The following is a 143,754-nucleotide window of genomic DNA, read 5'->3' as shown; positions in this document are numbered from 1 at the left end:
AAAGGTAAGATGATTTGCCACTGAATTCTAGCTGTAAAATTATGCTTCTAGCTCATATTCACAAAGGTAGGATGGTTCGCCACTTAATTTTAGCTGTTAAAGTATGCTTCTAGCTCATATTAACAAAGGTAGGACGATTTGCCACTTAATTATAGCTGTTAAAGTATGCTTGTACGTCACATTTACAAAGGTAGGACGGTTTGGCACTTAATTTTACCTGTCAGAGTATGTTTGTAGCTTATATTCACAAAGGTAGGAAGGTTCGCCACTGAATTTCTTGTCGTGCGCATGCGTAGAAACAACGGGTAGGATGGTTTGTCAGGTAGGATGGATTCCCAGAACACCGGCTAAAGACAGGCTGGTTAGCTTCCAGAGCTATCACTGACTCCACACACCAAGTTTCAGGTGTCATCACGCAAATTGACCAAAAGAAACCAAAGTTACAGCCCCTCTGATTTTAAAGGGCCAGAGACCAATTAAATGCTCCATGCGCACGGCAGAAAAGGGCCATTGCCATGAAATTGTGTGGTTAATTCTTCAAAAATATATTTAATAAAAAGCATTTTTAGGCCTATTAATAAAATTAATTAATTTCTGCTCCTGTGACTGACCAGCACCCACTCCATGACATGCTGGTCAGTCACAGGAGCGCGTTCAGTGAGAGACTGAGATTACCGAAAAGCACCACTGAACGACACAGGAAATCATTCCTGCCTGTGGCCATCTCCCTGTACAGCTCACTTAGCACACTGTTTACTGCAACAGCTACACCCTTCTTGCACATATTCTTTTTCAGCTATTTATTAATAAGTAACTTTTATGTATATATATGCCTGTATATATTGTGCTATTCTTAGTTAGCATATTATCTGTTTTTGTTAATGTTTGTTTATAATGGAGCACTGTAACGAAAAATAATTTCCCCTAGGGATCAATAAAGTATTCTGATTCTGATTCTCTTTAATACCTAAAAAAATTCAACTGGCATGGTGTCCAATTGTGTGCCAAAATTGGACATTTTTGTACAACGTCTGGATATTCATGTATTGACAGGCCTGTAATTTTTCACTGTTTCACTTTAGAAACATAACTCTTTGCACATATGATGTTTATATGTTGGTTACTGAATTTCTGGAATCAAATGTGAACTGAGGCACATTTTTAAAAGGGTTATATGCTAAAAATAAAAAAGAAATTAGGCGAGGATAAAATCTACTTACTTTTTCTGTGTTCCAGTCTCAGTAACTTTGACACAGTAATATCTGCTTCAATATTTACACCTCTGATGAAATCTCACAAGTGTTAGCTTTATTTTGATACCAAGATTGTAAGGACAGAGTTTGTAATTGCAGAGAATTATTAAATTAAATTTGGGCATTACATTTTCGCGCAGGAAGCTCAAAATGTAACAGATTGTGTTATTAATCTCTTGGGGCTTATGAGGTTAATAACACAATCTGAATTAAATTACCCAAACTGAAGTAGATTGCCACCCAGAGGATGGTATAGCCTTTACTTTTGTCAAAAACCAAAGCCCACTGAGCTATAAATAATCACAAGTACTGCAATGTTAAGGAAATGAATGTGATCAGGCTGCTCACAACACTTCCATAGCAGTACTTTACAAAGACAGAAGCCAAATAAAATAAATGAGCAATTTGCTATATTGTGTGCATTAATTAGAAATTATGACTTTTGTTACTTTAACATTTTTTCTCTTGACTTCATGTGTGTAAATTTATGTAGGAAAATTTGAGAAATAAACGGTATTCTGAAAACGTGATTCACATGATTGATTATATGATTATAATTAGCTGACATAGTATCAAAGCTGCTTGCTGTAGGGGGCATCTGGTTAGCAAAGATAATGAACAACAAAGTTAGTTTGATCCTGATTCCTGTGCCTTTAATGCGCTCAGGCTCTGTACTACAGCAATGCACCCTCTATTACAGAAATGTTGTTAGGGAAACAGCATGTTTATTAACTGCAATATCCTGATTTGAGGGCAGAGGAAAGTCTGGACAGTGAAGCACGACTTACCTTCTCCACCCCCTTGATAGGCAAGGTGTTTATGAGAGGTGACTGCTTCAAACTCTGCTCGATACAAAAACAGTGAAGAATAGATTAACCAAATTCAGCACTTTCATTGCACAGCTGAGCCACCCTTCCTCTGTGGTTATCAGAGTGTGGCAAAATGATTACCTGAAGTACGACATCACTCTTATATTAATTTCGCAGCTATTTTTAGGGAATAAGGTCACTAGAGCTGTGTTCTTCTTGTGGCAACAGTGCTGTCACGCTGATGCATTTTCTAATCTGAATAGTTTTTATTTAATCATTTTATTTAATCACTGATACAATCAAAAGAACTGCGATAGGCACAAAATGTCAAATTTTTTTTTTAGACATTCAAATGCCTCAAAACAATATCAGCAGTGATCTAAGCTGTACATTATAGTTGTTCTGTTGTTCTGAGTTTTAACCCTCTCACACCACATGTTTACATGTGGTTGTGGCAGTACTCTAAAAAGTTGGAAAAAAGACACATACAGTGTCACCTGGGGAACTGTACCCCAGGAAATGTAGGAATATTAAACTAACAGGTTAATTTCAATAGTTTATTTAACAAATCATTAAATCAAAAATAGGACTGAAGCTGCAACAATAACTTTAAATGAACTACTTAAAACAACCAAAGCAAAAAACAAACAAACATGGCAAATCAGTAAGTTAAAAAACTGAACATTTGTGGGGTAAACGTATATATATATATATATATATATATAGTTGAGCCATATATATATAAAAAAGTTTAGGCTTCTCAGCAACATGGAAAAAGTGATATATTCATGACTGAATTATTAATTACGTACTAATAATATAATGTGAATTTGTAAATCGGGCAAAAACTGCTGTGCCACCATATGAAAAAAATAGACTCACTTAAACCTCTTTATTATTGGAAAATTAAGATTCATAATATAAATATGCTCATACTTGTAGGTGCTTGTCTTCTGGGTTTTGAAGGTTAGAAGGTGGACAGAATGAAAACAAGCGGTTGTTTTCCCTCGATGGTAATTATGCTCCATGCATGATCAGACACACTCTGCTGACGTCCAAACACTCACAAACCCTCCACAATAATGGTTGCTGTCTGAAGAAATCATTTGTTTTGGGATCTAATTATTAATTATCGGCTGTCTGGGAAACCTGGCCGAGTTTGGATTTCACAGACTCCACTGACCCAGCAGGCTGACTGGCGGCGGCCTGACAGCGGTTGTTGCGGTGTGTTAAGCGCGGTCGGTGTGCTTCATCCCAGTTGTTGTGCACAGAATAAGGACTCGTCACGGGCACTGACAGGGCACTTCACCTCTGCCGACACACTGAACAACCATTATTCGTAGCTGTCTCTCTCTTACAGTCACACTCAGTTTCACAGCATCCTCTATTGCCTCTATTCTGCGTCACATTTAACAAATAAACAGCAACATATTGAAGCTTATATGCATTTATATGTGCATTTATGGTAATATGGACCCAATTACTCAAAAGTTAATTCGAAAGTGATCTCATCACGCTCTGGCTCTCTAGCAAATGAGCATAATCTTTTCTGCAGATAATCTAATTATGACTAATTGTATCTGAGCAGCTCATTTTGATATCATCTAGAGAGGGACACTGTCAGTCTGAAAATGAAAGCAGTAATTTGAAAAGTTTTAACGGTAATAGAAAATTTCTCGCCTTTATTAATTTGTTACCGGGCAGAAAAAATAGACTTGATACAGAGATAACGATTTCATTATAGTGTAAGGTGCCCATGTTCATGCTCTTTAGGCCATTTAGTGGCTGTCCAGTCCTGAGTACAGACACTATGCACATCAATCATCAGTACTGTCTTAATTTAATCCAAGCACAGTGAAAAGGGAGCTTTACTAACAAAAGCTGGAACCAAAAAGTAAATTAATGAATCATGTGAAATTATTAGTCCAAAATGCAAGGACTGAAAACTTCAAATTGGTTGAGTGCTTATCGACTCTATTTGAGTGCCTTCTTACTACACACATCGTTCCCACATGTGCCTTTTTCTGTGCTGTTGCCTTTTTAAACTTCACAAACTCACACTGAATGATGAATGCATTCTGGGCTATTTGGAGGGTCAGTATCTTGCACAAGGGTACTTTGGCATGTAGACTAAAGGAGCTGGGGACTGAATCACTAACCATCCAATTGGTAGATGACCCGCTATACCTTCTTAACAGAGCACAAGCAGGGAAAACAGGAACAGTGGAGAAAAGTGAGGCAAAGAAATATACTGGGCACTTTTCATTATGCTAACTTGCACTGCTTTGCATCGTGCGATCAAGAAACTGTTCCCCCTCCGCCATCATGAAGGATATTCTAATTCCTTAAATGCACCTTAAGAAGATGAGGGGAGAGAGGCTTTTGGAGAGGAAAGTGTTTGATTAAGTGGACACTTTGCCTTTGACATGGTCAACATAGACCTTAAAAGTGACCGCTGACTTGTTTTTTTCCTTCTCTGCCACTTGTGTATAGAACTTAATGATGGAGCCAGATGTCAATTTGAAAGTGCCACTGAGTTGTATCGCAAAAACAGCAGCTACAATGGTAATTACCATCTGTTAGGATTGTGCCAGCATGTTAATCTTTTAGAAAAATCCATATGGTGTTTCCAAAACAAACTAGGTTGAGCCATATCAAAATTGGCCAACCACTTGGACAACAGCAAGAAATACCAGGGCGATTGAATGTGAAAATCTCAGTGGCATGGTTAGAGTCTATGGATTTTATTGTTATGTTTTTCGTTATGACTCTGTAATTAAGATGAATTCTTAGTCCTGCAAACCACAACAAGCACAAAAAGGAAAAATCTCTGAGTTGGAGAATGATGTGAGAAAAGACAGGACAGGAGAGGAAGATGACAGGTTAGGTTTAAAGGTAAGGACTGCTCAGTGGTGCTTGATAAACTGCAGATTTAAAGCTTAATGTTGTAATTTTAATCACAAGCTATTCTATTTTTGTGTTATTCAAATGTCATGAAAATCCTGTGTAGTTAATAAAGAGGTTAGTTTGTCATACGTGGTGAATTTCTTGTAAAGCAGTGCGCTGGACTGGTGCAGAGTGGCTGTGGTGCGCATGATCAGTGTTGGTTTATATCAACTGTAATAGATTAAGATGCATTTTAAATCATGATGTTTGATTAATTCACTGAATTCCAACTTCATACCAACTTTATACTGTTTAGTATAAACAGTATACTAAACAGTATACTGTTTTTCCGACCGGCTGAATCCCACTGTAACCCCTGACTGTACCGATTTTACTTACTTTACTTGAAGGGCGTAGATTTGGCATGGACGGAAGGGACATGTCCCCACCAATAATTTGGTCTCTTCAAGTAAAGAAAAACAAACCCGATAGAAAGAAAAAAACGATCTGTCAAGTCTCATTCACCCAGCGGTGCAGAAAGAGTTAAATTACGTTCTCTACTGGAGTCCTACCTCATGTGACAAATATGGCCAATGTGATTGGCTGTGCCTTTCAGGGATCTCTGTTTAGTTTTAGCAGCGGCAAGCCTGCGCTGCGACAGTGTTGCCAACTTAGCGACTTTGTCGCTATATTTAGCGAGTTTTCAGACCCCTTAGCGACTTTTTTTCTAAAAAAGCGACAAGCGACAAATCTGACGACTTTTTCTGGTGTTATTGGAGACATATTTATGACAACTTTTTGACGTGAAAGCGCGTATGCCTCTTACTCTCAACAAGCAGCAGTGCTTTGGCACGGTGCACCTCACCCGTGCCAAAGCGCTCACAGGTGGAGGATAGTCCTCCCCCAGCTGCTATCAGGGAAGGAGATGTGCACACCTATGCGTCCAAACTGCAAATGAATCGCGCATGAGCGAAACCGCTGCTCCCGCACCGACTGTAACGCAGTCAGTTCTTTTACTGTTGTTGCTGTTTTGTGGATCACAAGGTTTAAAACTACTAATAAACACACACACACACACACAAAGTAACTCTCCCAGAGTGCCAATTCGGGTCACTTTTGCCGGTCCAAGCCCGGGTAAAGGAGCAGGGTTGGAATTGTGACATTAAAAAAACAATAATTGCTAAAATAAATTTAATTTGTAGTTCTAAATAAATTCTAAATGCATTTAGGACGTTTTTTTTTTTAACTCACTTTATATCTCTTCCACGATGTTATTTCTCTCTCCAACAACGTAGGTTACAATTACATTAGCATGACCTATTATGCAAATTAGGCGATGACATCATTTAGCGACTTCTAGCGATTTTTGGGACAGCGAATAGCGATTTTCCTTACTGAGGAGTTGGCAACACTGCGCTGCGAGGACCTGCAAGGAGGAGAGGAGGATGAACCTGGATATAAGAAAGTATTTTTCAAAGAAACCTGTAAGTCACTTAAAGCCAAGTTAACTCCTAAAATGTGTCTGTCATAATAACGTTACAGGCTATGCTAGGCTTTGGCCCACATCAGTCTAAAATTGTATGTAACCATGAATAACGTGTTTTGGAAACTAACTGCACAACAGCACTATTAGTTATCTCATTCTCAGAGTAGTAGTATTTGGAATGTCTCACTGTTATTCATCAGGTGACAGAGGCAGCTCTGCCATGTTGTAGCTCGGACAGAGGTGAAGAGGCACTGACTGATGATTTGGTGCTATAGATTAACTAGTATTTATTATCATGACAATTGTTAGGCTGCTGACATAAATTGATTAATTTGTGTATATTTGACAAAGAATCTGAATTGACATGTCTCACTTTTTATATGGCACGAATCAATGTGTTATTTTATCAGGTAGCAATATGTCCTAGTGCAGTCAGAGGGGAAGAGCCAGGGCCAAAGGTGAGGCACATCAAGCACAGAATAATAATTTTAATCTGAGGATAAAACGCATGTACAGTGGCTATAGAAAAAAATCTACACACCCATGTTCAAATGCCAGGTTTTTGTGATGTAAAAAAATGACAGCAATTCATGTTGCTGTAACAGTAGTTCATGTTTAGAATAAAAAAAATCCCAGCTCACTGAGTTGATAGGAGCAATAGTGCCTAAAATGTTGCATAATTTTGCTGTGAGATCTTTTACTTTGTGGTAATCTTAGATGAGTAGTTTTATGGACAAAACCCACCAGGTCATTCAGTGTTCCCTTAGTGCTAATGTGTAAGAGATGTTTGTGTACTATAACTGAAGTAATGTTAAGTTCTTAAAGTCATATTCTTTTATTGTCATGACTGTATTTGAAGCTATTTTTATTTTTGTATGATACCTGATTTATATGGAATAGGGCTGAAGTAAACTAAAGTCTAAAATACTTAGTCATTTGTTTAATAGTAATTTAACATTATATAATTCACATATAAAACTATGAATTGTAATTTTAAATGGTTTAAAAGCATGTAGAATATCATATGTAGGCAAGTATATTTCTCCCTTTTTTTATCAAGAACCAAAGACAAAAAGAAGAAGAAAAAAAAAAAGAAACGGGGCACGGTTCGGTGGTTGAATCATCCGTCCCCACCAATGCCAAAACCAAATCTACGCCCTTGCTTTACTTACTTTACTAGGTGTGGATGTAAAGTCACCTTCTACAATGCAGACAACAGAACATTTTTTAAAATTATTTTTCACTCCATAACAGAGTCAAACTGAATACCTTCATTAGAATTAGAATTTTGATTCAAATAATATTTTTATTTTCCTGTACTAAAATTCATCATTTAAAAAATGTACATTTGTCCTTCCAGGAGTTTAAAAGGTTGCTTCAGTACGTCAACTTTTATTGGAGTATTTTTTAACCCAGCTGTCTGTAAAGAAAGTAAAGAAAGTCTGTACTTTTGTCACCTGTGCAATTCTCTACAAATGACACAGCTGGGTTAATGGGACATTAGCTAGGTAAAAGTTTTATATAAACACTGCATACATTTATGCTGCTATGCAGATTTTTTTTATTTAATAAAATTAAAAAGTCTTGAGCAATCCCATATTTCCTCAAAAAAAAAAAAGAATAGGAAAGAAGAAAAAATTGTGCTGGATATCTGTACTGATGGACAGGGTAATGTGCCTGCTCGGGGTGTACCTGCTCTCATCTTTGAAAAGCACAGAGTGCCATTCTGTGCAACCATTCTATGTTCATTCTATGTCCTTTAAACCAGCGGTCCCCAACCCCCAGGCCACGGACCGGTACCGGTTCGTGAGTCAATTGGTACCGGGCTGCGAGAGTTGAGACTCGGGTGTGAAATGTATGGTTTTCAGGGTTTTTATCAGTTTTTAGCGTTATTTTGTTATCGTTTTTTTTCGTTAACTCTGTTTTCCTGGGTCTTTTCACGTGTGTTATGAATAAATCGTATTTTTTTCGGTACCGGTACTAGTTTTATTTTGTTGTATTTATCTGCAACACCTTAAAGGCCGGTCTGTGAAAATATTGTCGGGCACAAACTGGTCCGTGGCGCAAAAAAGGTTGGGGACCGCTGCTTCAAACCATAGATTAAACAAATATCTCGTTCTAGCCTGCTTCCTTTGTAAAAACAGACCTGTCACCAACTGATTCTGAAGAATTAGTGCATTTGTGACTTCTGGACTAGTGTGGCAATTTTTAAGCCTTTTCTTAAAGATGGATTTTGTGATTACAAAACTATAGTTGGAGGCAAACCCTTCAGCCTTCAGACCCCTGTCCTGTGGCACCAGCTACTGTTCAGTGTCAAGAGACAGACACCATCTTTGAGGATTAAGCTCAAAAATGTCCTTTTTGATCAAACGTGCAGGTAGGGCTGAATCAGTTTCCAAGAATTTCGAGCAAACGTTTTTCATTTCATTGTTTTGGGAGATTGTGTGTAGAATTTTAGGTGAAAATAGATTTAATCAATTTTGGGATAAATCTGTAACATGACAAAGTGTGGAACAAGTGAAGCATTATGAGTACTTTTGTCTGCTCTCTTCTGTGCTTTTTTCATATTTTTTATTGAGCGTCTCTCGATGCTCCTGTTTCTGTCTTCTCTTTCCCCTCCCTGTAACCAGACTTGTTCCTGAGAATTGTTCTGCCAAAGGTCTCCTACTGTTAAAACCATCACTCAGGCTTTGCTTGGAGGGTATTTGAGGAGGATATATGATGTTCGAGGATTTTACAATATAAAGTGCCTTGAGTTATTTGTTGTTGTGAACTTCAAATAAAGTTCAAGACTGTGTTTTCAGCCAAATTCTTTTTGTGTCATAGAGTTTCAGCTTGTGTGACTTTGCTGAAATCTAACCTCCACACCCAGCATCACAGGAACAATGAAGACAATACTGCATCAAATTGAATATTCCACTTTTTTATATTGCTATATAGGATTTTGTGATGTAAGGGCACACGGCGGCATGTAATCCACTATTCACATCCTATGTTCTTGTTCGTCTGTCTTCCATCATGCTTGTAAGCAACAGTTGTTTGATTGTTTTTTACTAGATTTGCTTCATCAGTCTTATAATGTTCACCTGTTTCTCAAATGGGGAGATGGCCTTACATCAATAACAAAGGCTCTCCTGCTGTATCTAGAATAACTTTAAATATAACATGACAGTTCACAATGTTGGAGCCATATTAACTTCATCTTGAAGCATCGGGGCTCATCTTGTCTTAAAGACCTCATAGTAGCATATCAACCCAATAACCCAACAGATCACTTCAGACTACTGTCTTACTTGTGGTTCCTAGGGAATTTAAAAGTAGAAAAGTCAGAGAGAGTGTGCAATAATAATACAATATAAAGCACTTTGAGGCAACTGTTGTTGTGATTTGACGATATGTATACATATATATAAACCTGAATTGAACTGAATTAAATCTCTTCTAATTCAAGCCACTACCCACAGGTTGTCTATTTCACAGTGATGTTGAAAACCTGACGAAATACACCCCAGTTGCTTCACTGATTACAAACGGAACCTCAGCACACACCTAAATCATCCTGCAACCATAATGGCTCCCTTTCTGAAAAGCCCCATTAGCAGATGTGCTCACAATAATAATGGGAGAGAGTTGTTTTTTTTTTTAAATCCCAGGGCTGTCACGTTATGCCCCCCTCCCCACCCCTCTCGCTTTGATCTCTATTCAGTTTTTTCACTGGAAACTCTAATTGGTCCTTTATAGGATTCATCTTTGATCATGTCCTGCAGGCACAGAAGCTCCACAGCACTCCAAATAAAGAGGTTCTATAACAAACCTCATTAGTGTTATAGTTTTCATATAGATCAACCTTTTGGTTGATTGTAATAATTCTTATAGAGAGAAAAAAAGCCAAACAAAACTGGTACACTACATGCTGTGGTTTCCTCTGTTGATCGAACTGAGTTTGGAACTCTGGGTTAAGGGAAGTCATACATCTTCCTTCCTGGGGAATGATTGCTGATTGTGGAGGGTACTTGAGAAACTGATGCGCCTAAAGCACCACCTGAAAAAGAGTTTTTTTCAGTTTGGGCAAGCTCCCCACTTTGGCCAAAAATTATTACAGCTTTATCAGAACTACTTTTGCAATACACTGTCATGAAGCAGCTCATAAAGGTTTACAGGAGGACAGAAACACTTGTGAGTCCTTCTTCCACTAGTAGTTTGAAGTAGCAATGAGCTGTTGGAACGCAGGCCCTTCTGTTTTGGAGAGGTATACCAGAGAAGTAGAGAGCACAAAACATATAGAAGACAAATCAATGTGGGCAGTTTGACAAGTGCATAGAGGAAAAAACATCAGTGATTAAGTAGACAGGCAAGTATAATGTGTAACAATAAGGTTCATATGAGCAAATAGCATTGGTGAGTGCAGAATTTTTTATGTGGTGACTGAAGCTAAGCAGTGCAGCATTTTGGTGGGAAAAAAAGTGTTTTAAAAGTGCAGTGAAACAGTACAGCATATACTGGTACCTTTATAAAGCTGTAAAGAGAAACTTTTTCCTTTGTTGCTCTTGAAAATCAGCCAACATTTCAATATAAATCACAGCAGTAAGTGTGAAATTTATCTTCTGCAATAAAGAACAAGGTCCTGTGGTGAAATGCATCTAGCAAACAGTAGAAGTAACTCTTGAATAAAATACACTGTACCTAAATTTATTATACTTTTATTGATATTTTTTATATACCATTTGGTATGTGGATACCGAGTTTACTGATGTTGTGCATCTGTGTATCATCAAAGTAAATCTGGAGAAAAATGTTATGCTTACATCATCTACAATAAGTTTTGTAAGTTAAATAGTGTCTTTTTATCTTAAAGTTATGATCACAACTATAGTATCTCCCCCTTCCCTATTATAGCAGTGATTTAAAAGGAGGCAGTAAAATCTTAATTTGGACTGTGAAGGAAATTGGAAGCCAGTGCAACTGTGTGGGCACTGGAGTAATGTGTTACCTGCACCAAGCATTTGTGAGTCTTGCCGCTGTGTTTTGTATGTTTACAGTGAGTTGCAGGGAGGAAATCTGCGACTTGGACTGACCTTTGTAGTATTTCTAATCTGTACAAAGCAAGACTGGACAGGGCTTTTGACATTCTGGTTGAAATTGAGACACTGATTGAAAATTATGCCCATGTTTCTAGCAGATTGCTTTGGGTCGTTATTAGTCGTCCAAGGTGGGTAGTGGCACTTCAGATTTATCAGCGCTCGGTTGTAAGAAAGCAAAAGTAATCCAGTCAATTTTTGTGAGTTTGTCAGGACTAAATGAGAAAAAGAACTGAATGCAAACTGGTTACATGCCCAGGGTGTACCCTGCCTCTTGTCCTATATAGCCTATCTCAACCATTATAGGGTCCAGCAACCTGTATGGATAGATGGGCGGATGGATTTATGGACGAAGATGTAACCAAAGGACAATAGGTCCAAGGACTGAGCCTTGTGGGACCCCACATCTCCACCCCACATCAGGGTGATTCTGAATACTATGGTTGATGAATACAATGTGAAACAGACATGCTAACACAGACGTTCCTTAAAACAAATGCAAAAATGTGACTGATAAAAATATGTATATATGAAGATCATCTATCAAGCACCAATTGACCCACCTTCACTGCTTTACCGATTGAGGAAAATAGTTTAAAGTTGGTATCTGAAAAAAGCAGTTCTGCCTCAAGTGTGTTAACCAATAAATATCAGGTGCACAGGTAGAGTTCTGAGACATTAACCAATGATAAGAACTATCCAGTAAAAGGAGCATTCAAATAAAACCCAACAGAGGCTTGTGTAAATAATATAAAAGGGACAGTGAAAGGGTTCAAAGGCTGTGATGCAACCAATCACTTGCAAATTTGACTTAAACTAAACTTCTGAGCAGTGAAATATAATTACTTAATTAATTACCAAAGTTGTTGGTGGAAAAGTGCACTTTACATAGACTTGATTTTAAGCTTGTTAAACAGTCAAACATTAAACACCTCATGCAAAAATTCAAAGTTGAAGGAACCATTCAGGAAATGCCACTGGACATGAAGCCTTAATCTCTATGCCTTGTGTAACATGCTCCCCAATGTGGATGCAATTATATTTCTCAAGCAGTTTTTCCTTCAGTTCAAACTACAACTTGAAGAGTTAAAAAAAGGCCCTTTGATGTTTAGCTGACGCTTCCCACAACTTAAGATCCAACTCAAGAAGTCAAACTACTGACTGCAGCAGAATGGTGCAAAGCACCAATGTCCCTCCGGATAGTGTGCTTTGAAATTGTAAAATAAGTGGGAGATTATTGTTAATTAACAACATGGTGGATCATTGAAGAATTTTTTTTAACAAATTCTCCTGCACCTGCTGGCAGTGCTAATAAGATCTGGTCTCAAGTTTACCCGAATTCAGCATGAGACACATAGCCTTCACTCACAGAGACTGTATAGATACCTTGTGGGAACTCCTCTTGCTTTAAGAGCAGAAAACAAAGTTTCTTAGTATGAAAAGAGACTAAAATAACAGTGTTTGTTTTACCTTAGACACATTATTATGCAAATATATGAATTTATATAGCTTTATTTCAGAGAAGTCAAGGAGAAAATGGCTACATTTCTTTCACTAGAGCAGCATGCAGTAAAACCCAGAGGACACAGCGCTCGGTCAGTCAACTCAAACAATTTATAAAATCCTTCATGGAGACCCACTGTGACCAAAAGATAGATCAAAACCAGAAAATAAGCCTGAACAGAGAGGCTCTTTAGATCAGTGCCCTTTCAAAGCAGCTTTAGTTTGCCCCCACTGGGCAATCGAGGGGAATTAGATGTCATTCTTTTTCTCAGAAATGAGAAAAAGAATGAATGTTTCTGGGAGTTAAAGCTTTGTGGGCAAAAAAAAGTAAAATCAGCAGCAGCACTGAAACAAGTTCTCCTCTCCACAATAGGGATTATGGTGTGATAAAAAGTGGAGTAACATACATTGTTGATGTTGTGGGGGTGGGTGCAATATGTAAGACTGTGTGATGTATCCCTGAGATGGTGTGTTCGGCTTAGGTTTAACTTAGAAGTGATTGAGATGTTTTAATAACTGTTAAGGTGTTGCTATTTGGTGAGTAGCTGCTGGAGGTTGTTTGCAGTTGAATCTATTCCTTAAATATGGTATACACTGTTTTATATTACAGTTAAAAAAAGTAAATCTCTCATTTTACAACCTTATGTATTGCGTTTTGTCTTAAACATGTGCTTCTGTATCCTGTATGTAATGAAATCATCACTCGTGGATGACATGTTTTTACACATTGCGTATACCACTTAAAACCAGTGTCAGAAGCACTTCCCTTTTAGTGTTCACATTCATCTTTACAGAGAAAGGGTATTGTCAGGCCCACTTTTAAAGACATTCAAAATATCTGTCAACAGACACAAGAGACAGATTCAGTTTATGGTAATGCACATGTAAATGTCCGTTTCCTCTGCACTTAAGGAGTCTGTGTTTTCCTGATTGACCAAAACCCTGCTTGTTCCATTCTGAATTTGTCTTTCTATTTATTTCCAGGTTTTCGCATTTTGAAAAGAATATAGATGGAGCTACTTCTGTTAAATCTTCTGCAATGCATTGCTATTTTATGTTTTATAAAAGCACTCAAACCTTTGTGACAAATCAGAGGATCCATGCAACGGTTTACCAAAAATAGGAATATGTTTGAATATGACTAATTTAAAACCGCAATACTTTTAATTACGAGTAGAAACCCTGGATATTAGGCTTATTATCAATTAACTATTATGAAAAGGTCAACTTTTTAAACCATGGATAATAATTTATATATGATGTGTATATGAAGATTTCACACACTAGTGCAGGAAGCACAACTCCTAAATATTTGCATTTGAGACCATGGAAAAGAACTAAAACCTGTGATGGATCCATTTCAACCTTCAGCGTGAGGGTCAAACCCTGTAGCCAGCACGTTTGATTATAAAAGTTAATTATGCAGCCATTATGAGCTATTTGTGGATATAAAACATGAGCAACTGCGAATTCTTACATACAAGACACACAAAACCAATATTAAGCGTCTCCCTGTAAATGCAACATGCATTCCTGTTACAACACCCTCAACTCAGCTGTTGAACACAGATGTCATTTTAGTGCAGGTAAGATTAAAAAACACATCAATATAATCTAATTTTAAAATGCTGGGGTGTTTATATTAGTATCACAATAAAACCATAGATTTTAATCAGGGACTAGCTTGCCATGATCCACTGTGTACACAGTTTGAGCATTTTAAAAAGAGATTAGACCGTGTTAAATTATTCACCTTTAAATTCGGTTTTTAATTATCTTTTGTTATGAATACTCTGAATTACTTATTGATAAATAGTACATCTCACCCCACACCACATCAAGAACTCCACCGACTTCACCGACAAGGTCCAGAAACTTACCCTGGATCCAGATGAAACCATGGTGTCCTTTGATGTAGTCTCTTTCTTCACTTGCATACCCACCACGGAGGCCGTGGAGACTGTCAGAAAACGACTACAAGAAGACAGCTCCTTGGAGGACAGGACCAACTTCACACCCGATCAGATTTGCACACTGTTAGACCTCTGCCTCACCACTACATATTTCAAATACAACAAAGGCTTTTACAGACAAAAACATGGCTGTGCCATGGGCTCCCCCGTGTCACCTATTGTAGCCAACCTTTACATGGAGGAAGTGGAAAGGAAGGCTCTTGGCTCTTTCAAAGGAAGAGTACCCAGCCACTGGTACAGATATGTGGACGACACCTGGGTCAAAATCAAGACACAAGAAGTGGAATCCTTCACTGCGCACATTAACGCTGTGGATAAAAACATCAAGTTCACCAGGGAAGACACAAAGGACAACTGTTTGCCTTTCCTGGACTGCGCTGTGCACATTGAAGAGAACGGCAAACTCAACATCGAAGTTTACCGGAAGCCCACACACACGGACCAGTACCTCCTCTTTGACTCCCATCACCCTTTGGAACACAAACTTGGAGTAATTAGGACCCTACACCACCGGGCAGAACATGTTCCCTCTAAGCCTGAAGGAAAAAAGAAGGAACACACACATGTAAAGGAAGCACTCAAAACGTGCGGCTATCCTAAATGGGCGTTCTTAAAGTCAGCAAAGAGGCACAGAAAAGAAGACCAGACACCAACGAGGGAGGATAAGAAGGACAGACGCAACAACATTGTCATCCCCTATGTAGCCGGTGTATCAGAAAAACTTAGGAGAGTTTTCTCCAAGCATGACATCCCGGTGCATTTCAGACCCAGCAACACGCTCAGACAAAAACTGGTTCACCCGAAAGACAAAACGCCAAAACACAGACTTAACAATGTGGTGTATGCTGTACAGTGCAGCGAGGAATGCCCAGACCTCTACATTGGAGAGACCAAACAGCCACTTCACAAGCGCATGGCACAACACAGAAGAGCCACCTCCACAGGACAAGACTCAGCAGTCCATCTGCATCTTAAGGATAAAGGACACTCTTTCGAGGATGCCAATGTTCACATTTTGGACAGAGAGGACAGATGGTTTGAAAGAGGAGTGAAAGAAGCCATCTATGTCCACTGTGAGCGACCATCTTTGAACAGAGGCGGGGGTTTACGACACCAACTCTCTGCCATCTATAATCCAGTTTTGAGATCCCTTCCCAGACGCCTTAACGCCCACTCACATCCTGGGCCATCTGACCTCAGGAATTCGCATGATAAGGTGGGGCCAGGTTTCACAATGAACACACCCGAAACTCTGGCTGATTGGGACCCACACCCAGTTTCACACCTTGGCTCAGGCGATTAGAAGATCATCAGGGGGTCCTTTTGTCCCTCTGTGGGGGGATACTCCCACTAGGTTTATATCTGGGACTCTCCACCATTTGACCTTAGAACTGAAGAAGCTTCTCGGATGAGAGGTGAAACGTCTTCAAGTAAACTTAAAGAAGTCCAGACGCTTTTCTTTGCAAGCTCCTTTGACTACGATGACCTGGATGACTGAGAACCTTCACAGACAAAGGCAAGATGAAAACACTGAACTTTTAGACACAGCATTTTAGACATCCAGAGTGTCAATGAACACATCCATTAATATCTCGATAGGGCAAGTAGTAATAACATTTTTACCAAACTTAAATACTAAAGCTGGGGTTATTTCCTCTATCATTTCATTTTATTTTGATTAATTTTCCAAGATGTCCCAAAATCATTTTATTTTGTTTTGATTTTTTTCAAGTCTATTTTTGCAGCTTTGTTTTAGTGAACTAAAAGGTTTTCTCACATCTTGTTTTGGCTTTTAGTTTTATTTAAGTTAACTATAAATACCTCACTGCATAATACATAATAACACACGTATTTACTCTGAAGCTCATACAGTATCTAGCTTACCAGAACAAAGCAACACACTGACTACAACCCTCTTCTCCCATTTTTGCCCATATGTGATTATATTACAGAGTTTATCTTGCACTTTAAAAAAAAATCTAAAGGAATAACATTTATATCAGGTACGACAGGAGGAGTACTGTGAGTGATTTACTGCTACAAATCACGTCTCTCCCTCTTATCACTAGCTTGAATCTGGAGGTGCCTTTTACATTCTGTCACCTCAGGTAACACTAAGAGGCAACATTATACAGTACTGTCAGATGTGCAGCTGCTGAAGCTCTCTACATGCACCACTGAAAGAGAGATGGGGTGACGTGTGACTGCATTTTGTCTAATGTGTTTAGGATGGCTAGTTTTGGCTGGCACATCTTTATGGAAAGAGCTAAACATGGAAAATACAGTGGTGTAACGGTGTCATATGTTTCTGCTGTAGTTTCATTCACCACTCTCCAGAATGGCTGTTGCTGTAAACACAAAGTGTCCTTGAGTTCTGGACTATCCTGATTGAATGCAACATGCTTCTGTTCACCATCCCATCAGCATTTTAGATTTTCTATACAGATTTTCTATACTGCAAGTGGCTGCATTAAATGCAGTATCACAGAGTGCAGGAGGTTAGTAAAAGGCCAGCTGATGCACCACTGTGCTGCAATAGCTTGTGAACTTGACAACTGATCCTGATTAAAAGGCCCTTTCTTTCTATCTCTATTGTTTGATAAAACAGAAATGACAAAAAGGATAGTATGTGAGAACGATAGTGAGCAGCAACATTAAGGTAGATAGGATTGCTGTCTGAGGCATTGGCTGAACTGTTTGTAACAGATTGTGTGTGACATGTTATCAGAAATGTGTCAATAAATATGCACTTTCAGTTTTCTGCTATTTACGGCAAAAGAACAACACGACCCAAACATGTCACATCAATTGTTCAGTGCAAAAACAAAATGCTAAATGCTACATAGACTTACTGTAGCATCTTGTAGCACAAAGTGGTATATAGTAGATGTCTATGACGGTTACAGTAGATATATTTAAGAAATTTTGAATTAAAAAAATGTTTAGGTCTTTTGTGTTCTTTAAGCTTTTATAGCCACTTTATTAAATACACCGGTTAAACCGCTTGTTAACTCAAATATCTAATCAGTCAATCACATGACTTTGGTATGTAGACATGTTCAAGACAACATGCTGAAGTTCAAAGTGAGAAAACTAGAGAAGAAAAGTGCCAGTCCATCTGGCATGGTTATTAATGCCAGATGGACTGGTCTAAGTATTTCAGAAGCTACTGACCTACTGAGGCATGCATCTCTTGGGTTTACAGAAAATGATTAGAACAGAGACAATATCCAGTGAGTGGCAGTATGCAGCTAAGTAAAAGTGCCTTTTTGATGCCAGATGTCAGAGGAGAATGGCCAGACTGTTTCGAGGGGGGTCGGACTGATTGAGGCTGATTGGTTAGGAAGATCCAGGAGCAGGCAGCAGGGGGCATCTAAAGGTGGTCTAGTTTGGTGGTGAGGATGTCTGGGAAGTCTGAGATTATGGTGTTAACCAAACTACACAGGTCCAAACTACACTGTATTCACTAAAGCTGTTGTCTTTTTAACATTTTTTAACGCTTTGTATCTTGCTCTATCTAATCTGAACATTTAGACAGTTTTTAACTCTCAGTGATGCCACCGAGTGTTTGTGTTTGTTTGAGTTTGGAAACTGAAGAGGAGTTTGGACCCGGAAACCGTGACGTTACAGTTAAGAGGGGGATACTCATCTTCTAATGGCTGTTTCCAGCAGAATAACACATTGTGTCAATAATCTCAAACTGACTTCTTGAACATTTTTGCAAGCTCACTATTCTCCCACAGACTCCATAGTCACCAAATCCAGAAGAGCACCTTTGGGATGGGGTGCAACCAGAGATTTACATCATGGATGTGCTGATGACAAGTCTGTCGCAACTGTGTGACGCTATCATGTCAATATGGACCAGAATGTGTGTGGTTTCCGTTCGAATCTATGCCATAAATAATTAAGGCAGTTCAGAAGAACCGTTAATTGAACTCTCATTCACAGCATCTCACTGCGCCCTTTGCACTGGTCCATTCCCTGACTTGTGCAGGTTAATTGAACTTCAAAGAGCGATGGCACTTCTAGGCTCTAAACGTAAATTATGTCATATTTCATGGTCACATGGCAACTTTATAAGAGCATTCATGTCACAGGTAAATGAACCCTGTGTTTTATAGAGCCTTGTAATTACCAGATAGTAAAACCAATGAAGTGACCATCTTTAGCCTCTCACTCATTTGATCATTTACATTTAAAAAGTGCTCGTGTAGGATTTTAGAAAGCATGTTCAATTAAGTTCTCTGCAAAATTGGTTTGATCACAAGTGCGTCTTTATTAAACTACTGTCTTATGTTCTGATTGTAAAAAGAAATTTTAAAACTGTGATTTTAAACTAAAGGAAATAGTTGTTCCATTATATTGGAACAATTTATATATTTTGTTGCTGTTTCTAAAATATTTGTTACAACAGCATGATGTCTTTACTGTTGCACAATTTTGGCAAAGTCCACAAATTATCGGTATGGTTCAGGCTGGGGCTTTGGGAAGGCCATTTCAGAAACTTAATGTTAGTCTGCTTTATCCATTCAAAAATCAGTTTTATTTTGTGATTAGGATCATTGTCCTGTCGGAGCACGCAACTGGGTCCAAGTTTCAACCATCTAGCTGTTGATCTGAGGTGAAATTAAAGGTAGTCCTTCTTCATTATTCCTTCCACTTTCTGAAATGTGCGAGTACCACTGGAAGCAAAACAGCCCAAGAACATGATGCTACCACTGTCATGCTTGACTCTTGGTAGGTTTGTAAAATGTAAAACATCACTGTGGTATCACTGCTATTCCAGCAGTTTGCAGTTCACAGCAGGCTTGAGCCTTCGTGGTTACCTGGTTGTTTTTTTTGAACAACATTCTAACCAATTTGTTCTTATCTTTGGGTCTTCTTCCAGACCTTGGAAAAGTGGCAACACGTCAGAGTAACTGGTACATATGTACAATATATTGATCCAAGGGGGGGGGGAACCTTTAAAGAAATCCTTAAAACCCAAAATTACCATGGCATTCATGCCCATGATCATTGTATGTACAGGACCACAATAATATATGAGACTTCAGAAATTCTAAACTACAAGTTGCTAGCCGCATGTTCAAGCTCACATCAGTGTGATCAAAGGGGAAAAAGTGCCTTGAAAAAATGGCAAAGAAGAAAAGGAATTTTATGGGCCATTTCAGTGAAACAGAGGGCAAGAAGGTGTGATTAGAGGTTGAGTATCGGTCCCTCAGCTAAGAAAGATGAAAGCTATGTCTTTAGTGAATGTCCTAGCTATTATTTTAGTAATAGGTACATTGGTGCTCATTCTCTGTTCATTAAAATGTGTTTTGTATTTTGTTTGATGCTTTGTGAGACATTACACTTCATTCACTTACTAATTTTAGCCTGTTCGTGCATCCATTGCACTAGCATGTCCCCTAATATGGCTAGGGTTATTTTCAGATCTGTTTTTTTGAAGGAGGCTTTGAGTTTTGGAAAGTTTGTTAATAATATTGAAACATTTCATCTCATTAGTAAGTGAATCAAATCCAGATAATTGAATTACTGCCAGATACTTAATGAATTTTTTGGTCATGGGCTCAGGGTTATTGCTTTGCTGTCAGAACTAGCAAAGTTAAGCATTTTTTTTCCTTTCAGTAGCCTCCATAAGCTATTATTAGAGTCAACTGTCTAAAGTGACTCTGCATTTAGTTTAAGTAGTGCCATTAGAATGGCCACAAATGTGCCGACACATCTTGGCACAGCGAGTAGCGAGCTTGCCTTTGTTCATTACTGAAAACGGCCACTCTTGGCTTTGGAGTGCACCAAGCAGCCAGACAGTTGAGCTGAAGTTATTTATGCACACTCAAGCGCTTTCATTCCAGGTTTAAAGAGAAAGTATGGGCCTTTTTTCCTGGCTGGTGCTTTACAGTAGGTGTCCAGTACAAAAAGAAACCCTTCAGTGCAAAGATGGTAATATCTTTTGGATAAATGATAAAGCCCTTATCGGATATAAAAGGCACACATTTCTTGCTGTACATTGTGATGGTGAAACAGATATGTACACTTTCCAGCCACTTTATTAGGTAAGCCTGTTGAATGCATTTTGGCAAGCAGACATTCTGCAGACACTTTTACTTTTTCACAACTTTGTGAATCTATTTATTTGTTCATTCATTTATTTATTTAAAAGGAAACATTTGGCTTTAATATGAGTTATGATTTGGTGCTGGTATTTCACTCAGTGGTAAATGGACTCTGACATGCTCTCTGTGACTTGTAGTCACAGCATTTTATAAGCAACATGGGGAATTAGACCTCTTTAGGCTCCAATTGATTTTTTTTTATGTGGAATAATTAAATTTACTTCTGAAACTGTGTCTTTTTCTGTGAATGACATTTTATCAAAACATTATACTCAATGGCCAATTCTTTAGCCAAGTTTGTGGTAAAGGCCAGCGCTACTGTTGCCAAAAAACGAGGGAATAAAGTCAGTTTCAACAACAGTCAAGGATTAAATAAATACATCCTTGTCTTCATGTTCTCTTTAACTGTTTATATCTATTTGAAAGACTGGTTGCTCGTAGATAGCACAACAGGTCCAAGAAGGTAGCTTTTAACCATATATAACCCCATCTTCCTGTATCTACAGTACTGTGATGCTCAGCCTTGACTTTTCTTCCTACAGCTCACTGGAGACAAAATGACATCCCAGCTCAGTAAGGTCACATAAAGTTGCAAGATGAGTCAATTTCCTTAAGGAGCTTTTTTACCTCCTCTGTAGCTAATAAGTCAATTTCAGTAAGTCAGATTTTGTCTCATCTTTAGGACTCATCGGTCTGGTTTCTATCCTCAGGAAGGAATGTGAAAAAGGAGCTCTCTGGTATGAAATCTGCTCTTCACCACAGACAGCTTTGTGTTTGCCCAAGCAAGCATACAGATGCCTCTTGAGAGCCACTGTAGCATAAACACAATATGCCCAAGATAACCACAACATATTTCTGCAGCACAATGAACAAGGGTTTTTTTTTTTTTCTTTTATCCAGGCAGTGAAAAGACAGAGCTCTATTCCTCTGCAAAGTTTCTTTTTTGACCTGTGAAACATCAGGAACAGTTTTTATTTAATAATTCATACTGAATGCTAATCCAAATATAATTTCTTTTTGAAGTTTAAAGCCCATGTACCAAAGTGAAGTACCCCAGCGACCTTTGCACAATCTGACTTTTCCACCAAAGGAAATTGTACAGTGGAAAAGCTTGCAATCCTTAGAAAAGGTCAGGTGTGCGTTTTTGAGAGATGTATATATACATTCTTCAACATTTAATCATCAAATACTTTGATAACTAAAAGTAAAAAGTCATTGTTAAGGGAAATGAAAAGTTTGGTGCACCAACTTGCTGACAGTCTCTTGAGTTAAGTCATTCAGATGAAATCTGAAGGCCCAGTTTTTATCAGTTTTAAATCTTCTGTGATTTGCTGGCAAACAACCTCTTTAGTCCACACAATGAGTCAAAGGTGAACTCACTTCTTTATGATGCTGATGTCAGTCTGGTGGTAAAATAAGGAGCTAATATGTATTTTGCTAAGTGACTGAGTAACCTTGAATGCGGCCCCCAGACCAACAGTACCATCACCATCGACGGCGAGCCGCTGACTAAAGTTGCCCAATTCAAGTACCTCGGGTCCCTTGTCATCTCGGACTGCAAAACTCTACCTGACGCCAGACTCTGTGTCAACACAGCGTGGATGAAGTGGCATCAGGTCAGTGGAGTCTTATATGAGTCTTATGCGACAAGAGAATGCCAATCTATCTTAAGGCGAAAGTCTATTAGACGATCGTGCGCCCAGTGGCACTCTACAGGTCAGAGTGCTGGCCAGCGACGACCAAACACCATCTCACACCATGGAGATGAAGATGCTGAGGTGGCCTCTGGGTCTCACGCGACTTGACCGAGCGAGGAACAAAGATGTCAGGAAACGATGGGGAGTGACACCGATCACAGACAAGATGCGAGAGGCGAGGCTCCGATGGCACGGCCATGTTGTCCGTAGCGATAAGAACTCCATCGCAAAGACAGCCCAGCAATTAGATCTGGGTGGAAACAGGCCACGAGGAGGACCAAAAAAGCGCTGGATGGACGAAATCAAAGATGATATGAAGGCTGCGAATGTTACACCAGAAGACGCCCTGGATAGGAAGAAGTGGAGCAAGGCATGCAAAATAGTCGACCCTGCATCGGCATGTTATAATATATCTGGAGATCACCCATCCATCCAGTCATCCATCATAGCAATCCAAGTTAAGATACCCAGGTGTTCCCAAGCCAGAGAAATAGAAATATGCAGAGGCCTTAGTGCTCAGTCTTAGAGGACCTGGATGTCCATTCTCTGACTGCTGAAAGTGGCTCTTAGAGTATCTCGAGATGTTAGGTGTTTCATTTAAAGTGCCCTGGGCTTCCCTCCTGGTGAGACATTGCCAAAACACCTCACTGGGCATCCTTTTCATCACAGGTTATTATCACATTAAATCTTTATGTTTTACATGACAGTATTAAACTACTTTGTTATAATCTGCATCTTTCAGAAGTGGTTATAGTGACTATATTTATGGCAACGCACTTGCAAAACGAATGCAATTTCCATCATCACAGCTTTACGCATTTAGGTAGCTATGGCTTAGTTTTCCTTTCTTTGTCAAAGATCTTTTTTGAGAGGATTTGAATCAACCAATCATCTTGCATGACACCAAGCTCAGCGCCTTGAACTGAGCTTCTATAACTGCTACTTTGTGGGGCTTTCCAGACTATAGTTACCAATATTACTCTTTTTTATGTCAGTGCACAAGAGCACCACGTGTCTTATCAAATGTAAAATTCCCTTTACAGACATACATACATTTAACCATGTTCTTCCACCCAGAGCTATGACTCGTGACAGTGTATTCTATTTCTAATATGCCACATTTCCCTTTGGTGTAAACACTCCTCTACGATCAAAGATATATGCCACGTTGTATAAATCATATCCTTCTAGGTTTGCAGGTTGGGTTTGACACTGAATTATCCAACTGTCAGGATCATGTGGTTTTGATAAGTTTATAATTCACAGATAGACTGGCAGCATCATCGATATGCAACATTATTCATTACAGCACTGACAGAGAGAAATGTGCCATGACAAAAACTGTAATCTATGACCAGATACAAATGCGTAAATAAATCAATAAATCAATGCATGAGCATGACATCTTCAACTGCCTATTCCCTCATATTGAAGAAGTACACTACATTACAAGAATCCTCCAACTTTATGTTAAAATATGTATCCTGGAATTGAATGAACATCTCAGAACACATCCATTTTCGTCAGAAGTGCATATTTTCTGCTTAAAAAAGTTAAAAAATAGCTTAAAATGTCTGTAGCTGGATATGTTTGTGTGCACAAACTCTACACACAGAAAAAAGCAACTAAAAGAAGTAAGAGCTGACAAGGAGAGAGTGCGATGGCAAAATAATGCAGCAGTGAGCTTGAAAGAAATGAGCCTTTAACTTAATTATGTTATCACATTAGACATGTTAACCTTACCCACATCGCTTTGTTTTCTATCATTCTTGACCCTAGACTAAATCTTTTAAACCTCGACCTCCTAACAGAACTTTAAGGAAGTCCTGATTAACTGGATGTATAAATATATCTCCTTAAATTAAAGTACTGTGTTATATCTTGAATGGCTTTTTCCACCGAAAGGACCGGCAGATTCTGAGCTTTATGTCTGATGTGCAGAGACAGTTGTCTGGGAATCACTCTTCCTAGAGTTCACAGTTCAGCACTGACTGTCAAATATAACTTGGGTTCATAGATAATAGGATAGAAAACCACACATTTCCCTCAAATTCAGTTCTTTAGTGCTTGATATTTAGAGGTAAAACCACTCAAGCTATGGCTATCTGAGATTTATTTTCATGTAGGACCATTAAAATGTGCAGTATAAGAATTCGTCAGCATGTACGAGAACTAAAAATGACATTTTCTTTCCTAATTGGCCTTAGAAGTGAGCAATGTTATTTCCTTTGCATGCAGGTTAGATGTGACGAATGCGTTTAGTCACAGAAGTTGTTGTGTCATGAGGTGAGCGCTGCTGTTTCACTGTCTTTATTGTTTTTGCACAGGCAGGAAAAGGCTACTTAGTTGTTTTCATCTCCTGACATCCATGACAAAAAAAGAAGAAAGAAAAACAAAGTAGTGTAGGAAGTCTGGAACACAATTCATCCCTATTAGAATCAATAGCGATGAGGTGTTAAAGTGAATTATCTTCACAGTCATCTTAAGCAGCCTCATTAAACCGTGCGAGCAACGTGTCTGACATCAGACGGTATCTGCTGATCTTGAAGGAGAGATAAAACATTTATTACACTCTGGAGAAATTAGAATGCTTTAAAATTCCTCCCACAATGTCCCAAATCTGCATGATCTCTGTTTAACAGCATTTCTGTGGTGTTTTATAATTCTTTAATTAGCTCTAAGTTATTCCTGGCCGATGTGATGAGAAGACGATTGCAGCCTCCGTCTCAAGACATCAAAAGTAGGCTCGGTAACCGACGTCAATTCAATTCAGTTTTAATGCAATAACTCCGTGCTTCAGCAATGAATAAGCAATTGACTGTGCAGCACTTAATCCATGCAAAAGTCATAAACTTTGTTATTTCACAAAAAAAGATGGAAAAGAAACTGAAGTACAACAACAAGGGTTTACATTTCAGAGAACTTTTTAAATAATTACTGTAGAAAGTGGTGGATAAAAATGAGTAACTATAGTCCTGTGAAAAACCAAGTACCTCTTCGTGGCTTCCATGGGAATTAAGAGGGTAAGTAGGAGCCAGGTGCTGCTAATCAAATGCACTTGATTAATTGGCCACCAGCAAGTGTGAGCATCTCTATAAAAGCAGAATTTTTAGCAGTTTGTAGGTCTGGAGGATTCAGGTGTGTGTTAACACAATGCAACATTTTTCCCAAGAGTGGTAAATCTGGCAAATTCACCTCAAGGTCAAACTATGCAATGCTCAGAGAAACTGCAAAAATCACAAAAGCTACATCTGTCATTTTTTGGGACTCAAAAGGAGTAATAAACGATTTAAAGGTTCCATTTAACTTGTGTAGGGAATCAACAGGGCACAAGGTTAAACAGGTAGGTAATAACAAGTAGAGTGCGCCTTTCAGGGACAGGACTTCTGCCAGAGAAGAGAAAACAGGGTAGTGTTTGGCCAGAGTGAGGACCTGGAAATTGAGCTGGAATTTCTTAGAGGGTTTCTAGAGAGGGGTGAGCCATCCAAGAAGCATGTAGTCCAATTCCTTGGAATCGTTAGCCTGCCTGCCTATCAATCCCGCTTATCAGTTCTTACGCTCTCGCTACGATCAGCTGATTTCAGTTTGTGTGTCAGAGGGGGAAAATAGTGGCACAGTGTATGGGCATTACTTTTATTTTTATTACACAAAAGAACAAGAGCACATTGGTAGAGACTGCTCCAGAACAGAAACCTCTGCATTGTACTGTTAACACAACTTTGGCTCTTCACAAGCACAGCATGCTAATGCTACGCTAGCCAGGAACCCAGAGTGATGTAAAAGCTGAGTAAATGCTGACTCCAGCCCAGCAACCTGATAAAGTGAGCCGTCATTTCCAGTGAAGCCAGCCGCTGCTTAACTTCAACAGGTAACAGTCAGTTGGGCCTCGCAACGGGACAATGATCCCAATCACAGCAGCAAATCTACAACAGAACAACTGAAAAAGAAAAGAATCAAGCTGTTTCAGCGGCAGAGTCAAAGTCCAGACCTCAACCTGACTGAAATGCTGTGGCGGGGCCTTAAGAGTGCATAAACAAATATCTACTAAACTAATTTCTACATGCTACTGAATTGTGGGATGTACTTATTTCCACAGATGATTTTATTTAGATAGGTGTGTAGGAGTTATCTTATTTCAAAGCACAGATGGGACGTAATTCTTTAAAAATATATTTATTTTTATATCAGAACCTTATTATACGTTTCTCTCCCAATGAGGTCCAGCATTTATCTTGCACCAAGCAGCATTCACCGGTGCTGAAATTTTAGACTAATGTGGGAATATGGCCAAACCTAAGCTGCCAACAGAACTTCTCAAACCAGTGGGTCCAATTTTCATGGATAATCACTCATTCATGTCTAAAAAGAAAATTATGCACTTTGGTTAAAACAAAATCCAGCTTTAACTTTAGCTTAACAATTTTATGACGTAATGTTTCTTAACTAAAGAATCTTTAACATATTAGTTCCTGCCAGCTTGTACATCTTGAGTCTGAATTACTATGACAGCTTGAATACGTGCCCCACCGGACATATCTAGTCAAAATGATCTGGATGTGCCCGGAGCCTGATTTAAGTTTTAATCAATAGTGCAGACTGACACAGAGAATCTCCTGCAACAGGGTTTGAATAAACAAGTGGCAAACCCTCGTCTCGAGTTCCAAATCACAAGCAAAGGTTTAGGAAGTTATAATCTCTTGTGAGACGAACGTTAACAAGCACCAAGAGCTTTTGTAATCAGCTGCTGTTCTTTTCAAGTCTCATCTACCCCACGCTTCCCATCGGCCATACTGATAAAGACGAAGTGCTGTGAAAGGTTCAGAGAGCCAGTGAGGAGTTGCTGCTCTATCAGGAGTTTAGACAGAGTTTAAACAGAGTACAGAAGCACACAGGGATATTCCTGAATTTGCGTTAATAAATGCCAAGAAACCATCTTCGATAGATAGTTTATAGAAATGAGATGGCTGAGACCGATGCCAAGTAATATAGATCTGGATGTTGCTTAATAAGTTTGCGGAATTACCTCATATCACCCACTCCTATATAACATCCACTCTCCCACACCCTCACACTTTTATGCTGTTGCCTGGAAATCTAACACAACTGAAAAATAATCCTGTTTGAGTTAAAAGCTCTCCACATCCCTTTCTTAAATGGCACTGACGTTGTTGTTTGTTTGTTTGTTCTTTAAATCTGATTATGATTTTTTTTTTCAAGCAAAGCAAAGTTTTATTTTGACCCTTGCATTAAAAATTAGACTTAACACATGTGCCTGTTAGTCCTGCAGCAGAGTTCCTGTGATTATTGTGCTTAAATAGTTCAATAAAACTTAATATCTCTGCCCTAAATAAGAAGAAACAACAAACAGCTGAGAAGCTTATCTCGTCATAAAATTTGGGAACAGGGGAAACAGACAGCCTGGCTCTGTCCAAAGCTAATAAAAAGGCGGTTTATCCATACCGATAAAGCTCACTTATTAACACAGTATGTCTAATTTTCTTGATTCTCTAAAAATCGAAGTGGTGTCACTGTGCCAGGCTTTTTCTTTGCTGGGGGCAAAGAGTTCCTGGAGTCTCTACTGATTGCCTTGCCTGCTATTTAACAGGAAAAATATGAATATGATATTGATCTGGAAAGCATGCATAATTCTCAAAATCCTCAATTATTCTTTTAGTCAAATTTAAGCATGATACTTAAACTCTGGATCCATCCTTAATAGCTACATTTTGGTTGTTGCTGATTTACAGTGTGTTCAAAATCTGAGGGCCAAAGGCAATTTAAAGTAAGCCTCAAACCATTAAACTTTGATCTTTTTATATGTGGTGCTTTAAAGTTTTAGCTTCAAGGTGGAGATTTAGTGCTGTGCAAAATTCTTGAGCCATCCCTTGTTTTTTTATGTTTTGCTTACACGGAGCCACAATTTCTTGTGAGGTGTTTTTTTAAGTGGTCTTGAGCAAGGCTTTCTGAAGGGCTTTCAAAGTTTTTCTTTGGACATTGGCTGTTTTTTCATCCGTTGGCACTTAACACTGACCTATGATTCATTTAAGAACTAAACAAAATGTCCCTAAAAGAATTAGGAACAAAAATTTAAAAAAAAAATGCAATATATTAAAATTTTAATATCAGGGTAACATATATTTATCCTACAAACACATAAACTATAACATACACATCAAGTCTATGCTTTATATCATGTATCTTAAGCAGAATATCTTTTATATCTCAACTCCTACATAATAAATCACAATACTGTTATGACACTACTACATTTCACCTGTTTAACTATATTACCTCACTAGCTTACAGCTACACATGAACTCTGATATTGATCGCACATAACTTATTACAATAAAGAAAACATCACTGTCAGTCAGGTACTTATTAACACAGGCAATGCACATTTCTTTCTGCTTAGGGCATTCTTTTTTCCCCTGTTTTTTGCTACAACTTCCTGTTTCAAAATAAAAGCATGAACTTCAAACCAAAGCCAAAATATTTTCAAAACATATATATGTGAAAATATTACCCAAATATGTCTGACAATTTAAAGGTCATTTACAATGTGTTCCCATTACCAACAAAGAGTTGGTTCTCACAGTTATTAACCAAAACTGACATATTTCAGCATAGTGTGCAGTGTGTCTTTAAAAAAATCTAAGGAAACTGGACGAGTGGATGACAAAAGAGGAAGGAGATAAATGTTTATGTTCTTGCTAAACGAGGAAAACATAGTGAAGATCGGACACAGGATCTAAGAGCTGCACCTGGACCTTCAGTTGATCCATCTACTGAAGTGGTCTCAGTGGAAGGGTGGCTGTGAAGAAGCCATTCTTAAGGAGGGCAAACAGGGAGAAATGGCTGGTTTTCAGTTTTCAGAACTAAGCTGAAAATCAGCAGCAACAGAACTTTTGGAGTTATGAACCCACATTTGAATTTTTGGGTTAAAGTCTGTCAGTATATATGAAGTGATTGTCTACAGCCATCTGTTATATGCACTGGAGGCTCTGTAGTGGTTTCAGCCAGTGGTGTTAGGGATTGTCTCAAAATCAATGGAATTATGAACACAGAAAATTACCATCAGATTTTGATCCACCAGGCAAAACCATCTGGAAAGTATCTGATTGGCAACGACTTCATTTAGCAGCATGACTATGATCCCAAACACACTGCCAATGCAATGAAAGCATACATAGAAAACTAGAAATCCAGGTTGTGTTGAATACTAAGGATAGTCATACTAAATATTGACTTTCAAGCTTGTTGGAACTCTGTTACTGCCACTGTGTGTTACTGTATTTGCTGTATTTTGTTACTTTAAATGCATACTACTGTTTGCAGTACTGTATTTTAAATGGAGTGAATGCACAGGCTTGTTGTTGGTTACAGAAGTTGCTTTTTTAGAACAATGACCATGATCTGACACACATAATGCATCATAAGGCCAGAGCAACTCAAACATTAAAGAGTCTTGGATTTTGACAAAGCATAATCGGAAATCTAAATGTCAGATGGCAAAGGATGTGAAGATCAGCAGAATGAAAAGGAAAACAGATTTTTTTTCAAGAAGAAAAAGAAGAAAATGTGACTAATGGATAAAAAAGAAAGAAAGCGGACTAAATATAATTAATTAATTAATTAATTAAGACCATGACACTGAATGTAGCCTCTGACAATGCAAAGCACTATGTTACCAGATCCTGACACTCAAATGTAAATAAATGTCATGAACTGACATTTGAGGTGGCAGTGATGTTACTGGTAAAACAGTATTATGTTAAAGCAATCAAATTAAACATGAATCAAAACCAGCAACAATTCAGTTGTTTACATCTATAACCTAATAATCACTCACTTCTAGAAAGCCTACTGCTTTTTATTAACTTCATTCACAGACTGATTTTTCTTAGTATAAAAAGAAAGAAAAAAAGGAAAGAGAGCGAGTGTATTTGCTCATGTGAGGACCTCTATATATTATTGTCTTGTTTCTTTTCATGATAATTTCCCTCTTTGCTTTAATATCAGATGAAGTACAATAAGTGTTCAGATTTCTGATTTCTTCCATTACTATCCATCCATCTGTCCATTCATCCATCCACTAACAGACTGGAGCCAGTTGTCATGTGGCAAGAGGCAGGGATTACCCTAGACAGGTCACCAATCTATCACAGGGCTAACACAGACAGACAGACACCCATTCACCCATTCCATTTGGGATCACCAGTTAACCTGACATGCATGTCGTTGGACTGTGGGAGGAAAACAGAGCAGCAGGGAAAACGTTCAAGCTCCACACAGAATGGCCCCAGTCTTCTTGCTATGAAGTGACAGTACTAACCAACATTTAAAAAACACAAGCTCTATCACATTTGAATATCAAAAAATAATTATTATAGCTTAAAGCATTCAGAAATCAATAGTATCTTCAGCTACACAATTAATGAATCACCAATGTAAACAATACTGCCTTTATCAGTAACTTTAGAAAAGATCCCTTCACATTTACCCTGTCTATTGTCTGTATGTGGTTTCCACTTTAACTTCATAAGTGCCCATGATGTGAACCTTTAAACTATTTTTCTTCTCTTTCTATGAGTCATCCTCAGTAGTAACACCTAAAGCAATGCCTTTTTGGCCAGCAGGAAGAACACATGTTGTCTCATTTTTGTTTTACTTTAATTTAATTCTTTTTGTATTAAAGTTGGCCTGTGATAAGATGAGACACTGTTGCCACCATGTGGTCTGAAAAAATAGTGTTAAAGATTTGAGTGTGCTGGAAAGGAGCTGGTGAATAAAGAATTTTTAAGAAAATAGCCTAACTGCTCAAATCTCACTTGGGTTTATGTGAGAATCTATGGGTTAGTCGCGTAATATGGCATTTTAGAGAGCAGAGTGACAAATTACAAGTGCAGTTTTTTGACAGCATTTGATCTAATGCAAAAAAAAAAAAAGTTTCTAATCCCAGGCTCTGAAGGTAAATTCAAGGTTAGTCTCTGCCTCTGCTGAATATTGCTCTGGAACTATTGACATTATTCAAACAGAGCAGAAAATCAGAACTAACAGAAAAGAAATCTTATTCATCAGAGGTCTGCAGCACTCGGCATAGTGTAGTACAATCCAATTTATAGCTCACACACTCCTATTATCTGCTTGGGTTTCTCTGTAGTATAAAACTTTAAAATACAAGATAGCATATGGAATAGAAATGAAATCAGTTTAAGGGGTCTGTTTAGAGGTCCAGTTTAAACACATTCTGCAGTGTATCTCCAACAAATCATAGGAATATGACTTGTTGGAGATGTTTCACCCACCACTTTTAGTTCTTCAAATTCACAGAGATTTCTGGGGGTAATCATGGGCAGGGGCTAAGCAGTCTGTGAAAGACAGTTTAGGCAAACAGTGCAGCAATTTAACAATGCAAGAGAAATCTCTGTATGCAAGAAAAAAAGACAAACCAATACTGCATGGCTCTGATCTTTGGCCCCTAAGATCAGATATAATTCTCTGCATCAGCTCAGCAAGAAGGAAAATAAACAAGAAGCTAGATAGGAGAAAGCCATACAGCTTGCTGTCAACACACTTTTCAAAACTCAGCTTCTGTAATGGTGTGAGAGTGCATTTACACATTCAGAAGTATGCACACAGGCTGAAATATATATAAACCCAACCCAACCCAACTGTCCTGGTGGAAAACCCAACTTTGTTTAAGATTCCACTATCTAGCTGTTTTAAGGTGAAGTTGAAGAATTTGGAGCTAGTCTTCTTCATGTAATGTACCAGTACCATAGGCAACAAAGCAACCCCCGAGCATGATGCTACCACCACGATGCTTAATAGCTGGTACATTGCTCTTGGGATTGAAAGCCTCACCCTCCATTGTGGCCTAAGAGCTCAATATTGGTCTCATCTGGTCATAAAACAATTCTCCAGAAGACCTTTAGCTTGTCCATGCAGGCTGCTGCAAATTTCAATCAAGCTTGATTTACTGATTTTTCTTGGTCAACACCTTCTAGGTTCATGGGGATGTAAAACTCACTTCACTGTGGACAGTGAAGTGATATGGTATACAGACCTTGAAGCAACATATGCCATCATGCAGAAAAACTGCCTTTTGGGTAAACAATTACTTCCTGACTCTGATTTGACTTATTATAAATCAAAATACAACAAAGCAGCATAACCAAAATCCTGTATGAAGCAAAAATGGGTAAACATTTTATTTTCAAAAATGAAACCATTTGGTTCTATTGATCCTTAAAGACAGAGTGAAAAGAAGAGGTGATGGAATTGAAACCTCTGCCTCTGTCTCAACACTACAGAAAAATATTTGGGCAAGCATCAAATTCACAATGAGCTTATATTTTTCAAAAAGCAAAATCAGCTTCAACAATTGACATTTTCTTGTCTTTTGCCTATTTGTATTTTGCTCAACTTCCCAAGTATTTGGCAAATGAAACTATAACATGAACTTAAACTGATTTTTGATAAAAGAACAGACAGCCTTGGTCCACCTGATGCCCCACTCACTGAAGCGTTTCCATGGTTTTGAGACGTGATGGACAGCTGAGTTCAGGGTGAGGTCTGAAGGTTGTAATCACTGTTCCTGTTCCACAGTCACACAATTCACAGCCTCAGGTTTTACGCATCATCCATCTTTCTCATACTGTGCTGTATTTATCATCCCACCTCCACATCTTTGCTCTCCGAGACGCACACGAGCCTGCAACTTTAGCACAAAGATAAATGGAAACTGCATCTATGTGGAATTAGTCACTGTCTGATCTGAAGAGCACGTCAGCATTGACACACCTGTGTTATCACCCAGAACCATAATGTAGAGCTCCATCAGCTCCTGAAATTACTACTATCATTACTACTTCCTCCCTTAAGAATATCGAAACATGTTCAATAATCATAATGAGCTTTGTCTGTAATTAATTATGTAGAGTCCACTTCAATATGCTTTTCTCATCAAGGCTTATTTCACTGGGAGAAATTCATCTGATTTACCTGATGTCATCATAGGTAAATGCAGCACTGTGCTCAGCATGTCTTCATATTATTTCTTCTTTGTGTTCAGCTCTCACTGTAATAATTGAGGATGATTAAAATTTTATTCAGCCAGATGGGTAAGTGTGTGGCAGTGGGAAATATTCACTGCCTACAGTTGTATCACTGACCTCACAGTCTCTGGCCACCAGCCACTGCTCATCAATGTGGATGTCTAATGAACCAATCATATCACAGCAACCCAATGCATTTAGTGATGCAGACATGGTCGAGACAACCTCTTGATGTTCAAACTGAGCATCAGAATGGGGAAGAAAAGGGATTTAAGTGTCTTTGAATGTTGCATGGTTGTTTGTACCAGACGAGCTGGTTTGAGATTTTCAGAAATTGTCAATCTGATGGGATTTTCCCACACAACCAACTCTTGGCTTTACAGAGAATGAAAAAGAGAAAATATCCAGTGAGCATTTTTTTTGGGCGAAAATGCCTTATTGATGCTAGAGGTTAGAGGAGATTGGTCAGACAGCCTTTAAGCTGATAGGAAACTAACAGTAACTCAGGTAACCACTCATTACAACCAAGGTATCCAGCAGAACATCTTCAACTCCAAAGGGGTTCCAGCGCAGTATTAGCAAGATATACTTAAAATATACTTAATAAAGTGTCTCCTCAATGGATGCTGTCTGTTCAACTCAGGTATTTTTTGTGTTTTTTTCTGTGCTTAATCCTGCTGTTCATTAACTAGTATCTCAACAGTCATTGCAGATAATCTGGGATTAATATTCACTTCTTCAACTGTTTAATACTTTCCTAATTTTCAAGGCTTAGTAATGTGATCAGAGTCAGAGATGGATGTTTAGCCTTTCAGTCATGCTATAATGGCAGATTTGATCAGTCAATCAGCTGATTTGCTCCAGATCAAAATAAGAAACATCAGCCATCATCTGATGAGCCGATTTGTTAAATTTAGTCTGTCATTGTTTTCACATGTCAAAAGAAATGTTGCATATGCATTAAAGAGTACCTGTCTAAATTTTCTTAATTTTGGATTAATATCCAACCAAAAGTGATTATTCTCCAGCATAATAATAATGTCATTATCTTCCACATGGGATGCACTTCATCACAGGTGACTAACTATGTGTCAGCATCAGGTCGATTAGGATCATCACCTGCAATTAAGAACAATTTTAAAATGAAGCCCAAAGGCAGTGGTAGCTGTCATTGAACTGATGTCGTGTAACTTGATTTTGTCAGCGGGTGCAAACTGCTCTGCTGAAAGACAGAGACATGAATCAGCAATAGCGGCTGCCAAAATGACTGACAAAGTCACTCACTAACACAGCCATAGCAGCTGAAGGTTGGCGCTTATGTCACGTCAGATAAATGTGTGAGTGTGAACAGCCATAGAGAGAGGAGGCTCAATCAGAGTGCTGGCTGTAACTCAGTTTTATAGTTCATTGAGGCCAAAGAGGTGCCCAGAATGTGTAAAAAGTCTTTCGTTGTTCTCCGTGACTCTGTGATCGTGTGCAAGACACTGATGTGGATTCTCATTCAAAGTGGAAAGCTGTTTAATGTGGCCTTTTAAACAGTAACACGCGTCATAGTTTGTGCTGCTTTAAAATTGATTGCAGAGTGACACATATGTTTATGTAACTGAGTATCCACAAAAAAAATCTGCAGCTTCTATGTGTTTTCAGAGCAAATGTGCAGCAGAGCTCCCCCCATTTCATCAAAAATACACACTGCAGCTCACCTCAGCAGTGGTGATGTATAATAAAACATAAGAGCAGTGGACCGGTTTGTCTGCCTGCACTTTAAATTTATTTTCTGACAGTTTCATGATTAGCAGGGGCATCATCTCAGACGTGCACTTTTTTTTGGCTAACACATCCTTGTCTCTCTCATCCTTCTTACATACATTCCTCTCACTTTTGTACAAGTTTATTTCCTGTTTTTTTAAATCAGGATTGCTTTAAAGATCATTTTGTCCAGCGACTAGCAGTGTAAAACTACAACAAACAGGAGCTTCGGTTAAATAAAAATAGGAACGGGTTTTCGGAAGAAATATCCATAATCATAAGATGTTCTCTTCTCGCTGTCCTCTTGTCAGTTTGAGTTGTGAGACTCATGCATCAGGCTATAAGACATGGAGGTGCACTCTTCCCATTACAGTGAATCAGCAGCGTATGAAACAATCCCATCTGCTGCACCGCCTGCTCTTCTTTTATTGTTCTACACACTTCTGTAATGTGGACTCATTTTGGTATGTATTGATTCTGTATTAAGGTGAAAATTGTTGGTATGCAGAGAAAGCAGAATGTATAATACAAGCAGAGCTTAAGTATCACTTTGATATGAAAAGAAAATCTGAAAAACAACCAGTTAAGATGAGCTGACTCACACAAGTGCTGCTGGATGATCCTCTGACTCAGCAGTTCGTCATCACTGTAACACAGCCAACCACTCACCATTTAATTAGAAGGGGTAGATAGTCAGCGGACAGGAGATGGGTGGTGATCTTCTTTGGTGTACTCACGTTACTGCTGTGTAATGTGAACTAATGTGTCATAGTTTCTAAATGAGGATATCTGTAACATTTTAAACAAACAGATCCACAGCTCATTTTATGCATTTGGATGAAAATATCAGAAATGAATCTAAATTAGCTCTTTGACTGATACCATTGACTTTACGAATGTCTGAGTGCTCCCCTGAGGGCACATTATCGTTCCTCAAAGTAATTAGCGGCTCTGCACTCAAAGAGTATAGAGTGACTAATTACCCAAATTATCTCGCGGGCTCATTAGCTTTGGATGGCTCTTGACACTGCTAAGGCACTTTTTAAACAATGGTAGAAATTACACTGTCAAAATGTCACTCGTGGCTGTGAAATAATAGCCGTGCAACTAATCGAACGCGGAAAATTAAATCAAGGCTGATGCATTTCGCACGGTATCTTTATTACTCCCATTAAAAAGCGAAATAGCCTTCCAGAATTATATCGGTCTGTGTAATTGTTGGTGGAGATCCCACGCAAACTAGCGCACCTTTGTTTTCAGAGACGTCCTCGTGCTTTTAGAGTCATTAGCTGCACGCCAGTCAATGAATGGGAAGGTAATCAGGTTTAATTCACTGTCACCATCCATCACAGTTAGTGATAACCCAGAACAACCTTTTAATTGCATGCCCGTGCATTTGAATCACAAAGTTCTTGTTACATCAAAGTGGTGAACCAAGATGTTGGCCTTATACTTGATTGGGAGCTTTCTTTGCAGGGTGTTGGTATTGGGGTACATTTATGCATTGTGCTGTTGCCTGTCCTTCCACATAAGAAAAAAGTATCAAATTTTACCAGGAAAAATGCAAACAAACTTACTAATAATATGCTATGTTAGGGGTATCAAACATAATGCCTGGGGACCGGGTTCGGCCCAGCTCTAATCCAAATATAATTCCAGTCCGGCCCATTGGACACCTCTGGAAAATGTCAAGGAGGGGAGACCTCCTCCATAGCCATTCCTATGGCAACAAAGTAACAGATAAGCAATAATAGACATTTCTATATCACCAATATTTCTTAATTATAATTTATTAACTATGAATTGCTCTCTTGTAACTGTAATTGCAGGAGATGGTAATGAGGTACAGAACTTTTTTTGTAATTTCACTCTTCTACTTATTTGTGCTGACAGATTTTTTTTTCATTCACTACATCAGCATTTCTTCACCACATAGAAAAACAGAGACGTACTATATAAATGTAACTTCTTCTTTTCTATTACCTCTATTACATTTAATCCTACATTTACAGAAAATAGAGTTTTTCTGTTTCAGCCAATTTAAGATGAAAGTGTGCTGTAATGTGGCCCCAATGTAAAATGAGTTTGACATCCCTGCCCTGTGTGGTTCCCTGCAGCAGGTCAAACTGTCATCATCATAAGATACCTGAATTTGTTCTTGATACTCAAAATGTAAATGGCTACTCATTATGACCCCATCACCCTCTGTTCTGCTGCCACACATAAGACTAAATTTATACAAAGCTGTGAATGTGGGAGTAAGCCTGACGTTTACTGAACTATTTCACACGTCCCCTAAGGACCTCTTTCCCATTACATGAGTTTTAGTGCCATTCTTAAGCCAATTAATTTATATTCTTTGTTTCACGAAAGGCAAAACTGCTGCAGCATTGCTCTGAGGACTCACTGCCTGCACAAGATCATCTATTGATTTTGGTCTTCCAAAGCCATCATATAGTCATATATTAGTCATATATTACAGAATATAGTGGGACACAGTGATTTCTGAGACATTTTTGAGCTTATTATAGCTCCCTAAAGAAAAACCTTTGCTAAACACTTGTGTTGTGTCACTCATAACACAAGATTTAGAGAATATTTTAACTGCTGTAAGGCTCCAACAGTTTGTACCATGAGCAAATCTCAGAGGTTTTTCTTTGTGTTCTGTTGTGAGTTTGAAATGAAAAAAACTAGGATGCATAACATATAGAGTAAAATACTTTGCAGCCCACCTACTTCTCTCATGCTTTCTGAACTCATTTACTCAGCTTAAGTTTATTATAAAGGGGGGTTTTAGATTATTTTTGGCAAAGGGTAAAGAAAATATTTGGCTTTTTCTTTGTTGGCTAAGTTTATTACATAATCAGGTAAAACAGTTTTGTCAATATAAATTATTGATGAGGCACAAAAGGCAAAAAAAAGTCACATCTTCACTTGACAGTAACAGTAAATACAATGCGTGGCATTTCAATACAATGTTGAACTTTCAGCTGCTCCCTTATTAGCAAGCACCACAGCAGTTAGGTCCACATATTTGATTTGTCTTCTTCACGCCTTTCCTGTTGCATCCCAAACCTGCTGGGATCAAACAGGGGATCTTTTGCTTGTTAGGTTAATGTGTAAACCACTACACTATGAAATTAAAAAACCCACAGTTAGGACAGCGATGAACTCTACGTGTCCATTTGATTTCTACGCAGCATTTGGGAGGGACCCTTCAGCAGGATCTGGTGGTCCAGGTGGTCGTCTCTAAAACTCCTACATACATATCCACACTGGTATTAAGATTTTCACCACAAAATAGTCACTGGATAGAGTTTAGCTGACCTCCAGACTTTTTTTGTGAGGGGGGGTGCTCCTACCATTTGTTTATGTAAGCTCCATCACCTTCATGAGATAATTTTCCCTAAAAACTAGGTTCTCGCCAAAGAAATTCCATGAATACTAATGCTCGGCTCTCTCGCTTCTTAAGGCTCCACTATTGGCCTTTCTGGAATATTCTTTGCCTTTGATAGGATTAGAGTTGTGTGTTTAGCAGGATAAAACGAATGGAGCACATAAAGTGCAAAGGCTGCGTTTATGAGCCAGCCCTCGCCAGAAATTAAAAAGGCGGAAATATCAATTGGGGCCAGAGGAGTGGCTAAAGATCAATTTTAGCACTTCCCCCTGATAATGTAAAATGACAGTAACTGAAATTACATAAATCAGTCATGGAGAATGAGGTTTTTATGGAGCCAATATGAATCATTTTTAGGGCAAACATGACTTTTAGTGCTGCACAGGAATTGCTGCACAGTGGGGTTTTTTCATGCTACTTAGGTAATTAAATAGGATAAAAAGCCATTTCATCAAGATATGGTGAAATACATTAATTTATACAACATGTTCTCAGATTAAAAATTTTTAATAGGAAGGAGGATATAGAGATAGTTAAAGAAGCTGTCCTGTGTGGTTTCTTTTGCCTGGCTCTATTAGGACACAGTCCAGAAGTAATTTCTCCTTTAATAAAAAGACTGAGCTGGAAGCAGATTTGTTACAAATTTTTGACAATCTTTCAAAAGTGTTGCGTTGAGCCCTCGCGGCCCTGTGTAAATAAACCCATCCACATCTCATTACACTGACTGAGTAAATACTTTCATTTTAGCCACGCATGCTTATTCGGGGCAGTGGTTGTTCCTCTGCTCTGGAACACTTTGCACTAATGAAAAGGTGCCATGTTCGCTGAGATTGTGATGGATTGAAAGAACACAACCTCTGGAGAGATCTCTGGCAAAGCGTCTCATGAGAGGAGGAGACTGCCGCTGCCGGTCTGAGGAGAGGAGGCGCGTCTGTGCCAGAAAAACGCCCCGAGATGTGATTGATGCCGATGAACCACAACCTCGAGGCAAACCTCAATCTGGATAAGCTGCTCTTTGTGCCGCTGGCAGCTCCAGTATCAACAATTTGCTGATGGAATCCAGACAAGCGGACATGATAACATCTCAGTGTCCCTCCCAAAGGGTTTTGTTTTTCCAAGTGATGTTAATTTAAAGAATTGAAACTAAAAGTTTTAAGTTTAAGAACAATATGGCATACCTTTGATCATCATTGCAGCTAATCTGATTGCAAAACCATGTTTTTTCCCGCCCTAAATCCTAAGCTTCCTAATTAGTTTTCCTGTGCTGTAACACACTGGCTGTCTCACTTAAATCCCAGTGAAAGTTGGGATTTGGCCGCTTCACTGTTGCACATAGGCTCATTCACTCCCTTGCCTAACTGAATTTGCCAGAAAAAGTTCTTTTCTTTCTCACAGAAACTTTAGCAAATCAGTGGAGAGTGCACATTTTTGCTATCAACAAAACCCAGCTGGAAACACAAGGGAGAGGTTTGACACATACAGACTGTACATAAATTTAAAGGGAATATGACAACTCACTTCTTATCTTGAGTGTCATGCATTTAACAATTGCTGAACTTTAGCAGCTGCTTTATAAGAAATAACTTAAGTGGACCTTTACAGCTCAATTTTTTTAATATTCTTGGACTTTACTAGATTAGCTTTGCATAATTCAAAATTCAAAATGATCGATCTTCCACAGGGGCTTTGGTACAGCCCCTCCTCAGTTTGTCCCCAGCTGAAAACAAGTAGTTTTTGGCATTCTTCCTTTTAATGACGCCTTCTCTTTCCTTTTGATTGGCTGTCCTTCGTAAATAGAAGTTTTGAACAGCAGTTTAAAAATCTATCTGAAACTTACCTCATTATTTGACACCTTGGACATGTTTCATATGCACCATGCATATTTTAAATGTAAAATGTTACTCATTACAGTGTATCATAGACTTGCTCACTGTTAAAATAAAAAGCTGTTGAATGGATCTTTGTTTGTTGCTGGAATAATTTACTCCTGTGTAGCATTTGGCCGTGTGCCACATTAATCACCAGGGTAATGGGAAGACAGGCCTATTGACCAGTAGTCCAATAGGACAGAGGCTCAGGACATACAAATCAAAGCTGTCCGGCTTCATATTGACCAGGCTGTCCACAGGAAGCAAGATTTATTTGCCAGGTGACAGGGGAATGAGCACAGGAAGTCATGGAGATGTGATTTGGCTCAGGATCAGCCAGATCTGCACAAATTAATGGTTTATTGTGTATTTACAGGGCAAGTTTGGTAAATCCTCAAAGTAAAGCCAGAGGTGAAATGTGTGTTCTGCTTTTTGTCTGATGCACCTGTGTGTAGGAGGGTGGTCAGGTGTGTGAGAGCTGCTCACGGTGAGCTTCCTCAACATGAAAAAGTGAACAATGACGAGTTTTCTGTTTGCACCTGTATTTTAAGAAGTTTGGTGTATCCCGCCAAGTCTTTGGAATCTAAAGGACCTCATCTGCAGTACTGGGAGCAGTCATCACTAACTGACCGGGGCATAGACCATATGATGTTGCACATTAAATCTTTTCTTTCTGACAGGAACAAATGTCGAACTATCACATTAGTGAATTGATTTTACAGTCTGAGCTCCATTCTTTCTTTGTGTGTGTGTGTGCGTGTGTGTTTTTTTTTTTGTTGTTGTTGTTTTTTGCAGTGTGCTTTATTGGCAGCAGATATGTCAGGAATAAATGACCTCTATTTCCACAAGCAGACCTGTAGTGTTCTCTCTGCAGTAAAGCACAGAGAGGGATGCTGTTTATTGTTCATTCAATTCATTGTGGAACCACAGCACAGAAGTGTGATGAATGTGCACTTTGCAGCCAAGTGAGGAGTTTCACAAGCAATCAGTGAAATGCCTTTTTATTGTGAAGGGAAGCTTCAGTACTGAAGCAGTACTGAAGTAGCGTATTTAAATGTTTACAGGGTGTTTTTGTGCACAGGATGTTTTGACGTGTCAGTGTAGAGAACCACTGGAACTCAGTGCATTTATCCATTTATCCATCTGTTCTTTTCCGCTTAGCCAATTCAGGGTTGGGAGACTGGAGTCTATCCCACCTACCATAAGGCAAGAGGCAGAGTAAACCCTAGACAGGGTCCCCAGTCTGTCGCAGGGCTTACACAGAGAGACACACAACCATTCACACTCACATTCACACCAATGGGCAATTTAGAATTACCAGTTAACCTAACCCCACTAACTGCATGTTTTTACACTGTGGAAGGAAGACAGAGAACCCAGAGAGAACTGACACAGACACGGGGAGAACATGCAAACCCTGCAAAGAAAGGCATCGGCCAGATGGTGGATTCAAACCCAGAAAAGTTCTTGCTATGAGGCTAACCATGGTGTCTCTGCCTGACATGTAGAAGTGGTCAAGATGAGGTTCAAACCAGAATGATTGTTGGTGCCAGACATGCTGGTCTGAGTACTTGAAGAACTGCTGATTAACTAGGATTTTCCCACACAGATCTAAAGATCAGCAGCATGTCTCAGTTTTTCTACCTGCTAATTATGTAAAATTACATAAAATGTTCTGGTAGCTCATTGCCCAGAGTCCCAGACTGTCATGTATTTATGAAAACAAAGTTTACAGCAGCTCAAATTACAACTCACTGGAACCAAGGTCTGCAGAAGAGCATCTCTGAACACTAGGGATGGGTATCGAAAACCGGTTCTTGTTGAGAACCGGTTCCCACTGTTTCAATTCCTTGGAATTGTTTGCCATTTTTGCAAACGATTCCCTCATCGATTCCAGTCGCCCCGAATGACGTCACCACGTTGCGGAGCGTCATTTACCTGGCAGGAAACACGGCAGCTCAAACACTCAAAAGTTTGATTATACTTTACGAGAACGGATGACAACAGGGTAACTTGCAATACTTGCAAAGTAGATATTTCATTTAACGGAGGAAACACTACGAATATGCAAAAGCATTTGCTCACAAAACACACGATGACCTTAAATGAATGTCGTGTTTTTAATTCCGCTCCGGACTCGTGAATCTCAGCCCAGCAGCAGCGGTAACGTTTGCACGTCCTCTCCCGTTAATGCGGCAGGTAAATAATCAACTAACAGTGCATACTATGTTAGCGCGTTCTGCCTTATTACAAAACCTGCTATTACTGTGCATTTAGGTGACCATGATGAGAGAGACAGACAGAGTCTGGCTGGCTCAGATGCTGGCAGTTCTCGCTGCAGTCTACTGGTAGCGTCTCCTTTCAGGCCAGGATAGACGAATGTCACCGAGCAGTGACTAAGTTTGTGGTCAAAGGCTTGCACACATTTGCCACATCAGATGCCCCCGATTTTCAGTAAGTGAATGTGTTTAATTGTAGGCAGGGACATTACTGGATATTCTTGTGTAATTGCTACAGAATAATTTATGTTATACTTTGTTATTGCTACAGAAGAATATTTATTTTATTATTTTACATTTACAATTTTTTTTCCTGGGGACCCTGTGACACCCCATTAAAGAGCCATAGGCTGGATCTCTTAAGATCTCACTGTTGGGTTTGTAAGGCCATGTTACTCCTAAATTTCTATCTTGTTCAAAGAAAAGATATAAAACAAAGTTCTAAGCTATTCGACCTTAGTGTTCTCCTTTTTTAAAAAGAATTGATAAGAGAATCGATAAAGAATCGAATCGTTAAACAGAATCGAAAATGGAATCGGAATCGTGAAAATCTTATCAATACCCATCCCTACTGAACACACCATAGACTGAACCTTGAAGCAGCAGAAGACAGCAATGGGTCCCACTCCTGAGAAAAGGAAGCAGAGATAGGCAGGTGGTTCTGAAAATATTGTAAGGGCTGTTAGGGAAGATCAAATGTTATAACTGAAACTGAAACTATACACTTTAGGCATCTAAGTAGCAATAGTTTTGTGGTAGTAATAGTAGAAGTAGTAGTTTTTGTCAGGACTGTAAAGGCCGCATAGACAAGAAATTTGGAATCAGATACTGTCATAAAATATGAAATGAAATAAATAAAGTGCAACTCATTTCGTGGTTATCAAACAAAAGTCAATCAACGCTCGCAGAGGACCTTTATTTTATTTTGAAGTTTACCTGGCAACAGCTGAGGTAATACTTTGATTTTTTTTTTCTGCTTGAATTCAAGTACACCCCCTCATCCTCAGGACGAGGATGGACGCTTTAACATACACCGCTCCGCCACAGATCCGCCGTTCAGTGTGTTTACAGGAGGATGAATGAAGAGGCTGGGGCTGGTGGTGCAGCAGCGTGCGGACGCGCAGCGTGTTACCGCCTGTGCTCGTGTCGCTAGTATTATTATTATTATTATTATTATTATTATTATTAACAGTGTGTTTCTGGTTTGACTGGCAGACGACACGCTGGAAAAGCACCGAGGCAAGACAAAAACCCGACTTTCCAGCATCCGTAAGCCTTCAGAGATCATCTGTGTTAGTGTCCGGTGTTTGATTCATCTGCATTACAGCGCCATTCGCGTTTCCGTCATACATATTTACATCTCGTCTTTCTGCTTATGTATTTCACGGCAGTGCTGATATTTTTTCCTATGGCCTGTGAAGATGACAGTGACGCGAAAGCTGCCTATGTATCGCCAGCTGACAGATCCATATACTATGATTTATGTGTTTTTCTTCGCTTATATAACAGCCTATATGCGACTTTATGGCTTTACAGCAGCGCTCTCCACCTACATGATCTGAAGGGGGGGGGCTAAATAAGTTAAACAGGACGGTATAAAGAGCCCGAAGACCTGACGGCGAACGGCTAATTCAGTGTCTGACAATCAGTGCAACCGAGATTTTATTTACATGCAATTTGAGGAAGACTTGATTTTGCAATACGTAGACAGATAGAAAAACACACATTTCAATAACTTCTCTCATTTCTCTCCTGTAGATTTGAACACGGTCTCCCTGGTCTACTTAATAATCAGAAGATGCTGCTTAAACAAACCTAAACATAGCTGAGTTAACACAGGGTGGGACCACATAATCTGCTCTCTGAAGGATAGAAGTTGATGCATACTAACTGTATGAGGGCCCTCAGCTTCTCCCACAGCTGTGTGCTGTGCTGTAAGTATGTGTTTGTGTCATATCTCTCATATGAGAGAATAAAGTGCATAAATAAGTGTATTTGGATGACTCCTGTGTTGCAGAGGTCTGGTTGTTCACTCACAGTGCACAGCAGGCAGACTGAGTAATTATCTCATCATTTTTAAGTCATTTAGATTGTTTTGCAGTGCATGTCGTGTAAAGAACTGGATCAGTAAACACACACTTAACATCACAGTTTCCTGTGATTCAAATCACTTCCAGTGTGAATCTTTTTGAGCTGGGAAGTGAAGAGCCATGGGCTGTGGGGGCAGCAGAACTGACGCTTTGGAGCCTCGCTACCTGGAGAGCTGGACAAAAGAGACGGAGTCGACATGGCTGACGAGCACAGACACAGATATCCCCTTGTCATCCATCCAGAGCATCCCCTCTGAGAACTCAGAGGCTGGCTTCACTTCTGAGAAAACAATCAGCCCTGGTAAGAAGAATGAATTACCGTATGGCTGAGCAGATGGGTGAATGAATACTGAATTAATCTCTTAACCGGAGCAGGCATTAATTTAACCTGCTGAAAAGAAATATCCTTGATTACTGTATGAAGAAATATAAAGGGGGGTGGGAGGCTCCCCCATCAGAATTTAATATATCTGTAACAGATGATTTTAAATCTGTTTGTTTTTGCATCAATCCGTAGTTTCTAATGCTATTGTTCTACTGCTCTTTTACATGAGTAAGGTACATCCTTAAAATCGCACTGCTGTAAATAATTTGAACATACTAGCAATGATTTGCCCATTCTTTACACTCTTTCTATCAAAACGGAGTGGACTATCTCTTCATGTCAAGGGCTGTGCTGATGCCTGCCTGATTTCAACAAGAATCCATTATGCAGAAGAAAGAAAACAGAAACATGAGTGACAGAGGAAGTATCCACTTTAGAGACCTTTGTTCTTCTAGTGTGCAGTTAGTTGTATGTGTCTCTACATACAGGTCAGGACATCAGAAACAGATAAATCTCTTAGATGTATCCTCTTCTTTTCTTTGAAGCCAAGGGGAGATGAGTCAGTAAATGGGGATGATAGGCCGCTTCAAAAGCCACTGTGCTCAAACAGGGCTCAGCTCTCATGGCAACAGATACAGGCATGAGTGAATGCAGGGAGAGGAGCCTTGATGTAATTGTGAAGGCAAATTGACTTGAGCTTCAATGTGGAGAGATAAAACAGACCCAAAATTGGCTAAATTAATCAGCAGCTGGGAACCAAACAGATTTTTATGATAATAATCATAATAAGTTGTGGTTCAGTATGTCTAGAGAAAATATTCATTAAAATGTCCTCATTTCGTGTTTTGGTTTTGTCCAACCTGCACCATATGTCATCTGTCATCATTAGACACATGATCACACATTAACGAGGAGATGAGGTGTACACACATCTGTAAAATGCAAACATCGACTACCTGCGAGTAACTGATCACAGTTCACGCCTCCACAGTACCATCAAGTTGGTTCAGTGTAAGACAACTAAGTTGTCAATATGTAATCGCTACAGTTTCATTTACCAATGACTTCTAACAGAAGCTAATTGTGGCATAGCGGTTATCTTATCAAGCTGAAATTGATTAACTTCAAGAGAAAAAAAAAGAAAATTCATAGAAATGTATAAAAGCTACAAACACATAAGCAGACATAGCTGAACCTCTACATCTTTACAGTTCCAGATTTCTTTGAAGACGGCCTCCCACCACCGGCTCAGGCCTACCTAAAGGTCTGCTCGGCCATGTCTGAAGCCAGCCTGAACGATGTGAAGCCCAGCAGCACACCAACAGCACTGGGCTCTCCGCGGCAGGACACGACGATGCCTTCTTCTGGAACCACAGTGCAGCGCAGAAGTGTTTTACACACTGAAGAGATTGTAAGCCTTTCCTTCTGTAATGTGTTTAAATGTGCTCGAGACAGCTCACAGCATCACAGCACCTTTTTTTCCCTGCAACACTGACCTACATCTAAGGTTTGGCACATCAAACATTTCGTTTCACATTTTGAGCTAAACACATTCATACAATCACTTCTAAGATTTTGCCTTTGGTTTTATTGATCACTGTCTAGGTATTAAATAAGCTGGAAAATTATGTTTTCAAGCACGTCATTGAAACTTGTTAGAAAGCTATCTGACAAATCACAGGCAGACCATTTATTTTAATAGTATGTCAAAGACAAGAAATGTGATGTGTGGAGTGCCTCAAGGTACCTGTTTGGGACCACTGTTAGTTTTGGATTTTATTAACGATTCTTTTTTTTAAATTTTTAATATCTCAATTGATATGTTAGATATTTGAAGGCAGTAGAAAATTGGATGAAAGATAATAAACTGATGTTTAATGTTAGCAAACCAAAGTGTATGGTAATGCAGGTATCAACCAAAAACAAAACAAATACTTAAGCTTAGGTAATAATAATATTCCCATGGAACAGTTGCAGACCACGAGAGAAACTGATTAGGTAGAAAAGTGGATTGTAAATTAACATGGTCGAAACATACTGATATTATAATTTAATAAGTAATATAGGTAGAGGTCTGTCAGTGGTGTGGTTTAAACATTAATGACACCAGAGGCTATAAAACATGTTTTAAATCAATTTGTTCTGTCGCAGTTCGATTATTGAAGTGTAATCTGGTTGAGTGCTTCATCAAAAGAAATTTTAAAAAGTGCACACAGAAAACAATTTACAGAACTATGATAGGATAGAACTCCTTACCAGTTTATATTATGCAACAGAGTACTAAAGATGAATTTAAATATTTGTTAAGACATGAAGACAGAGACATTACGTGAAAAGGGAAAGACCATCTATGAATCGAGGAGGGGGCCAAAGGGTACATCTTTCACCATCTTACAATGCTGTGATGGTAGCCATTCCCCAACTCTCTGTGAATGGTACTTATGGCCATTGACCAATGGTCTTTGATCAGTGGTTGTTTATCAATGGTCATGACAATTTGCATATTAATGATCAAGGAACTGACCTGTCAACCTATTGTTCATTCAGTGGGCTGTTTTCAGTTACTGTGCAAATGTACTGTTTATAAGGTTGGGGTAACCTGCAGTCAGCTGAGACTGAAGAAGTCACTTGGATGCAATGAAGTAATGCAGATGTTGACTATCGCTTCTTTTGGTGTCCTTTTATAAACTAGTTTTATGTTCTGCGAAATTCAGTGCTGTCTGTATAAGCAGAATTGGCTTGTTTTACACTGACAAGTTGTTGATGTTGGCTTGAGTGTGTAGGACCCCAGGTAGAATATTTACCACACTGTCAGTATTTCAGTGTTTTTATTGTCCATTTATTCTCCATTAACAGACAAAATGGCAGGACAATCGGATGTCGACCAAGCAGGTGACCATTACAGTCACCCAGAGCATCCACCAGGTGGACAAGAACGGGAAGGTGAAGAAGTCCCTCACGACATATGAGGTCATGAAACCAGTGGAAGCTATCAAACAGGTGGCAACACAAAACACCTGAGTGCAGGGGGACATTGGAAGAAGCCAAAAAATGAAAATAATTATGACTGTGAAAGAAATCGAACAGGTTTTGTGGTCTGACAGGTGTCGAAAGCACAAAAATCAGATTTCTAGTGCATTTAATACTGTACGATGTATGTTTTACTGACATGTTGGAGACTTTTACAATAGACATTTGATCAAACAAGCATGGGGTAACAGGCAAAACAAAACGTGGTATGTTACAGCGAATGTCATATTAAAAGCAATTGTAGTATAGTACAGCTGACAGCTTGTTTCCACATCAGTGTAAAGAAATCATTGCTTAGCACTGAACTCGAAAATAGTTTAATCCAGAGTATTTTCACATTTTAAGATGTGGTTGAATATTAACATAGGTGTAAAACTATTACTGCAATATTATTTAATATGATATAAATGTTTCATAGTTTTGTTACTTGGCATTGATGCACCATTTGTAGTCGCTGCTGTCCTACAAAGCAAAAGGCTCAGGAAACTGACTGTGATGATTGCACTATTTACAGTGAAGCCTGGACGGAGGTTTGTGATAATAAAAAAGAAAAAGCGCTCACGAACAGCATCGTGTTTTGTAAGATATCGAGGTTACTTTTTAAAATTCTGTCATTATTTGTGTTTTCTAATGATAATAAATTACACACCGAAATGTACTGTCCTTTTAAAATGAACTCATTTGGCATGCTCAAAGACAATCAGGTAATCATGTGGCCTTCAGCTGAGGTACCTCTGTATACATGTGAGCAATAGATAAACAGTAATAGTCTTTATACTGATGATGTTGACAGCGTTGAGCTGATCTGGTGTCAGCTTGACAATGAAAGCGTATGAATCTGGTTTTGATGGTCATAACGGATCTGCCCTGATCTAAACAATGGCTCCTCCTTTTTCATCCACTCGTCTGCACAGAAGTCTGGGAAGAAGAAAGTAATCTCTCTTTGAGCCGACTCAAGAGAATCTACAGAAAACAATAACAGAATGGAAAATCAAAAATTAGCATAGTAATTACAGGCTTCTTTTTAATTGGTCTAAAAATGTCATTTATGTGCAACCAGACAGACGCGTTACTATAAAATATTAAGATGGATTCCAAGATCTGCTATGGAAATAAACGCAAATCTTAAACATTTCTTACATACTTCTACTTGTTACATGTTCAAAATATAAAAGGTACAATACTGTGCAAAAGTCTTGAGCCTTCAATTCTTTATAGTTTTTTCCCCAAATAAGCCAGACTTATAATAAATCTTATAATAGAAATAGCTCTCCAGGATTTCTGTTTTTCCCTCATTTTCAGTCCAGTCCTTCTACCTGACCATCTTCTGAAGAATGTTTTGGTTGTTTTTTCATGTCCTTCAAAAAGCCTGGAGAACTATTCCTGAAACTACAGAAAGCTGTTTTTGCCTTTTATTTTCATGCATGTTTGCACGTTTCAATAAATCATTGCACCCATTTCCCAATTTTCTAGTGAAACAAAAAGAAAAGAGGAGTGTTTTGCACAGACTATGACTATTCTGTTTTCTGCCCAATGACACCAAACACCATTATAGAAACTGATGGGCTTTAAAAGATGTGAGTCATGTGTAAACCTGGTAACTGCAGGAGTTATAATAATAATGGATTGCATTTATATAGTGCTTTTCGGGGCCCTCAAAGCACTGTACAATTCCACTATTCATTCACTCTCACATTCACACACTGGTGGAGGCAGCTACAGTTGTAGCCACAGCTGCCCTGGGGCAGACTGACAGAAGCGAGGCTGCCATATCGCGCCATCGGCCCCTCTGGCCATCACCAGTAGGCGGTAGGTGAAGTGTCTTGCCCAAGGACACAACGACCGAGACCTTCCGGTTACAAGACGAACTGCCAACTCTTTGAGCCACGATCGCCCCACTATGACCTCTTGCATATGTTTAAGATGATATATTCACAATAATAGATTATTAACATTACGCATATCATTTTGTTATCATTTTTTTAGCATTATGAAGCTTGGGAGCTTTTTTTACCTGAGCCATGAGTTGTGTTCCTTGTGTCTGTGAGTCCAAACTGGCCCCTGATGGAAGCAGGCGAGTTGAATCTGGCTCTGAACACTTTGGTCGGCCCCATCAGTTCTCTCCAGTGGCTTATGGCATCCTCCCTGGCTAAAATGTACGCTCGCATTGGCCCACTGAGGACAAATTTCAACAGCAGTCATGAATCTGACTTTGAACACTGCTGATGTTTTCTAGATAGCAGACCAAAAAAAAACATTGTTCATACAAATCTAATCTATTCGCCCCCAGGACCTCCTGGAAAGACAGTTCAGCCATAAATAAATCTGTTTTAGCTAAACAATGCCAGCTGGTGCGGCATCAAGCTTGACTGGCTGACACACTTGAAGATGCTTCCTATGTTTGCGATATCAATAGCAGCAGTCAGAGAAGGGTTGCTGTAGCAACTACTGCTTCACTGCTGTGAGCAGACAAAAAAAAAGACAAAGTAATTACAAACACCTTTACCAATCCAATGGAGGCTCGCAGCGGGAGGACCTATTGTGAGTGGTCTGCATAGCGATATTTAGGCTACTGCACCAGGGAATTGTGTTCTAAACACGGATAACTGAAACTCCTGTTGTCCTGTTTTGGGAAAATCGTTTACTGGTGCCTTACTGAGCATGAAATTGGAGTGCTATCAGCAGAGGCGCTGATGGCTCTCCATCCATTATTCCATTTAAAATACAACACCCAACAACAATCATCCAAACACATAAAATCATAACTCAATCACATGGAGTCAACGAAATGTGTCCATGATATAAGCATGGAGGCTTACCTTGACATGAATTCAACAAGTCTTTGATAGAAGAATCTCCCTGAGATTTGTAAAACAGAAAATAAAGACAAACAAAAAGGAGAAATCAGCTATTCTTCATTTGACAAGACATTTATTTCTTTTAACTGTCATACATACAGTGCACCCTGCAAAAATAGGCTGCCGACTCATTTATTTGGGTACATCATATACTACAGCAGTACTTCTCTCATTTAAGTAAAACTTAAACACAAATGAATTGTTTCCAAACCTGAATGTTCAGCATAAAACCTCTCAGAGTCTTGTCGTCTCCAGACCAGATCTTTGCATCTAACAATCCCAAAGTTGTTGTCTAGAATTCTCTGGTGAAGAGCCTGAAAGACAGAAATCACGATGTTTGTCCTCCAAGTTGCATCAAAACATGACTGGATCAACTTTAGATGCTTTTTCCTACTGTGTGTAGATTTTTTTGCAGAGAAAAAGGTAAAAATTGACAGCTCTGATACAAAAGGTGATCCTCTTGTGCTTTAACTTGAGATAACAATAAAGTAATGCACATTAACAAGTGAAATTAAACCTATCACTGATGGAATATTTTATGATAGACACAGCTGCTTTGATTTTGAAGCGCCCAGGTCTGTGAGGTGAGCAAATGCAGATTCTTTACTACTCAATTAAAGTGATATCAGAACAGATAACATCAATTAATTAATTGCTGTTTTATTTGACAGTGGGTTAAAAAAACAACAATTAAACAGAAAGATATGTTCATTTATGCTTCATTAATTCCAAAAGCTAATCTTTATAGATTAAACAAATAAGGAACACCTTATTTAAATCACACCATGCAAACTGTAAGGCCCTGAGAAAGAGCAACAAATGTTTGAAATCTTGAAAAATGAAAATAATATTCACTGGTCATTTTATTGGGTACATCTGTTCAACTGCTCATTCATCAAATCAGCCAATCACATGGCAGCAAGTTAATAGACATGTAGACATGATGAAAACAAACTGCTGAACTTCAAACAGACCATCAGAATAGATGTATTTCTGAGGTCAGAGGAGGATGGCCAGACTGCTTTGAGCTAATAGGAAGGCAACAGTGACTCAAACAATCGCCCATTACAACCAAGGTCTGCACAAGAGAATTTCACAACATGTTGAACCTTGAAGCAAATGGGCTACAAGAGCAAAAAGAAAACACTGGGTGCCAGTCCTGTCAGCACAGAACAGCAAATTGATTCCACAATTCACACAGGCTCACCTGAACTGGACAACAGAAGAGTGAAAATGTTATCAGGTTCTGATGAGTCTCCATTTCTACTGTAACGTTTGGATGGTAGAGTCAGAATTTGGTGTAAACAACATGAACAAATGGATACATCCTGCCTTGAATGCTTAGTTTAGGCTGATGGTGGTGGTGTAATGAGGGAGATTTTCTTGTAACACTTTTAGTACCAGTTGAACAACACTTAAATGCCACAGCCTGTCTGAGTATTACAACTGTCAGAAAGCTCAAAATATCTCAAACTGGTGTCTTGAACATAGACAATGAGATCACTGCACTCAAATGGCCTCCAAAGATCAGTCACCAGAGCTCAATCCAATAGAGCACCTTTGGGATGTGGGGGAACAAGAGAGTCATCATGAATGTACAGCCAACAAATCTGCAGCAACTGTGTGATGCCATTATGTCAATATCAACCAAAATCTCAGAAGAATGTTTGCAGCACCTTGTTGAATCTGTGGTAGTCTGTAGCTTTCAGACTACAACTTCAACTGTGTAATCTTAGGTCTTAAACTCTGTAACTTAAACATGAGGGCAGCTCACCTCTAGCATCAAAGGATGAGCTACAGCATCTGGTTTGATGACCGCCAGGGTGAGCTGCAGCACTTTGGACAGGCGAGCACTTGTCAGCAACATTATCTAAAGACTGAACAGAAAATACGCCCTCAATGATAAGATCCAACTGCCTAAAAGTACTTAAATTTTTAGTTAAATTAATACAAAACAAACACCACAAGCAACGAAGATGCGACTTCTTTTTCGATTTTTTTATCGTTAATTTACCATTAATATAAATCATATAAATTTAATAAAAATACGAACATTTTCTGCGTGACACAGTTTCCAACACGTCAGTGCTGAGTTCGTGACTGATACTAACCTCTGTTGTGACTTCTGTCCAAAAAAAGAAATAACAATCAGTTTGTAAAGGGGAGCAGAGCAACGGCCACCGACATACTGTTAAATAAAAACGCTGTGCAAATACTGTTGCAAGTAAAAACGCATAATTTTGTGGAGTTAGCGGTTATCTACAACGGTTGCGTGTGAATATAGTCTGCATCCTTGCTTGTCCAATTACACCAAAAACAACGCTAAAAATGTGAAAATTAGCTGAACGAGTCGTTGTTTGGTCTGTCCGTTCGTAAAAAGGGTCCCCAGAAACAGTGCCAGCAGAGTTTGTTCCCCGCGAGAAGAAGTAAAAACATAGATTTCATATCTTATAAATTTTAGTTCTAATAGAAGCTTTTTGGAATTATTTTTCTTGATTTCCACAAAATGTGTATGTAGAATAGGAACGTAACTACACGTAAGTACTGGTATAGGCCTACTGAGATTCCATATATAAATACTGCACTTATTATTGCATTTGGCAGTGGAATGAGACAAATACTTTCCTATTGTTCCCGTATGGGAACGCTAGGAAAATGGAAAAATGTCATCTGGTCAGAAGGCAGTGTCAGAATTTGATGTAAATAACACAAAAGCATGGATCCATAATTCTTTATATAAACTGTTCAGTGTAAACAGTATAATGATGTGGGAGATATTTTCTTGGAAAACTTTAGTACCAACTAAGCATTGCAAAAAAGTCACAGCATGCCTGAGTATTGTTAATGTACAGATAACATTCCATGTCACAAAGATCAAATTATCTCAACAGTAAGTTCACTGTACTCAAACGACTCAAACGACACAGCCACCAGATCTCAATCCACTAAGATGTGGGGGAATTGGAGATTTGCATCATGGATGTGGAGCAGACAAATCTAGAGCAACTGTTTGATGTTGTCATGTCAATATGGACCACAAATTTTTGAGGAATGTTTTCAGCATTTTGTTGAATCTGTGTCCTGGAAAATATAGACAGTTCTGAAGGTGAGGAGTAGGGGAGTGGGTGCAAACCAATACTAACAAAATATACCAGATCAAGTGTCCAGTGAGTGTGCCCTTCTCGTTATTAACGTTTAATTTATAGCAGTATGTTTCCTAGATTATTGGAAGGAAATTCTTTGTACATATACACTAAATAAATATTACACCTGGGTTATCTTGTAAAGCAAAGGACCAGCAGTTCCAAGTATGTGATATAAACAATCGATATAGAGAAATTTCCCTGCACATCAAAGTGAGCGAGAATGTTTCAACATAAAACTGAGACGTTGAGTTCAGCAGCACACTAGCTACAAGCAGGGACTGGAACGAGACAGATTTTTGTCTCTGGTATTTCAACACTGGGGCAGATCAGACATACAGTATGAATTACAAACACAGAGCACATTCCAGCAATGCAAAATGGCCACACCCTTGAAGAGTAGAGAGTGTGTGTGTGTGTGTGTGTGTGTGTGTGTGTGTGTGTGTGTGTGTGTGACATTCAGAGAGACAGAATGGGGGGAGGAGGGTAGTTAGATGTCCCACATAGGTTTCTCCCACCTGCCCATGTCATGTGACTTGGGGTGACAGGACAGCTGTTACCTCCCATGAGAGGGCTGAAGAGGATAAGAAGAGGTGCAGAGTTAAATTGGATATATTTTAAGAGTACAGACTGAAGACCTAAATTCTATGTAACCTGTAGTTTTTGTGTTTTGTATGGCTTTACAACCCATACATATCCATACACATCTTCCACTGACAATAAAGGCATTCAACTCAATCGTCAGGAAGACGTGAGAGAAAAGAAACTTGGATATGAAAGTTGTGTGAGGGTGTTGTGCTGTTTTATGATCACTTGCTTTGCTGTAAATAAATTGCAAATGAAATACTGTTGCTGAGTGACACAAAATACAGGTTATTTTGTATTTTTTACACTTATGATTTTGTCTAAGGTAGGGTGTCAAACATAAGGTGTGAGGATCAAAATCTGCTCAGCGAAGATTCCAGTTGGGCCCACTGGATGACTTGGGAAAATATAACTTTTGTACTTTTAACTATATTTTAATAGCTTTTACAGCTTTTCCTGCTGATAAAGCTCTCCCCTGGAAGCTTTCATACTACACTTAAGTAGATATGTAAAAGATAAACAATAAAATGACAGACAAATTTATGTTTTTCATTGTGGACTATAGAAATTTCATCAATCAACAAAAAACTTAATGTTTTATAAATATAGGACAGTCTGAGCAGTGAGCTACAAGAAAATTGATCATGTATAGAAACTGAGATGTGCTGTTGAAATTACATTTCATCTCATATCAAGATATCTCTGGGATTAAATATGTCGCTAAATGTCTTTACACTGACAGAAAGTGCAGTTTCACTCCTCTGGACCACTTAATATCAAAGTAACCCTCAATGTAAAATGAGTGTGGCATCCCTGGTCTAAGGCATCATGATATCAAATCAAAAATTAACATGACAGGATCAAATGTAGCTGTTCAGCCATGCTTACACAGATATTCTGTACATTTTTAATCAGCAAAATTTTATAATCACATTGGCAATCAGCACCATATTAGCAAGTATTATAAGTGGAAGAAGTCAATACATGTAAGGGTAGCTCAGTTTTACATGCAAAAGTACCCTAGTCGCCCTTTGATCTTGTACTAATGAGTGCACATTTAACACCAGCAAGAATTTTATTATCTTGTTCCAGCAGTCAACAGGATAACCTGAAATACTTTTAGGACCTTACATCCCCCAAATTAGTTTATATGGCTGAACTGTCTGGTTATGGAGATACTGCGAGTTTGATACTATCCGTGTAATATAAGCAGCATTAAATTTACACAACACCAGCGTCTTTTCCAGGAAAAATAGTTTTTTAATGTTAAACTTTTTTTTTTAAACATCAGTCGTTCTTGTATTTCTTTTTAAGCCACACTATCATAATTGCAATTTGAAATGATAAAAATAATTTGTTGTGACCATTTATATACATAAACTGCTCAGAAGTGTTAAAAAATAGTGTTTGTTTCAATCTTGAAATTGTTATTGCCTTAATATGAAATAACTTGTTAAATGTTAATGTTAAAGGATTTTTTTTTTTTCCACAAAGGGCTCCTTCCAATTCTGCCTGTGTCCGCTCAGCATCTCTGCAGATGATGTATTGAGGAGCAGTCACTGAGAAGTACACCAAACTGCCTGAAAAGCAGTTTTCAGATGGTAGAGCGTAACACTTGGACAGAACAGACATTATTGATGCTCACTGCTGACTCTCACTTCAAGTGTTCTCAGCTGGTTGGCTGATTCAGCTGATCCTGCACTCTTTGACCACCATAAAACTCATCTCTGTTTCATCTCTGTGCCACTGCTGCTGTTGCTTCTCTTGCTTCTCTTCCTTCCCTTGCTTCTGGCTCTCCTGCAGTTGTCGTTCCCTTTTGGTGGGAGTCAACTGACAACTGACTTACTCACGACCCCCACGGGTGCTTGGGTGTCCATAGGCTGCTCATTCTTTTGCCAGGAGCCACCGCAAAGTATCACGTGGAAAAGGAATGCTTAATGTGAGGAAAAACTGAGCTTTTGTCATGACCAACTGTGATGGAAATGTGCACAGCATCTTTACGTAGTTACACTGTTTAAAACGAGTGTCAATTATTGATTGATTTATTGAATGTATGCTTATTTTATTGGTTTTAAACTAAATGTGTTATATTTTTACTGCCCTCTTGCTGGTTTTAATTACTATCCTGTTATTCTTTTAATTTTTAGGCTGTATCATTTTTATATCAAGTCCTTTTTTTTAATGGTTTTAATTCATGCACTTGATGATTTCTGTTCCTGTGAATGACTTGATTGTTTTATCAACAATAATGCACATGTTGTTTTAAATAAATATTAAAATAAACTAAATATTTATTAAATACACAACATAGTTGTTAAACCTCATCCAAACTGAGTGGTTCAGTTTAAGAAATTTTACGAGGAAATAATGAGCCTGAACAAGAAACAGTTTAATATCTTCCCTTATAATTACCCTTTATTATCCTCTACAGTGAGGCATTTAGTAAACGTTCCATCTGATTTACTACTATTTATAGACACACATACTGTATATTGATACACAGGAGGATGTATGGTGTCACATCGCCTTCAGGTATTGGTTTCTATGACAAGAAACATTCACAAAGTGATCCAGTTATTATTTAAAAGACTTACTCTGTATGACAGTGTTTAACAAACTTATTAGACCAAAAACTTGTTTAAAAAAATCATATTTTTATTTATTAGGCAGAATTAAAACCTGAAATCAGGTTTTCAGAAACCCCTAAAACAGATTTTTCTGTTCAGAAATGAAAATAAATAAATATAATTTGGCATCTTAATCTAAAACTAAAAACATTTTGTCAAATAGTCGATTTGAAAATTCATGGATAACAACAATAGTTACATTTTAGCACTCAAAACATCATTTTGATTAAAGAGCTGGCACATACTGGTGGATTAACCATTACAGAAACATTCCAACAAGTCATTTTAGTAATTACTAATACTAATAGATGTTATGATTTTTAATATTAGCAGTTAGATATGCTTGCCTGCGAAGTCATTTCAGCCTGTCATTGCCATTATGTAATTGAGCTCCCAAAACATCCTACCATGCTTTGGTACAATAGCACAGTGAATATGATCGTTTAATAAAATTGTACTTAATTTGTCCCCTGCTATCGTCCAAAATCAGACCTCATGTGTCACCTCTGACTGCTGCAGTAGGCCCTTCTAGGGTGACACAGGCTCCAGTGTAACACCCAGAACCCTTTCATGTCCTAACTGTCGGGCTGGTGAGAAAAGTGTGGGATGTGTTTCCTGTTTTGGCACCATGGGATGGCTTCAGTAACAGACTGAAGCCTAGTCCCAAGCACCTCGAGGCAACTGTTGTGGTGATTTGGTGCCATATAAATAAAACTGACTTGAATTGAATTACTTAGGGTGCCACATTAATAACAAGCTTTTTTCTCTGTGTTGGTGAAATGAAATAAAAACTGTTTGCCGTTTCCTAACCAAACACCAAACAATAAAGACGCTGACGTCACCAACTGCTGCATTTCCTCACTCCTAAATCTCACAGCCTCAGAGCATCCGTTTAAATCCTTCTGTCCTCTCCTTGAATCATGTGGGCGAGTTTCCTTCACCTCTCCATCACCTGTTCTCTCTTTCAGCATAAATGCTGCTGACCTTTGACCTTTCTGCTCCACTGCTTCACCACACGGACCGGGCTTCCTTTGGCAGCTGCGTCAACCTCGATGCTGGCAACTGCTGTGCCCAGGGAAGGACAGAGAGCGCCATTAATATCAGACCACGTAATGAGTCAGCAGCACAGTACCGTCTTACCATTGTCAGGATTAAGCAGCTCACTATTGCTTTTTCAACTAGGCCAGCTCCTAATCTTTTTAGTGTGCCTTTAGAATACATCAAAAAATGTATGTGAATTTTTTAGACACTTGAAGCTATTATCTGTTGCCATGATGGCCATTTTACAATCTGAAATCCCAGTTTTAGTCTTACTTCTAAGTTATTTGTTGTTAAGTTATTAAGTTATTTATTAACCCCACCCCTCCACCCTCACCTCCCACCACCACCCCCATCTCCCCCCCCACTACCTCCTACAGGAGCTTTCCTGCTAAAAGAGGTGGGGGTCACTCCGTCTGCGTGTGCATGCGCAAGATCTGGTCTGGTGTCAGCTGCCACTTTATTTATACCAATAGAATTCCATATTATCCGCTGTTGAAGAAACTGCTCTGGAGTTCATCATTCAAAGCTCCTGTCTGCTGTCCTGAGGGAAATTATTTCCTCCTGCCAAGTGAAGTGTGTTGTGACCTCCCCAGAAGCAGTGGGACACTGGCAGCAGGGCAGATGGGTATGACAGAGGGGAGCAAAGTGATTAGCAAACGGGGGCCCCGGTATGTGAACGGTAGTTAAAAATAACCTCCCTAGCCCGATTTGAAGATAACATGTAGCTCGGGGACTTAAGCCCCTTCACTGACTTTCCCCCATGTTGATTTAATTGATCTCAAAATTGGTGAGCAAGTCAAAATCCTATCATCCAGTGTCCATGTTTACAGTGAGTTTTGGAAGTATAAAGGATCACCAGACTGGATGACTGGAAGTCAAATAAAAAAAAACAAAACAGAAAAGGTGTAGACAGATGAAAAAAAAATCAGAGGGTAAGGTGAGCTCTTCTGAATGATGCATGACACATGATGAAGGAGAAACAGATGATTAGATGAGAGCTTTCGCTGGCAAAGCCCCGGCCTGTGCGCCAGTATGTGACAGTGATCAGCTGTTCCCGCAAAAGAGGAACACAAGGATTATGATTTGTGTCTTTACCATCGTGTCCGGTGCGAGCGACCAAGAATTCACTCAGCAACAAAAGTCACCCGATATTCCAAGCGCTCAGATGTAACAAGCAAGGCCGTGGCACATCGCTGGCATTAGTGGAAATGTTGCATTTGTGATACACCCTGGCTCGGCGCCATGGGAAATATTGAACAACTGTCGAATTTAGACAACATCCTGTGGGGTGAAAAAAAAAACGGGAGCCACAAAGATGCAGCCAGGTTGCTATTTGTGGATGGCAAGTGCCTCGAAAATAGCGAGAGCGTTAGGTTTCAATATAAGCCCCTCTCTCTGAGCTTGAGCTTTCTGTGAATGAGGCCCGGGTTCCTATCACACCCAACCCCAGCGCTGATTTTAGAACACAGGTGTTGACCTTAGTGGAGCAGCTTGTGCTTGCTGCAGAGGAAAATGAACCCCCTGAGCCTGGGCCTGTTTGCCTCTACACTGCTGGGGATCAGTGCGTGTAGATGCTTCAGAGCTGTCACACCTTCAGACCTGTCATTCTATACGGCAGCACGTATCCTGAGAAAAGACATATTCTTCCAGGCTTTGGATTTTTGCCTCCTAAAGTGGCTCATTTCACATCGAGTGCTTGCGTTCTAAGAGTCATGGTGGCAGAATGGTCATCTTGTGGCCACTGAAGAATTTATTGCTTTCTTTTTATGATGCCACAGGAGCACCTATATATCCTACTGGCCGTGCTTCGTGGACAGAGGTTTACTTTACAGTTTGTCAAAGCATTTGCCACATTTGGTGCACTGTGAAGCACACAGGCTTCTTATCATGTGATGTCTCCCAAAGGGACCTGTTTCAGTTGCCCAAATCACCGCATAAAGGGGCCTGAAATGTTATTTTGTGAACTTGATAAGCACAAACGTCACTTTTTCCTCCCCTGTAAACGATGCAATGAAGCTAAAGTGAATCAAAGAAACCAAAGAGGGCTGAAACTCAACCTTGGCTTCGGCTGTGACTCACAGCCTGCCGTAACTGCTGCTCTGACTGTACCCCCAGGCCCAGTGAAACACGCCCCTCTTGCAGTTGCTTCCTTGTTTCTCCCTGTATCCCCTTTTCTTTTCTTTTCCCTTTCTTTTTTTTTAATCCAAAAAGGAGCCATTGACATTCGGTGTAAAATAGAGGCAGGGTGGGGTGGGGGGGGGGCCTGAACAGAGGAACGGCAGGGGTGTAGGATGTCTCGAGCCCAGTGTGAACAGCTGAGAGGTGTGATTTCACAGGCTGGCTCCCCTCTGTCAAAGCGCTGATTGGGCCGGACAGGAGGCGCAGGAGAGGCCCGGGCTTCTAAAGGACACTAACAGGTGGGAGGCCGCATTGGAGGGGGCCGCTCCTGGAGCCATAGAAAAGGCCGATCTGCAAGGCCTGCTGTGGGCACAATCCACTGACCAGATACAGAGGAGGATGGGTGATCACAGGAGAACTGAGGGTGAAGCCGGGGAGTGGTTCTCAGAAAGCGGAGGGTTAGTTTCATGAGCTTGGCTTTAAAGGGTGGATAAAAGGCAGAGGACAACTTCAGGGATGAGGAGTAAGGTTGGTCTCAGTTTTGTCTGTTTTTGAATCACTCCTGTGATTTCTCCTTCTAAAACTTTAGTTCACAGCGCAGGAAGAGACAAAGTCATATGTCAGGCAACAAAATCATCGGGTTACTGTGATTGTGTGGTTTCAGCTTAACTTCAGCACAATATGAGTAAAAATCTGGTATCAAACCAGCTTTCTCTCACTTTTACTGAAGACACAGCACAACATGGCAGCCAGTTGTGTCAGGTGAGGGGAAGCTGTGGTGTGATGCAGGAAAGAATCAGGAAATCTGGTGCCTCTCAGACGAGTCGTCCTAGTCTAATTACAGTAGACGAGACAGACTTTCTGGTGGCCATTTGGTTCAGAAGTGTTTAGATTTATCAAGGAAGTCACCACTTGTGAAGGAGAGGTGGACTGAGGCCTTCATCTTAACCCCATTTACTCACCGTGAGAAAACCACAAGAGGAGGCGCAAGGAGACCAGACGAAGGTGAGTAAAACACATTTTTTTAAAAATCAGCTCAAGCTATTTTAATAAGGGGTTGCGATTAAAATGAATTGAATTTTTTCCGCTCTTAAGGATCACTTGACACAACTGTCGGCATCACGTTGACTTGGCATGGCACGATGTTTGGGAAATAAAAAAAGGACGATGACCTTTGTTTGATGGGAGTCGGTATTTGCCTCACCCGCCTGAGTTATTTAAACTCATTTCAGCAGCATCACACTGGCATTATCCATCAAGTATCTGCCAGTATGATCAGTCCAGTCATCTGTCAGTGTCAGAAAATTCACTTTTTACTTGTCTAATAAAACAATGGTCAGGTTTAACCCATACAAATTAAAAAGGAATTTCCTCTTCCTTGCTTCTAGCATCATGGAGATGATAGAAGCCACCATTCTGTGCCTCTCACGCTCCATTTTTCCTTTATTCACTCACTCACTCTGTCACAGTTAACCGCTGTTAAGCCGGTTCTTCCCGCTACTCTTCACGCGTGGCTATGAAAGGGTGCTTTGTGTCTCGAGGAGCAGCGAATCCAGTTGTTCTCCCTTGTGAGCACATGCTTCCTTATATCCCCATATTAATACGCCACTTATGGAATGTAAGGAAGTGTGTGGTTTCAAGGGGACCTGAGCATCGACGTCGACATTTCTCATATTGTTCTTTCATTTGTCTTCATTCAGAAAATTGTGTGAGGGTGTCTGTCTACTTTATATATGTGTGTGTGTGTTTGTGTGTGTTGTGTAAAGAGCTATACAAATACAGGCCATTAACCATTTACCATTTGGGGGGTGTCAGAGTTCATGAACATGTGTGTGTGTGTGTTTGTGTGGCAGGACAACAGGTGAAAGGCCTGTTCCCTCTCCTTCAGCTCAGGCACGTGTGCAGTTAGCATTACTCCCAGGGCCGCTGATCGGGTCTCAGGGACTTCTTGAAAAATTCCTGCCCTGCCCCAACTGCTGACAGTCAAGGAGGATTGACAGAGCACAGCTGTCACCCATTATAGCAACCGCAGAGCTCTCAAAAAGGGAAGAGGGGAGGGAAGGGCAGAGATGCAGGAGCTGTCACTGAGGGTGAAAGTTCACTGCCATGGGCTGGATTTGGAAGGAAACGGAGAGATGTCACCGGCTGTCAGAGTTCTCAAGCCTCTAAATAGGAACTATTTGCTTGGTAACATGGAGGCACTTGTTCCTGTGCTGTAACTTCTCCTTTTCTCTCTCTGTGTGTTCCATCAGGTAAGACTGAAGAGGACTCAGCAGCCCTTACTGCCTGCAGATGATGTCCATCTCCTACCGTATTTCGTCTTTCTCAAGTCCCTCTTTTTCTGTGACCTTTACCCCTGTAACCTTTCCTCTTGACTGCCCCTCCCCTCCTGCTCTCCCTCTTGCTCTGCCACTCGCAGCTGAAGCAACACGCCTTGCTGTGGCTGGTCAAACGGAACCAAGTCAGGTGTTTCTGTGAGGTTTGGTCCCCTTCAACCAGCTACTGCGCCGTGAATTCAGTCAGCACACACCGGCTGGGAGTCAAACACGCAGTGACGTTGTGGTGTAGCGCTGCTTAATCTGGAGGTGGTGAATAGAATAGATTTTACAGCACAGATGCAACGTGAATCTTCTTTAGGAGCTCTATATTAATTGTTCATGGTAATATGTGACTAGAAACCAAATAAAAGATCACTGACGATGTACAGTGTTGAATTCCTGTTATTCTGATTCACGTTCAGTCCATTGTGTACTCGAGGAAAAACACAAAGATACATTAAGTCTAGCAGTTGAGTCCACCTTATTCTGCAGAATAGACTCTGACCCAGTATGAGATGATATAAATATGAGGCCTAAAATGGCAGCAAAGTATAACTTAGTAAATTATTTAAACAGAAAGAGAGCGCAGGTGTAGCAGTGCAGGGATAGACCGTGTAGAATAGATGGGAAAAGCTAATATTACAGTCCGGGCCAGAGAATTCAGTACCATGGATAGCATGCATGATGTATATATACAGTAATATGTTGTTTCTAGCTAGGTTGCCTTCTGTGTGGGTGTGGAGTGTACTCATGCCTGCAGACTATTTACAAACAGGCTGTGCAGAGGCAAGCCAACAATCTAATAACCCTGCACTATATGAGCTACACACCAAGTACCACTCTGAGGTTTAGAATATCACTGTGCTGCCTGACTATAGCTAGAATACATCTCTTTTATCCCAACTTCAAGCTCAGTTTTAAATGATGAGGTAGGGATGTATCAGTAAAAAATGACAGATCTTTTTTCTTTTAGTGTTTACATGAATTTTACAGTTATTTTGCACTCTACTGTATAGGTCTATAAATAGCACATATGCTTATGTCTGTGTATTTTTGTTCTTGTTTCATTCATATTTCATGTGTGTTTAAACATTTTTTATAAATACAGCCTGGGTGGAAACCTGATCCAAATTTCCTACAATGTGGGACAATAAAATCTGTCTTCAGTCTATTTTGTGATGGAGGATAATATACACACAAAAATGACACTCCAGCTGTCTCCATGAAAATAAACTTCCTCTAAGCATGTAGATGTAATGGGGATGCAAATAAGCATACAAAGAACAGCGCTGCACATCCCTTACCAACTTTTTCACTTCAAACCTTTTGTCAAAACCAGCAGAAATCTGCTGCTGTTATTGAAATCACTGACCAAATGCCAGGATGCTGAAGTTGTAATTCACTGGATCATAATATAGACAGTAAACTGATATTTAACGTCAGCATTTTAATCAGGAATAGACAGGCAATCTGTCCAGGGTTTACATATCTCCTACCCAATGGATGGATGGATGGACGGATGGATGGATTTTCATTATGAACCTTTGCCCTTTTCATTACAGCAAAGTCACCAATATAACATTCCTAATCAGCCCGGTTGTAGTTTGTAGTTCATTTCATCCTGTTCCTTGTTAGACAAAGGATCATATACCAGTTCTGTTGGTGGGTTAAGGACCTTCCACGACCTCGTCCAGTTCTCCTAGAGTGACTGCCTGTCTCTTGGAATCTCTTCCTTGCTGTTGAGACTGTGCAAGGAGACACATCAAGCCTTCTGGCAATGTGACATTTCAATGCCAGAATTGGAAAAAAGGTTAGTGGCCTCCATCTGTAAAATAATTACTGTTATGGGAGTGTCTCATTGTTTTCTCTCTAGTGCACCTGTTGTGAATTTATTCACACCAAAACAGATCAAACTGATCAACAACCCCCTCTGCTACTTAACTGACCAGATCAATATTCCAATATTCACTTCAATATTCAATATTCCCTCTATGTATTGCACAGTGATTCCCTCTACTGTGCAATCACTGTGCAGTACTTAATTCTACGTGCAGTAACCAAAACTGTATATACATAACACTATTTATTTATTTCCCCTTGTAATGTTCATATGTATAATACTCAAAAGGTTTTTTGTTTAAAGAAATAAGGGAATGCTCAAGACTTTTTCACAGTAGGCGACTGAATGATGTAGGAAGTTTGATAGTTTTAGATTTTTTTGTTGATGTAGCAAGTTCGGCCTTTAGAATCAAATCTAAACATAAAATAAATAACAGTATGTCACTGAGTGAGCCTTAATAACACCCATTAAACATTAATACTATTTGGAAAATAGTATTAATAGTATTAATGTTTAATGGGCATAAGGCAAAGATTAAACTATCAATACTACAGTCTAAATATCAAGAGAGCAAATCAATATGCTTTCAATATGCTTAATATTAATGTGTACATACTCATCAACATACAACGTCATCCACCAGGGGGCGATATACGTTTCTATGGCAGTAGTTTCTACAGCAGAAGAGGAGGTGAAGCAGCATCGTAAACATGGCTGACAGTGGAGTGATAGGTGGGTTTCAGAGTGTGTAAATAGCTGTAGTTCATTTGGTTTTTCCTTTTGGTTCTTATTCTTTAGTTGTAGGAGTTACGAAGAAGTATCTCATACTCACAGCGCTTATTATGTAGACTTTGTTATTATCTGGTAGCAAAGTTAATTTCCCAGATGCTAGACCTGCTAACGTTAGCGTTGAGAGCATGTAAACGGTACTCATGCCGTAGACAGAGAATGTATTGCATCATCTTTTCGAGTAGTTTTAAAATGTACAATACTCATGTTTCTAGTTGTCACTGTGCTGTGACGATGATGCACTACACTTGTTTTGTTACTGATTTCGTTGACACGGTGCAAACTAAAAGCAGCTAACAGACTCGACCTTAGTATCACCGCCTCTTGTGGAAAAAGTAACAGAAGTACGTTATAATGCTAAATAATCTAATATTATCATCCTCTGTTGCTCGTCTTACAGATGGACCCGGGAGAAAAGATGAAATCCAACGCGCAAAGGTTAGTCTAGGTGTTTTCTTGAAATTTATTACAGCCTTTTGTGTGGATAAATGATTCCCTTAATAGTTAGGTTTTTCTTGACGCCTCTTCCTGTCACGTGACAGAGTGAAGGCAAAGACCTAACCAAGGAGGAAAAGCAACGGCTGAGGAAAGAGAAGAAACAGCAGAAAAAAAACAAAGAGAAAAAAGATGACAAGGCATCACAGGAAAATGAGATGGCGAAGAAGCCGGTCACTTCAGCAGCTCCAGCATCCCAGCCCCCAACACAACCCACAGTGCAGAAAGGTGCCTCCCATTTAGGCAGCAGCAAGTGTTGTTGTATCTGGGTGCACAGTGTGATTCATTCTTTATCCTAACATCTGTGTCTGTTATGGTCTTTGTCAGCTCCTTCAGCAGTGCCTGCTACTGCACCCGTTTCTGTGCCTGCCTCGGAGGCTTCTGTGCCGGCGGACAAGCCAGCAAGGACTAAAGCGGAGCTGAAAGCTGAGAGGAGAGCTCGGCAAGAGGCTGAGAGGGCCAGCAAACAGAACAAGAAGGGAGAGACAGGACAGCAGGCAGCCACGAGCAAACCAAAAGCTCCGCCCAGTGATCTGCAGCCAGGTACTGCTGTTGCACCTAACGTTTGCACGTTCAGTTTTATCTTTTGGATAATCTAACTTGAAATAATCAAGTTAGAACAACAGACAGCTACCTGTAGAACTTTGAGAAGCTGTTTGTGCCAACACAGAAGCTGCATGGCTGTGATAAATACAGACTAACAGTGATCAGTGATTGTTGTAGGGTCAAACGTTGGCCTCATGATTGGCTGCAGGAAAATATGCTGAAACAAGACTGACTGGTGGTAACTTCAACCAACAAGGTTTTGGTACCAGTGAAGTGTTAAATGTAAAGGTCAAGGTCATGTGATATCGGTGACAATGGTAATAAGTGTATCAGCAGTAGAGCGACTGATTTTGGAAGGTGAACCTGTACTGAAATATGGGAAAATATGAAGATGTTAAACATGTAATACAGACTGATAGCAATACAGCTGCTGCAGACAAACCATCAATATGAGTGTGTAAGAGGGGAAAATGACTGTAACGTAATAATATATTAAAAGTGTAAGCTTTAAGTGCTTTGGTCAGTAAGGCTAGACAAGACTTGATAAAGTTTAACCTATTTGAAGCCTGGGAAGAACTCTGCAAGTTAACAGAATTATCAATATGAGAGCTCTTTCATTAACACATGGGTAAAGAGTAAAGAATAAATGTAAACACAGAATTTGAATGTAGGCTTTAGGCCACATCCACACGTATACAGGTATTTTTGAAAACACAGATTTTTCTATGCGTTTGCACCTTTCGTCCACTCGTAAACTGCGTTTTCGTTCACTGAAAATGGAGATTTTTAAAAACTCCTGCCAGGGTGGAGATTTTCGAAAACTCAGTTTTTGCGTTTTTGCGTGGATGAGGAAAACGGAGATTTAGTCACGCAACGTCAAAGGTGTTCGCCTTTTTTGCCATGACGCTGTGCGCCACGTTATTGTTTACATGAGATGAATTTCTACAATGGCGGATATAGACAAAATACTGTTGCTGTTAATCTTACTATCTGCAGTTTTTACATGCTTACATCCTGTTTACTCTTTCCCTCCCAGGCTTCTAGACGTCTAATTGGCCAACATTTCTACACGGCTAGGATTTGGCATGTTCTTCACAACGTTTGATTGCGTTTTGGGCGTTTACATGTGAACGGAGATATTTTTTAAAACTGCACGTGTGGATGGGATTTTTTTTAAAAACGGAAAATCTCCGTTTTCAAAAATACCCGTGTACGTGTGGATGCAGCCTTAGTCTTTTTTCAAATTTGACAGTGCAAATACCTGGATAACATAAAATCCAGCTTCGCAGTACAGGCCTCAGAGCTATTTAGCATCTCCCAAACGACCAGCAGAATTTTTTGGCTCGTCAGCACACTGGAGAATATTAACACTCTTTGCATTTTCAGTGGTGAAGAGGCTCCCAGAACACATTCAAGTGGACAACCCAGACGTTTTAAAGAAACTTGCCAAGAAGTTGGAAAGGCAACAGGTCAGTATTGCTGTGTGGAACTTCTGAAAACCCTTAAAAATGATTCAAGACACACTGAATACACACAATACATAGTGATTCTAAGTAACCTTTTAATTTGTTGTAAGGATGGATAGATTCATTGGGAAATGTTTGACTTATTTTATGAAAATGGCTTGATCTTGGATGCTTCAAGTAACTATTTTTTATGTTTGAATCTAACATACTGTATTGTAAACAAATTCAGTCGATGGAAAAAACACTGCTGGTATGTTTACAACATGTTATATTGGACAGAAGTGTGACATTTCCTGCAGGTGCATGGTTCGTTTTTGGAAATCTAAGCTTTTACTAGTTAAATCTGAGACATTCTCTTATTAAACAAAAGTCAGTCAGGTGTGTACATAAATAGAATTCCTATTATTTGTACAGTAACTTCAAAATAAAGTAACTTTATTTGGTTAAGTCATTGCAGCTTTGCATACAGTAACCAGCAGTTGTGATTGCATGTGACTGTATCCAACATTTCTTTCAGACACCAGAGCACTATGCTGCTAAAAAGGTATAAGCCATCGGCGTCTGGCTTTACAGAATGTGTGCCATTAACCTTTTTTTTTTTTTTTTTTCCTTTTGGTTCTGTTTCGGTTGCTAACCTGTTATCTTAATCCGGTTTAACCCATTATCGTTGGTTGTTACAAACTTACTCTTCCACGTAGACAGCTGTTAAGTTGGCAAGTAGGTTTTACAGTATGTGTGTTGTTTGCTGTGGTCACTGAAACACCAGGCTGTCCGTTGCTTGCTGCTGTTCTGTTAGTCATAATTTATTATAACAGTAATTTTTAATTTTGTCAGTTTTCTTTCTATTAGGTCTACACAGAATTCAAAGTTTAATGTAACTCTTAATGAGCACAGTCTACAGACTCCCTGTTTTCACCTCATTAACTCAGCTGTTATCTCTGACCTGGTGTACATTTTGTGCATTTCAGATCCCGCTGCGCTCAGATTATGGCTACAAAGTCAGCCTGTTTTCTCATCTCCACCAGTACAGTCGCAAAGCTCCTCTAACACAGCAACTCAGGTAAACTGACTTTAAATTGTATGTTACAGTGTGTTGTTTATGTCATGTTATAAGATGTAACCTCTTAAGATTTCCTTAAATCTCATTAACGGACCCTTTTGTGGTTTGCAGCATTCCTTCCACAGTGATTCATCCCGCTATTGTCAGGCTGGGTTTGCAGTATTCACACGGCATTGTTGCAGGATCCAATGCTCGCTCTGTCGCCCTGCTGCATGCTTTCAAACAGGTACAGTCCCAACATAGACCATTCATTCTTCAAACCCCACTGTCCCCTCTCTCATGGGCGAGGCTAAGGCTGACACAGTGACCGTTTGACTGCAGTCAGGTACAAAGAAGTCGGCCAGTATTGGAGAGGGTCCAAGTTTTTACTTATCAGGACATTGTAAAAGTGAATCTGGTCATTAAAATCAGGTAGATACAATCTCAAATGAACTACAGAACATGACATATTACAGTGTCATTATTTAATGAAGTCAAAATCCAGAAGCACTGTGTGAAAAACTGAGTGTACCATGACTGCATCCATTGAAAATACAAGGGCAAGTAGTAGCCAGGTGCTGGTAATCAGATATACCTTATTAAGTGATCATCAGTAGGTGTGAGCATCTTTATAAAAGTGGAAGGTTTGACAGTTTGTTGTTCTGAGGCATTCAGGTGTGTGTAAACACAATGCCAAGGAGGAAAGAAGTCAGCAACGATTTCAAAGAATCAACTGTCAATCTGTGAAGGATTATAAGGCTGTAAGTCCATCATTACACAGTGAGAAAGATTATTCACTAAATTCCTGCCGACATTCCCATGAATGGACATCCTAGCAAATTCACACCAAGTTGAGAGCGTGTAATGCTCAGAGAAGCTGCAAAAAAAAATATTCAAGGACCAGATCTCAGACTCTACACGCCTCAGTGAGTTCATGACAGTACAGTTAGAAAAACACTGAACAAGTATGGTATGGTCATAGGGAAAGCTTATTCTTTCTAAAAAGAATATGGTGGTATAGCTTAGCTTTTCAAAGTTGCATCTGGGCTTGTTTTACAGCCACAGGACCTGGGCACTTTGCAGTCACTGAGTTTACTACGAGCTCCTATGTATATAAAAGTATTGTAAAGTCAATGTGAGGCCATCTGTCTGACACCTAAAAGTCTGGCCTTAAGCACAAGCACAGCAGCAAATCTACAACAGAATGACTGGAAAAGAAATGTTGTAATGGCCCAGTCAAAGTCCAGTGTTTCATTTTTCCCTTCAGGTAATAAGGGACTACACTACACCTCAAAATGAGGAGCTATCAAGAGACTTGGTCAACAAGCTAAAACCTTATATCAGGTAAAGGAAAAAATTACTGATTTTAGTCATTCATCATTATTTCCTACACTACTGACATGTTTTTGGTTTAACACATGAAATCATTCCTTTTGCTTTGTTTTTATTTCAGTTTTCTGAATCAGTGTCGCCCTCTGTCAGCCAGCATGGGTAATGCAATCAAATACATCAAGAAGGAGATCTCTAATATTCCTAGTAACTGTAAAGAAGACGAGGTTAGTGACACTCGTGTATTTGCAATCACATAATTTTGTTTAAGTAATGAGACTTTTAGCACGCTGTGTGGTTCATTTTAAGTTTCCGATACTTGAGAATTCATGCACTTCCTTTTGTTTTTAGGCAAAGAACAAACTGCTCAACTGTATCGAGTCCTACATTAATGAGAAGATTATTCTCGCTGGTGTAGCTATTGCCAAGTGCGCCATAGAAAAACAAAAGATCAGTGATGGAGATGTTATCCTAGTTTATGGATGGTAAGTCTCTAAAAGCTGCGTGCATGTACTTGGTTTCAGCTGTTAAATCTGTTCTTTATTAGCGAGCATTGCTTAATTGTTTATTCTTAACGCTTTCTCTTCCCTGTTTTGGTTAGATGCAACCTTCCTTCCGCATTTTTGTCCTGACATTAAATGTTCCTCTCTCCTCCCTGACAGCTCGTCACTGGTCAACCACATCCTTTGCAAGGCGTTTGAGAAGAGCAGAAAATTCCGTGTTATTGTTGTGGACAGCAGGCCTCGGCTAGAGGGCAAGGAGGCCTTGAGGCGCCTGGTCCAGAAAGGCATCAGCTGCACCTATGTTCTTATCTCTGCTGTCTCTTACATCCTTCCAGAGGTAATCATGGAGCTACACTAGAGTAAACCCCAAAATATTTGGTTCTAAGCACAATGAGTTTCTTTATTCTCTTCTAGGTGTCAAAGGTTTTCCTTGGCGCTCATGCTCTGCTGGCTAATGGTTACGTCATGTCTCGAGTGGGGACATCACAGATAGCTCTGGTGGCCAAAGCTTTTAATGTGCCTGTGCTGGTGTGTTGTGAGACCTACAAGTTCTGCGACAGGGTGCAGACAGACTCCTTTGTATCTAATGAACTCGGTATGGAAAGTGTTCAGTTGCTACATAAATGTCTGCGAGCCTTTCAGCTCAATTTGTCCTTTAGCTCAACTTTATTTCCATACACCAGTTTATCCTCATCTTTGCTTTCCAGATGACCCCGACGACCTCATTGTAACCCGTAAAGGAACGACTCCGCTGGAAGGATGGCAGAACGAGTCCTCTCTCGGCCTTCTTAACCTGGTCTACGACGTGACGCCGCCTGATTTCGTAGATCTAGTCATCACAGAGCTCGGGATGATCCCGTGTACCTCTGTCCCTGTGGTGCTGCGAGTCAAAAACGTGGACCAGTGAACAACTCAGTTTGTGTGCACAAGAGCTTGTACACACACAACAAATTGTGCTTTTAGCATGCAATAAATATATATCTGAAGTGACATATGCTTTTTAAATTGAGTCCATGTGTGTTTTTATGGTAGTATTGGATGAATGGAAATATATTTCCTGGCCTAATGTGACAAGACTGTTCTGTTTATTAAAAAAAAAAGTAGTGCTAGACGTTATAAGACCCACTGTTTATTAGAAACAGAACATTTAATTGCCAATACAATCCAACTGAGCGTCACAACACTAGTTATTAACCATGGCATGCAATTTGAAACAAGACAGAAATTTTAATTCTAATTACAGTTGGAGTTGAAGCATCAGATAAATGTTATGGCTCCCATAAAGTTAGGTTTAATGACACAAAAGAAAAGTAAGACATTAACCAGATACTACAGTTTTTGGTAAAGCAGTTAGGAGTTTATGTTCTCACTGCTCATATATCGTCACAGAGTTCAGTTAAAACCAGGAGAAATATTCTGCATGCTGTAGATGCACTCTCTCCTTACAAAAATCATTTATTAGTTGCAATATTTAGTCAGTGCATTAACATTCAGACAACTTATTTAGCCAGAAGCAATGTATTGAACATAGAGCAACTAGAGCTGCCCTTCAACACTGAATTTTCCCAATGGGAGAACACAACATTTTAACAGCTAGAAAATCAGTTAATGTACAATTAAATCCTGTATATGCATAATGTAAACATGATACTTGAAGTATAGGAACAGATATCCTGTTTTAAAATCTTTAGTAGAACCCTGAATCTCACTGGAGAAGAGTATCAACGGAGGTTACCCTTGAATCTCAAGATATTTAGCACATGTGGCCTATAAACAAAATGTGGCTGTAACAGACAAGTATCTTCCACATTTTGTGTTTTGTCTGAAATTGAAATTAAAGATGTAAATAAAAACATCACACTTCAAAAAGAGGTTTGTTGCAAAAGAAAGGATTTTGTGTCGCTCAACTGCATAGAAAAAAAATAAAGAATTTAACCTATTGGACTATTAAAATAATTTTTAAAGATGTCAAATAAGCTTGCACTCTTAATTATTACTGTTAAAATTTATATCAAAACAAACTTAGTCTTTGCTGTCAGTAAAGTGGAAATTCAGCACGTCTGCCCAGACAGGTTTTAGGACTGAAGACAGCATTTGTGTAAGTGCACATAGTTTCTGAAGGATTTTGTAAAACACAGTGTTTTCCCTTCTATCACATGGTGTCAGTCAAATACATTTACAAATATAATTGATGTGCTAATAGTGGTCATTTTTGACAAAAATATTTGAAAGGCGGAGCAAATCTTTTCTTTAAAATTGCACTGAAACATCTTTGAGGTCAAACGTGTAAATTTCCTTGAAACAAAAAATACAACCGACCTCAAAAAGGTGTAAAATGAATAAAAACACATTTAAAAGAAGCCCTGTAAAAGTCCCCTCAGACTTTGTCAGCATTTTCCCCTATCAGTATCTTCCCTTTAAGAACAGTCAGTTTGAGATTAAAACCAGCTGACTAAGGTTCAGCTTTAGAGTGATTTGGCTTTACGTCTCTGGGTGGCCCACAGAAGAACCGAGATCACAACCGTAGAAGCTGCAAGAGGTCCAAATACTTGCAGAGCTGGGAACTCCCCCTATGGACAGTTTTAACAAATGCACAACTTTAAATAATCAAAAAGCTTAGCATCAAAAGGTGATTTGCATAAAGCTGCTTGCAGAACCAACCTCTCGAAGACACTTGTATCCACGGAAGTTTTCAGCGCAGCTGCACTCAAAGAAGCCTGGGCCGAAGGGGGCACAGAGGGAGTTCTCTGGACAGTTCATTGCTGTGGATTACCAACAAGTATGAATAGATGTCACGTGTAACATATATAACTGTAGTTTCAGATGGCATGTGTCACAGCAAAAGTTAGGAACTTACACAGTTGTCCAGTCTCGTTGCATATATTCCTTTGGCCTTCACAGTGGCGATTTCCCTCTTTGATTTTAACCTTTTCCCAAGATATGTTGCTTCCCGGACAATCTATATTTTGTGGTAAAATCCTACAGAGAAATTAAGTTAGAAAAAAAAAATCTCAATCTAATACTGAGGAGAATCTGTCATAATTTGGGTAAAATACTTACATGTAGTTTAACTTATTAAATCCTTGAAAAGCTGTATGACTGATGTTGACAATGGGATTGAACGAGAGGTCTCTGTAATATAAACATTTATAGGATGCATTTAAAAGAGCGACCACATAGATAAAAACACTAGCACTTTCTAGTACAACTATCAGTCATCCAGTCACACTGCACTTGTATCCATGCCTAAACACTTTGTCTAACTTTGATACATCTTGCCCAAGGATACTTCAATATGTGAACCATTTGGTAGAGAAATTGCTCAACCACAGCCGCCCTGTGTCTTCCTTATTTGCTTCAGCTATATTTATTTTTTGTGAAGTTAAATCATTTTAGTGCTTGCCAGAAGGGGAGATAAAAGTTGTTATTAATGGCCAGAAATGAAGATCATTCTGAGGAATCGCCTGCACATGTGTCATTTGTCTTTCTTGGTACACCAATACAGGCTTTTACTACAATTTTTCATGTGAAATGTAAACTGTGGAGTAGCGATAAGAGCAGTTATTTCCTTTTGAATTAAAAATAACCTTACAATCAAAGAAAAAGCATGTGCAAGCAGGAGCTTCTGTTGTTTTGCGTGCAGACGAGAGGATTATTTGTGCAAAAAAAAGATGTGAAACTGTATTTACTGTTCTTACATCATGAAAGCTGTTGATGCTCCCTGAAGATCCTGCACACAAGTTAGTGAACAGTTGGACAGATCCAACCTGACAAACAAAAAACACAAATAAAGTTCAGATAATGCCTCCATCTCACCCTATCCCTAGCATCCTTCTCTACCAACTGTGCATGTGCTTCTTCATTATATCCATGAATCATTTCTGTGGTCTTCCTCTTTTTATTCTGCCTGCCAGATCCACATTCAACACCCTTTGTCCAATATATCCCACTATCCAAACCATCTCAGCTTTGCCTCTCTAACTGTGTCTCCAAATAACCCAAATTGAGCTGTACTTCCTAATGAAAATGCTAGCACTGCCAATTCTGCCACCTCCAGCTCAGCCTCCTGTCTGTTAGTGAGATTATGAAGACGAAACCTTTCCCACAAGTTAATACACAGTCAGCATTGGAAGTCACTAGAAAGAAAAAGACATTTACATTTTCTTTTTTTTTTAACAGTTATTCACAAAAGAGCTTAACAAATCTTAGCTTGGGTGTAAATTCTGTTTCCGACGGACCCTGAAAGCAGCAAATCCTACCCGATGATGTGTTCAGGGTCGTTTGTGGTGTCATTTCTCAAACAGCAACGTCCGTCTATCCGTCCAGCGGATAAGAAGCAAAAGTGACCGACCTCAGAGCTGTTTAGGATGGTCCTGCCACACAGGTTACATACCTGTGGTTACACGTCATAACAAAGAGGGGGGGGGACACCTGTAAACAACAATCTTGCTGGCCATTTCCTTTCTGGCACAGCTACACCAGAACCTGTTGTATTATTAGTAATATATATGCGCCACGGAGTTATTGAAGTAAAGACTACAGTTATTGCATTTAGAAAGCCCAGCCTTACCTGCAGCTCGGTCAGCTGATAACTTGCTTGGAAAAATAAATTAAGGATCAAAACAAGCGCCACAAATCTCATACAGCTACATAAAGCTTTCATTTTTAGCAACTGGAGTCACATGATCAGGCCGCAGCAGGGCACGTGACAGGAAGCGGGTCCAGCATTTTATGACGTTTGGAGGATTTTATGGGATTTTAACTAACATTACCTGCTTCTGTACGCTCTCTGTTACACACGATCACAAACAATAGTATAAAAATATGCCGTAAGCATTTCTAGCTTTGAAAAAAGGTCAAATAAGAAATATTACAAAATACAAAATATTTTTAACATTCAAAACATTTGAAGTAGTTTTTCACGTCTTCGAATATGTTTTTAAATATAACGTTTAACTGTGTGTGTTGTAAAACTAGCGGAAAAAAGCATTTTTGACTAATGAATTTTGACTGCGCGTTCACTGTCAGTTCGGATTGGACCAACTAACGGATTGGATCAAATAACGTGCGGACTTTAAGTACAACTAATTCTAATACAAAAAATACCCTTTGTGTTATGTTTACAAAATATTGTGCCATAAAGTAAAATAACTGTATGTCTTGGGGGTGAATTTGTGTTATTTTAATTGCATAAACTGCAGTATACACCCGTGTGCCGACGATAAGATGGTTTGACCCAAAACCTTGATCTGCCAATACGTACGCTGAACACAGAGTGGCTGGACGGTGGGGTAGCCTCTGGTTTCTTATGCGATATTTGCCACATTTGCTCTATCTATGTACCTTGTCGCTGTTTAAACTTTTTTCAGCAAAGGTAGGACGTCGGGAAAGCAGAAAACATTCAAGTAAAACTGTCCGCTCACATATTTCGAAAGGTTTACCATACGGGCTGTGTGGCGCTCTTGGGCTTGCAAGAACCAACTGCACCTTTTATCCAGCAACTTCATCTGGTTACGCTAATGAACTGAATTGACTGCACAGCTTGAAACTGAGTTTTGGGGTTTTTTTGTTTTTTAACAAATAGGTGATTTTAAAGGTTTTCTTACAACTTGCCTAAAGTGAGTTAATAGGATATTGTAATGCTAACAGTGAAGGTGTAATTACACTTGCAACATGGCTGCTACTCGAACGGCAGAGGGAAAAGTTTAAGACTGACGTGGGAGAAGTTTAACGTCAGTGCGACTTGGTACGCGAGTTGTTGTCCACATAATAAAGTCGTAAGCAGTCGCCCCGTAGTCCGGCAACAGTATCCCCCCGGACTCTCAAACCAGTGGCTGAACCGAGAGAGAGACGCCTCCTCCTCCTCTTCGTCCTCCTCCTCCGTAGTCACCGACGTTAGTCACTGCAGTGGACTTTGTGGGGAAACTGTGGTGTCTTCCTCTCCATCGCAGACTGTGGTGGCGTTAAAGGACTTATCATCTGGGAGCTGCTTGTGTTTCGAGCTAAGATGCATTTTTCCATACCCGACACAGAGGTTCGTTCGGGAGAAAACGGTTCGACCTACGTGGTAAGCACGACGTTGTGTCTTTCTTTTTTTGTTGTTGTTGTTGTACCCGCTTTAACCACAGACTGTGTTAATGCTTGTTTCAGCTGCCCACATGTCGAGCTAATGTCAGTGCGGCACGGGTCCAGTGTTTACTGTGCACAAATTATTGGGAAGGCGGAACTGCTGGGTTATACATCAGCTATAAACATTACTGTGTAATCATGCCATTTATGCTTTGCATAGGTGAATAAAAACTCGATTTGTTGTATTAAAATTTGAGCAAATTGGGCAAAAATTATTTTAGCATGATTCTTTGAGACATCAACAGAAAAGTAATGTGGCTTTTATCGTGTTCAACACAGTTTCTGCCATTTTACCTTCATCTGGCGGAGAAAATTAGTTCTACAGTATAAACATATAGCATCATTATGCCATGTCTGAAGTTTAACACACTGTGATTTACCCTCAAAGCTTTATGCACAAACTTGCATGTGTCCCAGTCTCTTTATAGCCCCAAATCAGCCACAACAAAGTCTCTTTTGTTTTAAAGGTTTGAGCCAGCACCTAAATTCTTAGTGAGATTTGAGGTTTGCTTACCATGATGTTGCCATCTCCCGTGTTATTTAGAAAAAGAGAATACAGCCAGCATTGCTTTAACTTCATCCCTTAACTAGCAGTTATATATATCAGTCTAAACTATGGTAGTCTCCAAAGCACATTGGGAGCTGCAGCATAATCTTTATGTTTATTTTCTTCTTTCTGTTTCTTATTGTGTTTAATGTTGTTTGAAACATGAATTACCATTGTGCTTTGCTGTGTTCTGAAGGTAGCCTTTGTGAAGGTTGATCAAGGACAGCAGTAATAGCACCATTTTCTTTGCTATTTATGAAAAACCCAGTGACTGACAGTCAGGATACATTGTATTAATGTTTGCCAGATGTAGTGTTTATTTCTCAAAGTTTGCGTCAACTCAAAAGATTTCTTCCTTGTGTTGCTTGATTACTTAGACAGAGACGATAAATATGATCTATTGGTGATTGCAAGTTGCCAGAAAACTGCTTGGGTTCAAGTTGAGATGGATAATGATTTTAAAGATGTCATTATGAATTGTGCTTCCATTCCTGATCCATTTTCTTATTTGTTCCTAGCAGTAGGCCTTTGCAGGTTTATGGCATAAGTACAACAGTTTCATTACTTCTGAACACAGAGTAGAAAAAAGGTTTGCATCTGACTCAGATGTGCAAGAGCTCCACTGCCACGAGTGGGACGTCATTGTTTAGCAATGTGCGACTGTCAGAAAACCTTGCCAGCATTGATGAATGGAACTGGAAAGCTCAGAGCTCTGATGGATCAGATCATTTGGAACCTGTTCTCGGTTCCCAAGTTTGCTTCTCCTCAACAAATAATTAATAATTCAGGATTTTTATAGAAAACAGTGTCTTTAGTATTCATTAAAAGTGTTTTTGTGTCAGGTCCCTTTGTCCTGTGTGTGTGTGTGTGTGTGTATGTGTGTGTATGTGTGTGTGTGTGTGTACTTAAAAACACAAACACTGCATCATCTGATTTTAATGTAACATTACTCTGGCTGCTCTCAACACCTGTAAATGAGTATTTTCCATTTTGACTGTGTATTTGGAAGAAAGTCTTGGAATAGGTATAATAATATTTGAATAGGCACAGAATTAGGAAATAAACATAAAAAGCTTTGCAAGAGAATTAGTGGGCATGTTGAATAATTCAGAATTATTTCCCTCTTTACAGTGTTCTCCACGCGTTCCTCACTGATGTCGTTCTCTGACGTATCTCTACCTAGCCAAGCACGTTTTTAGCCTGTACTTCAGTGGGAAAAGCAAAGGCCTTTCACCTCTCAGCTGGGAGTCCTGTGACTGTCACTGTGACCTTCCCATAACCAGCTGAAAGGAAGGGACTTTGCTTGATTGTAACACTGAGAGATGGGTTGTGTACCTTGGAACCAGTAAGCCACAGAATTTGCCGCGTTTGCAAAGGGCTTTCTTAGAATTAAAAAGGCCTCTTTTTTATGGCAGTGTTCCTGGGTTGTTGTTTTTTTCCGCTATTACACTTCTGCCTTTATTTCAACCTCATTTTTTTAGTGTTTGTGGATATGAGAACAAGAGACTTTGGTGTTACATTAAGCGACGATAACTCATTTACTCCGGATGAGGAACAGGTTTAGACTTAGCTCTAAACTAGTTCATTATTCATCATTCATCATCAAAGTCTGTATTACTTTGGTTTTTGTTTTGTTTTTTGAAACCATGAAAGCTGTGCTCAACAGTGTAGCTGTGTCAGTTGGCTCCATGTACTGAGCCAGATGTATAAACTTAGAGACACAGAGAGGTTCCCTAAAATGTGCTAACAGTAGCAGGTATCTTGGAAATCCTCTCACAGATACTGGTTCACAAGATTAGATCACACATGGTTTTAGGGATTAAAGTGGGCAGTGATGAAAAAAAGTAAAAACACTGACAGTTTTGTTTCTAATAAGGGCGACTCATATTAAATCTGGTCTTTCTCAGGACTGAACATTCAGTGTTTTGATCTGATTACAGCAATGGGATCAGACAGCATCTCACTCCTTTAAGAAACTTTATTATGACACAAATTTTAGATTAGCAGCTGGATTATGAAATCAAAAGCTTTTAAACATGATGAGGAACTAGGATCAAAATGTAACACTATTTAATACATTTATAAGAGTTTGGGGTGCACAAATAAAGATGAGTGTGGGAATATGTAGGAAAACATATACAGCCTCTTGAACTGTCCCCAAGTTGAACTGCTTGTAGCCACCAAAAAAAACCTGTATAAACTGGTATTTTTTGTTGTTGTTGCACTTTTGCATTTTTAGAGCCAAGACATTCTGCATACTCATTCTTCCTTCCTGTCAGGATCCTGCCTACACAGACATATTTTTTTTTTTGTCCAAGCCTTCCTCTTTTGCAAGAACAACTTTTGGTGTGATATTCTTGTTTTTTCCCTTTGATTGTTTGTGCAGTTCAGCAAGAGCATGTACATGTGCAGTCAGAAGACTGTAAAATTCCTTTTGTGTGGACAGATGACCCGCCATGTTGACTGCAAGAATTAATTGAGATAGAAAGGGAAGAGGATTAAAGCACTACAGCAGTTTATGTCTTGATATCCAAATATGAAGTCTTCTCAGTGAGCTTGTTGTTCCCTTATCACTGTGCACAGCCTGCTTGAAGCTGATTGGGTTTTTTTTGGGGGGGGGTTTTAGCATATGAAGGAGGAAATAATAATTCTCAAATTATAAATAGTGGGTAAATAACACAATATTAATAAGATTATTCCATGTAGGTTGTTCTGTAATTGATGCATTACATTTTTATGTATATTTGGTTTACTATCGTACTTAATGACATGAAAAATTTCTTCCTTGCTTTCTGTGGCTGGCTCTCAACATGAAGGCAAGCAGATTTTTGGTCTGCTAGCTCCAAGTGGTTGTTTTGTGGAGGAGTTTTCAGTGACAGCTCCTGTCAAAACAAGCAAAGTGTCTCCAGAGAAGGAGTTAAAGATTCCACATGAAATACTTTCTCTCTATATTAAATGTCTGGATGAGGCAAGCGAAGCGGTTTGGATTGAAAACTGTGCAGCAGGTTCTGTTTTCCTCTTTGGATGGAAGTCGCTGGAATATGATTGAATCCAGTTCACACTTCATTCATTTGGTCTAAGAAAACAAAAGCCGAGGAAGCACACTGCAGTGGGATGATCAGATGAAATCAGTAGTGAAACTTGATGCTAAAGGTACAGGGTGGGAAATGCTGGTTCTTCCAACATCTTTCAGCAGTTGTGGTTTTATTTCCTCCATGCAAACACAATGCCTCTGAAGTCACCAAATCACTGTTGGGTGTGAATTTAAAGAAACAAATTCAGCACTCGCTTTATGCTTTTTTTTTTACATAGTCTTTGTCCTTATGTCTGTCCCCACAGGCCTACAACATCCATGTCAATGGTGTGCTGCACTGTCGGGTACGCTATAGCCAACTTCTTGGCCTCCATGAACAGGTAAGGTTTCAGCCATGTTAATATACCAACCACACTGTCAGTGTGCTTCAAAGCACGGTTTTATGTGTGGTGCTCTGACATAAATGCCATCACATCCACCCTTGGTGACCTTTTACTCGTATTTGTGTCATACGGTCGATACGCCAGCCTCCCGTCACTTTAAATCATGACTACGATGCCTTGAAGTCTTTGGCTTCCGCTTTTCCAAGAGTTCCAGCTATTGGCTGTAAATAGACAGTATTATGGGGGAGGTGGGTGGGGGTGTGTGACATGGAAAGAATGTTCTTGGCCTTTCTTACACTTTACCTGCTGGGAAAAGGAATTTAATCTGAAAAAGAAATGTGGTGGGAAAGTGTTGAGTTGTCTGTTCTTGAGAGTTGTTTTGTCTCTGCCTCAGCTGAGCTTTACACACAGCCAGACTGATATTTCAGAGCTGTTAATAGGCAATTAGTGTATTCAGTGTTTCACATGTATTTTTATTTCTTGTAAAGATGTGTTTTTAAGTGCTTTGTGCACTAAAATGTATACAACAGTATAAAACATGGCCCTAAAGGAGTGCCCAGTGCCCCTTTTGCTTATACACATTACAAACTAAGAGAGCTAGGGCCAAACTTTACAATCTCCATCCTCAACTCTGTGTTATCATCCTGACAGTTGCTGTTGCCTGGCAACAGGCAGTGGGAAAGACACACTCAAATCTTTAAGCATCAACCCCAAAGGGCTTCCTGTGGCATACTCATGACCCCAAAACACTCCACACTTGATTGTGGTGCACACACTCGTCTCAGTTATTGCTCAGAAAATTAGATTTTTTTAAGTGCTTCTCATGTGTTCTCTCCTGTAAGGATTTGCAACACGGCAGAAGCTGTGCTAGATTCAAATCCTGTTTAAAGAAAACAGTAAAAAACAGGACAAGCTCTGCCAAAAATGCTCCGCATGAGCTCACATGTATTTCAGATGTGACAGACTTTTATGAATCCGCAACCTGTGCTCGGTGTGTGTGGCTGTGAAAGCTTATTTGTATGTGTAACCAGTTGCTGCCTCTGGCATACTTAAAATACCACAGGGAAATATGCAGAGGTGAAAATCGCCTGTTTTCCTCTAGCACTCGCTGTGGTCTGCCTTCATCATAGCATACCTGCAGCAATATGCAGGTTAAAAATTAAACCACATAAAAGTGTTTGATTTTTAGATCAGACACCAAATGGTGTAAGACTTCAATGGTTCAAGCTACCAGTGCTCAGATGATAGAAAATGGAAAGAAATGAGTCAAGAAGCTGGAAGACAAAGTAAACTTGGAATGACTAGACATTCAGCGTTCCAGATGTGTCCGTGTGTGTGTGTGTGTGTGTGTGTCTGTGTTTGTTATGCACGGAAACTCCAGCAGCTAGCCGTTGAAACAGTGCTTAAAATAAACCTGTGATTCATCTCAAACAACCTCAATGTACCTCTTAGAAAAATTAATCCACAGCTCTTTAATTCAGAAGACTGCTGTTCTGTAGCAAAGTTATCATTTTTAATAGTTCAAACTTAAATCTCTTTTCAGTAATTATGGCTTTGTTAAAATAAGAATGTAGCTAGCAGACTGCGTGAACAAACTCTGTTTTCTCTTAAAACCAGAGAAATACTGGTGTAGCGAGGGTTTGTTTTTTCCAAGACTTTGTTCCCTCCGAGCTTCACAACTTGTGGTTTGCATCAACAGATAAAGAAAGAATATGGAAGCAATGTGGTGCCTGCCTTCCCCCCAAAGAAGATCTTCACACTGACCCCTGCTGAGGTCGAACAGAGGAGAGAACAGCTGGAGAAATACATGCAAGCTAGTAAGTTATTCATGCAGAATGGACTTTTCACAGATGGCTTGTATTGTATTTCACTTCATTCAGATGCAGAGTGGTTGTTTAAACCAGTGTTTAAATTAGATAGTGTTTTTTAAGTTGCACACATTCACCTCTTTAGTAGTGTGTGTATAACGAGTCTGTGTTTTTAAAACAGAATATTTGCAGGACCAACACGGTTTCCTTGAGAGCTTTCCCCACAGCAATCACAAGAACAAGTTTGCTTGGTGTCTGCAGGGAGTCCAAACATACACTGTTCTCTTCATGCCACATAAGTGTGAAAGAACTGTTAATCTGGGCATAGATAAGATAAGATAACCTTTATTAGTCCCACACGTGGGAAATTTGTTTTGTCACAGCAGGAAGTGGACAGTGCAAAAGTTATGAGGCAAAAATTAGGATACAATAAGAATAAATACAATAAATAATAGAGTGTCTGAGCAGGGACACTGATACAAAGCCTCAGTTGGGAGTGAAATGTTGACACACCTTATGAATAAAAATATCGAGACCCAGAATCTCAAACCTGAAAGTGTCAGTAATTTAAACAATTTTTTTATTGATTTGAATTTTTTAGTAAAGAGAGGTTTTTGTTTTTTGTTTTTTTTGGTTGTTTTTTTGGAGGAAAAATACCCGGCTTTTGTACCATGAAGAATAATTAAAATCTTGGCATGGTAAAACCAAGTGGAACACCTCGTGAGTTTTAAAAGCTTATTTAGCATCAGGTTAGTAAACCCATTCAGAGTATTTCAATTCGAGAGGTTTTCGGCATATTACACGTTGTGTAAACAGGTCAAAGGTGAACTATCCAAGTACACACATACACAAATAAGTGCAACTGGCAGCAACATGGAGGGTTGGTTTTAATCCTTTCAAGCACTGGAAGTTACAGCAGAACAAGGGATCATTGTTTGAGTGCATATTTGCTCATAGTCTGGGAGCATACGCATTCAGGGTGTTCTTGGCTACAAGTTCACTAGGTTACATCATGGCTTTTGACATAGTTATGGAAAATAAACTGATGCAAACACAATATGCACTGATGCAGATGGCTCCAAAATTTCCCTTTTTGTCAAATGGAGTTTGTGAAGTTAGTATACAGGATGACACACACATGTTCACACTTAGTCATATTGTATGTAATGTTAAATGCTCTGCTTTGCCACTGAAAACTGTGTCAGGAATAAATGAGAAGCCAAAGCAAAGGAGAGTTGTTCATTCGGCCTTTTATTTACTAAGTATGGTGTGTTGGAGCTGGCTAGTGGCAGTTAAGGTCATTGATCCTTTGCCAGAGGTCAGCCCTTCCTTCATAAAGTTTTTATGCGCTAAGCTAAATTGCCTTTACAAATAACTTGGAAGGTGTGACCTATTTCACAATAGCAAGCTCAAAAAGCAGAAAACTAAGAAATGGGAAGTGGCTCCACCTAAAAACATTGATGTTTATGAGTAACCCCCAAAATTGCATACCAACACCAGTTAGGCATTCATGTAGTTGTGTTACTTTCAATTATTGCTTTACTGTCCTTTGTTTTGTTTTGTTTTTTTCAGTCCGTCAGGATCCCTTGCTTGGAGCCAGCGAGTTGTTCAACAGTTTCTTAAGGAAGGCCCAACAGGTTGGTGGTTATTTTATATCTAACCTACATCAAGCTGTTGTCAGTCAATAGGTCTGAAAGGAGCAATGCACCTTATACTAAAATGCTGAGGCAGTGATTTCTGCTTCACTAGTAATTACTTTGACATTGCGGTGAAATGAGGTAGTGCTGTTCTTGCTGTTTGTCTATCGCAGCAGCACACATACACTTTCTTGGATTGTGTCATCTGTACTTGTAAGCTTCTGATTAGATGTGTCAGATCAAGACTGGCCTGCATGCTGAAACATGGAAAATGATAACATGAATCATGTAACAAGTCTTTTGTTAAATACAGCAACTTAGTTACTGTGTGTCTGTGTGTGTGTGTGTGTCTGTGCGAGAGACATCCAGCTCAAAACGTGCTTTTCCCATACCAAAAAAATCTAAGCAGGTTTTCAGTTTAAGCTGATTCTATGTCATTTCAAATGGATGGTGTATTCATAACTTATTCATAGCAGGTTGCATCATTTAGTCTGTGACTTGCATTACCTGAGGCTACAAATCCATTCAGATTCATCCATCTGCAGCCACATCGCACCCATTCTCCTGTTTTTGTTTTTTTTTTTCTTCCGCCCTCTTCTCCTCTCAGATTAGCACATTAGAGTCAGTGTTTATGTCACTTCTCTCACGTACTGTGAGGAAAGCAGGTCTGGAATAGGAGATGACTTGCCTCCCAGTGTAGGCTTTTCATCTGTGCCTTCTGTGCTCTCAGAGACCCCATGCTGTGGGAAAAGGGAAGATGATAGATGATTTAGCCAGGAAGACGAGAGAGAGAAGAAGCTGGAGTCATCCAGTTCAAGATTGCACCCTTAATATAAACGATGAGATTATTTAATCATCTTATCATACGTTTTTCTTTTCTTTTTTTTTAATGCACACTTGGTTTAATTAGTGTTAGAGGCCTTTTCTTACATAATGATATTGCTTTTACCTTTTTAAGTAAGCATTTTTGTTGAATGGTGCTTTTTTAAAATTATTTTGTAATGTCAAATTGTGGCTTTTTTTGCAAGTTTGTTATCCAAAACAAAAGACTGTATGTAGCACTATATCCAATAAACATTTCCCTGCTTTTGAATATCTTTATGGGGTTTTTCCTTTTGACTGTTGCTTGGACAAAACAAGGCAACACTTTAGTAAAGTTGTTGTAAATATTTTCATATTTTCCAAACAGTATGTAGATAGCAATCAATTACAAAGAAAATGAGTGTGATCAGTATTGTCCAGTCCCCCAAAAAGTTAGTGAATAATTAAAGGTGATTTTAATAATTAAAAATATTTAATTACTCGTTATTGTGGACTGTTCATTGCACACGTCCTATTCTTATATGCGTCACTAAATAATTCCCATATGTGAGCCATTGCCTTTGTTCCTTCTCCATTTGAGTTAAACCTTAACATACTTTGAACATCTTTTAAGCTTTTATGTCAAAATTGACAGTAAAGATAAAAGTGATCAGATTGAATGGATTAAATTTTGTTTGAAGTGCATTATAAATTTGTGTTTGAGAAAATGTTACAGTGGAGGGTCGTCCATTGTCATGGAAAGGGTTTTTTTTTGGGGGGGGGGGGGTTCCCCCTCTAACCAGACAGAGTTTTTCCATCTGTGTGGCTTGGTGTGATTTTTGTTGTTGACTGATGGGAATGAAAACATGTAGCTCACCCAGAAAGTTGAATTCAATCCTTTTGTTTCCTGTTGTTTCCACAGGAGACTCAGCAGATCCCCACAGAAGAGGTTGCAATAGACATCTGCCTCTGTAATGGCCAGAAGGTCACAGTCAACATTCTCACATCATATAAGACGGAAGATGTGCTTGATGTAAGTGCTGGACGTTTAAAGCGAGAGTAAACGTGTTTTTACTGTCTCGCACAGTACGGTGCTTTTTAAGTGCCATGTTTGTTGTAATCTTGCTTAGACAGAAAAATATTTACATGAAAAAACTATAAGTGAATACTGCTGTCAGCTCCATATCTTGATATAGTTAAAAGAAACTAAAGTCTTAAACTTTTATCTGTTTGGTTTCAACTTTTGTATTAGTTCTGTGTGTTTGGTTGGAGAGCACATGGACAAAATTCAGCCCCGAGGGCTGGAATTGGATGAACTAGATAAGTCTGCGCTGCTATTTTACTCAATTCCAATGCAGTGTGTTTGATCAGTGACCCATGCAGTAGCGTATATACCAGGACACTACCAGAATGTAGCGTATTTTAAATATTTATATAGGCATCTAGGCAAGTTATAAATATTTTCATTGTAACCTGTGGCCATGTTTTAGTTCAGTTATTTAAAATGTGGACCATTGCTTATTTCATTTAAATCGGTATGGCCATCTCTGACCTAGAGGCATTTGAGCTTCATAACAGATCTGATAGACACCAGGGATTTGCCTCAGGCAAGCAATATTGCTTTACAATCTCCTGTGATCTCTGAGGCACTACATACCATAAGTCAAATTAAGCCATTTTTATTTGTATAGCACCTCCTCAGTACAGCAATATTTCACGAAGCACTTTATGAAGTCTGGCCTACTTCAATCAAAACTAAGGAAAACTTGGAACACGACCAAGACAGATGGAAAGAAAACAAATCTAAGCACACTCTAAAGACACTTGATGGCATGATGAAAATACCCAACAGGCCTATTTAAGCTTTCAGGCCATAATCCCAAAAGAGCAATTACAATGTGCCAGTGAAACAAATATACAGTGTTATTATCAAACAGCTTTATTATATGTGACTTGTTTTGTTGTTGTTGTTTAATTATTTTTTTTAATAATCTGTGCGAGACATGGTGATGTCCAAACCATTCAGTATATGCACTTCACCTGTACTCTTTATTCACCATAAACACACACTAAAGTACACACTCTAACTCATCCCAGTAAACATGGTGATGCCTCAGTGGCGTGCACTTTGTCGATCTTGGCTGTAAATCAAACTTGTTCGAGTCTCTTATGAAAGTTTAACCACAGTTAACCTCTGATCAGAACAGCAGCTGTCAGAGCACACAGTTGGTGTATATTTTAGTCAGGGTTTCTGCCTCAATGTAGTATTGCTTAATTATTTTACTAACTAAAATGCTAGATTTTTTGATTTTGGTTTGTTTGTTTGTTTGTTTTGTCTCAGCAGTTCAAAAACTCTACCAGTGGTTTGCATTTGGCTTTGTTTACCATTAAATTATGAGAATTACAACTTCAAAACCAGAAATGTGTAAAATGTAAATAAAAAAAATCTCATAAACCCACATTTTATTCACACAAGAGCACAGAAAACAAATCTGATTTTTAAACTGGGGCATATTGTTTCTTAGCAGACGGGCAATTCAAATATTGCCCGTCTGCTAAGAACCACATCTACAAATTGCAGAACAATGTTAGAATAATGTTCCTTACTTTGTGAAGACTTTCAATATCTCATCATCTACAGTATATAATATCAAAAGATTTTAAGAATCTGGAGAAATTTCTTTGCTGTCTCTGGGCCAAAGCTCAATTAAAATAGACTGAATCCAAGTGGGAAACTGTTCTGTGGTCAGATGAAAAAAAAAAAAAATTAAAGTTCTTTTTTTGGAAAACACAGATGTTCTGGGTTAAAGATGAGACACCGTCTGGCTTGTTATCAAGGGTTAGTTGAAAAGCATTCATCTTTGATGGCGTGGAGGTGAATCAGTGCCTTTGGAATTGGCAGCTCTCAAATTGGGAAAAGCACCATTAATGCTGAAAGGTATAAACGGGTTATAGAACAACATATGCTCCCATCCAGGTGTCCTTTTCAAGGAAGCTCTTGTATTTCAGTAAATATGTCAGCAATACTAAACTGCTTTGTGGAGTTCAGCAAAAATTCCATCACACCTGATGCCAAAAACATTAAAGGTCAAACTGTGGAATGTGAGCAGTTTTATCTATTTTATAGATCTTTTATTGAGTCAGTTTAATCTTCTTTCCTTGGTGTCATGATACGGTAACCTGTCTTTGAAGAACAGGAACAAACTGATGCAGTCAAACTAGTCAAGAGAAGCTGATTGGCAAATTGCAGTTTAACCTAGTTAAACTATTTATATCAAACAGTTGCAGAAGATGACCATTAAGCAATCAGCAAACAATGACTCCCACCCCTTAGTAATTTCAGGTTTGCAGTCTCAAAGCATTACAGAAATGGCTTTGTCCCAGCTGCTATTAATCATCCGAATAAGCTATAGCAAATTGCCAACATAAGTGTACTATTTATTTATTTTTAATGGAAATCTATTTTTTTTCTATTGTTTTTAGCTCTTTGGTTTTTTAGTGTAGTAATCTGCTCATTTTTTTTAACCTTCTGAAAAATAAAGCTCTGATGAAACGATTGATTGAATGTCGCTGAAATTAAATGTTATTGTTTCTGCAGGCTGTTGCGACAAAGCTTGACCTCCCAGATGACCTTGTTGGTTACTTCAGTCTTTTCCTGGTTCGTGAAGGTGTGGATGGAAGTTTATCATGTAAGTTCAAAATCATAAAAACAGAGCCATAAAAGCAACTTGAACTTGTGCAGGATCCTCCCGTTTCTGTTATTGTTGGAAAGTTTTCTTTTGCGTGCTACATAAGCTGCAGAAATGTTCCCTGATAAGAATTGTAAAGTAAAGTAAATTGTAGCAAAAATCCATTTGAGCTGAAAGTGTAGTTTGCCAGCAAATGTTTTAAGGATTATCTCTCCAGCTAACAAGATCCATAAAAAAGAGCCATCATTTATTACTGCTGATTATTTATGTTCTAGCTGGAATTCATTTCTCAGTAACCAAAAGAGACGATTCTCAGAAGACACAAATCACACAGAAATAAATGAAAGTAGGATTTTGGTGTAAACACTTAAACTTTCATTAAGAATTGCTAGAGAGTAGATTCCTGTGGAACCGCAGGAAATTTTATTCTGGCAACAAGAATACGGCTGAGTGTGTTTGTCTCTCTGTTCTGAGAAATACTTCAGTTTAGTTGAGGAAAAAAGAAAAGGTGTGTATCGCCTCTAGAGGGTTTATCTTGAATCCAAATTCTGCTGTATTTCTAAGTCTCTAACTAGAATGTATAATTAATTTTTTGGGGGGTGTTCTGACTCCCAGTGAGAGTCAGCTGTTTGCTGGCTGGTGCATGCAAAACATTTTGTAGTGCTGGAGTGTGAGTGCGCACAACATCCTCTTTGCAGTGTTCTCGGCTGAAATGCATGTTGTGGTTTACCAACAGTTCCAGAGTGGTACCACATTTACAGGCGTCTGATTAGTAAAGTTATTGTTTTTCCAGACTGCAAGAGGAGTGTTGACTTCCAGCACATTATAAATGTGTTTTTTAAAAACAGTACGCTGTAAATGGAAATACACAATGATACTGTTTCAAGTCAGGGCAAAATATTTTTTTTGCCCATGTACATTTTGTGAAGACTTTGTAGCTGTTAGCATGTGGTTTGTCCATTGTCTTTTTGTTGTCAATGTTACTTACAGGACCCCCTCAAAAGACCAAATGGCCACATCTCATGTGGCTCTGTTTCACTTGACGCACATCGTTGCAAAGTATTAGCATTCACATTCATATATACCCCAGTGACAGAGGCCCTTTTAGGTCAAACCTCTCCACAGTCTGAGATTCTCATGGTTTCCACCTGCCACATGCTCGCCTCACAGACCATTGATACCAGGCTGGAAGTGAACCCAGATGAACTCAGAGAGGTCTGTAGATTTTGCAGACGTGTTGTTCATCATTTAAATCTGAGGCTGAGTGATATGAAAAAGAAGAGGCATGTGCTAAATATGGCTAACTACGCAGCAGGTCATTGATCAAGCAGAACTGATGGTGGGATGATTGACATAACAGGATAATGAGAAAAATTCAGGCAGTAATTTCCCTGAGGTCGGTGTGTTAGTCAGGATATAATGTAAAATATTACGGACATGTTGAGAAGAGCCAGGATGTGGTTTGAATTAGTGCTGCTCTCATTTGCTTTTTGTGGCATTTTTAGCTTTCCGGAGATGATTCATTTTGCTTAAAAATGTCCCATTACATGTTAAGTATTGAGTTTGTTTCTCTTTATGCCAGATAATTTTCAACATCAAAGTAACCACTTTGTGTTTCTGTTTTCAGTACACAGCCCCTCTGCCCATAAAAAAGACAGAATACACTTTTGTAAACCTAATGGTAAACTAAAGGGCTCTTTAGTCATCTGATTTGTGTGTATTTGTGTGTGTGCACTGAGCACATTTATTGATGGGTGAAAACAAAGTAGCAGCAGCAACGACCTTCAGTCTGCTTCACTCTCCTTAGGGAACTGACTGCAATAAAACAGCTGCAGATTCTGGGTGCATGTACACAAGAGCCCTTTTAAAAAAGTATTGTCACACACACACACACACACACACACACATTTTGCCACAAGTTTTATCCTGCTGGGGCCTGCACAGATGGTGTCTTCCCCGTTGTAGACATTGTTATCCATGTCTTTGGTACCTGAGCTACATTTATGACAAATTCTGCTTTTTTTCCTCTTTCAGTTGTGCGGAAGTTGCAAGAATTTGAGCTGCCCTATGTATCCATTACCAGCTCGCGGAGCTCAGAATTTCACATAGTCTTACGGAAAAGGTATGTACCTCCTCTTGTTCACATTATGAGTATGAATCTGATCACATCTTGTTTTCTTTATCTGTGGTAAAGCTCTTGGTGTAGACATGTCAAAAGAGAAGGTTAAAGATGGGCTGCTAGAAAAGTTACCTTTTTTGTTGTCAGGGAGAATGATGATCATGACCTGACAGTAAGTGCGTTTGGGCCAGAAAATGTAATGAAATGACAATGAATTCTACATCTACTTAAATTTCACCACTTTGCAGTTTGTCTGTGCAGTAGGTATTCCTTACAGCTACAGCGTCTACAACAATCAGTTGCACTGATCCAACAAGTTAATCTTTGAACCAGAACTAAACCAAAACATTAAAGGACAAAATAACTGCAAACAAATTTATATTATATTTTATCTTGCTATAGATTTCTTTCCATTCTTTTACCCATGGTGCAGAATGCCTGTTGCAATTTCTAACATCTTCGTTACCAATTAACAGGATAACCAGAGTTCTGATAAATCATTTACTCTGAGATTTAAACTTGTTCTCAGGGTTCATCGATCACCAGCTTTCACTTTTTTATTTACACAAAACTTAGCCTGAAAATAAACAAATAGATTCAAACATTTTATATAATTGAACTTCTCACCTCACGAAAGTCGCATTTCCAACAGACTGTTGTGCTGCATCAGTGTTTTGTTTTGGGGTTTTTTTGGGTTTATAATTTATTTGACTGGGTCAGGGTTCAATAAACATCAGAGGAAACTAAATGTCAGCACAAGAAATGCATCAACAGTGTTTTTTGCTGCAGACATCTGTATTACTTTTCAATTAACAGAAAAACCCACTGAGTCTGAGCTGTTGGTGTGGAGAACAGTGCACCAGGAATTGCATGTGTCACAAAAACGGGGGAAAAAAGTGATCGAATTAGTCTTAATGTTGTTCTATTTGAGAGAAACAGCTAAATAAACGAGAAGATACTAACTGCTCATTCAGTTTCAAGCCTACAGTCCAGTCCGCTGATTTGTCCTCTTTTTGTCAAGATAACTTTTATCTGCTTCCTCCTTTTTCTTTTCCTTCATTATTCTGCCTCCTGTGGACTCTGGAGGTACACAGGATGTTTACTTTCTTTCTGCCTTAAGGAAAGTCTCAGTCCTGCTGACCTAGTTTCGCTGTGGAGTGTAGAAGAGTGAGGGGAAGAATAAACGTAGAACTAACAAGTGGCGGTGGAGAAAAAACAGACTCCCAGTGTATGAGATCCAGACGAAGAGGGAGAATGTAGGGAGGAAAACCACTGAAAACCTAAAATGTGTGATGCAGTTCTCTATTGCCAAGCTTTATTCAAAGCATCCACAAAATGAAAACAGGATTATGAAAAACAGTCAAGGTTAGTGAGCGGTACAATATAGTTTATATACTAGTAAGATTGTAGCTTTATGGTATTTTCAGTCTTTGTATGCGGTAAAGAAGATCCAGGAGGTGGTTTGAACCAGTCCAACAAGCAAAACTATTTCTCTCAACAGGGTCTTTAAGTGCACTTTCCATTACATCTGATGAGACAAAATAAAAGGACTCTGAACCAAACACAGTGCTCTGATTCCACCACCCATACTCTCTTGCTCCCTTTCACCGCCCTACATTTTACTGGTCGTTTTTGAATTGCGGATGTGGCCAAGTAGCTTAACATTTCCTCAAACAACTGCTCTATTCAACTGCTCCTAATAGCACCCCAGCCAAGCGCCTACATGTTAAATTTCACACCTTTGCGCTAAACTGTTGGGAAACATGAGCACAAGGAGGATTTTATTTAAGAACAAACGAAAATACAAAATGTAACTGGGGCAGGAAAAATGCCTCAGTTGTGGTGTAAAGAAAGTGTTTGCTTAAGACATTTCACAACCAGCAGTGAGGAAGTGATACATCTAAATTGTATACTGTTGTTCTGGGTGTTTTTTAAAACATAGACCCAGATCTGATTCGTCTGTCTCAGTCAGATAGAATTTTTTGAATTTCTTTTTCAACATCATGTTCTGATTCTCAAGCTGGCCTCGGGCTCCCACACATCTCTTTGCACAAACGTACAAGCAGTACTTCTAATATTGCCACAGTGCTGTGTGGAAATTATACCATTTCACTCACATCCTTTCAAACTCAGCTGCAAATAATTCTCAAGGTGAATGTTTGCATGCCTTACTCACTGACTGAGCTCATTTCATGGATGGAGTTTGACTGTACACCAGACAGTTTTTGAGAGACGTCTCCATTGCCTTGTATTGATAAATACATAGTCCATAGAAATAGGTTTGTTAATGGGTTAATGCATTGTATTGCATTGCATTGCTTGCTCCATGGTACAAAGTCCATGTGATGTGAATAGGGCTTATAGTAGACAGTGAATTGATGGCTAGCAGTCTTTTGTTCTCTGTCCTGCTCCTTGCACGTTTAGTTTATGGTATCAGTCTGATCTGAAACAAATAGTAGCATTATCAGTATTAAGAATGCAGCTGACTCCTTTCTGCTGCATGTACATGCATGTTAGAAAAGACCAACTATTTAAAAGCAGATATTTTGGCAGTTGACTGGTCTGGAGCATTCAGGTGTGTTAACACAATGCCCTAATCTTCCCAGGAGTGTACATCCCAGCAAAATTCACCCTGAGGTCAGATTGTTCATGGTCAGAAAAACTGCAAAAAAAACCCCCAAAAACCAAGAGCTACATCTCAGACTCTCTACACCAAAGTATTCTAGAGTGTGGGGCCATCTGTCTGACAGCTAAAGCTCGGCTGAAATTGGCGAACGCAACAAGACAAAAATCCCAAGCACAGCAGTACATTTACAACAAAATCAAGATGTTGCAATGGCCCAGTCAAAGTCCAGAACTGAAGCTTATTGGATTGCTGTTGCAGGAGGCTAATAGCGGTGAATAAACTATTGAACTGAAGCAGTGTTGTTAGGAAGAGTAGGCCAAAATTCCTTCACAATGATGCCAGAGTCATACATGATTACTTCAGGTTATTGCTGCCAAAGCTTTTCACATGACTGCAGTTACCCCCCTTAGCTCTCTTCAAATCACTCAAAGTTGACAATCAGGCTGTGTTAATTCTGCTTTATTTGACACTGTCTTATTTTTTTTTTGTCTCTTCAGCTACTGGGACATGGCATATGATAGTGATGTAATGGAAAACAGAGTTGGCCTGAATTTGCTTTATGCCCAGGTAAGAGGCTTCATCACTTAGGTAAACCAGACACCGTTTTAAATTAAACTCCCGCTGAGATGTGCACCCAAGCAGAAAATTTAAATTAGACTTGATTGTATTTGTTTCCAGATTGCATCTGTTGTATTTTATTGAGCTTGCTTGGTGCCAGCCTCTCACCAAGAAAACTGAATCAGCAGCTGCTTCATCTTTTGGTTACCAAATGATTTTGTTCATCCCCTGGGAACATCCATTATCGAAATATTGGTGTCAGCTTGTTTTAACATTGCAACACCTTGAATCCTCTCTGCGTCCCTCTTTTAGAAGAGATGTCCTTCCTATTATAGTAACTTCCCTCTGCTGTAATAACAATTGTCTGGTTTTATTAAGCATTTTCGGGGCGGCAAGTTTGATAAGAATCTGTAACCTCTGAGCGTTGCCTCTGCGAAGCAGTATAGTGCCAACGAGCTTGTGCTTTTGTGTATATTTTGTTGAGCTGCACTGTTAACATGGCGTTTTTAGTGTTGTTTCTCCTAGCAAAGGAAACTCATTGACCTGAATTATTGTATTTATCTGTGTAGAAAAATAAACTTCCTGTTTGTTGCTTCACCAGACAGTATCTGACATTGAGCGAGGCTGGATACTCGTCAACAAAGACCAGCACAGGCAGCTCAAATCGTTGCAGGAGAAAGGCTCTAAGAAAGAAGTAAGCAAGGGTGCCTCTTTTTGATGTTTCTGCCATTTGAATTGTCAGAAATGTCCTTGTGCTAGGACAAATCTGTAGACCACAGAGAATACTCCCTCTAGTGAATTCCATGTTATGCAGTTAACCTAGTTTGCCCCATAATATGAATTTTTAAACACATCCCAGGAGAGAATTTCAGAATTTTCTGTAATTTTCTTAGGTAAGCCTAAGAAAAATGACGTCTAAAAATTGTTTGGTTGTTTTTTTTCCCCTCAGTTCATCCATCTAGGCCAGACCCTCAAATATTATGGCTATATTAAGTTTGACCCTTGTGTCACTGACTTCCCCGAGAAGGGCTGCCAAGTCATCGTCAGCGCCGGAAACAATGAGCTCAACTTCCATGTCAAGCTGCCCAATGAACAGATGAAAGAGGGGAGCTTCAAAGTTACTCGCATGAGGTGCTGGCGAATCACATCTTCTGTAAGTGGAAGCGTGAATGCATGAGAGTTTAAGTGTACCTTTATTTTATCAAGATGAAGGCCCTCCTGTTTCTAAAGTGACCTATTGGCATTGCACCAGAAACAAACCATAGTTAGTTTTTTAGCATTAACAGCTAGCTAAAAATGCTTACCTCCACACCATCCATCGTCATCAGTCCAATTACCCAAACACACAGCCCACACAAGGATAGTGCTGAATTGATCTTTTGTATCGATTAACACCTAAAACAGTATTTGAACTGCAAATTGTCTATTGGAAAAAGCAGATTCATGCATTGAGGGGAAGTACTTCCACACCTCTGTAAACAGTTACATGTGTAGAAAAAAGTGTAAATGTCAAGTTTTATTTCTCGCGCTTTTCTTTAATACGCTGAATTCAAAGTAAAACACCAGATAGTACATGCACGCTTCAGTTTTATCTCAGTAGGGTTTTTTGTATAATTTCAAGCCAGTTTTTGCTTTTAGTCTTTTTACCCTCAGACATGATGCAGTCTCTTCAGGCAATCACAGCAACCACTTATTGCTGTCTCAGCCTGGTCTTCTGCTTGTTTTTCATGCCTTTGAATTAATGCTGCCACTTCCTTCAGTAAGTAATAAAGTAATATCAGTGTGTCATGTCCACTGGCTGCTATGGTATTAAGGTGGAGTACTTCTGGTCATGAGCTGTTCCTCCTCCATGCTTCCTCTTTCAGTCAGTGAATGAAACTATTTTTATCATTAGTCTGTTGAACTTTGTTAAAGCATACCACTTGTACAGCCTCTTCTTTACCTTTTATATTAACAGAAAACTCAAAATCAGTCTAAATGTCAACTCTGCATCATCTGAGCCATCTGAGTTCCTTGTAAATGTTGTGATGGTGAAATCATTTACTAGCTGAGTGTTTTTGCTTCTTGGCTACTTTGTCTTTTAAAGCGCTGTATCTCACACACAGTTGTTTGTACTTGGAAATTTAATGCATTTTATCCATTATCTTATTCTGAAGTGTGCTGAAGTGCAGAAAAACCTCAAAAAAGCTATCAGACAGTACTAACAGCTCCACTAACACTGAATTAAACACATTGAAAGTGGGGGGGGGGGGTGTTTGGGCGGAGAGTCTAATGAAAGCGTAATGGTGCTACATCACACACCAAAGATTTACGAGTTAATCCATGAAGGTTCTGTTTCAACTGTGACCTTAAATCAATTGATCAGCATGAGATGGTGCCAGAGTCCCTCGAGCATATGACTGGAATTGATTGATCAGGCAAACATATTGCTGGTCCAATGCCCAGCATTTAATGAGTGTTATCTGTTGCATTGATGGCTGGGAAGGAACAAAAACCATCTCTTGTTGTCATTTCCTCAAATGTTACAGATGGAAGACTGAGTCACTCTCAACTGGGCGTCTGTCTCGGCAAAAAAACAAAAACATTTGGTTTGTGTGGGCAGCTACAGATTCCAGTTTAGGTTTAAGGTATCGATTTTGGAGCAGGAGGTTCCTTCTTGGTCAGCACTCTCTCAGTCTGTGACACTGTACATTCAGTTTTAACTCATTAAAGGACCTTCATTGTAGGACATTGTAGGACCTTCAGCACCACATATTGAAAGATTTAAGTGAGTGCATGTATATTTAAGCCTATATCTAAACTTTTAACCCTCTGTGGATTAGAGAGGTTATTAAAGCTGTATCCTGCATAATCATTCCACCATGGAAAAAGAACAGTTAAAGGAAATCATTTAAAGTACCAATTATCATGGTATTCATCCACATGATGAATGGATTTAAACTTCTAAACATAAGTTAGTTGTAGTTGTGGTAGATATTTGCAGACAGTGGAGTTAAGATAACAAAGACTGGGAATGTTGGAAAGCCTCATGTTTGTGATTGCACCAGCGCTCGGCTATTTTTGTGCACAGATTAGATTGATGGTCTTATACCATCTTTTCTTTGCTGCATCACAAATAGTAAACGATATTTAGTTTCAGCTATACAGATTTTGTTCTTTCTGTGCATTTTTCAAAATACATTTGATCCCCTTTTAAAAAGTTACAATTTCAAATGGGCTAAATTTAACTCATTAATTGGATTTTTTTTTTTTTTTACCTTATTTGAAACTTCAGCTCTTAAGCCATCTAGAAAACGGCTTGTTTTGGGAATGTAAAGCATCTCATTAACCAGTATTGTGCATGAAACAGCTGAAATATGCATTTTTTGTGTTTGCACCCAATCGTAGCAGAACAGTCTATTTTACTACTGAGAAAAGCATTACTTGAGGCTCTACCCGCACAATTTCTGCTGCCATTTGAAAGATGGAACATTTAAATATGTCATTTGAATGGAGATGGGCAAAAAAGTTCACTTTTGTGCTGCGTTTGTGTTTGAGCATTACAGTCATTATGTGTATCAAAGAAGCTTTTACAATTCTCTAAAAGTTAATGATGTGGACACGTGGCATCACATCTAAAATTGCAATGCATCCTAGCTTGTGTGTTACAGACTGAGCCCCCACACTGCCAGGCAGGGTGATTAATTCCTGAGCTCATTCTCAGAGGTCAGAGTCATTTAATGAGTCCTTTCCTTAGCAGCCAAATATTCAAAACATCTCATTTGTTGTAGCTCTGCAAGACCCCCCCCATCCGTCGTAGCCAAATTACATTCGGAAGAACCCACAATAGACACTTAGCATGTGCATGTGTTTGTGTATCTGTGTCAGACCGTTGTTTGTCTTGCATTTCCACTACAGCTACATTCTGACCCAGAGAGGAAATGGTTTGTGACGCAGTGAAGGGCAGACACTGCTTAAACGAGGAATGAGGGCTTATTTCTAGGGAGCGTAACACACCCATCACAAATATTTCTTTCATGTTATCTTTTAGCCTGCCTGTCATTTGTGATGCAGGAGTTCAAGAATAGCAGCTTAAGGAGAAGACATGCAGGGTAGAAAATGAGATTTAGCTGCTTACATGGACCTCCAGCGACGGAGCTTATCGGCTTAATATTGAAAGTTTGATGCTGGTTGAAAAAATGTTGAAATCGGTTTCTTTGTCATTCTCAAATGTAAACACAGTACAACAAATTGAAAGTGGAAGAAGGAAAAGGGCCACAACAGAATAAGCAAATCAGAAGTGGTCGATGATAACAGAAGGTGACTTTTTTTTGTCTTTGTTTTTTGTCACTGCAGCAAGTTCCAATTGCCAACGGTACAACCAATCCCTGCAGCTCGGGTCAATTTGAAATCAAACTCGAGCTCTCCTTTGAGTACCTGATGAGCAAGGACCGCCTCCAGTGGGTCACCATCACCAGCGACCAGGTAGGAGGATGATGGATAGTTTCACTTTTATATAGATAAACTAGATCTTTTTTTTTCATTAAAGATAATTTTTCCCTTTGTATATTTAGATTTTTTTTAGTTTCTTAAGGTACTGTACATAATCCTCTTTAGTGCTCATTGGATTACCTCAAAAATGCTGCGGCTCAAGGCTGAAAACAGCCGTGTTGTTTTGTTTTTTCATAGTTTAGCTGAGATTTTAAGGAGGTGTAACTGTAAGTTGCTTGCAGCTCATTATGTGGTCAGCCATTTTTAGTGCGTTTTGTTCTTTTTCAAACTATACAGGCTTGCTGCTTTATGTCTGACTGGTTTCTGTGTGGATGTGATTGCAGGCTATCATGATGAGTATCTGCCTCCAGTCTATGGTGGATGAATTAATGGTAAAGAAGTCCGGTGGCAGCATAAAAAAGGTTTGTGTTGACTGCATTTAACAACATTATGCCATCATTTTGTTTTCCATACATATCACAGTGTTTGTAAATGTATAAGTCGTTCATTTATAGCTTTGACATTTATTCTATTTCTTTTGACGTCTTCTGTCACATTTCAGATGCTGAGGAAACGACACAATGGCTCCATCCACCGGTCTGACAGTCAGCAAGCTGTGAAATCTTCCCCTCTACTGGTGAGAAACGGGATAGCATGCCAAGTTTTTTATTCTCAGCTGTAGCTTTTTTTTCTTGACTTTTTTTTTTCTTCCATGCTGCAGGACTCCCCTGATTCAAACCGTGAACAAATTGTCAAACTCTCAGTGAGTACCTTCTTTGTCGTTTTTACTGACTAGCTAATAAATATTCCAATAAATTAGCATCAGCTAAGCATTAATTATACTTATATTGATTATTCCATATAGACCAAGCTGACCTCGGTGTCTCTCAGAGGGGTCAGCGCCTCCAACTTGGCAAACAACATCAGCAACTATGCTTTCGAGGGAATCGGGGACGATGACCTGTAACCCACAATTCCCCTTCCTCCCCTACTCATTCCACTGTTAACGACAAAGATTACAAGCTGAGCTGAGCCGAGCCGAGTGGTCCATGCAGGCGTCCGATTCTGCAATATTGTAGCTACTTTCCGGAGAATTTGCTGCCTTAAGCTCTCATTTAATCTTTGACGGTGACCTTTCATGATTTAGACTCTGAAGGGTAATCTTGATTTGCATTTTAGTTACAATCATCATATCATCCAGCTCTCTTATTGAACTTATCACGTCATTAACGTATGTTATTCGAAGATCCTGGATTCTTCCCTGACTGGCTGCGTGTCCGTTTCCAACCAGAGAGCCAACTGTTTGGTTAGACCCGGCACTAGTGAAGATACAGCAGAACTGGACGCAATTGTTCTGGAAGTGACCAGGCATATTTCTGAGAATGTTCTCTTTAACTCAAAATGTAGAATATTTAGAGCAACTGCTTAGCTGCGTGACGATCAATGTTCGGCTTTGCTATATACCAAAATGCTTCCTCTGATGTCAGTGGTCCTCTTGTGCGTCATGCTACATGTGTGCCAAGTTAACAGAGATCATCAGCAGGGGTTCATTTTATATTAGACATTAGAGTCACTTGTATTCAGATGTAGTTCGAGGCCTTAACTTGCTTTTTTTTTTTTAATATATAGTTTCTGGGGTCACCTTCTCACATGGGTTGAAACTAAAGAGATGTTAACTAGAATCTTGCAGAATTTAATGGATGGTTGATTTGGTTGAGCTGCTTGCACTTGCTGAACCCATCGTTTTTGCACAGTATAACCGGTGGAGATGAATGTTTGAGCATGAATTTATAAACGTGCGTAGACTCTTACCCTGGGGGGCTCAGTAAATCCATCAGATTTTTTTTTAACAATTTTTTTAAAGGTTTCTCATAAATGCCAAATTATAGTTTACTAAAGCATTTTGCACAAAATAAACATTTTTAAAAAGTCACTTTTTATATTATGTACATGCAATTAAGTATTCTGAACATTTACTAATATCTTTATCATCTAGCTTATTGTAATCAGATCTAATGTAATCTAAGCTGTATGGAATAAAGTTTAAATGGACCAACATTTATCATGTTTACATAATGTTTTAGTTCAAATGGAAATTGTTTACAAATTTTTGCATCTGATTTTGATTTGTGTTGTTCTTTTTTGGGGGAAGCGATGGCGTCGCGGGGCTTCAGTTCATTGTAATTTGTTCGTAAGTTGTTCCAGTCATCTCAGAGGATTTGGTAAAAGGTGCTTTGATGAAGCGGCTAATGTGATCATAATTGCTGGAGTGAACAAAATTTTAAAGAGTGAACATATCCCACTTTTATAAGGTGTGTTATTCCATTATTATTAATTTTAATTTTTTTATTTTTTTGCTGTCAACTTGACTTATTTCATGCCAGCAGATTTTAAAGACGCTAACTGTAAATCAGTGCCAACCTATCAACAGCTTTACTGTCACTTTTAGCCAGAACTGCAAAGAAAAATGTTCTCAGTATAATTGTCTTGTTCTTTCACTGGTGTGATTCTTCTGTTCGGTTGCTTTCACTGTAGGGAGACACGGTCGCAGCGATTCATTTATATTTTCTCTGTTCCTGTCGATATGAAGTACACAAAGCTGCAAGGTCCTTGATGTTAGTGTATGTGTAGGTGCCAAATTTTTCTAATGTGCCGTTTTGTGTTTTTTTCCTTTAGCATTGCTTTTATGAACGTTGTACCGTCTTGATACATTCCACTAATTTTCACGTTGATTTTTAGTGGTATGTTCAGTGACAGCTGTCGGTTCATTTGGTCATGATGCTTAAAATAAACTCTGAACTTCAACGATTATGTGTGGGGTTTTTTATTTATTATGTAGCAGTCATCTTTTACCACTACTCCTATTTATTTTGCAGCAGCAGTGTTTGTACTCTGCCACGTTATATGCTAAGAGTAGCACAGATAAGTGTCAAGATACCAGGGGGTGCAGTGTTTATAGACTTTAACTGTAGACATAAACTCACCAAGCACTTCATCAGCTACAAGTGTTCAACTACTTATTTACGCAAAAATGCTATCAGCCAATCAAATGGCAGCAAGGAAATGTGATTTAAATGACTTTGAAAATGGCATGGTTGCTGTTGCCAGACGGGCTGATGTACTGGAATTTTCCAACACAACCATCTGTGGCATTTACTGAGAATGCGCAAAGAGAAAATATCCACCGAGCAATGTTTCTTTGGGGGAAAATGCCTTGTTGATATCAGACATCAGAGGAGAATGACCAGACTGCTTCGAGCTGATAGGAATGCAACAGTAACTCGAATAACCACTAATTACAACCAGCATATGCAGAAGAGCATCTTTGATCGGACATGATGAACTTTGATGTAGATGGGCTCCAGCAGCAGAAGACCACACAGGGAGCCACTACTGTCAGTGAAAAATAGAAAACTGAGCAACAATTCACACTGACTCACCAAAATTGGACAACAGAAGATCGTCTGGTGTGAGGAATCTCAACTTCTGCTGCAACATTCAGATGATAGGGTCAGAACCACATAAAAGCATGGATCTATCCTGCCTTGTATCAGTGGTTTATGCTGCTGCTGGTGGTGTAATGGTATCGGGGATATTTTCTTGGCACAGTTTGGAGCCCCTAGCAACAGCTCGCCATTGTTTAAATACCTATCTAAGTATTGTTGCTGACCATGTCCATCTCTTATAACCATATTTCACCTTTGATCAGATGGAGATTAGATGATTAGTTTATCTATATTTCTTCCCAACCAGTATATTATATCCAGTAATGGTCTGTTGATAGGATTTTATAAATACATTTGTTTCTAAACACAGTCAAACCAATATAAACCTGTTGGTTTATCTTATCCTTCTGTGGAAATAAACTCTGGATCATCGGGATGTGTTTACTGGTTACTAATCAGTGAACATATACAACATTCTCAAACCAGATTATGTTTGGTTATTTTGTCCCTTTGTCTTTAGGAATGTAGATGCCCGTGTGTGAAAAGGTCACAAAGATCTGAGTAAAAATCAGAAGTCTGACATCTGACATTCAATGAAATGAATTCCATGTGTTTATTTCAAAAGTTCCTCACTTAAGGCATTTATGAGACACTGCATAAAGACACAAATAGCCACTTGCGGGATGTCATCACTAATCTAAAGGTACAATGCTCCATCATGACACGGCAAGTTTGCGACCTGTCAAACATCTCACTTGCATAAAACAGTCATTCACAAAGAGTAAATCTGAAATCACAGTTATTATTCCCATGGCAAGCAAATAACACACCACACATTCAAAATAAGACTCTATAAAGTATGCACTTCTAGCAGTGTATAAGAGCCACATTAGAAAAAGAAAACAACCAATACACACTCACATGCTTGCTAACAGTGTCATCTTTTTTTTCCTCAAAACAATAAAATAAAATTCACAGTAAACAGTAATCGCAAGTGAGGTGATTAAGTGGTTTCCTCTAAAAAAGAAGAACCTTTTGAAAACAGTGAAATCATTTAAATCAGAAATAACTGATATGTCAATGTAATACAAGTGTTTGGGGCAAAATAAATAAATAATTGAACAGCATGCTCATACATTTCATTTTCACTTGTATTTTTTTAACCTTAATCCCAAACTTGGAAAATGCAGCTATGTGTGTAAGATTGTGCTTTTTTATTTTACCGCATACAGACTGAAGATGAACTTTTTACATGATTTTGAGTCCAGTTTTAGAATAAAATTCTATTCTAATCTGTTCTTTACCATAATCTGAGCATTTTAGCACCAAATCAGAGGGATGAGTTAAGTGTTTCATTACTATTAAATAGCACTTTTATAGTAGTACATCAAACTGAAGGCAGAGCTTGTTGCTGAAAGCAAACAAAGCACAGTATGGCCCGCTCAAGGACTCATCTCTGCTTAAAGCTGCACTGTGTAGTTTGGGAAAAGTAGAAAAACAGAACACATGTCAAAATAACGTCTGTCTTCTAATGATGTAAGATGTGAAAAAAACAATCTTGAACATTCAAAGAACTTCATCATGAAAACATTTCAAAGACTACACAGTGCAGCTTTAAAAGTCCAGGCAAATAGTTGCATCAGTTCCATGTAACAAGGAATATTTGGTAGTGTCCTCGTCAGAACGAACAATCAGATATGTATTACAGTGTGAGAGGAATATTTTTACAGTTAGCCTACTGTGTGTTAACATACAGAATTAGACAGGGAGTGGACTTCCACAGAAAAAGAAGTCCTTTAGTCTTGACATGAAAAAACAAAACGAAAAAAGGACTAGAAGACATCAACACATTATCATATTTGTGTGAGATCCTACAAACGAACAATTAGCAGCCTCAGAAGACATCTGACAAAACACTGAAAGACGGACACACACCAAAACAATATAAAGGCTCTGTGGAAATCAAAGGACAACTTGCTGGTAGCTTAGTTTTGCTGAGTTAGAATTTATACAATCTCAAGTTTGTAGCACGAGTGTATTGTCTGACTCCCCTCCCTTGGCATGTACTGCATATCGACCCCTGCTTCCTTTCTGTGAGTTTGAAGCCCAGCTCCCATCCCTTTCCTCACTTCCTGCTCTTCATTGTTTCCCGTCATCGGCACTTTCACCCAGCCGTCTGTGGCCAGACCGTGCTTCTTCTGGTGTCTCTTGTAGTTGTCCCAGTGGCCCGTGGTGTAGCCGCACTCTTGACATTTATAGGGCTTCTCCCCGGTGTGCCGGAGCATGTGCCGCTTCAGGTTCATGCTCTGGTTGCAGCTGTAACTGCACACGGCGCACTGGAAGGGCTTGGCGCCAGAGTGCACCCGCTGATGGCGCTTTAGGTTGGCCAGATTCCCGCACGCGTAATCGCACAAATGGCACTTGTAGGGTTTCTCGCCGGTGTGCACTCTGTGGTGCCGCTTGAGGTTGTCGAAGTGTGCTGAGGCGTAATCGCACTGTGGGCACTTGTACGGTTTCTCGCCGCTGTGAGTTTTCATGTGGCGTGCCAAGTGGTTAGGGTAGTGTGTGAGAAAGGGGCAGGCGGCGCACGTGTAAACCTTGTCACTGCGCTCGCCGGGGCTGTTGGGAGATGACGAGGAGTCTTTAGTCAGCATTTCGAGGGTACACTTGGCACAAATCTGGGCCGAGGAGCCGTCCTCGTCTTCCAGGACGATGCCACAGAGCCGGCAGGTAAAAGGGAAAAGTGACGGTGGGAGGCCGCTCCTGTCTGCTACACCCCCTCTTGATGCTCTGCTTTCGCTGCTGCCTGTCGTCTCCAGCAAGGGTGGAGGTTGATGACCCGGAGCTGGATTGGAAGCTGCTATGGGGGGCGGAGATGCTCCCTTTAGGCTATCAAAGGCTGACAGGTAGTCGCTGTTCTGGGCTGTCAAAGTCAGGTTTGACGTTGGCCGTGCAACCTCTGTAACTTCACAATCAGATTAGACAGTTATTAGGCATCAAAGATGATTTAAAGACATCAAAATGAGCTTTCATGCATCAGCACTGGGCAACTAAAGTAAAAGAAATGAGACACACCTTTGCCTGCAGCACCAGAAACCTCTTCTCTCTGCCCGGTCCCTTGCCTCTTCAGACTGTTCTGGCCACTGGTGGGTCGTGACGGTGCGTCCTGCCCCACCCCCACACAGGGTACGTGCATGCGCTGGTGCCTCTTGAGGTTGCCGAGAGAGCTGCAGGCAAAAGTGCAGCTGTCACATTTGTAAGGTTTTTCCCCCGTGTGAATGCGAAGGTGTCTCTGGAGGTTCACCAGCTGAGCTGAGGCGTACGTGCACAGCGGGCAGTTAAAAGGCTTCTCCCCATTGTGCGTCTTCATGTGACGCTTCACGTGGTTGGCGTAACGCGAGGAGAATCCGCAGAGATGACACGAGTGCATTTTAGCCGATTTGTCCTCGGCTGTCAGCGCCTTGTCACCCATCCCATTTCCCACCTCTTCACAATCAAGCTGCATATTAGAACCTGAGCGGATACCGCTGATGCTCCCAAAAGGTGAGCAGAAGTCCGTACTCTTAGCTTCCCGAGAGGCTTTGCAACACCTAAGGCAGTACGGGCCAACGAGGTCAATGCCAGGTCCCAGAGGTTCATCGCGGAGCTGTCCGCAGCCCCTGCAGGACAGGTAAGGAGGGAAACTGGGCTCAGACTGGGTCGCTCTGCCTTCGTCTTCCCTCCCATTGTCCGTCGTGCTGCGCGAGTTGTCCGTTTCACTTTCCATGCTCAGCTGGCTGTAAGCAGAACTCTCATCACCCAGAGGATACACGGAGAAACCGATCTCGGCAGCAACTTCTGTGCAGGGAAGACAAGAGAAATATTTGATTAGGCAGCTCTCAGAGCTGTGCTTACATTTACATTTGCAGCACTGCCTGTATTAATCAGTATGCAACTCTAATTAAACGGGTAATATGACTGAGCTTAAGAAATCTAAGGAAAGAGAAACTACAGAAGAAGAAAAGAGAAGACAGAAAATGAACATAGTACAGTTCTATTCTCAGGTATCTGTTATTAATCTGTATTATTCAGGCATGCTGGCTCAAAAGAGAGCATGACTTTTACAGAAATCCAATTTCATAAGGAATCATGAAATAAACATAACTAAAAGTTTAAAATATACAGTTTTTGCAAAAAATTGTGAAATACGTCAACACAAAATGCATTATTATTCAGAAAACTTAATCCCTTAAGTTTAGAAATGTACCGTGACTAAAGTGTCACAGGAAAAAACGCCAATATAATATGCAATATAAAATGAATGAAGTTCTTTTTATACTGCTGGGGATTGATACAAAGGAAGCGTAAGGACATCTGAAGGCACCAACCCACTGTCAACTCACTTAATCACTCAAAACTAATGGACACAATTTAAACACGGTACAAACCAGCAATTACTAAAAAGAAGACATGCTCAAACACATCAAACTGAGGGAAGTAGTGAATCTCATGAAAACGCTTCATACTCACAGAGCTGCAAGGTTAAGTGCATTTTAAGATGTTGTAAATATCATCTGAGAATATTCAGACATCAAAGGAAAAAAGAAAAAGGAGAGAGATATTGTTTCCAGAAGGGCAGAAAGAAAAGCTTCGGGGCAGAGCGCTCTGCGGCTTCGTCTGATACGTCGGAAAGCGAGAAGGCCAGGAGACCACCTTCCGTCAGTGAGGCTGAGACGAAGTGCGAGAGAGGCGAGAGCTGAGGCTGCCCTTTTATCCTGGCCCATGGAAACCCCTCGTGGATGATTACCAAGCCTAATGATAATGATGATGACTATAATGGCGAGGCTGCTGCTTCTGATGATGATGATAATGATGATGAGGGTAGATGATGATGATGATGATGATGATGATGATGATGAGGGGGGAAACGATAATGGCAGTGGGGTAGTGGGAGCAGAGGCTGCAGCAGATGACGATGATGATGATGATGATGAATAAATGCCCTTTTATAATGGTGTCCTTGATGGTAATAGTCCTATTTTTATGACCCCATATAATAATGGGGTCTCAGTTCCTTTCTCTACTTTTCCATTTTTCAGATCACTCTGACAAAGAGGCATGCTGGGAAATGTGAGCTGATAGCACCCATTCTCTTACTGATTCATTGTGGGACAACACTTCATTACTGACAAACTGTACAAACCTGTGACCCCGGCACACAGGGGAAAAAACAGAGATGGCTGATTCTATTTAATATGCTATTTCCATGTTACGTTTATATAATCAATTGTTTTGAAACAAATCTGCTTCACACTGCTCCGCTGCTGAAATACACTATAAAGACCAAGCTGTGTGGTCATCCAGTCCATTTAGTGTTTAATCAGTAGTCTAATTCTATGAAATGTGCACTGAGATCTTTATAAATAATGATTTTTTTTAAAAACAACACAAATAGAAAAGTAAAAGTCACTAAAAGAGCAAAAATTAGAGGATAAATAGATGAGCAGATACAGTGAAGGATGCTGGTGCACAAACAGTTCAGCCTTGTTGCCTTTTGAGAACATGCTCGCATTTCAGCACAGCACTATCATTGGCTAACAACTGGTGAATGGCACTTTATTAGCCAATGAGCATCCACTGGCTCATCGTCCTTTCTGACTCTAATAATGATCAGAATTTAGAAAATGAACTTGTTACTTTAAAGTCATCAAAAAAGTGTTTACCGGGGTGATACAAGGGATATTTTCCCACAACTTCAATACAAACAGAAGCCTTTTATTACAACCAAAAGAGCACCCCCTGCTGGCCGTTACAAAGAATGCAAGTTTTACGGCATTGGCTTCACTTTTTCGACCTGCAAACTACATTCATTTTACATACCGTCTATCATTAATCACTACGATTTTTCTGAAAGGAAACCAAGGTTTTTATATACTCTGCATGATTTGTTTAATGTACTTTTAACTAACAATTACTGCAACTCACTACAAAGTTTTTTGTTATGTGGTGGGAGGCTTATATTGTATTGTGCACTATGATCGCTGCTGCTAACCTTTAAATAAAAGCACTGCACATTTTATTTCTACTCTACATTTTATCTGTTTTATACTTGTTTTAATGAGGCACCATACAAAATATAAAATTACTGAGGATGGTGACAATAAAGAATATTTTGGATCACTGCTGTTTGCATTTTCTTTAACTGAGAAAGCCTTCACGGTTTCATGTTCACGCTCCCAGTGCCGCATCAGACCTCGTTTAAGTTACTAACTTACTATGACTGCCTCTGCTTTGTATTAAACACACTGGGGCTTTTATTGTGAAATCATCACAAGAAATGTGGTTTATTTAAGGTTGAAAAAAAAAATTCCAAAAAACAAATACACAGATCGATTTGGAATGAGCCACTAATACTACAACCCATATTGGCCCCTGTAGGTGTACTGTACACCATTAGGCCAGTCTAAGGTAATGCCTTTTTTGTTTCTATTTAAAACAACCATCTCAGTTATACTGAGATGGACCTGCACTATACCAACTCCTTGTGCATCATAAAATACCCTGTGGTTACATAATTTTTTTACTTCTTTATTAAATCATCATGAGTTTATTTGGTTGCACTGTGTGCAGATACAGCTGCAGTGATGTTACCAACCACAGAAACCACAGGTATCTACACAACAAGCAGGAATACAACAGTAAGGATTATAAAATTTAGATTTATTCATAAAAAAGGGTTTACAAACCTGAGAACTTTTCCAGGCCTAGAATCTTGTTGTCCTGATCAGGATCATCAAACTCAAGGTCTTGTCCTAGAAGGAAGTCTGTGTCTAAGGGGAGGTTTTCTGGGGCTTCAATGGCTACATCATCTTCAGAATCCACTACAGTCACAGAGAATCAAACATTTAATCACTAACATCACTTCTTTACAATTTAATTATATTTTACATAGATATTTTTCATTCATACTTTGTTCCATTAGAAAGTTGAGCTGTCTACACTTTTTTATGTAAACATCCCATGACAATCGTGATATCTCACTCACTATGAACATGAGCCTAGCCGAAAAAGGTTTATGGTAAGAATACTGCCTTAAATCAATCAGGGAGTGATATTTCCCTCTTTTAGTAAATCTAACTTTATTATTTGGTTTTGGGGATGCTAGTTTTGAGCATTTATAAAAGCATGATACACTATATTGCCAAAAGTATTCATTCACCTATCCAAATAATTTCATTCAGTTGTTTCAATCACTTCCATGGCCACAGGTGTTTACAATCAACACCTAGGCACGCAAACTCCTTTTACAAACATTTGTGAAAGAATGGGTCGCTCTCAGGAGCTCAGTGAATTCCAGTGTGATATCGTGATAGGATGCCATCTGTCGTTTCCTCGCTAGTAAATATTCCACAATCAGCTGTTAGTCATATTATAACAAATTGGAAGCAATTGGGATCAACAGCAACAGATGCTGAGGTGCAAAGTGCACAGAGGTCGCTTTTTACAGAGCCAAACATTACAAACCTCCAAACTTCATGTGGCCTTCAGATTAGATCAAAAATGGCTTCAAGGTGTGGGGTTCCATGGCCGACATCACCAAGTGTAATGCAAAGCGGGGGATGCAGAGGTGTAAAGCACGCTAAAGCTGAACTGCTGAGCAGTCGAGACATGTTCTCTGGAGTGACGAATCATGCTTTTCTGTCTGTCAATCCAATGGACGAGTCTGGTATTGGCAGTTACCAGGAGAACGGTACCTGTTAAACTGCATTGTGCCAAGTGTAAAGTTTAGTGGAGGGGGGATTATGGTGTGGGGGTGTTTTTTAGGAGCTGGTCGGCTCCTTAGTTCCAGTGAAAGGAACTCTTAATGCTTAAGCAAACCGAGAAATTTTGGACAATTTCACCCTCCAAACTTTGGGGAACAGTTTGGGGATGGCCCATTCCTTTTCCAACATGACTACACACCAGTGCACAAAGCAAGCCCCATAAAAACATGGATGAGCAAGTTTGGTGGGGAAGAACTTAAATGGCCTACACGGAGTCCCGACCTCAACCCAACAGAAAACATGAACAGAGAGGCCAGCAAGCCAGGCCTTCCTGTCCAATATTAGTGTCTGACCCCACAAATGTGTTTCTGCCACAATTGTCAAAAATTCCCATAAACACTCCTAAACCTTTTAGAAAGTCTATCAGAGGAGTTGAAGCTGTTACAGCTGCAAAGGGTGGGCCGACATCATATTAAACCCTATGGATTAAGAACGGGATGTCACTAAAGTCCATATGGACGTGAAGACAGGCAATCAAATATTTGTTGGCATTAGAGTGTAGTATCTATTTAAATATGGCTTTAAAAGCCAAAAGCAGAAAATCAGAATTTTTCTACCCCACAACAACAACAAAAATATCTGCAAGCAAACAGATGGAGGTTTTTTTTGTACTACAGTTACAAGTAATGATGTGTGAAATTTTAACTTGTTTTTTTATTTTTTATTTGATGGAATCCAAACTGCCATCGCACAGCTGTCACTCTTCAGAAAACTAGAATCAGGCCAGTTGTAGGGCATCAAGCTCAACAGCCCATTTTGGTAACTTTCCTGTACCAGCATCTTGCTACCATCTACTGGTCATTTTTGCATTTGGCACATAGACAATAATGTATGGTAACTGTGTGGGATGATTCTACTTTTACATTTTAAATGAATAGGTGGATAATAAAACATCTCCTTATGGTGTTCTGGTCAAGTAAATCAAAATACTAGCCTGTGGAAGAAAGCCACGTGAAAGTTAAAAAATGGCTGTATAATTAGGACTGTGCAATTAATCACATTTGAAGTTCAGTTATAATTTTGCCTTCTACCAGCTATCAAATCCATGCCCTCAGGATAAAATTATCATTTTGCTTCATCTTTTCCCCTTATGTCTAATCCTTCAAAGCAAAAAACAAAACTCAAACTCACTCCCACCAGGCTGTCAGACAGTTCATTTCACATTTATTTATTTGGTATTTATTTATTGGGGCTTTTTTCCTCAGAAATCCACTTGATTGAAAAGACATACCTTTTTACTTTTTAAAAGTTTAAAAAATTGGGATAGATTGTGTTAAATAATCACGTCATTATTAACCAATGTGAATGAGAGTATGAGTTTTGCCATAATTAAGCAGCCCTATGTATAACTACAACATGGCAACTGCATAACTACAGGTTGGCGCTTTCTCCATTCTATAGACTTGCCACTTCTTTTCTATAAAAAAACAAAGGTAACCTGCAACATCAATTAGAATAACTACTTACGTTATGTTATGTTGTTAAGAGAAAGGTTAATGCTGGTGGCATCAAGTTTATGTTACAGTTTAAACTCTTTCTAATGCATCCAACTGCTAACATATGAGTTTGTTTCATGCTAATTCAGCTACTGCTCAGAATAAGACACAGAGAGGAAACGTGCAATTTTCTGCCATTAAATAACTCGAAATATCTTCTTTTAAAAACACAAAATAGCACTACATCAATGGGAGAAGCAACTTCAACATTCACACTAATACTAACATTTGTTCCAGCACCGTCTGTCAGTATGAAACATTTCAATTCCTTAAAAGCTCAGAGGTGAGCAATAAAAGAGGATAAATGTATAAATAAATAAATAAATAAATAATCAAGACACATAGACATAGATTTCATTTAAAATGCTAGAGTTACAGTCAGTGTGGAGGAGGGATGTCAAACTCATTTTACATTGTGGCCCACATGCAATTTACTTTGATATTAAGTGGGCTGGCCCAGTGAAACTATGTAATAAATGTGTAGAATTACAGAAATAAATCTGATAGTTCATTGTCCCGATTGTCTCAAATTATAAAATATAAAGTTCTTGTTAGTTCAGAGCAAATTTCATTGTTTTCTTATGCTTACTGTACAAGAAAACAAATGTAAACCTCCTTCACATTTTCCAAAGCTACCCAGTGGGCCTGACTAGAGTCTTTGCCGGGCTAATCCTTGACACACCTGGTGTGGAGTGACAAATAATTCTAGGACTGTGGCTCAGGTCTGCATCAAGTTCCCAACATTAAAAAACATCTCTGAATACCTACACTTCACTGGCTGTGGATTCTGTTGTTTTTTTCTTGGCATCTTCCAGTCAGCCTCTCTCCTGTTTGCAATGTCCTCTTGCAGACTTCCACAACTATCAGCTCATTCTTGCCTGGAATATTTGGAAAGTAGTTCTCAGCATTTCTACAGATTCAAGTACAACGTTACCATACCACGTTAATCGAGGGATATAACTAAAAACACGTACAAACCTATACAAAATATAATTAACATAACAGGAGAATACCATTAACATGCAAAAACTAACAGGCCAAATTTCATAAAGTGTGATGAATCATGGGCATAAGAAAACAATAATGGTTTGGATCAGGATTTATTTTTATGTATTTTAATAACACCAGCTGGGGGGACATTACATTGATATTAACATAATCTAAATTAGCACTTTATTCAGTTATGGTGGCATTATCAAATTCTCGTAAAGATAACCAACACTGGCAGGACACTGGTGAATCGGGGTTTGAGCTGGTGCATGTAAACAGTATAAGTAAAGACCACCAAGCTACTTAAACAAAATGGCTAGCCCATTAGCTCTGGTGCTGAAACCCGACAGAGGAAACCATTCAGTCAGGTAACAAATTAAGTTCAAACATGCCCGTGTGTTGCATGAAGCTGGCCATGTCAGTATACAACAAGAAATGACAGTAAGATCTGAGAAAACTGGCGGCGCACAACCTTACGAGTGTCTAATCAAAGCGCGTCCTCGTCAGCGCGTAGTATGATTGACAAGTGCCATCTTTACTTAGTATTAGCCGGGAGCTAAGCATGGTAACGTTCAGCTAAATTAGCTGGGCAGCTAATGTCAACTTCACTAGTTAGCTTTCGAGCTAACTTACCTAAAAAACGTAAATATTCCTGTCGACTGAGATGGTTGTTACCGTCGGTTAAAACGCCATTAGGTGTCAAGTGTTTTTCCCTAAATGTCCAACGTCTGGAAATCCGCCATTTCTTCATGAGCTGCGGTGACAAAGAAAGGCAATTAATGGTATTTTTCATAACTTAATTGATTTTCTGATTCGCCTGTAATCCAGCGGTAGCAACAACAAAGACACTTCCGGCTTACGTCTTTCAGAATAAAAGCGGCATCTCCGCTTAATAGTAAAACTTATTTCGCCACAAACGCTCGTATATACGGGCCTTTTTTTTTTTTATTTTGCTTGGAAAATAGGATACATGCAAATACATTATATAAGGTAAAGACAGAGCTTTGGAGTCACATTTAAATATGACCACCTTTAGACTTTAATATAACCTTAACTCTCTTGGGCAAACTTTTCTTTAACGTTTCTTCAACTTGTCTTCAGGACTAGTCCCTCAGGCTTCTTTAAGGACATTCAAAGATCTTCATTGGATGTTGGCTGCCTTTTACTCCATTCTGTATCAAGATGATCCCATACTGTTTCAACATTGTTGAGATCTGTAGTAGTAATACTTGCGCACCCTTAATATCTGCACATTCTTTACAGTCTACAGTTTACAGTACAATTGTAAACATGTAGTAGAGCCCCCCCCCCCCTCGTTTCTTAAGGATACACGGTTTCCTCAAATTTTTTAAGGATGCACTGCGCTCCATGCTGAAATTTACCAAATTTACAGCCATCTTTGGGAATCAACTTGTTGGTGAAACAATAGATTTTTATAAAATTTTTTAAAAAATATTCTAAAAATAAACTAGGCCATAAAGTTCTGGTAAATATAGGCAAACATCCCGAATTTCCTTCGGGATTAATAAAGTATTCTGATTCTGATATAGGTCTTTTTTTTTCTCTTTTTTTTTGTAAAGTGTTGTGTTGTGATTGAAAAATTCAGCTAATGTGGTCCTTTAGTACTAAGTCCGGAGAATCTTTGCTGGAGACATCCCAGAATATAGCCTCGTGTCGCATTTTACTTTGATGGTTAAGGTTTTTATATGCAAGGGCAAAAGTGCTCACCACGTTTGCCCTTGCATATAAAAAATGTCCCATTGATGTAAAAAGTGATTGAAGAAAAGGTAATAGCATATAATTAATTTATTTTTCATACCTGTGAAACTATTCAGTGACTTCTTGTGTCTTTTTTCATACATTGTCACCACAGAGATACGCGATCCTGTCATTGTAGGAATAAAAAGCTCAGATATTTCTTGTAATTTCTAGCCTTCTGTTAACTTGGTGTTTTGATAAGATACGAGCTGGAGTGCAATGGCCGAGCAGCGAATGGTTAAAGAGATCAGCTTGAGACCATCTTTGTTTTGTACTTTTCAAATTTGAAAAGCTTAATAGCTTGATAGCTTAAGCTATCTCACCTTAAAGCAGTTTTGTCAAAAAAAAAAACAAAAAAAAAAAACCAAAAACAATAATTCACAATATTCATTTGTTTCTAGTTCTTTGTGGTCTGTGATACGTCGATTTACCTTTTACTTTTCTGACATTTTATCAATTTATCTTTATTGTTATTATTAATTTACTGGTCTGGTTAAATTTAAAACTGCAGCACGTAAAACGGTGAAGAGCTTTGAGCCCTCTGCCTTTATTTTGAAAACCCAGGCGCATGCCGGATGTTTTATTACTTGCGGGATGGCTCTTGACTCCACACTCCATTGTAAAGGCTGCACATCTCTCGCCCTTAGACGCTTCCGTTCCGGAAATAATTTCCGGCTCAATGGATTATTGTAGTTGTAGTTCTTGTGTATATAGTTGCGGCGAGGAGCGTCATGCTTGAATTATTTTACAGTACTTAAAAAGAAAATTATGTCTGGTTACAAAATGATCACAGATCCTACTTAATACCATAAAGTTAAGTCCACTGGCCAAAGGCTAACAGCTACTATGCGACTGGCATCAAATAGAGCTTTTAGGAATAGTTATGTGACAACTAAAAATTATTGGGAGGTCTGAGGAGGCTAGAAACTGTGCAGTTTGGAGCTTTATCTGTGCAAAGACACACGGATACGCTGTCTGTTACGGATAAAACAGTAGTAAAACATTAGGATATAAAGTACAATACAAAGTAGGTCAATCAATCTCTCAGTTTCTCCAGGAAGCTGGATCAAAGGCCTGTAGACTTAAATGGGACTTAAATCTAGGTTAACCGAGAAAAAAAAGAATAGAGAGTACATTTGAGTACTTCCCCATCAACAGAAATTGGAACTTGAAGAAGAATTCGTGTCTGCTAACCCCCGATCAGAGTGGGCTGCAAGAAATCCCAGAGAACAAAGAGAGTGTGGTTTCTCTGGAATCAAAAATAGAAACAATCACTCAGTGGACATAACAGTAAGCTGTCATGTGTCACTATAAATGACCAAAACCACATAAACAATCTGCCAGGTTAATTGGGACAAGATGTCAAAACGGGAAAAAGGAAAAACAAAGAAAAGAAGAGGAAGGAGTCCTGCATGTAGACTGCTTTGGCTTTATATCTGAAACGAGGGAGAATGGGTTTTTTTTTTTTTATGGGACTGGGCATTTATGAATAGGAGATCCTGGGATTCTGCGTCATGTCATTGGCTCGCATCTCTGCAGTGTGCCTCCCCTCCAGGCCACCGCACAGAAAAGCCATCAGGCAGCTGCTGTAAGAGGGAAGCCTCTCCTCACTGCGGATCTCCTTTCCTCTGCTCGCCTCTCAACAGGACCGGACCACAATACCCACCCCCTCTCTGCAGCTCCGTCGGGCGGACACGGTTTGTGTGAGGCAGTGAAGAGGAGGCGACCTGGGTGGGGAGTGGAGGGAGGTGGGTGTGGGGTGCAGATTTCTGTGCTACTGTTTGGTCCTCGAGGGGAGGAGCCAGTTGTCGATTCTACGCTTGCGAGGAGAGAAGGCGCCGTGCAGAGAGGTAAGATACCCTTTACGTAATAGAAATTATTGTGCGTTTTATCCGCTGCCCTGACACACTTTCAGATGCGCATTCAGACCCTTTTTTATTGGTGTTTTTCACTCGTGGCCGTGTGGGGTACGTGGAGGTGGAGGTGAATACGAATACGTAGGCTGACATGCCACTCCCTGCAATAGCATACTGATGCTCCGGACAAATCCTCATTAAATGATTCAAATATTCTGTCAGCATGCCCAAATAACCCCAATAAGAGTGGTACTTGCGCACGGCTGCCTTATAATAATCCGCTTTTTTCATTCATATAATTTCCAGATGCACTCCCAAGATGAACCCCGCAGGCCCGTGGTTTATTCTTAAAACGATACTTTATATTATTGAGTAGTTTAAGGTAATTGCGGTATAACGGCATCATTTTTAACTCCGCAGTGCTTAAACATGTGTGTCAGAGAGTTAACGTGGATTTAGAAGACATGGTCTAACAGTGTTGTAAAATTCTACAACAATAATATGATGTCTTATCAAACTAAATCCCCTATGCTGCATGCGGTTATTCAATACAGTCGAGTAGACTATAGGTTTTCACAGGTCACTAACACTGTCCGCTACGCGCCGCATGGCACAGAAGCTCAATATTTTGATCAGGGATGCCGTGGAGCGCTTAAGTGCGCGCGCCAGTGTGTGTCTACGTGTGGGTAGGCTGAGGTCACTCTCATGCCTCTGAAACCCGCATTGCTGATGCGGGCATCTGTCCAGTGGAGGGATATTTAATAGGGTGTATCATCACGCTTCCCTCCACAGAGGCAGAACTCAACATCCGTCTGAAAACTACTATTTATTTCACTCTTTTTATTATTATTATTATTTAAAATAGCAACAGCTTATTAACAGGTGTCACATCGTCGAAAACGCCTCCAAAGCGAGAAGATACTGTAATAATGGCTGTGACAGCAAGGTTCATGCAGAGGACAGGATTCTGAAAAAAAAAGTGCTCTGTTTCTTCCCTGTTTGGCTTTTCAGAGGATGGGAAGCTGCTCTGGGGCAGAATCCTGATTGTGTAATAATCCCATCTGTTAGAGGTGGAGTGGCATAAACAACTATAAACGCTAACTGTAGGTAATTATTCGTGAAGTCAGAGTTAAGAACAGTGAATTCGTTTTTTTACAAAGTGTACCTTTGCTCACTTATAAAAAATAGCATGGGGGCATGATTTAAAAACATTTAACTCGTGGTTTCACTGTAATTGTATGATGTATAATTGATGACGACATTCTTTTGACCCACAGCAGCTGAAAAGGTCAAATGGCACAGCAATAGATCATTACTCCCTTGAAGTGTTTTATAGTTCTCTATATATCCCTGAGGTGACTCCGTTGTAGTCTGTGTATACATTAATGAAGCACATTTGGGATAAACATAAAATATTTTGAGTATTTTAAACCATATCTAGACATTTTACTCAGGTAATTTCTTATTGTGCTTTAATAAATTTGGGGAACTCACAAGAAAATGGTCAAAAAGAGAAGCAGCAGATATCGATTTTCTTTTTTTCAGAAAGGCCGCATCCCAGATGGCCTGCATCACTACTAACAGTATCAGTTTGTGTGACCTTCCCTGCCAGTTTGCAACACAGACTTTCTGATAAAAAGTCTCAAAGTCAAAAACATCTGACATCATCACAACTTTTTTTTTAATCTTTGTAAAGCTCCTCTGAAGCTGCAGAGGACAAATGGGATGACCTTTTATGCATGTATCAGTAAAACAGCCTTGCCAACTTTGCTCGCGTGTGTTTTCTGTGGGAAACTGTGTGAGTGTGTGTCACTCTTTTTGGTCACAGTAAAGGCGGTGTGAATCAGCATGATTCATGATTCTGATTCATGTCAGAGGGTAACAATACAAGACTCCTGCACATGCCTTAGTATGTTATGTAATAATGTCCAGTGATACTGTGCCGGAGGGATCCGTTTTCTTTCGCCTCTTTGAAATAAATAAAAAATCAGTGTTTGCTGCTGTGAATTAAGACTAAAATGAGGGTTTTAAGCTTTTGTTTTGCGTTGACAGGACATGAAAGGAGGGCAGTTTAACAGTATTACTTCCTTTGGCTTGCTAAAAAAGGAAGTTGTGAGGAGTTTAAACAGGTTACAAGGTGACATCTTGTTTAAATCATCTTAAGATCCTAGCTCCTTTTCACCCATTCCTCACAGCTCAAATATACACAGGTGACGGTATGTTTTTATGGATGAAGAAAAAGAAATGGGCTGAAAAGTTTGATTTGTAAGTAATTACTTTCTTAGAAACTTTCATGGATTACAGAGAATTTTTCTTTTAGAACCGAAATTGGTTATTTTTCTTCTGAAAATTTTATATATATAGATTAACTCCAATGGGAGTTAATTCATTGTGATTTGTTTGTACCCTGAGCTCTGAGAAAATTATAGTGGGTTGTGCTTTGAACTTGTGGCGCCTAAGTACTCAGATGGATTAAGTAAACACATAACAGCAGGTTATGGTTCACATTTTCTGGTTGCGCTCATACTTTGTGGTGTGAAGATTCTAAATCTTTAATGGTACTGACAGATTGTGAGATTTCAGCATGTTATTTATTTCAAAAAGATTCATAATGGATTCCGTTTTTTTGTTAGTTACTGGCATTATTCAAACAGTCTCTTTGCTGTTTGAACTTTGAATCCCAAATGTGTGATTCACAACTTGGTTGTCATCGTATAAACTCACTGACTAATTCTCGTGACTATATTTATTCTGTTCATTAACTATATTACATACATTATAAAGACCTGATTTGAGAATGGTATAAATGAAAGGTGGTTTATCCTATGAACTTGTTATGAAGTATGAATAAATAAGTAATATTATATGATAAATAATAATAATAATGAATAAAAATGAATGTCACTTAAGATTAATATTATCACACTGAAGAGCCTGCTAATGCGATTTACTAACAAATGGTAATCCACTTACACTCTAGGTATAACGGAAACCCATGCCATGAAGCCCCCAGTGCACAGTTTCTGTGCTGATGTTAATACGTTGGAGGATATCCTCTTAGAGCAGCATGTGAAAGCTAGAGGAGCCGCACCCTGCTGGCCGTGAAAACAGTGCAGGTTATAGATACTTCAGCTTCACAAACTTTCTAATGCCAATTCTCTAAAGCCTAAGCTAAAACAGAGTTAATTGAAAATTAATTGATTCACCTAATGGGGACTTGTTTTTCTTTTGTTCTCATAATACATGTAATAGAGACAACATGTTAATAATACCTGGACCAAAGAGAGAGTGTGTGCTCACTCTTTATGGACAGCATCTCTGTGTTAACTGTTGTTGTCCTGAGTTTTCTGAGAGATGACAGCAGGGCTCTTCTCTCTCTTCTTGTCTCACAATATGTATAGAGTTGGATTGTTGCTTCATTTATTAGGAGAGATGCACAGCTTGGCAAAAAAGTGCTTGAGTGTATTGTCAGTAGACAGAGACTACAACTGCAGTGGTTTTGGAGTTTTGTGAATATCTCACCATGGTAACAGCACCACATCACTCATTTCTGTTATCTAATTATTCCACTTGAAATATTTAAAATGAATAATTTTTTAACTAACTATATCTCTTTAGAGTATATGTAGATATAGTATGTATGTTATAAACTATATGTGGCATGCGTTACATAAGGTCAAAGTTGTGTTTGTGTGTGTGACAGTGTCACAGTCACATTCATATGCTTGTTCTGATACACTGGAACCATGTGATTCCTGATTTGAAGACGTTCTTGAATGAAATTTCTCCCATTATCTTGTTGTGTATCATGTAATGCACATTTCCCTAACATGAACCTCATGAAGTTATTATTATCATGCTTATCTGTCCGATTTTGATGGTATTGTTGACATTGAGCTGATCCGAAAAGCAGTTTGTACTAATTCTGACCCTGTTCTAACAGCAACTGATCATGGAAAACAGACAGCATCTTCTTGGCCATTTCATCTGTGTATCCACATAATTAGGTTACGTATATATATGATGACGTGGGTAAATGTAAGTGTGTGCATGTGCATGTCAGTATTTTCAGTTGATGGGAGATCTGTTTCAAAATCATGATGCATTACAGTTGAAGGATGCTCTGTAGTTTGGAAAGCTGGACTGCAGAAGATATTTAATTAAAAGAACATAAGCAAGCAAGAGAAACAAGAGAAAAAAAAGAACCAAGATACCCAGAAGGATTGCAGCTCAGTGGTGACTTAAGTTTAAGGCACTTAGTTGAGAGACTCATGCAATATTAAAACTGCCTTTCTTGAATGTTCAGCCATAACTAGACTGAAAATCTTCTTGGTAGTTCTGCTAACTTGGGATGACCCTCATCCTAATAACCCGGAGGTCAAAAATCCCTGTCAGGTCTGACAGCAGCATGAATCAGCACTAAGTTACATTTAGTCATTTGGAGCCAAAACCCAGCAAACTTTACAGACACTTACTTACAATCACTATATATATAATATATATAGTATATAGTAGTATAGTATATAAAGTCTTATCTTATCTTATCTTATCTTATCTTATCTTATCTTATCTTAATGCAAAAAAGAGTTAAACATATAAGTAGGTAAATTATTCTAGTAAAACATCAGAAATTGTACTTCAATGAATCCATAAAGAAATCCAGTATGTGGTTTTAGGCTGTAATCTAGTCAATTAGATTTTGAGATGTTCTGTTTCTTGTTGCTATAATGTTCTGTACAATCTGATCTCAAATGAGCAGTCTCTACAAAGGCACTGCCTGCTTATCTCTTCATCTTTACTTCATTTCCTCACAGTGACAACTTATCTAAGTCGTTAGGCAGTGAATTGTGTTGTCTAATTGCTTGGCAATCTGTCTCATAGTGTAGAGCAACAAACCCACTGAGCTATGCTTTAAAAACACTCAATACTACATGCATCAGTTTGCCGGCGTGCGCTTGAGTGTCTGCATTTGCATAATTATATGTACGTGAGCATATAAGCATGTGCGCTTTTGATGTTTTCATCTGTGGGAATTATTTCTATAAATAAACAGCAGCTCAGTGGTGTGTTCATCGCAGAGGTTGGTGCTTTGGTGAAGGTCAGTCCCCACAGAATACGGATGATGGGGAAATTCAAGTGGATGCACAATTGGGATGCTATATTAGGATAGAACTGTGTTACTAGACTCTGGACATAGCTGGATATAGAAATGATGAGCTGGTTGCTGCTTTGTTTTCCACTGGATTGCTTTACTTAAATATTTATTGTAGAGCAAACAAAGGCATCCATGTGAAATTCAAGCCATTTGAGGACCAGTAGTAAAGATTTTTTTAAATAAATGTGTCAAAAGTAAAGATTTTATACCTCTGAACTCCAAATTCTTTAAACTGGTGGGTTTTGAAGAAAGGATAGCTAATTTGAAATACAAAACACCCTGGTGGTTCTTGATCTGAAGCTTTTCCTAATGATTTTGAAAAAGATTTTTGAAAAAGTACCATCATATTTAGTATCTTTTTTGGGTTCTTCAAGGGAATTCCCAAGGCAGTAAGCAATCTGGACGACTTGGATGGACACTAGCTGTAACTTTGTCAAATGTGAGTATGTTTACAGACAACTCTAAACAACATTCGTAGTTCTTATTGGAATATCGGTTCCAACAATTATCATCTACACTGACCAGCCACTTTGTTCTGTAGACCTTGCTAGTACCAGGTTGGATCTCCTTTTGCCTTCAGAAGTGCTTTAATGGATTCAACAAGGTCCTGAAAACATTCCTCAGAGATTTTGGTCCGTAGCATTACACTGTCTGTGGATTTGTTGGCTTCACATTCAAAACGAATCTTGAGATCTGATGACTGTGGAGACCATTTGAGTGCCGTAAATTCCTTGTCATAATTAAGAAACCAGTTTGGGATGATTTGAGTTTTGTGACACGAAGTGTTATCCTGCTGGAAGATCAGAAGAGGGGTACACTAAGGTCATATATATCTAAAATATTAACATGACTCTTCAGTATATGGAGATAACTTTCAAAGGGCAAGAATGTTGGTTCTTTACCCTTAAATTACCATATACAGTAATGATCTAAAAAGGGTATTCTGTTCATGTTGATTTAACACGAATGAAATAAAGGTATAGCCCTAACTCTGGTCTCAGAGAGGGAGAGAGCAGTTTAGGTACTTCAGTGTATCAGAAATGCAGATCCTTTGTATGTCTCTGTTTAAAGAATGATGAAGCTTATAATATCTGCAGAATTACTTCAACTCCTGTAGTCATTGAATTTGATTTAATAATAATAACGATAAGGCAAGCAAAGAGATAGATAGATTTCATACATTTTACTGTTTTCCACAACTAAAAAAATACTAAAAGCAACACTGGGGAGCTTGAAATAGATGATCTATAATCATATCACATTTCAGTCCATATTCCTTGGTCTGATTTGATGTAGTTGCATGGAGACAGCTATTTTAATTGGTCTGGGGTTTCATGAATCACCTCATGCTCCCTTTGCTCTCTGGGGCTGATTATGAAAGCTTGCTGCTGCCTAATGGATGCAGAATGAGTTGTCTGTGGTGTCTGTCACCGCCTCTCTACTGCTTCACCCTCCTGTCTCCCCCAGTCCTTTTTGTTTGATCAGTCACAAGTTTCACATCTTTCTGCTCTTTGTGTCTCATAGCAATGGCCTCACTGCTTGTCTGGGCTATATGACAAACGGGCCATGGTGCAGACAACACCCTTCCATGTGTTTGCATTTTTAAATGTATCTCATGCAGAGATTCGAGAGTAAAAATGACACACCTTATGTTTGAAATAGCTGTTTGTCCAACACTATTGATGATCAGTTTTTTAAATCAGATCTCTGTAATGTGTTTGATTTGGTTTCATGTAAATTACATTCAGTCTCATGCCTGATTAGCACTCCACCATTTATAATACTGGTGTTATGTTATTATTAGTATTTTAAACAGGATGTCTCATGGACTCAAGATCGCTTTTCAAGAGAGACCTGTGTACAAATGACATCTACAGATTAAGAGTACACAGACTAGTAGACAGGCAGAAAATTCAAGGACACATTATAGGCGCTCAGAAATTAAGAAAAGCATGTGCAAGGACAGTTGCATACAGTTGAACATATTTTAAAAAGCTGCTATGAAATCACAGAATGTAGCTTTGCAGTCTTTTGTAGTCTTTCCATTTGTTTTTTTCCAAGTTTAATGTCAGTAAGAGGCACAGCTAATCCTAAAATGTCCAAGGACCTGTCATTGTATCCATATAAACTATCACTACAATAATAATCAAGCTCAGACAAAATTGTACCTAATACAACAGTTAATGAGAACCAATATTTGTTTTTTGTATTTTATATGACACTGGAGAGTTTTAATATGGACTGTATGGTGGATACTGACCTTGGTGACCTTGTGAATAGTTTTCAGTTGGTTTTATCAGAATGAAAAACAAGCTTACGTTTCATAAGATAATTTTGAAATGCAAACTTTGGATTTTTCAATAGCCCAATCAAGAAGGACCCAGTGGCATATAAGATAGTGTCATCTGCATAAAAATAGGTTTCAAGATTTAGGAGGTGTAGATTATACTGTAGACGGTGGATAAAAGACATCTAGCAATGAAAACCTGTGGAATGCCTGTAGTAATGACAGGGAGACTTGACCTGAAATCTTTGGGGACTGCTGATAGAAAGATTGTCATAAAACCATTTAATATACTGTCATCTAAACTAATTGTAACCGATTGTATCAAAGGGGGAAATTAACCATAGAAACTAAAAGCATGTTTCTGTTCCAGGCCAGAAACATGCTGGCTTCTGCTATAAAGTTGGGATTTTAACATTGAAGTTTAAGAGGATTGACTTTAGGAGACAGACTCTTAGCTACAGGTTTTGGTACTTCATCTAAGCTATCCCATATGGAAAAGAAATAGAAAAAACTTATAAAAGACTTGCATCAGATTTGGCTTGCTTCATATAGTGAATCATGTAAGGCTTATATGATTTACTCATGAAAGTGGCCACTTTCTCATTACTTTCATTTATTGTTTTAGTAAGTATCCAAAACATACAAGTTTCATTTATATAATTTTTCAAGGGATCTTATATCTGTTTTCACTCTTGTATGCTTTTCATACAAGTTTCACACAAGACAGATACAAACTTTATAAGATTTATATATATCTTTTCCATATGGGATGAGGTTGGACAAATCTTTATTTACATAAATATGATAATTAAATCGATATAGAGTCTAGTTATTCTATTGTAATATTTTACCTTGGACAAACTCTTTCATTGTGTAAAACAAATTTTTAGAAGCTATGACTAGATATTCTTAATTTATTTTATTATTGTAATGTTATTTTTAGAAAATTGATATCCAGTGAACCAAAATGCACATCTAAAGGTCTGTAGTTCTTGCTGTGCAATATAGTCATTACCTACTTGTGTTTCCAGGTTGAAGGACTGCTAACAGTGGAGAAAAAGCCTAAAATGATGAACAACAGTCGACCAGTTCAGGACTAATTCAGACTTCTGTGTGGGTGGAGGAGGAAGACTGAAGAGAGACAAAGTAAACCACATGATCAGGCCTCGGAAAGGCTCCAAAACGGTGATGTTCCCCTCAGGCAGGGATTACCTCCTCCCCGTCGTCTCTCTCTCCATCTCACCCACTCACCCTCCCTCATACAACAGAGCAGCCGTCCAGCTCCAAGACTCTGAGCCGTGAGAGCGCACTGTGCTCGCCCACCCGCACACAAACACACACGTACTCTAACATCGCTTTTGCATCCTGCTCATGGTCGTTGGCCTGTTCTCCTCAGCTGCTGCTCCCGCTCTAGTTCTAGACCATGAAGAGGCCCAAGCAGCAGACTGGGCCCTTGAGCTTCCTAAATTTCTTCAGCCGAAAGCCCAAATCAGAGCCAAGGGCGGAGAGGCCTGTGGAAGCCTGTCCCAAAGAGGAGGTGGCCATTACCCTGACCCCAAGCGAGCATCCAGAACAGGTAAGATTGATGCTTCGTCTGCTTGGAGTGAGCGTAAGCAATGAAGGAGTTCTTTATTTGGGTTTATACAAGTTTTGGTAGAGTATGGTTGAGTATTTTGGCATATATGTATACCATTTTGAAATTTGCGTTTATTTTTGAAATTTGTAGCTCATACATGATCATTATCCTTCTGTCAGTCAGAAGATGAAAATGTGGAAAGAAAAACGACAAAGCTATTGATCATTAACTTTAGAGCCATGCCCGTTTGCTTGCTTTGTTCTGCGCTGCTACTGAACAAATCCATTAGTGTGTTTGTACAATTAATTGATCATTTGTACAAATGACGTTGCCAAGAAACCAAATGAATTACAGCATTCCAGCTATGTACACACTTACCAATACTCCCTTCATTTCTAAGAGCCCTTCATTCTCATAAGCGTGCTGTGTTTGGATTTGGTAAATCACCATATCCTATAACTGTTCTTAGGACCTCACAGCAGAAGAGGCTGGAGAATCAAGAGTTTCTGGAGCAGAAAAAGGAGAAGGAGGAGGTCCGCCAGCATCACTGGCTGAGGTGGGCGAGAACAGCGCTGCCACAGTCGAGTGCGTGGGTGGGGTCAGCCGGGTGTCCACCGATGTCCTGTCCCTCTCCTCCTCCAGCCAGGACCAGCTATTGGACGAACACCTAGAAGAATGCCCACTGTGCCTGCTCAGTCAACCGCGCTGCCACTTCCCACGACTCACCTCCTGTTCTCACAGGGCGTGCTCTGACTGCCTACGCCAGTACTTGCGTATTGAGATATCGGAGAGTCGGGTGGGCATCGCGTGCCCGCAGTGCCCGGAAACACTGGCACCTCTGGATGTTCGTGCCATTCTGGATGACCGGGCATTGCTGGAAAGGTTTGAGGAGTACCAGTTGAGGCGTTTTCTGGCTTCTGATCCAGATACACGCTGGTGCCCTGCGCCTGACTGCAGGTGAGACGTGAACTGATACCATCTACCAACAGGCTGTTTTAGGCATCAAGAACAGTTTCAAGCGTACTAGGACAACTAGGACATCTTGTTTTTTTATTGCTTATATCTAATAAAGAGAACCTGTTAATTAGAAGGGAGAATAATATTTTGGAAATTAACAATAATGACTTTGTTTTGTGAAAAAATAGGCCTTTTATTGACATGATTGACACAGCAACAATCCACTACAATTTAATTACTTATTAAAAAAAACATTAGAGCTAATCCAGCACTACAATGTGGCAGCCCTTGTCAAATTCTTGTCATCCCACCGCCGGCTTTATTTTGTAAAACACAAGACTGACGCATTTGTCACTGTCAGAATAATTGACTTAGATTTAAAAGGATAATTGGCAGCATTTTTAAAGCTTTTTCCATAGTTCACCAAGTTTGCTGCAGTTTATATATTTTGCAGATCCCGAAAGAGAATGGACTGTGAATAAAAAGGAACCAGTCCTCTACGTATTGGTAACAGTTACTCTTTGAGGCCTCAAACAGAAATACCTAAAAGATTTTCCTTAGTGAGATGTAAGAAACATTCACCTTTAATCGGTTTAAAATGTTATTAGTGACGTGCTTAACATTTATGGCACCATTGTATTGTTACCCTTTTTCCCTCAGAATAACTGCCTGAAATATAGCTTTCATTGAGCTGCAAAGCTCAGCTGCAATATGATTTCATTACAAAATCGATCCTTGATGTCGTCGTAAATCTTACGAGGGAAAGATGTATTTTTTTTCTTTCCGCTGACATTGGCGTCAATCAGCTCTCTTTATTTTTCTGTTGTTCAGAACTGGCACTGACACTGATCCCTTGCTATATCAGCTTAATGTTCATGCATGGGTAACTGGATAAGGGGGGCTGATGGGAAGTCACGACGTGCGTCCATTTTTTTGTGTGCAACGTTTTCAGTGGATATTTTGTGGTCAAAAGCACGTACGCGCCAGGGCTCAGGACCCCGTTCAGTGAAAGTCTGTCAGTACTTGCTGCTCAGTGATGATGAATGAGAGGAGCAAAAATCAATACACAGTGGTGAATTAAATATAACGCAGAGAAACAGGAGATCCTGTTTTTAAAATATCTACAACAAATTCAGTGTGTTTTGCGTTTGATTTATTAGAAGGGTGTACGAGTGTGCAAAATGGCATTTTGAATAACAGTGAATAACACTTCTCACATAAAAGAGACTTTGAAGCTGTGATTAATTATGTAAACTGGTCTTTAACAGTTATGATTGGTGCATTCCCATGTTCCCAATATGCAGAGATTCCCTGAGGTCTTAGTGACAGAAGCTTAGCTGAAGATAATGTTGGGAGAAAGACTCTCAGAGAGAGTGTGAAAACTGTGTGTTTTTGCCCTAGGTGTGACTGTCTAACACACACTTGGGTCTATGAGGGCAACTGATCATGTTTTATCTACATGTGTAATACAAGTAGGAATTATTTAGATGTCTCAGTAAAAAAACAAAACAAAAAACCTCTACTAGATTAAAAGTACCCTCTGGGCTTCAATTTATTTTATAACCATAATCCAACATGTTACAGAAACACACCCCACACATTTATGATGTCAGAGTAGGGGGTCTATACGTTTCTGAAATTCACAGTATTATATTTAAGTGTGGCCACTGTGAACAGCAATTAATACTTTTGATTTCCAGCACTCCTTTGTTCTAAGAGGATTTTCCTTGGGGCTAACACACACAAACATGTTAAATGAGCTGACTTACCCATATCAGACACAAATTATTCATCAAAGCAGACTATTTTTAGATGTGTTAGGCTTTGTCAACACACACAAAATCATTAATTACAGTTATGTCCTTGCATTCCTAAACATACACATTTGTTTTAATGGTTGAATTTTATATATACTGTATATATATGTGCGTGTGTCTGTGTAGTGCATATATAAATATAAAAAGTAGAATTAGAATCGCTTAAAGTGGTCATTGGCTTTGCAGCTGTTTCTTTCTAATTTCTCTGTATAACAAAGCGTAGAAGTTTGTACACAATATAAATAATCCAATTATTGCTTGTTTCATGGATACAGGATATTCACTGGTATCTAGAAATATTTTATGCATGAACAGCAGCTTTGTTCTTCAGCCAGACATGTTGGACTAGAGAATCAAAGTCACTTCAAATCTGGTCTGACACCGTAGTGGAATCAAGGTAACGCTGTAACTTGCCTGTGTCGCCTTCAGCTTGTTTGATTCATTCGCCTGTCTGACAAACAGAAAACCACTCAGAGCTGGAAATGCCAGCCTGTCAGAGCCCTCGTTTTTCACAGCAGAGTTTGATTCCCAGAGGCATTCAGATTATTTAAGATTGCTTTTACTTTTTTTTATTTTTTGGTTGTAGCTAAATCACATAATCTTGTGAACATGCCTGTATCAGAAAATGGAGATGGTACTGTCTCCATTCCTCATAAACCTTATTTGACTTTATGTAACAAATGTGAGGCTAAAAAAAAAAATCAAGTGCCCATAACTTTAACATAATCTGCAGTTTCCTAGCAACGAGGGAGGTGTAGGTTTTGCCCCAATCCTAACCCAACAAAGAAGAAAAACCACCACAACTTTAAAGTCAACACTGCACTAAATGAATGTTTGTTAAAAAAACACAACAAGCACACACACATGACCAAACTGCCTTATTTTTTTATTTAGTTATTGATACAAAGTTTTAAAAGTCATATTTGGGTATGGAGCCAATAAGATTGTTGTTATTATCATATATCTGTTTATTATCAGATGATAGGTTTTCAATTCTGGAAAGCCGTCCCCCAGAATCCCCATCAGCCAACCGAACGTCTGATATTTTTCTGTCATTGTTATCTGTAGTTTCTCTCTTTCCTCAGCTATGCTGTGATAGCTTACGGCTGTGCAGAGTGTCCCAAGCTGAGCTGTGGCCGTGAGGGATGTGACACAGAGTTCTGCTACCACTGTCGGCAGCTGTGGCACCCCAACCAGACGTGCGACCAGGCCCGGCGTCAGCGAGCCCGCCACACCTCAGGCGGCAACGATGCCTCTACACTGTACGTCTTCAATGAAGAACCTGGAGGAGGTGAGACAGGAGCCATGTGATTAAGTGAAGCTACGAGTCGTTTGTGGGCCTCTTTGCTCTAAACAACCACTTGAAAAAGTCTACCTGGTTTTGCCACGAGTACTTCCAGGCCTGTATGGTTTTCAGGTCTGTTAGACAGATAGGTTTGTTATCTATCTGTCAAACAGATAAGTTTGTTATCTACAGACTGAAGTCCTGTCATGGTTGTACTGTAATTTCTTCCATAATTTCCATCAAATTTGGCAGAGCCAGTAACTTACGGTAACATTGCAACATTTCATTTTGGGAAAAGTTACGTCACTTTTGGTTCACATCCTGGTATATTATAGAAACAAGTGTTTTTTGGAGGGTGGTAAGCTTTTACAGGACCCCATGCAGTCAGGTGAAAAAATAAGTACATACCATGATGTAGCTTGTAGAAATAACTTTAGCTAACTTGAAAACTAAACAGTTTTCCATTTAGTTTTATGATTCTTTTAGAAGTCGTGGAGGAATTTTGACCCACTTTTCTTTACAATGTTACTTCAGGTCATTGAGCATTTTTTATTTTTTATGCACAACTCTCTTAAAGTCCTGCCACAGTCACTCAGGTTGAGGTCTTTACTGGGACATTGTAATACCTTGATTCTTTACTTTTTCGGCCATCCTGTTGTAGATTTGCTGCCGTTGTTGGGATCATTGTTCAGTTGCATGATCCAATTTTAGCCAAGCTTTAGCTGTCAGACAGAGGGCCTCACATTTGATTCTGTTATATTTTAGAATACAGAGGAGTTTATAATTGACTCAATAACTGCTGCCAAGGTCCTTTGGCTATAAAACAAGCCCAAATCATCACGCCTCCACCACCGTGCTTGACAGCTGGTATGAGGTGTTTGTGTAGATGGACTATTTTGGACTGTGCATTATTAGTAAACATATTCTCCACTTTAGTCTCATCTTTCCAACTATATTTTTCTGAACAAAATAGAGCATGTCTACAAAAAATTTAACTGTTCCTTTACGATGACATATAGATATTGCTTGTTAAGTGTGTAGTAGCTGAAGTATTTCCTCCGTTGCAGATGCAGAGGAAATCAAAGCATGCCCTCGCTGTGGTGCCTACATCATGAAGACCAATGATGGCAGCTGTAACCGTATGAACTGCACTGTGTGTGCCTGTCAGTTCTGCTGGCTGTGTATGCAGGAGATTACTGACGTGCACTACCTCAGGTATGCTGTTCATGCTGAACTCACAAGAACAAGAAAACTTACAGCCAGAAGTCCTATTAAATGCTTACTCTAATGTCAAGGTTGGCTGTGTAGCAGGCAGGAGTAGGACCCAAACTCAGGACTCGGAAACATGACGGGTAAACCAAAAGCAGTTTTGTTCAACTTAAACTTAGTGCAAAAATAATGCAAGTCAGAAAACAAGGAAAACAGGAAAACTACATTTATGAATGCTCAGGGAACTCGCTGCAAGAGACAACACAACCGTGAAGGAGGACACAACAAAAGGCAAAGGTAAAAATGAGACAATATGTACACAGAGGGTAACGAGGAAACAGGTGGCAGGTGGGAGGGCTGCTGAAACCACTCAGATAATTAGACAGGGGAAGTAGAACTGAATAGAAAGCACAAGAGACAAGATGTCATCAAAATAAAACAGGAAATGACTAACACTGACCTGGACTAAGACATGTGAACTTGACACAGACAGAAGGCAAAGCAGGGAGACAACTTGGACTAAACACAGGGGATGCCCAGGACAAAACACAAAGACGAGGCTCGGAAGTAACATAATGAAACAAGAAACCAACAAATAGAAACTGCAGAAAGCAAAACTCAGGAGCAAAAGGACATACTGAACTCAGAACAAAATAATCCAGAGTATGAACTTAAACCAAAGACAGAACCATGAAAAACTAACTCAAAACGCTAGGACGAAAAACCAGGACCTTGACTGTATAGCTGTAAGCCTTGGTAAAACTGGAAGTTAACAGACTAAGAAGCATGATGATGATATTTTCTATTAGAAAAAATGCTGAACATCGCCTGGTTTGAATTTCTTAGGCTTAGTTATAAGCAGCTGGTCAGACAAAAGCAACCGTCATCGGTTTTGGTAGCTGCAAAATGTTTGAGGGGGATGTTCAATGGCAAAAGTTCATCCTAAAAACAGTCGACTTCAGTGCATCACAACTGCTAATGCATCAACAATGCAGTAGCTAGTCAGAGATAAAAACCGTGCAAGTCAGGGAAGCGTGCCCGTATTTCATAATTTAGAAGCTGCGCTAGTTTAAATGGTTCATCTCAGCTTTCATTTGTTTTCACATTCTTGGAAGGGAGTCACTGCTGACTTGACATCAGTTATTCACCTCCAGTGTTTCTCCTTCCATACTCCTAAATCAGCACAATGTGCAAGTCGAGCTAAGACTGTGTTTCTCAAGCTCTTATTTGTTTGTGTTTCTATATAAATAATCTTCATTAATCTTAATTTCAATGCATATTGTAACCCCTGCTGGTTCATGCTCATCCTGCAGTAGCAGCTATACGTTGAACAATGTCATTGGGAATATATGGAATATTACCTGTGTCTTATTCATAATTTAACACAGTTAAAAACCACAAAAGCGTGGTAATCAGATTGTCAGGCATACGATTAAAAACTAACCTGACTTTAAAAAAATATATATTATTATCGACTCTGTCTTAATATAGCCCTATACAGGGTAACCAATTATTTTCTAAAGGAAGACAAAGTGCTACATTTAAACTTTGATTAAACAAAAAAAATTAATACACTGTAGTTGGATACTTAATATGCACTGTATTTAATGAAAGTGGGTTTTTTTTGTCATGTGAAACCGACTATTTCCGATTACCTTGTTTTATTTAATTTTGTCTTCCTTTCCCCGCTTCCTTTGTTCTTTCCTCTCCCTTCAGTCTTTTCTGGCTTTCATATAAAAAATTACAGTGGATGTTGTACAGAATGGCAAAGCTTTTAACGTCTCACAGCGAGTTCAGAATAACGCAGCCATAATCTCTTACCATAATTTCCCCCACTCATGCTTTAAAAATCCCCAAAGTGGCCTAAATGCATACTTTGAGAAAAACAAAGGCTGCTATTTGTGTTCTTTATAAAAGTTATTTTTCCGCTTGATTAAAATCAGACAGCACTCATCACATTGTATTGCTCTTCTAGACAGTTAAAAGTTACACCACAGCGCCAAAGGCTGGTAGCAGATTAAGGTGACACTGAAGGCAAAATAGACTTTTTTAGCCAGTCATATTTTAAGTAAGAGACTAGCTATTGCTGATAAACCAATCCAGGCAGCTTTGTTTTACTGATTTCTCAAACGTAAATGGTTAAATATGATAAATGAGTATTTGAATAAATTATAAGTAGTAAATGATTGCACTTCAGGAAATGAAAGCAGGACTATAATAAGGAATGCATATCAAAAATGGTTTATTTGACATCAGACCTACATGATGATGCTTTGTTGGTTATAGCAAATGATTATGAGGGCATTTATTTGAAGTCTTAAAATAAAGTACCGCTCATTTTGACAGGAATTTAATTTGTTTTTGCACATCAAAAGGGAGTTACTGTAAGGGATCACCAAGTCTGCAGGGAATGTCTGTACCAAATCTTTTGCTGTTTTACAGTAACTGATCTCTCCTGATGTGTCTGCTTTGTCTCTCAGTCCCTCAGGATGTACATTCTGGGGGAAGAAGCCATGGTCTCAAACCCGCAAGGTACTGTGGCAGGTGGGCATGTTGCTCGGAGCACCTGTGGTCATCTCCCTTATAGCAGGCATCGCCATCCCAGTCATCATTGTGGGGATACCAATCTACATGGGCCGCAAGGTCAGTAAAGCCCATGTCACACTGTGTAACTTGTTAACTTTGTGCTGTATATCAATGTATTGTTTTATGCTGTTTATAGCAATAACATGTCTGCTTACCCTACACTTCACATGTGACTAGTAGATCAAAGCTTACCTTACCTTAGAAACTAAAAACATATCCTAGGGAAATTAAGCTGCAAATGAAATCCCCTTAGATATGATTAGTTTTCTTTTTCTCAGAGCCATGGTGTGTCTTATAATGTCTTCACAGGCATGCTGCAGTGTGTGTGTGTGTGTGTGTTATTGGGCATGAGTAAGTGGCTGCAGAGATAGAAAATGAAAACTCGGAGCACTTTGAATTTCAGTAATGTGATTTGTGCTCTGTTTATTACCTTTCAGGTCCATGGTCGTTGTAAGAAAAACAATATCTCAGGAAGTAAGCACTACTTGACTGTGGCAAGTGGGGTGATGATGTCAGTGTTTGTGTCGCCGGTCATAGCAGCTGTCACTGTGGGTAAGGAACATATAATAGTAATGTTACATTTTTTATCCTGCAAACCAGAGAGAAAATTCAAAGGGCAAAATGTTATTGTTGTTGATCTTGTGTTATAAAGAATGAATTTCAGTAAAAAAAAATGGATAAAACTGCAGAAAATGTATCCCCTTTGGAGCTCTAAGATGCTCTCTTTCGATATAATAAGATGTAGTTTTGTCAGAGTTTTTCTAGGGCAATGCTCAGAAAGTCACTTTTGAAAAGTTGCTAAATATTAACATGATCCATGTGAGTTTGACTAGCACACAGCTCTTTCTGGGCCATCTTGGATAGTTTCCTCAGTGATCAGAGTAAGAACTGTAGGAGCGAACCCTCATCTTTTACCATGCAATGAACTCAATTTAAAACCTAAAATGAAAGGAATAAGTAAACCTTTTGTAAAATACATTCAGTCCATTCAAAAACTGAGCGTGCCATATGATTTAGTAACTTGTGGAAACATCTTTGCCAGTCGCAAATTCAAGTAAACGCTTTCTGTATGACTGTATCAGTCTTTCACATCATTGTGGAGGAATTTTGGCCCACTCTTCTTTACGGTGTTGCTTCAGTTCATTGAAGTTTGCTGGCACTTGTTTATGCACAGCTTACTTAAGGTACTGTCACAGTATTTCACTCAGGCTGAGGTCTGGACTTTGTGCCACTTCAACATCTGATTCTTTTCTTTTTTGGGCATCCTGTATTAGAGTTGCTGCTCTGCTTGGGATCATTGTCCAGTTGCATGATTCAATTTTAGCCAAGTTTTAGCTGCCACATTTGACTCTAGAGTGCTTTGGCATGCAGTGGAGTTCATGGTTGACTCAGCGACTGAATGATGTCATCACGCCTCCACCACCGTGCTTAACAGTTGCTATGAGGTGTTTATGTTGATTTGCTTAATGCTGTGTTTAGTTTTCCCAAGCATGCTGCTGTGGATTATGACCAAGCATCTCCACTTTGGTCTTATGTGCTCTTATGTTCTTTTTAGAAAGATGTTTAGAAAGACTTTCTCCCAGTAACCCTACCTAACAAACCACATTTTTCAGTCTTTTTCTTATATTTACATGTTTTCTAGTCTTTTCTTACTAGTCTTTTCTTTTTTTTTACTTGTACGGTCATGTGCATTAACATTTACAAACCTGAGGTGGAGCTCTTGTTTTTTTTTTTTGTTTTTTTTTTTCACTTTTCCTAATCATTGCACAGCCTGATCTTTGGTTGAATTTGGTGGGGTGTTCACTCCTGGGAAGGTTGTATCATTGTGGTAACATACAACCGAATGCTTCAAACCAGCAAACTGCCAAAACTTCTGCTTTTACAGAGGTGATAAGTGTGTTCGACTAGCAGCACCCGGCTGCTACGTTCCCTGTTATTTTTTATAAAAAGCATTAAGGATGTACTTGATGCGAGTTAGAGCATAGAGTGCTGTGAAAACTTTCTTTTTTACATGACTGTATTTTTGCTTTCACCCTGAAAGTTTGATGATGGACTGATACTGATGCCTTCTGTGTTAGCTCACACTGATATGTCTGACCTAACAGCAGCTCTAAAACATCCTGCTAAACAAAAAAGAAATCCCCAAAAATCATAAATCTATTTGTTTTCTAAACTCATCCTTGACTTTTAATTAATAAGGCTGCATGTGTTACCTCTATGCAGTATTGCACAGTTTATTTTATATATATAACTATATAACTCAGCAAGACAGTGAAGAATTTTTCCTAAACTGCTGTATTTCTTCCATAAATTCTACAGATCTGAATATGCAGCCAAGCAATCTGCATAGGGTTTAGTGCCAGCCATACAAATATCCACAAGCCAGGCTTCTGTATACAAACATACCACTTTATTTCATTGCTCCACACACACACACACAGTGCAAAATAGCATTTCAGTGACTCATGCTACTTTAGGTAACAGTCCCAGCCGTGACAGAAATTCGTAAGACTTCAGTAGCGTCTTATCTTTCCCCTGCAGTGTCACAGCCATAACTGTACCCCACTCTGACTGGTCCTCGCTTGCCGCACACAAACTCAAAGACACATTTAGCCGCATTGTACTCGTCACCTTACCTCTTACCCCTGCATGTACTACTGTGCTTGCATACTGTGCAGTTTCTTTAGCCATTTTTACTTCATTTTTTACTTCATTCCGCCATGTGTTTTGTCAAACATCTTCTATTTTGTGCTCTCACTGCCCTCCAACTGTTGTTTTGTTTCTCATATTTGAGTCAAAGCACTCTGTTTTTTTTGTGTGTGTCTCTCTTGGACACAGACGCACACTGTCTTTCGCTTTCACTCCTCTCCCTGTGTGATCTGTTTGGCTGGCAGGTTCATCCTCTTGCCCTGGTTTCACCCTCTTGCTGAGTCAATAGCGCCCCAGTGTTCCCGCTGTGTTAATGATGTCCCTTTGTTTGGCTGGCACTCTTCTTTGTGTTCTCAAACTCTTGTCTCAATCACAGGTTGCATAATTGCACAGCGTAGGGAGGCTGCTGGTCACCAAGCTTGGGCTTTATTCAAAGCACTTTTGTGAAGGTTACGAAGGACAATCGAAAGAAGTGCAGCTCGTTAAATAAAATTTGACTTTCCCAGCGCAGCTGTGCCCTGCAACATTCTAATTTTGCTCTGCTATTATGATGAGTCGATCCATAAGAGTGACTAATGATCTATTTTTGTGAAAACTGTCTTATTGTATCCTGACAGGGTATGTACTGCACATTTTTAGTGCTTCTAAGGAAACATTTCTGTTTATCTCTACATTCACAAATGTAACAAAGAAGACACTTTTTGTTTAGGTGTCTACTGCGCAATTGTCCGCACCATAATCAGTTCATATTAATAACAGTAATTAACCAGGAAACACATTTCACCTCTCTTTCTAATTATTTGCCTCCTATAATAAATACTATATACAGCATAAAATCCTATATATAAATGGTGATCATGATCAAAAGGACGAAATAGGAAAGTTAAAAAAAAGTTTGTTATTGCTAAAATAGAGCAAAACACAGCTTCTTACAAACAGCACATAATATAGATGACTAAAGGAAGATCCAGTTGCCTGGATGTCTGCAACTAAAATTATTTTTAGAAAAGCTTGGAAGGAAACCAATGTTACTCACTTAAAGAACATAATAATTATGAGGATATAATTTCAGAGAAAATGAGTATTTCTTCCTTTTATAGGTCCACTCTATATGCCTAATTTTTTCCAGTTACTTGTGGCTAAAACGCCTTAAAAAAACAAGCCTGTGTCTATAAATGCCTGGCAGCTTGAATGTGTCCAGTCCAGGGTAAAGCGGGAAAGGCTCCCCCTTGTGTTTGTTTTGTGTTGTTGTTGTGATAATAATAATAATGATAATGATAAAAAGACAATAACTGAAGTCCTTAAAGGGGCACTTTGTGTAAAAATAGAATATAATGCAATACTTTTGACCTCTTCAATTAAGGCCAAAAGTCTGAAAATCAATCATATCATGTCTTGATGCATTCTCAATCATCCAGGTAAGTAAATTTCCAAAGGCTGATTCTGTTCATCTGGACGTAGTGTTTTCAGTGGGAGACTCATCCAAGTGACTTCTTCAGTTTCAGCTGACTGCAGGTTTCCCCAATCTTATAAACAGTACATTTACATAATGACTGAAACCAGCCCCTTGAAGGAACACTGGGCTGGGAGGTCAAATGTACTGTTTATAAGATTGGGGAAACCTGCAGTCAGCTGAGACTGAAGAAGTCACTTGGATGAGTGAGGAAACGTTTCTCCCACTGAAAACACTACGTCCAGATGAACAGAATCAACCTTTGGAGATCGATCATATCATCATATTTTGATTTCAAATGCACTACCGTAGCGCACAGAGGCAAGACAATGCTCAAAAACCCTTATGGGCCTATCTGTAATCCAGTGCTTCACCATTGCAAAGACATTTCGGTTATATGATTATTAACATTAAGCACAAAGTCCAGAAAAGTCATTATGAAAAATATGTTAAGAACGAGGTCTTTACTCTTTGCTGTTTTCTTTCAGGTGTGGGTGTACCGCTAATGCTGACTTATGTCTATGGGGTCGTTCCCATGTCACTCTGTAGGAACGGTTGGTGTCGACCGCAGAGTGAGCCCCCTGAAACACACAAAATCCAGCTGGAAGACTTAGCCAACTGTGAGTATCAATGATTTAATCAGTCTATAGTTCAGGTTAGGGATACTGTCTGACCGTATGAAGGCATACATGAGTAGTCGGTTATGATTTGTGCCCCGAATTTTGACCCGATCTGATGAAGTTTCAACTTCTCTTATAGATCTTCTATTCTCTCATGTAGTCAGTGATCACTGGACGGGTCAGAACAACCCAGCACTCAACAACACCAGCGTCCAAGAAGTTCGAGTCAGTGTACAGGAAGTAGGCGACCTCCCAAGTACGAGCACCACACCGCCAGAGCCAGATAGATATGCGGGATTGGATGAAGCCACAAAACGCCATGGATACACCCAGCAGGACAGCCAGTCTGACTGCAAGGTGGTTATTGTGCCTGATAACAAGACTGATGAGATGCAAATGATTCCTTTAAGGTAAATATTGCCTTTACAGTTTCCTCAGATGTTTACATGTTTTTACACAGGACTTTAATATCTGAAAGCAGCCATTTATAGTTTCTCCTGCTTTAATGCCTATACTTAAGCTCAATAACTTGTTTGTCCAATGACTGATGCATTAATGTTTATATAAAATAACTTGCCACTTGAACAGTATTGTGTGTAAAGGTTTTACGTATGCTCTCACAATTAAATTAAAGATATCTTGTGGAACTTTTCTTGTAAGCAAACAAAAGTTATTCAGAGTTAATCAAAAAAATGTTTGGCTTGAAGTCACTGCAATCTGAGATGTGAGTGGAAGAGTGGAACATATCAAGAAAGCAGAGTCCAACCTCGCTACGGAGCTGTCATTTTAAAGTAATGTCACTGTGGCGCAGCTGCGTCATCTGTTTTGTTACAGCAGCCGGCCGCTGCATTTTATTATCTTTGTTAGATGAGCATAAAAGTTTTCATGGCATCATTGATTTAAACTTGAAAAATGATGGAGTGCTAGCCTTTATTTACACTGACAGATGGGAGACACGGCGGGAACAAATCAGAGATGACGAGATGCGGGAAGTTGAGCTTGACACAAGACACAGAGAACAACACAGGAATTAAACAGGAGGAGAGACAGAACAGGACCGGATAAAGAGATTAACTTGCAGACAGACAAGGCTAACACAAAGATGAGACAGAGGGAACAGGACAGGAATGCTAAAGGGAACTAATAAACCTAAAATCATCGATACTAAGAAGTAGAGGCAAAAATAACAAAACAATAGGGAACCAAAACCAGGGATCAAAATAACTTGTAAGACCAAGAAATTACAAAAACACTATTAACATAAACCACTTTAAAAATCCAAAAAGAATAAAGAACTGACAAAACTCTGGGTCAACACTCCATGGATCTTGACACCAGAATAGCTGTGTATATACATTTTTTGTTAGTCTTACAAACATGTATTTGCTAAGTCTGACTTTCCCCGTGGTCCGTATAGTCTGACTTCCATAGAGGATACACCCTGTCTCCTCACTCCTCCCTCTTTGAGAGACCCTTTTAGGTATTCAGACTTCCTTTACCATGCTTAGATTCATTTTCACGTCAGCGGCAGGTGGATGGAGTAGAGAGGAGGTGAGGAGGCACAAAACAGAAAAATGAAAAGCACCCATCTCTGTTTATTTTCAAGCAGTCCTCTTCTGCAGCGGAGGCTGGGCCATTGCTGCATTTGTTGGTGCATTACCACCACTTGTTAGTCAGTGGGATAAGGCAGCTGTTACATATTGCTATTAGAGTTCAGGAGATACACCTTAAAGTTAATGGAGCAGTAACCAAATAGACAAATGCACACACTGAAGCAAACCACCACAGTATTCTGTATATCAGTCTTTGCTTTTAAAACAGTACTTGTGCAAGTACTTGCTTGTATTTCTTGTAAATGCATTTCTAGACTGATTCGATAATGTTTGGTCAGGACTCTGTGTGCCACTATGTCTCATCACCAATGACAGCTCTTTATGACTTGCTCTGTGAGCTTGATGTCTTCTGCTGAATAATGATTTTTGGACCGACTGGAGTGCACTATGGAATGGCAATATTTTTGGACGGTACTGTATAATGACTCCACTGTGTTTCTTCATTGTGACCGCAGGGAAAGAACGAATATTGAGGTTCGCGTTGAAATTGAGACCCACCCCAGGGGCGCCCGCCAGTCCAGCCTAAGTAGCATCCTGTCTAGCCGCAGCTTGTCAACGGAGTCACTGGGACAGCCGCAGTCCCAGTCCCAAGACTACCCGTGTGCCTCAGAACGAGAAGAGAGACGAGAGGGGGGAGAAGGAAGAGGAGGAGGAGAGGAGCAGGAAGGACGAGAGAAACCAGGAGGGGAAACGGGAGAAGACGAAGGGACGGTTTTCCCAGTCTTTGAAACGGACGGTGTGTGAGGTTCTTCAATGCAGGTGTTGTGCTTGGTTGAAGATTTCGTCAGGTTTTATGGATGTACACTAATCCATCACCTGACATTGGATTGACCTGAGAATAGTTGGCAAAGGTCACCTTCTGCTTCCAAGATGGGCCCTCCAACCAGATGCCTTGTAGCTGCACCCTCTGAGGAAGATGCGGGTTTAGAAATAAAGATGAGAGTGTGTGTTTGAGTGTGTGTGTATGAGACAAAAAGCATGAGGCTATGATATTTTAAAAAACCCAGGAGGGCTATATACTGTAAAGCAGACAGGAGAGCATGTTAGCCGACTAGTCCAGTCTGTTTTTTTTTTCTATGTTGTCCTTTCTAAAAGAAACTACCTTTCTCTCCCTCTCATTTAAGTCTATTTCATGAAGTCCTCCCCTTCATCTGGCTCTGCTCTTTCAGCGATCTTGCCTTCCTCACCCTTTACAAATTCAGAGACCACCAGAAGCATGAATTGTTTTATGGGGGACTAAGACTCTAACAAATATCCTGTCACTGACTTGATGTAAACATTTTCCCAAAACATGCTGCAAAACAGGATGATTTTTTCTTTTGTTTTAATCTAAATGGGTATTTCAAGCATCTTATGATGCAGTGTTCACACATGAATTGGGCAACCTTAAACAGATGATGCATGCTGCACTGTTCGATTACGCTTCTGTCAAAGAAGTCTAGTGGAAGATTAAATTTGAAACTAAAGGCTCGAACTGCTATTTTTTATTGGATTCAGGGGTGCTCTGTGACAATGTGCCAGTGACTAGAGGGCTTCTAAATACCAAGAATTACGATTTATCACAGATCCAGTCTTCCATGAAAACAGGTGGAGGCGGGGTCGGAGGTTTTTCTTTTGCATTGTTTCAGTGCAGCTTTCAGCTTTCAAGAAGCTGTTTCTTTTTTTTAAACTGAAGAGGGAGACGATTCTTTAGTTTGTAAAAATGCTCACTCTGATGCAGGACGACGCGGGAGCGACACAACCTTCTTGAATTTTAAAACGCTGCATGGTTCTCCAACTTGCTGTATCCAGAATAGCAACACATTAACACGTGCAGATTGGCACATACTCACATGATCACATGCAAAGCAGTCAGTGTAGTTGCAGTAGTGTGTGCTGCTCAGGGCATTAAATATAAACTAAAGACTCTCTCAAATGACCACAGAGCACCGAAATTACTACAACAGCAAGCATGCCACCGCAGGCTAAACCGTAATAACTCGTTCTAGATGATTTGTGAGAAATCCGTGACTATACAGTACACGCACTGCTTAGCTTCCTGAGTGTGAAATACTTGTGAGATGAGCTTAGACTTAAAATGAGAAGTTGTAATCTGTGCTGGGTTGTGGAGAGAATTTAAATAAATATTTCACCATGAAGGAAAAAAAACAAACTTCATGTTCTCTATGTCTCAAAAATTATTTTTCTTTGGTACAAGTACGTGTAGTTGTGGTCAGAAGATTACATTAACTCATCCATGGGCATGGATGTTAGGGTAATGTGGTGGCTTTAAATTATTTCTTTGAACTGTTCTTTGTCCAGAGTGGAATGATTGTACAGCATAGATCTTTAATGACTTTAAAAAAAAAGAAAAAAAAGAATTGGGTGTAATTCACACAGGGTTAAAAGTATGCATACTGGCTTAAATATGTACATACACTCACTTAATTTTTGTGGTGGTAAAGGTTCTTCTGTGTCTTTTAACTTGACAAGGCCTAATGAGGCCTAATGAGGCCCCATTAGTCTTTGTTTCTCTTTGCCAGCACAAAAAGGGTTTGTTTGAATAAAACTCAGAAAAATGAATATTTACACAAGTCATGAAGGTCTCTTGGAGCCATTTCAAAACAACTGCAAATTGCAAGATCATCAGTTCAAACTATTGTTTGTAAGTACAAATTATTTGGACCCATCAACACTTTGCCAAAGTATCGAAGAAGACCCAAACTGCCACCCTCAGATGAGAGGAAATTGGTTAGGTTAGTGAGAAACAATCCAGGAACCACAAAGGCTTAAATGTGCCATGAACTGGAAACTGCTGGAACATTGGCGTCACTGTCCATTGTAAAGCAAGTTTTACATCATTATGAGCTGAGAAAGTGCTCACCAAGAAAGAAGCCCCTGCTCCAAAACCAATACTTTAAAGCTTAAATGAAATGAACAAGCCTTCTGGAAAGAGCTTCTGTGATCAGACAAGACAAAGACTGAACTATTTGGCCACAATGACCAGAAGTATGTCTGAGGCGTAAAGGTGAGGCTTTCAAACCTAAGAACTATGCACCAACTGTCAAGCATGGTGCTGGTAGCATCATGTGCTGGGGTTGCTTTGCTGCTAGTGGTACTGATCCATTGTACAGTGGATGGAATAATTAGGAAGGGGGACTACTTTCAAAGTCTTCAACATCACCTCACATTAACAGCTAAGCAGTTAAAACTTGGATACAGTTGAGTGCTTCAATAGAACAATGATCCATACACACATCAGAATTGATTTTTTGAATGGACAAAGCAGGCTAACTGGAAGGCTTCTGGAATGGCCTTTTGAAAACCTTGACTTTCAGCCCTGTTGAAAATTTGTCCACCACACTTAAAAGCTTGGTCCATGGTAGGAAACCAGACAATTTAAATGAAATTGTGCCAAGAAGAGTCATCAAATATCCAGCTAGACTTTTGCTGATGACCACCAAAATATGTGGTCAAAGTATATAAAGCTGTATGTATACTTTTGACCCTGTGTGAATTACAGAAAATCTTCTTTTTCTTAGAGAAAAGAGAAAGCAATTCAAACTTGTGTACCCAGTTCTTGTTTTTATAGCCATTTAAGATATATGCTGTTTAAAGAAATCATTAAATTCTCCAAATTAGCATGACAAGCATGACCTTCATGCCGATGATCTGCACATATAAACTTCTGACCACAACTGTAGACCATTGTGTCTTAATATTGCATAATCACATACGAAACAAATGTTTGTAAATGTTATGATTGTTAGTTGGTATTGGGAAATATATGAAACCTGGGCAGAACACATCAAAGAAAGATTTTTGCTTATGTTAAGGTACACCAGTGGATTTTAGCCCCTTGCGTTAAAAAATGCACAACATGCTGACTTTAACTAATTAAAGTACAGGTGTAAGAGTAAGTAAAGTGTTAAATTTAGTGGAATCTGGTTAAATAAAATATACGTGGTTGGTATACGTTTAGTTTTATTAAATAAATAAACCTTTAATTTTATATATTTCGGTTTCATTTTACATTTAGAGTGCAGAATTTTTATCCTTTTGTCTTGAGATCTTTTAAAACTAAAGCACTTTCTCCATGCCATTTAAATTTTAGTGACAT

The 143,754-nt window shown here is 39.2% G+C and overlaps 7 protein-coding genes and 1 pseudogene across 14 annotated transcripts; 5 read left to right on the top strand and 3 right to left on the bottom strand.

Annotated features, from left to right (window-relative positions):
• The first annotated feature begins 21,382 nt into the window (after window positions 1-21,382).
• LOC146371626 (uncharacterized) lies at window positions 21,383-23,330 on the top strand (annotated as a pseudogene).
• Window positions 23,331-44,135: 20,805 nt separating this feature from the next.
• On the top strand, window positions 44,136-49,260 carry baalcb (BAALC binder of MAP3K1 and KLF4 b). Of its 3 annotated transcripts, none has more exons than XM_084953613.1 (5): window positions 44,136-44,396; window positions 44,916-45,091; window positions 45,335-45,548; window positions 46,784-46,983; window positions 48,429-49,260. In XM_084953613.1, exons 3-5 carry the CDS (start codon window positions 45,368-45,370, stop codon window positions 48,591-48,593), a joined length of 546 nt encoding a protein of 181 aa, XP_084809739.1. In that variant the 5' UTR covers window positions 44,136-44,396; window positions 44,916-45,091; window positions 45,335-45,367; the 3' UTR covers window positions 48,594-49,260. The 3 variants fall into 3 exon arrangements, with proteins under 3 accessions (XP_084809739.1, XP_084809736.1, XP_084809738.1); XM_084953610.1 differs by having other exon boundaries at window positions 44,136-44,426; XM_084953612.1 differs by having other exon boundaries at window positions 44,136-44,449.
• On the bottom strand, window positions 48,384-53,861 carry nme6 (NME/NM23 nucleoside diphosphate kinase 6). Its single transcript, XM_084953609.1, has 6 exons — window positions 53,572-53,861; window positions 53,235-53,337; window positions 51,672-51,774; window positions 51,422-51,461; window positions 50,617-50,777; window positions 48,384-49,565 (listed from the first exon to the last, which is right to left on the bottom strand). Exons 2-6 carry the CDS (start codon window positions 53,325-53,327, stop codon window positions 49,414-49,416), a joined length of 549 nt encoding a protein of 182 aa, XP_084809735.1. The 5' UTR covers window positions 53,328-53,337; window positions 53,572-53,861; the 3' UTR covers window positions 48,384-49,413.
• An 11,917-nt stretch (window positions 53,862-65,778) lies between these two features.
• Window positions 65,779-72,304, top strand: eif2b4 (eukaryotic translation initiation factor 2B, subunit 4 delta). Of its 2 annotated transcripts, XM_084952259.1 has the most exons (14): window positions 65,825-65,864; window positions 66,322-66,359; window positions 66,464-66,644; window positions 66,744-66,959; window positions 68,349-68,431; window positions 68,946-68,972; window positions 69,397-69,488; window positions 69,600-69,714; window positions 70,735-70,811; window positions 70,921-71,023; window positions 71,148-71,281; window positions 71,459-71,636; window positions 71,714-71,894; window positions 72,007-72,304. In XM_084952259.1, the coding sequence occupies exons 1-14, from the start codon at window positions 65,843-65,845 to the stop codon at window positions 72,204-72,206; spliced, it is 1,647 nt and encodes a 548-aa protein (XP_084808385.1). In that variant the 5' UTR covers window positions 65,825-65,842; the 3' UTR covers window positions 72,207-72,304. The 2 variants fall into 2 exon arrangements, with proteins under 2 accessions (XP_084808384.1, XP_084808385.1); XM_084952258.1 differs by lacking the exon at window positions 68,946-68,972 and having other exon boundaries at window positions 65,779-65,864.
• Window positions 72,305-72,412: 108 nt separating this feature from the next.
• Window positions 72,413-76,002, bottom strand: atraid (all-trans retinoic acid-induced differentiation factor). The gene is made up of 7 exons (XM_084952261.1): window positions 75,870-76,002; window positions 75,559-75,692; window positions 74,998-75,066; window positions 74,360-74,431; window positions 74,157-74,278; window positions 73,961-74,061; window positions 72,413-73,869 (listed from the first exon to the last, which is right to left on the bottom strand). Exons 1-7 carry the CDS (start codon window positions 75,960-75,962, stop codon window positions 73,765-73,767), a joined length of 696 nt encoding a protein of 231 aa, XP_084808387.1. The 5' UTR covers window positions 75,963-76,002; the 3' UTR covers window positions 72,413-73,764.
• Window positions 76,003-76,541: 539 nt separating this feature from the next.
• Window positions 76,542-101,905, top strand: snx17 (sorting nexin 17). The gene is made up of 15 exons (XM_084952260.1): window positions 76,542-77,366; window positions 81,315-81,389; window positions 83,092-83,209; window positions 84,773-84,837; window positions 86,561-86,671; window positions 89,237-89,327; window positions 91,362-91,449; window positions 94,570-94,639; window positions 95,232-95,324; window positions 95,580-95,783; window positions 98,966-99,094; window positions 99,445-99,522; window positions 99,663-99,737; window positions 99,822-99,863; window positions 99,966-101,905. The coding sequence occupies exons 1-15, from the start codon at window positions 77,307-77,309 to the stop codon at window positions 100,065-100,067; spliced, it is 1,401 nt and encodes a 466-aa protein (XP_084808386.1). The 5' UTR covers window positions 76,542-77,306; the 3' UTR covers window positions 100,068-101,905.
• Window positions 101,906-103,135: 1,230 nt separating this feature from the next.
• On the bottom strand, window positions 103,136-113,581 carry znf513a (zinc finger protein 513a). 3 transcript variants are annotated; one of them, XM_084952255.1, is made up of 5 exons: window positions 113,468-113,581; window positions 112,613-112,722; window positions 109,272-109,406; window positions 105,622-106,383; window positions 103,136-105,511 (listed from the first exon to the last, which is right to left on the bottom strand). In XM_084952255.1, the coding sequence occupies exons 2-5, from the start codon at window positions 112,650-112,652 to the stop codon at window positions 104,553-104,555; spliced, it is 1,896 nt and encodes a 631-aa protein (XP_084808381.1). In that variant the 5' UTR covers window positions 112,653-112,722; window positions 113,468-113,581; the 3' UTR covers window positions 103,136-104,552. The 3 variants fall into 3 exon arrangements, with proteins under 3 accessions (XP_084808381.1, XP_084808382.1, XP_084808383.1); XM_084952256.1 differs by having other exon boundaries at window positions 103,136-105,505; XM_084952257.1 differs by lacking the exons at window positions 109,272-109,406; window positions 112,613-112,722; window positions 113,468-113,581 and adding an exon at window positions 107,056-109,256.
• A 2,535-nt stretch (window positions 113,582-116,116) lies between these two features.
• On the top strand, window positions 116,117-141,807 carry LOC146371619 (E3 ubiquitin-protein ligase RNF19A). 3 transcript variants are annotated; one of them, XM_084954338.1, is made up of 11 exons: window positions 116,118-116,442; window positions 121,978-122,042; window positions 124,922-125,466; window positions 125,936-126,423; window positions 129,326-129,531; window positions 130,593-130,740; window positions 133,215-133,377; window positions 133,758-133,872; window positions 137,911-138,042; window positions 138,182-138,452; window positions 140,111-141,807. In XM_084954338.1, exons 3-11 carry the CDS (start codon window positions 125,314-125,316, stop codon window positions 140,397-140,399), a joined length of 1,965 nt encoding a protein of 654 aa, XP_084810464.1. In that variant the 5' UTR covers window positions 116,118-116,442; window positions 121,978-122,042; window positions 124,922-125,313; the 3' UTR covers window positions 140,400-141,807. The 3 variants fall into 3 exon arrangements, with proteins under 3 accessions (XP_084810465.1, XP_084810464.1, XP_084810463.1); XM_084954339.1 differs by lacking the exon at window positions 121,978-122,042 and having other exon boundaries at window positions 116,117-116,442; window positions 138,203-138,452; XM_084954337.1 differs by lacking the exon at window positions 121,978-122,042.
• The last annotated feature ends 1,947 nt before the right edge of the window (window positions 141,808-143,754 follow it).

The sequence above is a fragment of the Perissodus microlepis genome, chromosome 15 (genome assembly GCF_051167445.1).
Source record: "Perissodus microlepis isolate ML-2025 ecotype Zambia chromosome 15, ASM5116744v1, whole genome shotgun sequence".
NCBI classification, from domain to species: Eukaryota; Metazoa; Chordata; class Actinopteri; order Cichliformes; family Cichlidae; genus Perissodus; species Perissodus microlepis.
The sequence above is the reverse complement of the archived record's forward strand: the minus strand, read 5'-3'. Positions and strand labels throughout refer to the sequence as shown.

Coding starts and splice junctions, on each gene's coding strand:
- atraid (XM_084952261.1), bottom strand. CDS start 75,962: ATGAAAGCTTTATGTAGCTGTATGAGATTTGTGGCGCTTGTTTTGATC. Junction 75,693..75,869: donor ATCAGCTGACCGAGCTGCAG/GTAAGGCTGGGC, acceptor GTGTAACCACAG/GTATGTAACCTGTGTGGCAG. Junction 74,279..74,359: donor TTTAATAAGTTAAACTACAT/GTAAGTATTTTA, acceptor ATTTCTCTGTAG/GATTTTACCACAAAATATAG.
- snx17 (XM_084952260.1), top strand. CDS start 77,307: ATGCATTTTTCCATACCCGACACAGAGGTTCGTTCGGGAGAAAACGGT. Junction 94,640..95,231: donor TGAATTTGCTTTATGCCCAG/GTAAGAGGCTTC, acceptor TTGCTTCACCAG/ACAGTATCTGACATTGAGCG. Junction 95,325..95,579: donor AGAAAGGCTCTAAGAAAGAA/GTAAGCAAGGGT, acceptor TTTTCCCCTCAG/TTCATCCATCTAGGCCAGAC.
- baalcb (XM_084953613.1), top strand. CDS start 45,368: ATGGGCTGTGGGGGCAGCAGAACTGACGCTTTGGAGCCTCGCTACCTG. Junction 45,549..46,783: donor TGAGAAAACAATCAGCCCTG/GTAAGAAGAATG, acceptor ACATCTTTACAG/TTCCAGATTTCTTTGAAGAC. Junction 46,984..48,428: donor TTTTACACACTGAAGAGATT/GTAAGCCTTTCC, acceptor CTCCATTAACAG/ACAAAATGGCAGGACAATCG.
- nme6 (XM_084953609.1), bottom strand. CDS start 53,327: ATGTTGCTGACAAGTGCTCGCCTGTCCAAAGTGCTGCAGCTCACCCTG. Junction 50,778..51,421: donor CTTGTTGAATTCATGTCAAG/GTAAGCCTCCAT, acceptor ATTTGTCCTCAG/TGGGCCAATGCGAGCGTACA. Junction 49,566..50,616: donor GAACACAACTCATGGCTCAG/GTAAAAAAAGCT, acceptor TGTTTTCTGTAG/ATTCTCTTGAGTCGGCTCAA.
- LOC146371619 (XM_084954337.1), top strand. CDS start 125,314: ATGAAGAGGCCCAAGCAGCAGACTGGGCCCTTGAGCTTCCTAAATTTC. Junction 133,378..133,757: donor CAATCTACATGGGCCGCAAG/GTCAGTAAAGCC, acceptor ATTACCTTTCAG/GTCCATGGTCGTTGTAAGAA. Junction 138,453..140,110: donor ATGCAAATGATTCCTTTAAG/GTAAATATTGCC, acceptor TTGTGACCGCAG/GGAAAGAACGAATATTGAGG.
- znf513a (XM_084952255.1), bottom strand. CDS start 112,652: ATGCCAAGAAAAAAACAACAGAATCCACAGCCAGTGAAGT. Junction 109,407..112,612: donor GAATCCACAGCCAGTGAAGT/GTAGGTATTCAG, acceptor CTGTGACTGTAG/TGGATTCTGAAGATGATGTA. Junction 105,512..105,621: donor TTCTGGTGCTGCAGGCAAAG/GTGTGTCTCATT, acceptor CTGATTGTGAAG/TTACAGAGGTTGCACGGCCA.
- eif2b4 (XM_084952259.1), top strand. CDS start 65,843: ATGGCTGACAGTGGAGTGATAG. Junction 70,812..70,920: donor AAGCTAAAACCTTATATCAG/GTAAAGGAAAAA, acceptor TTTTTATTTCAG/TTTTCTGAATCAGTGTCGCC. Junction 71,024..71,147: donor GTAACTGTAAAGAAGACGAG/GTTAGTGACACT, acceptor TTTTGTTTTTAG/GCAAAGAACAAACTGCTCAA.